Raw genomic sequence first — 140,407 nt, 5'->3', positions numbered from 1 at the left:
TTACTTTTTTTAGTAACTACTATCAACTAACTAGGATTAGTTGCTATAAATTCTACTTGTGCTTTTACCCAAGAAAGAGAACAGCAAGAAAACACAAAAAAATCTTATTTTAAAACTTGGTAATTATGTACCTAATCTCTGCTTTTACAAAGCAAATTATGTGTTTTTTTTGTTTAATAGCGGTTTGATTAGATGTAAGCAGCAAATGTTTTTTGATTCACATGTTATTCTGTTGACTTGGTTGGTTCTATAGGAGCACTAGCACAGTCCAAAATACTTAATCATCATTAAATGCTTTCTGCTATTATCTGTTCTTTTGTCTGAAACTGCTATGCTTTTCATCTCTCTACTTTTCTATATGCCTTTGAAAACTAAACATTTTAATTTTGGCTAAATCCACCTAAAAAATCCTTATACTTGGCTTTTATTCCACAATAAATAAAATTATTAAATTTTAACGAAAAAAATGTATATTTAAAATAAAACTTACAATGAATTCACAATAAATTTATATTAATTTAAGATTGATTTTTTAAAATAAAATAATTTAATAATATTTATAGTATATAAATCAAATAAGCTATCACATAAAATAAATATTTAAATTAAACAAGCTATCACATAAAATAATTTATAAACAAGTTTAGAATTCATTAAATCCACATCATTCATTACAAATGGATGGTGTCGATTAAAAATATACAATTTTAATTAAATTGATCACACCGTTCATTTTACAATAGACGGTGTAGATCATGAACTTGAAGGGATCCTAATTTATAAATCTATAATGCCAAATAACCTCAGTTTTTTTGTTTCAAGTTAGGAATTTGATAAATAGAAAAAAGGTTACAAAAAAATCAGATAACAAAAAACTAAATATATAACCTTTTAAATTGCAAATCAACTAAACAAAAATAATCAAAAACACATATAAATCTATTGAGTACAAGCAAAAAGATTAATCGAATGACAATAAGTTAAACCGAAATTCTGCTATGGGTGCCAGCATGGGCCTCTTTTTAAGAGAAACGGGGTACATCCGTTAGACTTGTTCGATTATGCTTTGAAACTGCTCGCTTCTTAAACTCCATCTATATCTTCAATATATGAATAATTACAGAAGTTGGACACTTTTTGGGCCCACATAACATGATTACCTTTTTCTCTAAAAAATTACATGTTTACTAAAAAACGCCAAAATTTTACAGACAGTACATACTTTTTGACTAAGTCAGTGCGCGTCATATCGCGCTGACCTAGGAGTGCGCATCAGAAGGCCTGACACACGCGTCAGGCCTTCTGACGCTTTGTCTAAAGCTGGTGCACTAGCATAGCTGACCCGCATAATGTGCGGGCCAGAGAGATGAATTGTTCAAGTTTGAACAATTCATAAGGCGCTAAATGTATTTTTTATTTTATTAAATATATTAAAAATATTATTTATATGTTTCTTTTCATAAATAATTATGTATATATTTATTTATTTAAATTATGCTAAAAATTAATTCATTCTAAATAAATTTTAAAAATATTAACTTTAATTTAAATAATTGAATTAATGTTTTTAAATTTTGAATTAAGAAGTGAATTAGATGTAGTAAATTAAAAATTTAATTAATTAAATTTTAATTTTTTTTTATCAATTTAATTGAATCAACCGATGTATATTTGATACATATAAAAGGTATTTGGAAAATATATTTAATGCATCTTCGATACGCATGCGATACATCTGCGATACATATCCAATACATAATTGATACATACAGATACGTATTCGTTGTTCGAAATCTTTTCCTTATTTTTTATGTCTTTTTTTTAAATTCTATTATTAATATTTTTATACGTCTCAAAAACTTATCGGAAATTTTAATACATGCTTTACATATATATTTACTATACATATTTGATATACCTACGATACATTTTTTTAGATGTAGTAAATTGAAGTTTAATTAATTGAATTAATTAAATTTATAAATTGTTCTTTTTTCTTTTATCAATTTAATTGAATCAACTGATGTATATTTGATACATACAAAAGGTATTTGAAAAATATATATGATGCAACTTTGATACATATTGGATACATCTCTGATACATATACTGTACATAATTGATACATCTCTGATACATATATAGTACATAATTGATACGTATTCGTTTTTCGAAATTTTTTCCTTACTTTTTATGTCTTTTTTTAAGTTTTATTACTAGTATTTTTATACATCTGAAAAACTTATCAAAAATTTTATATTTAATTAACAATAAATAAGTAATAAATATTAGTATTTAAAAATTTGTTAAAATATTAGTATTTTGAAATTTAAATATTAAATAAGTAAATAAATAAATAAAATGAAAAAAATTAGATAAACTATTTGTTTGAAATGTGAGATCAAATTAAAATATTAAATAAATAAATAAATAAAGAAAGTATTTGATTTTTGAAAAAAAAAATGGATAGGTTAGCTGACCCGCGCGTCACCCGCGGGTCAGTGGAGCATGTGCACCAGCACAGCTGGTGCACATGCTCATGCGTCAGCAGGCCTGACCCGCGCGTCAGGTCTGCTGACGTCATTATAGGTATTTGGTGTAATAATTTGCTGAAAATTTGTACCGTATGTTATTTATTTTTGTATTGATTGTACCGTATAAAAAGACAACCCCTCTTTTGTATACTTTTGTAACTTACTCTTCAATATAATTCCACATAAATAGATCTAAAAAGTACTATTAAAGTACTAAAAAAAAGTACTATTAAAGCAACACAAATTCTAACTCTAAAATTTTGAAAAATGCTTTGATAAAATTAGAAAGTGGTTTTCTAACCCCCAAAAAATCACCTTTTTTTAAAAAAAGATTTTTTTAAAACCTTTAAAATAAAAGAGATCTTCAATAATGAAGTTTTATTATAAAAGCTAACTACTTATTAGGTAGAGAAAGAAGAAAAGAAGAAAAAGGAGAGGATGAGATGGTTTTTTGACGGCCGGAAAATCACCTCCTCAAACCAATAGTATTAGTGTGCGGTTTTAGAAAAAAAAAGTATTTTAGAGAGAGAGCTATTTATAAATTACTTCAGTTCACAAACAAAAATAAAATTATAAATACAAGTGTTATAACATTTAAAGGAGCATTTTTTAGAATTGAAAAAGAAATTGGGATAAAGGCAGGGAAAAGGGCATGAGACATGCACAATTTGTGATGGCAATACACATGTTCATGGGCTTGAATATTTGATCTGTCCGCCTAGACCTGTCTCTCTAAGACCGGGTTTGGACACTAATATTTTGTCCAAAACCCGGTCCGAACCCAGAAGAATCCACTTTTTAATATAGCCTTGTTCAAACCCGGCTCGAGCCATAAAATTAATACCTTAGAGCCGGATTGGATAGTATATTTGAAGTTCGAACCGTGCTCGTATCTAATTTAGGCTTGCGTTCAAAATAGTCAAGCTCGTCCAGTTCGGCCCATGAACAGGTCTAGATGGCAGGGACAAAGAAGGGAGAATGGTAACCAAATGTAGCACGTGCAGGTAGGAACGGGCATAAACCAATTAACTGGTCCATGAAGGTAATTTATAAATAGGTACATAGTAGTACGATTTTTAAAATTAAAAACATAAATCTAAAAAATTTTAAATGGTTAACCATTAAATCGGTTAACCGTTTAAAACGGTTTGATTTTTTGGTTTTGTGGATATTAACTATATAACCATTAGAAAAATTAGATACAAAAAAGATAAAGTTTTAAATATAGTATAATATTAAATTTTAATTTTCAGTCTAATTTTATATATATATATATATATTCTCTTAAAATATTTATTACATATATTTTTAAATAAAATATTTGTTAAATATATTTTTAAATAAAATATTTATTAAATATATTTTGTTGTTTATAATTTTTATGTGTATAAATTATAAACTATATTTTATTTGAATCATTAAAAACTTGTATACATATACTTAAAAAAATAATTTATAAAAATATATATTATTTATAAACCGGTTAACCGTAGTTTTAAAACTCCAAAATCTAAACCTAAACCATTAACCATAAAAATTAAAAATCAAAACCTAAAACTAAATTTTTGTACCGGTTAATCATATTTTCCGGTTTAATTTTACGATTTTAGTTTAGTTAATCGATTTGACCGATTATTCTGTCCATCCCTATGTGCAGGTTGTCTCTTCAATTCCATTAGAGAAATATTTCTTTGAAGGGTATAAAATCAACTTATTTCGGATTATAATGAAAAAATTTGTAAAAGTTTTTTTATTTAATTGAAAGATTTCTATAAAATAAATTGAGATAAAAACAATAAATATGAGCTCTTTTAAGGAATTCGTATAGATTTCTCTTAAATCTAACTAATCAAGTTAGTTAGTTAATTTACTTAAATTAAAAAAGAGAGAAAATTCACTTTAATTAATAAAAATTAAAAATTAAAACAGAATATATTTAAAGTATTTAGCTAATTTGGTTAATCATTTTTTTTAAATCTTTTAACTATAATCAAATTAAAATAAATATTATTCGAACCAAATTAATCGAATTAATTAAATCTTATAAATAAAATAAACTAATTACATGTTAATTCGATTTAGCTGACTGCATGCCAGCTCCTACTAGGAACCATTGATATTAATCATCAAAATACTTCATTTTTTTTATGCCCTAAATTTATAAAATTATTAATTTTAGTCAATATTTTAATTTTATTTTCTAATACAGCCATTTATTTAAATTAGGGTGAAAAAAGTTCAAATATGTTCTTCATTTTATATTATATTATTATGATAAAGAATTCCAAACATGAATAATTTTTTTAATTTTTTTCATTTTAATTTAAACAATTAGATATAAGTCTATAACTGAAACTGAAGTTAAAAAAGAGTTAAAATTGATAAATTTAAATGCTTGAACTATATAAAAAAATTAAAAAGATGAAGTATTTTGTAATGATTAAATTTTCGATATTATTATTATGAGTTTTGAATAACAATTTACCCGTAATGATTTTAATAGAGCAAATTATATTGAGGTTTCTGAATTATACCACAATTAACAGTTTGGTATTCCTCGTTTCAAACATCTACTTAATAGTCCCTCAGTTTTAATTCTATTAACTGAGAGATCATTCCATTAATTTGAGGGATCAAATTATTTACGGAATTGAAACCGAGATACCAAATTATTTAAAAGTGAGGTACCAAATCGTTTAATAAAATTAAAAATGAGGGACTAAATCGTTCATAAACTTAAAGGTGGGTTGACAGATCGTTTAAAAGTAAGTATCAAAATTAATAAAAAGGTCTAATAATTAACGGAATTGAAACTAAGAGACTATTAAATAAACTTTTGAAACAAAGGGTAAAAAACCGTTAATTATAGTATATCTTAGGAATATCAGCGTAATTTGCTCATTCTAATATATACGAGTAACAAGTCTTTCTCCAAATGTACTAAACATACCAAAGAGCTCCAGAAACCTTGGACCAATTTATATTATAGTATTAGTTTATGTTAATGCCATGTAGGAGTAATTAATTTATGTTAAGGGTCCCCATAATAGCTACCAAGTGGTCCAAATTGTGAAAGAGCATTAATATGATGAATCTATGTAAGTTGAATGAGCAGAAAGTATTTATTGTTGGTAGGTTTTTTGCTTCATTTATTTCTTCTCTTGACATTTCTGGCCTCATCAGTATTGACACTTCCCAATCTCATAGTTTTAGAATTTAGAATCCAATGCCGTAGGACCATTTTTGGATGTTTTTAAATCAAACTTTGCGGCCATTGATGAGGATTTTCTTACTATTGGTAGTCAATCATTACGAACAAATTCATAAGAGTCGTTGATAAATCAACTTAAAACTTGTTAGATCATTTAAAAGGAAAAGTTACTATTATGAAAACTTGCTAGTTTATAGTTGTTACTATTAAAAACTTAAAACAAATCCATAAGAGCAATTATTAATGTTTGTTATCTTCCCACATAACTAGGATGAGCATCAGTAGGCTCGATTTGATTAGAAATTTTTCGGTTTTTTCGATTTTTAGTTTGAAAGATTTTCAAACCAAACCAAACTTTTAATTTGGAAGCAAAAAATCGAACCGAATCGTACCAAACCAAAAATTTTGGTTCGGTGCGATTCGGTTCGGTTAAAATCAAATTTGATTACTTTTTTATTTTTTATATTAAAATAAATTCAAATTTAAATAATTAGAAAATAAATGTTAATATATGTTTAAATAACAATTATTAATTCATATATTAACAATAATTAAGATATAAAGATAAATATATATATATATATATATATATATATATATATAACATATACTTTTATATTAGTTCATATAACCATTGGATGGTAAAAAAATTAATTATTCATATTCCTTTATCTTTAAATTCACTTAGAAAAGGCATTCATTTAATTATATTAATTTTCCTACTTCTTTCTATATAAAAAATACTACTACAAATTAGATAGTTGAGAAAAGGCAATAATAAAAGAAAATTAAAAAGCTAAAGTTGCAAGAAATAAGTTGAACAAACATAGTGTCACGACTCAAATTAGGAGTCAAGACACGCGCTAGAAAATGAGAGTGCTAGCTCCGAAATCCGTAGTAAGCCTATCTAATTTTTTCACGAAAACACAACGTTTCAATGATACAAACATGTAATAAGAAATACACGTTTGCAAAACACAACACTATATCATGTATAACACATTGTCAATACAATAAACGATACTATAATAGTGGACGTTTTCTAACTCATACGTACTAGCCCATCTATCGATCTATACAAAAGCTGTTAACATAAACATCATCAAAACGATCATACTATAAAGCGTAGCCTAACCACCGACATACATAGAATAACAGGTATAAACATATACTAGACATGTAAAATCCCGCTATACTTGATCAAAACTGGTTACCGTATACTACTGCAGCGCTAAAGGAACTCGTACTTTGTGCAAGCCCAAGGACTTTCGACATAAAAGAGAATGTCTGTCTGATCCGACTCTAATCGTCTGAAAGGGGTAAACATCAACGGGGTCAAACTATGCTGGGTGAGTTTACACATTACTAAAGGTATTATATAAGATAACATCGCATTTAAAATAAAACGTATATATATACGAACATATATTATAATTCAAGCATTTGATCCGATCAAAACCCTAATCCCAAAACCAGCCTAGATTAGGGTAGAATTCCTAATCATAATGAGCAAATACGATTTCTTAAACTCTTTTGGTAAGGTGCCGAGATAGTTCAACCGATTTTAATCTTTACCAAGTAGTACAGTCCAGGGATAGTTCCACCAAATTGACCTTGTATCTAAACAAACGAGAAGAGTACTCTACAAAGCGATCTCAATAGTTCTATGGCTTACCCGGACACTAGTGACCACGCAGCCTATTGATATAGGTAGCTCGTTCCCCCGAATTATATACTCCCTCCATTTTTTTTTAGTTGTCACTTTAGGCAAATGCATTTTTCCATCAATAGTTGTCTTTTTAAAAATTCAAGATAACATTAGCTATTATCTTCCAAATTTATCCTCCCCTAATAAAAGACTCTATGACTCAATTTACATAAGCATTTATTATACAATAGGGTTATATGAGTATTTACTCCTATAATTTAAGACAAAAACCCCACTTTCTTAATATGTGCAACTTTTGCTAAATGGACAATTAAAAAAAATGGAGGGAGTACTAGTTTTCACAATTCTAATATTTGATAATACGATACACATATTCATTTATAACGATAAAATACTATAGCATGCGATGCAGCTTAATGCTCATAGTTATAATATCTCAAAATAGATATAACGTAATAATACACAAGAGTAAAGTGTAACTCACAGAATATGCTATCCAATCAAACGATACACCAATACGTCGACCTATGTTTTCCCCGGATGTACTAAGCGATCGATCTCGTAGCTCGTTGATACGTCTGTTAAGAATTCAAATCATACGTACGTTTAATTTATAAACACCAACTTAATACCAAAACCCTAAGTTACAAACTTAAGTCAATATGATCTTATTCTTAATATGATTCTTGAATTTGCTAACTCTTAATCGTACTCCTATACTTATCCAAAGTATTCGTCGAATTTTTCTTACCGATTTTAAACTACATATTATATTCATTACAAAAACCTAATCACGAATGCCGTGTTCTATGTCCAAATTTCATAATTTTGGAGTCCAAGGATCAATATCGGATCGGGGTACGTCGTGTCGAGCCTCGGCACGTCGTGCCCTAGTTCAAATTTGCTTGACATATTGTGCCAGGCCTTCCTTACATGCTAAGGAGCTTCCTCGCGACATAAATGACTTCCGCAGGTCGCGAGAAGCTCTCTAGTGTCGCGAAAAGCTCCCTCGCGTCACGAAAAGCTCCCTCGCGTCGCGAGACACCCAAAACACCCCCAACTTGATTTCGACGTGATTCTGACTTAATTCCGACCTTTCCGCACATACCCATCATCTTTAAAACACTCCTAATCATCACAAATGTATAAATAACATTTAAAACGAATCAAATACGCTTAAACGACTAGATTACGGCATATACGATTAAATCGCACAAAGTCAAAACCTAAGGAAGCAACTTAAACCAAAATTTCAGCAACCATTAAGTGATTCTTACCTTGAATTGATTCTTTGAGATGATAGACAATCCTTTCCTCTTTCAATCGCAACAAGAATCGCTCAATTCCAAGTTCGAACGAAGAAACCGTAGCCAAAACAAGATCATGTAGGGTTTAGAGATGAAGAATTCGTTTTTGATGTATCTAGAATGTATTTTTTGAATTCAATTCATATGCACTTGGTTTATATACTTGGGTTAAAGTGCATCTTGGTTCCTCCTCTTTTATTTTCTAACAATAAACCCTTATCTCTTTTCTTTTGTACGTTTTAGTTTATATATCACTTAACCGTATTTACTCTATTACTTACGTAATATTTATATCCAAATAAATAATACTACTCTGATATCTAATTAATTTATATTCCGACCAATTCTGTTAATTTATTTTCGGAGAAAATACTGAAATTTCAATCGAGACATAAATTTCACTTTTTCCTATTTTTTCGTTCATTTGTTTTAATATCATAATTTTCCACTTTAACCAATACCGATATCCAAATTTTCTTATTCAAATCTTTAAACATGGACATCATACTATATATTATCTTTTTTTTAATATACAAAATCTTATATTTTTGTAATTCTGGTCCTTCTCTACAGAACACGTTGCACTATCGGCACTTGAGCTTACGGGTATTACACATAGATATGAATTTGAACTTTGTGATTACAAATATTTACAATTCTTGAACAAATCGAGAAAAAATTGGGATTGATGGTGGAAAAGGGAGCAAGAAAAGTTGGATACCACCAGCAATGAAGTTTGGGTGAAAGAGAAAATACATTACTACTGATATGCTTACAATAAATATAAAGCAAATTGACAACTCTCCACTATCTAAATTATCTTTCAATTTATTTGAGTTATGAAAATGATGCCATATGACTCCTATTCATGCATTTGTCTCCCTCAAGAATGCAACTATTCCTTTGTGTGGATGAAAATGGATAAGTAGTGAGTGGTTAGGGGTACTTTTGCTATTTTAAGTAATTGTGTGTCCCTTTATATTATACCATTTTAAGTTATTAATGTGTCACTTTAGATGACAATTTCACACAGTCACCATCTTTCTTCAACATTTTTTTAATTAACATCATATTATGACAATTTCACATAATCACCATCTTTCTTCAACATTTTTTTAATTAAGATCATATTAATGAGATTGAGATTGAAAAATTATTGTGATTGAAAAAAATAACATGAAACATGATTTTTGAGAAAATTATTTTAAAACACCACATATATGTTATACTTTATATTTTAATATTTTTTATTTAAAAATTAAATAATATGTTTTTTCATTTTTTATTTCCGTTGACAATTTAGCCCTACATCCATTTTTGTGTTAGTCAACTGAGTAAAAATATTAAGAGGTAAATTAATTTTCAAACATAAAAGACGAAATTGTTGACTTAAGAAAATGAGGAACCATAATTTTTTTTATTCGTTGATTCAGTTAACTAACACAAAAAATTGACGAAAAGATAAAATCGTTGACGAAAACAAAAGTGAAAGAACATATCGTTCTATTTTCAAATAGAAAAAAATGAAAGTATGAATTATGATATATGCAGTAAGTCTCATAATAATTTGTTTTAATTGTTTAAAGTTTTTTGAGCTTAAACTATAATTATATGAAATCCAATAGAAATTGAATCAAAATATAACAGGTTTAATTATTTAATTTAATTCAATTTATTTTTTATTGAAATTCTAAAAAAGGTAATAATTTTTTAAATCGAAACAGACTAATATATTGGGTCAATTTTTTTTGGTTCGTTTCAGTTCAAATTAAAATCTAACTAAAAAACGTTTATGGTTAAAATCAAACTGAATCTATTAATCTAACATCCGAATTTCTCTTACAATATTAACCCAACCAAATTTGACTGTTTATTTCTTGCGCGCCTTTATTTGGTTCTCAATTTTTACGTGTTATAGAGACAAGATAACCAAACCAAATATCCATGGACTTGAACATATATCCTGCAAGCCCAGCTAAGGATAATCAAGCAATTAAAAGCCCAAATCAATGTGCTCTTCTGCAGATGTTGTATAAAATTTGCAAGAGGAAAAATTGCACTGATTTATTTCTTTAGGATTTGCAAAAATAAATATTCAGTAAAATACCTTTTTTATCTTTCTTAATATGCTGATGCTACCCACTTTTTTTTTATTTGATAGAATGCCGTATATAATAAAAAGATAAGGACACAGGTTAACAATGTATTAATAATTTGGAAAATCGATCTTGATTAATTTTTCAAATATTATTTTTATTTTTCTAAACTACGTTTCTAAAGATGCTTTATTTTTAAACTGTCTTTCATGAAATTACTTTGATGTATTCAAAAAAATTAAAATTGAGAGGTGAACAAATATTAAACCGTTCAAATTTAAATGGTCAACACATTTAAATATAATTTAATTTTATTAAAACAGATAAACATTATAAAAATATTTGAAAAACAATCAAATCTCAATCACGGGACAACTTAATTTTGCATGTTTTTTGAATTGACTAATCTGTATTAATGTAATTCATACACATGATTGATGAGTTCCAAATTTTATAAGATGCATTCACCTTCCAAATTTGTCAATTTTATGTTGCAACTTATAACACATGTACGCCAGTCCTGCCAATGCTTGACACCATCCTAACTCTGTCCAAATTTATTATTTCAAAAAAATATAATAGAGTGTGACATGATGATAATCACTTATATAGGTACCTTATACAATTAATAAGAAATATTATGCTTCAAAAGATAAATGTACTTTCACAAATTATACCAAGTATATTATTAATCTGCAGAAAAAAATATTCCGGTTCAGACACTTAATATAATGTTCTAATTTGATTGAATATATATTTTTGTTATTTGGATAAATTTATGAAAAATATTTAGAATTTCAATATTACATATAACTGATGTAGCCTGTAAGATGTTTACCGTATTTCTTTCAAAAGTAGGGTAAGATTTTGCAAATAGCATATGAAATGTGGTCACCTACATTATATACGTCGCGAACAATGATCTTTTGTCACTGAATTTTAAGAGTGATTGATTTCTAGAGCTAATAAATTATGAGAAAATTACATGGTTTATCTCAATATCTAAAATAATTACACCTAATATTATTCTTTTATTTTTATCTTTTCATATTCCAAACTTTTTGTAATATACCTAGTTTGGCAAAAAAAAAATTATTCTACTATTTTAACCTAATTTTGCTCCATTATGTCTCGCTATTGGAAGTTTTACTAACACTTAAAACCGTTTTATTAGCTTTGATTATAAAACGCTTTTAACTCTCAAAATTCAAATACTTACAGTTTTCAGTCTGAATAGTTTCACTTTTCACTCCGTCAAAACAAATTGAAAGAAAATAATTATTCAATTGATAACTGATTAAGTATTTATTGTTATATATTTTTTGTTACAATTTTTTTTTATTTTCTTTAATCTTGATTTTTCTACGTTTGCATTGTGGCCGTGATTTGCAATTTTGCAATCATTTAGTATGTGATAGATATTTATGAGAATGTTGTGTTATGGAAAAACTTTATTTTGGAGAAGTTTTGATAATATAAATTGGTTTGTTGTAAGTAATTAAATTTTTTTGTCAAACTTTTAAAATTGTGATTCTTAAAATAAAGTACATATTGAATTAAAATAGTTCGTGGAGTACAGATAGAATCTTCTATAATATGGGTTAATGAGTGTTGTTATTTTAGTTTTTGAAGTATTTATGAAATTTTCTCATAAAATTATCGTTTTATTTTATTCAAATAATTAAATGTTAAATTTATTTTAATTATTATATTTTAACTTTATTTTAACCAGAAATTTCCATAGAAAGAAATATATATGGAAATTGTTTTTTATTATTATTTTTAGTACTAACTACTTTTTAAATCTAAACTTTTTACAGTTTAATCAATTACTGTCAAATCTTTTAATTATTATAATTATATCCAATTTGAAACGTTTTTCTGCAATTATGTCCAAAATATTGAGTTTTATTGTTTAAATTCAAGCGTTTGCATTCTTTATAAATTACGACCAAATTTAAAATATTGTCTAACTTCTAAAAAGAGTTATTATTCTTTTGCATATTTTATGATCCAGTGGCAGGACATGGTTCCTAGAGGTCGCAATCGGAACCTATGGGAGCTCTTGTGATATTTGGTTGTGTGGGAAATATGGAAATGTAGGAACGTCATAATTTTTCGGAGTGATCTCTCAAACAAGGAGGCGGTTGTCTTTAATTGCTTCTTTAAAGCAGTCTTTATTTTTAAAAATTGTAATAGAAGCTTTAGCTATTCAGGTTTGGATTTTTTTATAAATCCATTCACTATTTTGATTTTGAACAATTAATTTGTTTTATCCACTTCTTTTTATCTAAGTCTTTACCGTGCCATTTAGAGTGTGCCGCTTTTTGTGCGAAAACTTAAAATAGTGGTTTTCGCCACTTCGCGTGGCTTTTATAAAATTGTATTCATCAAAAAAAATAATTTGGTCGCAATTGCTAAAAGACACTGATGGAATCACGTTTATCGAGACTATAATGATGGGTCAAGTCCTACGAGAGTTCGGCCAACGAATCCTACCTTATGATTCGCCTTAAAGTAAACAGTCGACACACACCAGATAATTTAAAAAAGTTACTTATTTTTAAAGTTTTATTATTAAGAAATAATTATTTATTTATTTAGAATTGAAAAATAATTATTGATTGATTTTTTAAATGATTTTAGGTGTGATTAGATTATTTTTGATTTGGTTAGGTTATGTTTGATTTGATTGGGTGGGTGACTTTAAGATTGGTTAAATTGAGTTGGTATTGGTTTGTTTGTTATTGTTATAGATTTGAAGGGTATTTTGGTCAAATTACGCCAAAAATACCATAGGTGATTATTAAATGAAGTTTAGGGGGTTTAGCGGGCCAAAATATAGTTCAGGGATTTTGGTTAGTCGAATGTCCACTACAAGAAAAGTGAGTTTTAGCAACGGTTTATTACAACGACCATTAAAATCGTTACAATACATATACCTTTTATAACAATTATTTTAATGTCGTTTTTAAATATAATTATTTACAACGCCCAATAAAATCGTTATTAAAAGTTATACTTTTAGCAACGACTTAATTTATATCGTTTTTAAAGATAATTATTTTACAACGACTAATCATGTCATTGTAAATTATTTGCTTTACCAACGATTTAATATGTGTCGTTTTTAAATATTATCATTTCACAACGACAAATAATTTCGTTGCTAAAAGAAAGAAGGAATAGTTAAAATCCCACATTGAAAATAAGTGAAATGAGAATGATGAATTCTCACTATAAAAGAAACCTACCCTTCATTATAAAAATAATTTTTACTTTTGTTGTAATATATCAATTAAAAAATAAAAAATATTAAACTTTAATAATAATTATATTTTAAATTATAAAAATTATAAAATTATAAAATCATATAACATATTAAAATAATAATTAATATTATAATGTTTTGACAACGACTTTTTATAGTTACTACTAACTTTTAACAACCATTCTTATAGGTTTTGTAAAACCTATAGCAACGACCATTATTTAAAAAAGTCGTTATAAAAAACATTACATTACGCCAACACGCACAACCACGTTTGTCGTTGTTAAAAACTTTTAACAACCATATTTTAGGTTTTCATAACGACAACTCACGTTTCCAAAAATCAAGTTTCTTGTAGTGGTCTAAATTGGAGTGCCATAGGTGATTATAAGCCTATTATATCATCCATCTTGATATTCTTATGAATATGTTTTAAATAGTCGAATAATTGAAAACACATATTAATTGATTCTCATAATACTAAAACTATCACCTTATGTCAATTTAAAGACAAAATTTTAGTGCATTTCATTTTAACTATGAAACTCTAATTTTATTTTAAGTATTTTTAATTTTTTAGTGAAGAGGCAGCTGATTTGAAAATCTGTTTAATTATTAATTTTAATGACAGCTCATCATTTTTAATTTTATTAATCCTGTTTTGAACAAAAGAGGTTTACATGATCTAAAATTATTATTTAGGAATTTAATGTAAGTTTTTTTTAATTTAAAGAGTTTAATGTAAAAAAATCTTAAAATGAGATGTCATGAGTGATTATTAGTCTACAAAGAATGACTTCATTAACCCCAAGGCGTAGATGAACTGTTAAGGCATTTTTTAGTTTAAGTGAGGTCGCGGGTTCGAACTGTACTCATGTATGCAGCCGTTCAAAATTTAGGGTCAGAATTTTGCCTTCCGCAAGGGACCTATCCGGCTCGAGTGGAGATTAGTCTAAATGTGAAAGATTTAAATGTGTCGTCTCATAGTTGGGACTCGTTCAGAACACCCGATATACCCTATACCAAAAAGAAAAATGACTTCATTCATTAGAGTAGTGGGCTCACATGGACTAGCTACATATGATAATTCAAGTGGTATGTTCTTTCCTTGGCCGACCATACAAAATACTTTGACATCGAGCCTTTATCTTCATCTGCCTCTTTTACTTTTCTTCTTTTTCTTGGTTTCATTTCAATTCAGCAATCAACTTTTACAATCCAAACTTTCAACCCAAAAAACTATCTTATTAATTCTACAAGAGAGTATTCACCAAGAAAAACTATTACTTTTTTTTATATAGTTAAATCCATCAAAAATTCATCACAAACTAACGTTTGTACAATAAATAGTAACCGTCATGTAACGGAATATAAACTTGTCTCAAATTTTAAAACGAATGTGTAAAAAATAAATATCTCACAAAAGCGAATAATTAATATTTCTCTAATTTGTTAAAAAGTTTATTTTGTAAATGCTTTTATCAGCCGCTGAATTTATAATGAACAGTCACAAATCTATCTTAAAAATTTAATTATAACACCGTATTCAAATATCTCTAGGGCTAGTTGTAATAATTTTTCATATTAAATTATCGAAGTTTGTCATTGTCATCATCCCAACCCATCATTTCTAGAATCAATTCTGAATATATAATTTTACATAATACTATATTTATTAGTGTTAGAGCATCCCCAATGGTATTCTTTAAAATAAAGAGCATCTTTTATAAAATAAAGAGCATTTTAAAGATAAAGAGTGATATTTATAATTTTACTCCAATGTACTCTTTAATATCAGTTTTTTATTTTATATAATTTTAATAATTAATAATAAAATAAAAACTATTAAATAATAATAATATAAAATTAATTACCTCTCTAATATTAAATTTTATTTTATTTTGTTTTCATAAAAAATAGTAATAAAATATTAAATATTAATAAAATAATAAAATAATTTTTTTATTTAATTTTTTATTCAGTTTTTTTACGAAAAGTAAAAATATAATATTTAAAAGTAAAAATAACCACCTTATTTTTTAAAATTTAAAATTTTACTATTTGAAAAATGAAATAGAGAGTGAAAATGGCTCTCTACATGTGGAGAGCCATTTTCACTCTCTATTTTAAATATAAAGAATAGAGAGTCCATTGGACTCCTAATTTATTGTCAAACTCTTTAATTTAAAGAGTTTGACAATTTTAAAGAGTCCATTGGGGATGCTCTTAGATTCCATTTTAAAACTAATTGGTATCAAATGGATGTGTCCAACTAATATTTAAACACATGTCCATTCACACACATAACCACTGTGATATTTCCACTTCAACACTCCCCCTCACGCGTAGCGTGTCCGAGCCGAGCAACCAATCCCTCTCACGCATCTTACGTGGGCCGGGCCAAATTCAAATTGTGTGAATGGACAAGACTCTAATACCATGTTAGATTCCATCTTAAAACCAATTGGTATCAAATGGAGGTGCCCAACTAATATTTAAACACATGTCCATTTACACACACAACCAATGTGGGATTCCGACTTCAACAATTGATTTATAAACAATGGCATTTATAAAATTTTATACAATATTTATAATTTATAATTACTACTATTCTAATCTCATTACTATTCTTATTACATGATCACATATCAATATTTTATAAGAATTCAAAATTTCAAGTAAATAAATATTAAATATTTAAATATTTTATTTATAATATTGATATTTTTAAAAACGGCTAATTTTTAACATATCTTTTTAAAATAGTAAAAAATATTTGTTTACTATCTTAATTATTTTATTATTATTTTAATTATAATTTTTATAACTCTAGTAATATTTTTTTAGAGTTTCAATTAATATTTGTATTATTTTTAATATTTTTTTTGTATATTTAATATTGTTTAAAACATTAGCGATGATTTCTTGAGTTTTAATTTTATATCGTTGTGACAAAAGAAATCCATCATAAATTTAAGACAAAAATGCCCGTCATAATGTATGGCAGAAATATTTACAAGGCTTAATCACTCAAAACCCCCTCACCTTTAGTCCCTTTTGCAAATATATCCTGGCCTAAAAATTTCTCCACTTCTACCCTAATTTGGCCTTTTATGTTTCGATTGTACCCTAAAGTATTAAATTGACCTATTTTCACTTATAAAAAAGTTTAAAATAATTTTTTATTTTTATATTATTAATAATATTAAGGTCTAATTGAAATATAGGCTAAAAATGGAGAATTATTTTAAACTTTTTTCAAGTGAAAAGAGATCAATTTAATGCTTTAGGGTACAATTGAAACATAAAAGGCAAACTAGGGTAAAATTGGAGAAATTCCTACGTCGGAGTATATTTGCGATAGGAAATAAAGGTGATGAGGTTTTGAGTGATCAGGCCTATTTACAATATATAGAATTTTGTAGCAATTATCTCCGTCATTAATCCATCATTAATTTGTCAGGGATTTAGTTCCTTCAAAAATATAAGCTAAATGTTGTAAAAAGGCCAAACCTTTCACCAAAGTTTCTCAAAAGTCCTGACCTTTCAATTTTGTCGAGTTTGGCCAAAAACTGATTATTTGGTTTCACAAAAGTCTTGACCTTTCAATTTTGTCGATTTTGACCAAAAATGGATTATTTGGTTTCACAAAAGTCCTGACCTTTCAATATTTAGCATGCCACATAGGCGTCACATAGGCGCCATATAGGCAAATTGAAATCAATATGAGAGTTGGCCACAATTGAAACTAAATAATTTATTTTTGTCCAAAATCGATAAAATTGAAAGGTCAGGACTTTTATGAAACTTTTATGGAAGGTTTGGCCTTTTTAAGACATTTGGCCAAAAATATATGACTACATCGTCAACCAAACTATATTAAAACAACAATGTTTATCACCAGTTCACCATAAATTTGTGATGAATTTAGTTCTGTCACAAATTTACATTGACTTCTCTTCCATCGCAAAAATGACAGATTTGTGATAGAATTATTCATCATAAAATTTATCGGGATTTTTTTCCGGTCATAATAAAGTTGTGATGGATTTATTTCTATCAAAAACATTACAATGAATTTATGATGATATATATTTTCCATCATAAAATATTACGATAGATTCGTATTGAAAATTGTTGTCATTTTTTTATAATGACACCTTCGTCATAATTAATACTAGTTAAAAAAAATCATAACAAATTCTTTAGAATTTTGTCATAATGTAATTGTTTAGCGCATCTACAGATAAGTAAATGACAAGAATTGTTAGAAACATTTAAGCGAGTAACGTGGCTTCGGAGAGAATGACCTTTTAGAGGGATATATGCGGGTTTTTATGCTTTTCGGGTACTACTTTCATAAGTGGGGACTTTAATGAAGTCCTTTCTCCATTGGTCAGAAATGGTTTGGGAACCTTCGATGGTTTCTTTATGTGATTTCGTGTATAGCGCTGAGTTGCTTGATTTGCCATTGCAGGGGAGGACTTATACTTGGCAAAACTCTAGATCCCAAATAGATTTGTTTTGTCTTCACTTCAGCTAGTGTGTTATGTCCGAGTATGTCTGTATATACTTTCCCTAGAGGTCAGTCTGACCATGTTCCAATCTGTTTCCGTTCTGCAAACAAAATAGATTGGGGGTCTAAGCCGTTCAGGTCTATTGATGCGTGGTGGGATTATGAGGAGTTTGAGGAATTTGCTGAAGAGAGTTGGATTGTTATTTGTTCGAGTTTTTTTAATCTTATTCAGAGATTAAAAGATTTTAGACTTCGCATCAAAGGTTGGAATTCTGATGTGTTTGGTGAGAAAAAAAATAAAATCAAAGTACTTACTGAAAATATTCTAATCAAGGAGATAGAAGGTGACTCGGGTCTTAGTCCAGAAGCAGAGAAACAAGAGTTATCCAAGATCGAAGAGGAGCTGTGGACAGTTGAAAAGAGACTTGAATTTCTTTAGGTTCAGAAATTAAGGGTTAAATGGAGTGTAGCAGGTGATAAAAATACAAAAAATTTACACAGTATAGTTTCCGTTCACTTCAAAAATAACCATATTTTTTCGATTCAAATGGATGATACCACTTATTCTAAACCAAACGATGTCAAAGCTCATATCGGAGAGTTCTATAAAAATTTGTATAGTAGAAGAGAGAGTTGTCGTTTTGATATTTCAAGGTTGAGGTTCGGGAACCTATCGGTAGAAGGTGTTAATTCGCTGGTTTTGCCGTTTCCTGAGGGTGAAATATTTGACGCTATTCCCGATAATTAATAAGGTTTTAGTTTAAAATTAATATTATATTAGTATGTATAGTGATATAATTTTTATTCATATTTTTGAATATTAATTTTAATTTCATTGTTTAAAATAACTTTTAAAAATTAATTTTTTTAATGCACCATGTCACATCAATTATCAATAGATATTTTAAGATAATGGTTTACACATTACAACAACTGTTAACATTTAAAATTAAATTTGTAAAATTATATTCAAATTAAAAAATTTAGTTAAAATTTTAAAAAAATTCAAAAAGACTAGATTTCATTTGAATTATTGCGGACTTGCAGTGGCTGTTCTATATCTTTTCTGAACAGTCTCCATCTATCTTATCTTCATCGTACTTTACATTTATTAATTTATATATAATACTCTCATCAAACTTTACATTTAATAAAAAAATATATCCTCTGACTACACTACAAGAAACTTGATTTTTGGAAACGTGAGTTGTCGTTGTGAAAACCTGAAATATGGTTGTTAAAAGTTTTTAACAACGACAAACGTGGTTGTGCGTGTTGGCGTAATGTAATGTTTTTTATAACGACTTTCTTAAATAATGGTCGTTGCTATAGGTTTTACAAAATCTATAAGGTTGATTGTTAAAAGTTATTAGTAACTATAAAAAGTCGTTGTCAAAACATTATAATATTAATTATTATTTTAATATGTTATATAATTTTATAATTTTATAATTTTTATAATTTAAAATATAATTATTATTAAAATTTAATATTTTTTATTTTTTGATTGATATATTACAACAAAAGTAAAAATTATTTTTATAGTGAAGGGTGGGTTTCTTTTATAGTGAGAATGCATCATTCTCATTTCACTTATTTTCAATGTGGGATTTTAACTATTCCTTTTTTTTAGCAACGAAATTATTTGTCGTTGTGAAATAATAATATTTAAAAACGACACATATTAAATCGTTGGTAAAGCAAATAATTTACAATGACATGATTAGTCGTTGTAAAATAATTATCTTTAAAAACGATATAAATTAAGTCGTTGCTAAAAGTATAACTTTTAATAACGATTTTATTAGGCGTTGTAAAATAATTATATTTAGAAACGACATTAAAATAATCGTTATAAAAAGTATATGTATTGTAACGATTTTAATGGTCGTTGTAATAGACCGTTGCTAAAACTCACTTTTCTTATAGTGCTAGCTAGTTCTTGTAATCATCTTCTAATTAATAAAAAACCTCGATCTGATTTTTGATTTTGAATAATATGCTCTAATAAAATTAAGTATATATTAGTAGAAGTAGAAGTACAAAATAAAGAATTATACCTTATGAAATGATAATAAGCAAAAAGAATGACGGAAAATCGGACATTCTTTGAGGAAGGAGGAGAATACACTATTCTAGCACGGTTTAAATTTACGAATTTTAGAGGAACAAAGTCCATAAATTTTACACATTCATGAACTTTATCGAAATTCATTGTTTGATATAAAAAATGACATTTAATTTCCCACTTAGAAGGTCAAAAAGTTAAAATCTATTTTTTACGGATAATGAATTATGCTAATATATGATCATTTCAAATAAATCCCTATAGTTCATGGATTTTTATACATTTCAAAAGGTAGGATTTATAAATTCATAGATTTCACATTTCCATTTATTTTAAATCCGTGTATTTTGTAAATCCATTGATTTTAAAAACTTCCAATTCAAACGATGTTGTATAATCGAGTTAACAGACCAAATTAAATTTAAATTTTAATTAAATTTGATTTTTGATTAATTTGATTCAGTTATGATTAATAATTCAAATATGGAATCGATCAAATTAACCGAAAACTAAAATACAGATGATGTTATTTTCAAAAATATTTATAGGATTTAGATACCAATAAACCTTCTAAATGATGTATATATACCGAAGTTAATAATTTTTTTAATAATTAAGTATTATTTTTATGAATGATAGATTTTATAATATATCACAAAAGGTGATTGAAGAAAATAATCTTATTACAACCAAAAGAACAACTAGACTACTAATGAAAGAACAAAGAGTCTAAATTGCGGATAACATCATTTAACCAAAAACTATCGACCTATTCAAATAATTATTTTGATTCAATTACGTATATTATTGTATAAAACTAAATGGATTCAATTACGACCAATTTATTTTGGTTTGATGATCGAACCGATGCACTCACTTTCAAGAACTGATAAAACTACGAAACACAAAAGTAAATTTTATTGAAGAAATTATAAAAAATTGAATTTAAAATATAAAAAATTAAAGGAATCGAATTATAACATCACATGCTGCAGATGTACAGTTGATTTCTTTTTCTCTTTATCTTACAAGATTTTATTCATAGCAAACTTAACGAACTTTTAGTCCAATTAGGGTTTCTTCACTTGTTTCCTCAATAGACAATATCTTGCCTCTTGGACACGTGTCAAGATATCAGCAGGGAAACATCGATTTTCCAACGGTTTATTTTGTGTAAACTTAGCCCATATCGCCACGTGTCTTCTGATGACGTTAATGGTGGTGCAGCAAAGTTCTGGATCCTGATCAAAGTGTATAGAACAAGTGGACGTACATTATCCATCTACCCCATTCATAGGCTGACACGTTAACTGATTTCTTCTCCTGCTGCAGATTAAAGAACTTATCAAAACCATGTTTTATGCGAAGATTACGCTAATTTATATGGATGATTAAAAGGTTCATGCAAATGTTCTACAAGATATTCATCAAAGAAAAAAGAAAAAAATGTTCTACAAGATTTTAGTCATTATTATAGAAACACAAATTATCCTTTACAGCAAGTCATCTCATGATTTTGAGTTTTTAAATTTGAATGTAAAGGTACTATTTTGATTGAAATCATACTAAAGATTACCTTCTATTTTTGGTTTCTTGTAAGGAAATCTTCACCAATATTAGTAAAAATGATTATAATTGTCAATTGCCTAGCAGAATTTGTAATCAACAAATTTTTAGACACCAATATAATTAACATTTTTTTCGAAGATATCTTACTTAGCAAGGAGCTAGCTAAGAAGTAAAGAGATTAGATATATTATAATTGTGGAATTTCGCATTTTCCAGTTAGACGAGCCGATGAACGTCTTTATTATTACTCCGCTTGATCCATTTGACTTGGTGATTTTCAAAGGAGGTTAAGTTTAGCCATATATCGTGGCAAAGACCCCAACAAGAGGCCAACGAACAAGTTCCTGAGTTGACCGAGTTGGAGACCCATGGACGGAGGTAGGGTATGGCCAGCACGGGCCTGGGCCCTACCTCACTTTCATTAATTTTTTTTTTAAAATAGGTTTTTTGCTATTCATTTGTCCAGAGTTAGAGTTTTTGTTATTATAGATTAGAGTTTAATCAATTATCAGAAGAAAACTAAAATTAAAGTGGAAAATAGTTAGAGAGGGAATTAGTTAAAAAAAATAACACGTACACAAAAAACTAAAAAAGCGACACTGCACTGTGCCAGGTTTACTTTAATCTTAGTTTTACATTTCAATTTCTTATTTAATTATCTTTCGCCTTTGATGAAAAATGTTTATCTATTTATTTAGTAAAATCTGTGATTATATTTAATTATTGCAGTTTTACTTTTTAGTACAATTTTTTTTGTGATTTCTATTTGCTCATATTAATATATAATTCAGTTTTTACGGGTTTGAATGTTTAGTAAGACGAAAAAAATCATTTGTTTCTTTTAATTTATCTACTTATTCTTATGTTTTATAGAAAAAAAATCTTTAAAATATTGATGATGAAGATATTTTAAAACGGTTTCAAAAAATGAAGACTCACGTGACATAATTGTTTCCAATTGAAAAGAGATAATTTTTTAATTTTGTACTGTTTATTTTTTCACTTCTGGCTGTACTTTTTATTTAATAATTTTATAATTTATATTTTTCGGTGTAAATTTTTTGTGGTTTGATATTTTAAATTTTAACTAAATTGTGCCCTACCTGAATTTGTCGTCTGGCTTCGTCACTGTGGAGACCTGAATGGCATCTCCTTCGAAGAGCACCTTACGCTAGTTCTTTTTCTTTGCCCATAAGATAGCCTCACCGCAACGCTAAAAACTTCAAAATGCCCGGGTCCCAGATACATCTGAAAGAGTTTGCAAATTTGCCCAGAATGGTTCCCGAAGTGGATTTGGCTATACCCGCTACCGAACAAATTTTAATTTTTGCGTATTTTGTAATTACAATATGAACTCTAAAACTTGACAAATCAGCCAACTTTTATTAATTTTAAAAATCGAAGCACCAATATATTTTTCGTTAAAAAATATTGATGTAACTGTCAAAACAGTGTCTGCATCAACATTTTTTTCAACGAAATATAGCTTGGTTTTTTAATTTACCAAAACATAAAATTTCTATAAACATCCAAACCCGAATAGCTAAAACCCTTATTGTTATTCTTATTGTTTTGGTGAAAGAGAATCTAATCGAATGTTTTAAGCGGAAACCGTGGTGTCTGTCAAAAGAATTCTCTTACTCTTTATTTGTTTGTTTTAACTATAATAGGTCTTAAGTGTATTCTGCATAACGCTCGAAGTTATGGTTTAATATGAAATTTATGTTTGTCAGAAAACCATAACAATTTTCTTACTTTAATTTGCGGGTGATGCACTATTTTATCTTCCTTTCAATTTATAGCAACTTAAAATTTTATCTAGAATCAGAGATGGACCGTAGTTATAACCAGGGATGGCCACTGCCACCTCAAGAACCCAAATGTTTATCAGAGATGGACCAAAATTATATTTAAAAATTAAATATAATAATTTAATCATAAATTGGCACCCTCAATTTTTTTTGTCTAAGACCGCCACTGACTAGAATTCTCTGTTGTTTTGAGCTAATTTATGACCTTAAAATTAACTTTCACAGAAAAAAATGGGAATTAATGTGATCAAAATAAGCCCTTTTAGAGCATCTCCAGTACAATGCTAAAGTGAAGTGCTAATGCTATAATCACTACCACATAAATCACTTTCAGCAACAGTGGATAACTGTTGCTTAATGTACAAAAACCGTTGCCGTAAGTCTATTGCAACAGTTTAAGAACAGCTACATTTGCGGCCGCTGCAATTGATTTTGATAGCTATTGCAGCAGGTTTTTTAATCTATAGTAATAGAAACAAAACCGTTGCAATTAACAGCAAAGGCAACAATTTTAAACATCTTTTGTAACAGTTGGATAATACAGTTTAGGCAACAGTTTTTTTATAAGGCAACAATTTATATAGTACTTTATACAACACTTATATATACTATTTACAATGGTTTGACTGACACTTTAAGCAACAGTTTTAGATATCTTTTGTAACAGTTTTATAATGTAATTTTGGCAACAATTTCAAATATCTTGAGCAACAGTTTTGTAATGCATTTCAAGCAACAATTTGTATTATCCTTTATGCAGCACTATAAATAATTAATTTTAAATAATTGCTCAAAATAATGAGAAACAGAAAATATTCATCTGTTATATCAAAAAATGTGGAAAATATCCATCCATACAAAATATTTTACACAAATAATAAGGTGATTCCAAAGGATACATAACAAAAATATCCAAAATATAATCCATCTATTACATCATGACATAAATGTGCAAAATATAATCCATCTAATAGATGTAATACATCACCCAAATCTACAAAATCACATTAACAATTTGAGCGTCTTCATAAAACCTACAAAATCACAAACAAATATATTCATAATATGCAAACAAATCATAATAACATAAATATGTAAAGAACAAAAACTTGCCTAAAGGAGCTGTCACTCAAAACTGAACAAATAATTATTTTTACTTCTTCGTTCTTCATTCATTCATTTTCTTTCTATAGTTGCCGAGTATTTGAAACATACCATTTTCTGCTCAAATTTCTTCAGTCCAAGCATAAGGGTTGTTTTCAAAGTCTATTTCGGTGGCGTTCAGCAATTCTCGAGCTACACCTTTGTAGCCTATAATGAAAAGATGTTTGCAAAAATCCAACTGTCTAATTAAAACTAGATGAAGTATATTGATACTATTGAATACAACTAGTATAAATAAACTTGATTTGCTGAGCTCACTGCCTTTGAAATAATAGCATAAGTCTGCACATCATAAAAAAAAAAGATATCGGCAACATAAGTAATAAGTTCCTGCAATCAACACTGCTTTACTTTGCAGGACGATGCTAATTAGGTCTCTTATTTACTTTGCAACTTATCATCAGCTGATAAGAAGCATTATAATATACGCTTGAATTCTAGAGAGTTCATTTATATATATAGAATCGAGTCGATGAACACAGACAAATTTATTGAGTCAAGTTAATAAAAATAGTTAGCATAAATAAAACAGTGTTATAAGTTGATAAACTATTCTACCTTTCCCTTCTAAACATTCCTTCCACTTCCATCCTCGGATACGACCATTATCTCCACAACTTCAAAAACAAAAACACCAGAATTAGATATCATTTGAAAGTGATCACACTCTCAAGCAAAAGAGCAACAATATATAGATCGATGCATAAAAAAAAAAATTAAATCTCAATAACAAAAAAAATTGGATGCTCATATTCCTTCTGCTCGCTTTTATATTAAATTTATTACCGCCATAAATGACTGTGGTCTAGCTTATTTAGACACTTAAGGTCATTATTGTAATAACATCCTAGGTGATCAAATAATAGTTTCTCTAAATGTTCTAAAACACTGTAACATCTAGTAAAAAAAAAAGCGCAGCCAGAGGTATGATAATAGGAAAATAAAAAATCTCCAAGTAAACAAAGAAAATGAATTAGCCAGACATAAAAAAAATGACAAGCTTTTGCATAAGGGCAGGAAGCAAGAACGGGAAGTCGGAACCATGAAGGGTCAGAATATGAGCATTCTGATTCATACACTCGATCCGCCACAGAGCAAAAAGAAAAAAGCACGAGACAGAAATACACCTTAAAATAGGCAAGAAGCCAAGTTTCATGTGTTTAATATATTTACAAATTATACTTCCAATTGAATGTAAATGGTCCAATGTTTTTTAAGCTGATAATTGTATTAATTTTCTGACAAGATTCCCATACTTTAAGCTTTACAAATAAAATTAACCTGACTGATTGCATCAAGGCTTCCGAGAGTGATGTTTGGATTGAAAATGGAAAATCCATAGCTTTAGTTTCCTTGAAAAAACAGCCAGATAGTTCTCCCTACAATCAACACTACTTCGTGACAAATGAAGAAAAATACATTGTGCACATTAAATACAAGAATATCAAACAACTGAGGTTAAATTGTAAACTCGAACAAGACTAATATATAGATGGTTAAGATAAATTTAAAGAAGCACAATAGTATGAACTGTCATGAGGAGGAAATGCACTAATGGCTGCAAATTTATATATACACTAGTGTTACATGTTACTGTTCCAAAGAGCATAAAGTCATAAACAATTATTTTGATATGAGAAATAGAGATAAAATTACTTTGATCAGTTGTCTATAAAATTATCTCACACTTAATAATATTCTCATTGAACAATCTAAATAAAATTAACTATACTACACCAAAATGGAAAAAATTCATATTATCTCCATGGAAGAAGCTAAAGCTAACTTAATATCTGCATAACTTATAAGAACAGTGAGCACGTACTCAATAAGCTGCAACTAGCTAGACTTACTTTTGTTCATACCTGTTCTATGGGGAGAACAATTTATGTGTCATAAAATGAAACATATAGTTCCACATGTCCACTTGATATCCTATATGACTATAAAAGATGATAGTTGAAATTAAAATGACGAGATATAAATTGGCGAAGAAACAAATTACCGGAAGCTTCACTAGTCATCGGTTACAAGTTATAGCTACATGAGTAGCTCCTCCCTGTATAATTCATCATGATAAGTGATATTGGATGAGAAAGGGCACTTAAAAGTGACAATTAATGATAATAAATTAATGATACAATGAAATAAACCTCGTCTACTACATTAACAGCTGAAGCAATATTGTCAAAATCAAAATCAGAAGCATCTTACAAAAGCAAAAGCAAAATCAAGATTATATCAAAATCAAAATTGAAATCAATCGAAATTGAAATCAAAAGCAAACTCAAACTCAAAATCAAAAACAAAATCAAAATCAAATGATTGAAAACCTAAAAATTATATATAATCAATGATAGAATAAAGCATAACAGGAATTTCATGCGCACCTCATTACAGCAAGATGTGATATAATTGTTCTTAAGAAATCAAGCTCGCCTCCTAAGAGTATCGAAACCGGTGCTGATATTACAATGGACCTTCTTCCTCAGGAAAGCATCAAGACTCTGCGGGAAAAAGAAAAGTAGTTGAGTTTAGATGATTGGTAACCGCAAGAGTTGAATCACCTGCTCAATTAAAGCAACAGATGGCGATGTGATTTCACAGCGGTAGAGGCGGAGGAGGTTGATGAAGGTTGTTGCTGCCGTTGAAACCCTAGAAGAGAGAAAAGGAGAGCACAAAAAGAAAAATTGGAAATCTGTTCCTGATAATTTTAGAAATTTTTTAGCTCTTTTGGTCGATTTACTCATTTTGAAGATTTTAGTATTTAACAGCTTTGTTTGACTAAATTGAATTCACAAGTTGATCGTTTTTAATATTTTATGTCAAAACTAATTCTAAATGGCATAAAAATGGTCATGAGTCTAAAACTTGATTTTCGGATTTTGATTTAAAAATTTGAGAGAGTGATTTTGAGCTGTTTTAATGGAAAAAAAATTTAAATTTTGCCCATTTTAATAAAAATTTATAGTTAAAAACTTTAAAATAATTTATTATTTAAGATAAGACAACAGTTTAAAAGTGTTATTAGATTTGGTCAAACTGTTGCATTTTCTTAAACTAATGCAACCGTTTTTCATATTTGTTGTCTTATGTTGTAAATTTCTGAATTTTATTAATTCCTTTGCAACGGTTTTTCACCGTAACCTTTCTGTTGCTGTATATATACTATTGCAACAGTATTGAAAGTGTTGCTATGTTAGTGTTGCTGAAAGTAACTTATGTGGTAGTGAATTTAGCATTTAATCTTAAAATACATATCCAATGCAGTGCTATAGTTTGTGCTAAATTTAGCATATGCTATATCACGTGCTAAATTTAGCACAGACTATAGTATATGCCAAAATACAACAACCAATAGTAATTCACTATTAATTACAATTTTACCACGGTTATTGTTTGCATTTATTATTTTAACCTATTTTTTTTTCATTTTGAATTTTGTACTTCTATTTAATTTTACAACATCGATTTGATTTTTTAATAGTAGACCATACATCAATATAATAAAAAAAATTAAATAATTTATTTTTATATAATTTATCGATTTTTTTAATTATATCTTTTGAAAAGCTCATTATTATATTAAAAAAATATTACATAAATTTTAGTTTAAAATATTTAATTAATAAAATTATTAAATAATTAGCAATTAATAAAATTAAGAGATAATTATCCTAATAAACAATTATAACATTTTTTTTTAACTTTGTGCATTGGAGTAAAAATTGAAATGCTATGCTATCTGTAGCATTTTACCACTTTTCATATTAAATTTTAGCATAAAAAGTAGCATTACATTGGAAATTCTCTTAACTTCTCTAATTTGGGCTACAAATTGGAGTAATTTCTTTAGGTTAATTTTTGACTACGTCCTTGGTTATTTACTACTTGATTAGTTTCCTTTACATGGTTATTTGCCACTACCAACCTAGGCAAAACGCCCTCCAAAGAATAATCTCACTGCATTAACGCAGCAAATGAAATAGTGATCTAATGAATTTCTTAATTAAATATGTTAATTGAGGTCAGTCATTAGGAATATCGTACCTAGGTTGAGACCAATTAGTGGTGATGCAAATTATGGGAAACCAACCAAAAGAAAGGGAGAAAAGAGTACGATATATAACACTGATTCATCCAATGGAAATTTAGCTCATTTTAATGTCATAGAACATAATATTTCGACATCCACTAGACAATTTGAGGTAACACAGACATTACCTAAGAACAACCAAAAGCATTTTTCTTGAAATGAAATAAAGTAATCATTATTTCCTCAATAAAAAATACATTTTATTAAAAAGAGAAGGAGTTGTTAACTATAATGTCAGTGTAGTTGCAGAGATTGTGGGGATCAAGCAGTGAAAAACTCAGCATGTAACTCTGTGACTGATCTATAACTTTATGACGAGTGACGGAAGTTAGATTTAGAAACCGTATATACTTTTATGTAATTTATTTATTTATTGAATATTGTATAAAATTAAACTATAAGTTCTGTTTTCATTTTGCAAGATAATTTTTTATATTCATAAGTTTAATCAATTTATCAAATTCATCTCTATAAAGTAATTTAAACATTACGATCAGTCAATTTTATAAATTAAAACGATTATAATCAAGTCTCAAATTATAATTATTTTTAAAATTTATTTGTGTTAATTTATGTAATTTTTAGTCTAGTTATTGTAGTTTGATTTGAGATTTTTGTAGTTAATTTTTCATTAATGAATGAAACTCTTATGTCAAAAAAGATCAGCCGATAACTTAACTTTTTGAGTAAATTAATTATTTAATACACCATAAAATTGAAAAAGTTAGAGTTAATTTTTAACAACTCTTATTCAATTAATTAAGCATATTTTTGAGTAATGCTATACAATTCAAACACTTTTAATCTATTTTTTTGTTGACATAACAATCAAACAGTGGATTGATTAAATTCTGTTTTTTGAGATACACATTTTTGGATGGAAATTGATCTAATAAAACTTTGTCACATAAAATGGATTAAAAGAGTTAGATTAAAAAAGATAAGTTATAAAACATTTTTTTATAAAATAAAGTAAAATTATGCGCATTCAGATTTTAAGAGAGATTTGGAAGCCGGGATGTCTTAAAGACAATATTCATGTCTAAACTTTTAACCCTAATAAGTCATAAACCTAATTTTAATAATACAAAAAAAGCAAATCATTTATTAGGGTTTCCATTTCTCTCTCATATATCTTCATTCTCTTTTTTTTCCTATTGTGTACTATAAACCACCCTTCTTTTATCTCTTTGGAGTACCCTAAAAACACAGAGGCCATTGAAAAGTTTGTCATCTCTTAAACCAAGAATTGAAAACATGGGGAGAGGAAGAGTAGAGTTGAAGAGAATAGAGAATAAAATTAACAGACAAGTTACTTTTGCTAAGAGAAGAAATGGATTGCTTAAAAAAGCTTATGAACTTTCAATTCTTTGTGATGCTGAAGTTTCTCTTATTATCTTCTCTAATCGTGGCAAGCTTTATGAGTTCTGTAGCAGCTCTAGGTATTTATTTCTTTAATTATATGTACATATGATTGTGTTGTTTTTGTAGTAAAGATCGATCTGTGTGTTTTTCTTTTCAAGAAAATAAGCTCATGTTATGAGCTATATCTAGGGTTTCACTATTTTCTCATCATTTTCGTAAATTTCATTTTCTTGGATTTGTTTGGCTATTTCTAGCTTTTGACTGTTTAGAATTTCTTGTTTAAGTAATGATCTCTGCTTAATTCTAGTGTTTCTGATCTACATCATACTCTATCATATCTTTTTTATTTTTATTTTTGGATTGAATAAAATACTAATTTTATTTATTTTAACGGGAAAAAACTAATAATCAATTCAAAACTACTTAAGTCATCAAATTAGCTCCGAAGATCCAAGATTCTATAATATACTTGATTCTTGGTTTTCAAATTTAATTAAGTTTATATATTATAGGATATTTAATTACAATAAAACTAATATTATTAAAAAAAATATCAGCTTACTAAGAAAGGAGATAATGTTTCTAGTGATAAGTCATATCTGTACGTATTGTTTTCTGATTTTTTTTTTGGTTAAACATGAGACTATAATTTTTTTTGTTTTCTGTTCTTCCTATAAGAAACGTTTCTGGCTAGTTAATTAGGTCAGATTGGTGGTGTATCAATTGTTAAGTAAATCTTTGGATATCTTTAAACTCGATGATAAGGAAGCATTGTGACCGCTAATTTACTGTTGAGATGCGATGTGATGTTTTGCAGTGCAAGTCTGCTAAAAACAACGTTTTCTGAGAAATTAAGCTGCTTTATTTTTCTTCTAAAGCTGAACGTTCTTGATGTAAAAAGACATGCAGTTAGATTTAAAAACCCCAATAATTCTTATCCTCTTTTTTTTTTCATTTTATCTATAAGGATGTTATAGCTAGTTTAAGCAATTTCTGACAGAAACCCTAATTTAAATTAAATAAATTAAATCTTGAGTAGCATAGAAACAAGAATTTTATTTCACAATTAGGGTTAGTTGCTTCTTTCATTAGCTTATAGTCTTTACCAATCTATATATGCAAGAAAGATAAGTTGATTATAAAGAGATGGCAAATTGTACATATCTATCCACCGTTTTAATTAGTCTGTTTGCCAAATATACCATATTTACTATAATTTTTTCGACTTTTGTCAAATATATCCACAATCTAATGTGGCGCGATGCTATACGTTTTTGTATATAAAGTTAGACTGACATGGCATATATAATCTTGTGTCACATCAACTTCAAATAATTATGACTATATTTGACTAGAGTTGTGGGTAGATAAATAAATTGCTATAAGAATTAAAACTATTAGTTATAGTTTCAAATGTTAAGCTTTTAAATTGGAAGTTTGTTTGAGAAAATAATTCTTACTGACTTTTAAAAAAAAGGATTTATATAATCTTTTGGTTGAAAATGTCTAGCACTTTTTCAAAATTAAGGTATATCTTGAGTAATGATTAAGCTTAATTGTAATTTCATTTAATGGCAGCATGTTGAAATCACTTGAAAGGTACCAGAAATGCAGTTATGGTGCACTTGAAGCTAGCAACCCAGGGAACGAAACACAGGCATGAATTTTTTTGGCATATTTTAATATTTATGTTCTAATTTATTTTAATTTAAACAAATTATACAATTAGTATTCCTATATATTATGTAAATATAAAAATTTCAGCAGGGCAATTATCAGGAATATCTGAAGCTAAAAGCTAGAGTTGAGGTCCTACAGCGATCCCAAAGGTACAACTTATTTGTTATTTCATTCACTAGTTAATATTAAAGTATAGTAACATTTTTTCTAATTAATTAGTTAATCGTGAATTTTGTAGGAACCTACTTGGGGAAGATTTGGCTCCCTTGAACACCAAGGAGCTTGAGCAGCTTGAACTTCAACTGGAGACATCCCTTAGGCAAATTAGGTCAACTAAGGTATATTTTGGCCACGATTCAACTATCGGTTCAATTAGTCACATCTAAATCTATAAATTATGTCTATATATTTAAAATTTATAAATATACATAAAATTTTAGTTTATAAATAGACTGAAAAGGCAATAAATGAATCACACTCTGATTAGTAAATAAAAAGAATATTGGTTTAATGGTACAATTTGCTCTATTGAAATATTGGTTTAATCATTAAAAAAACGGGGTTGAAAAGAGTTAAACTGTATTTTTAAAGCATTTATTCATAAAAAAAAAACTATCATTTTTACATATTTTTCACTTCAAAGGGGTTGAAAAGAGTTGAACTATATTTTTAACTGGGTTAAGGTACAAAAATGATCTAATATTTACCCTGTGATTTATATATATTTCCCCCTAATACTTTTTGAATCTCAAAAATGACCCTAACGTTAACAAAGTGGAACAAATATACCCTCCGTCTAACGGTAGCGTGTTAGAAAATTAACTCGGCTGATTTGGCATACAATTAGCCATTGCCCTAATATTTTTCGAGTCTCAAAAATGACCCTAACGTTATTAAAGTGGAACAAATATATCTCTCCGTCTAACGGTAGAGGGTATATTTGTTCTACTTTATTAAGATTAGGGTCATTTTTAGACTCAAAAAATATTAGGGGGGAATGTGAGTCACAAGGTAAATATTAGGGCCATTTTTGTACCTTATCCCTTTTTAATTTGTATGAAAACTGGACTGTCCCTGATCTACTATACATCCAGCCGGTTTGGTTTGATTATTAAAACGTTGCTGGTAATGATAGTAATAGTTTTTTTTTTCTTTGCCAATTAATTAAAATAAAAATATACAAAGAAATAATAGAGTAAACTAATAAAATTTTAAAATCATAATATATATTAAAACTGAGCTATAATTGTTGGTATATAAATTTATTTTTCTCAATTTTATTATTTGGAATGATTATCGCATTGTTATTTCATTGTACGTCCTTCAATTTAATTTCATCAAACTATTTATTTTAATATGAATATAACTCAGTTATTACTTGCACAAAAATTAATTTCAACAGAGGTTCAGTTTATTCCGTCAACTTGACACAAAGATTAAATTTGTGGCTTTATAAAGAAACACCAAAAACTTGGCATTTTGGCTCAATTTATTCTGTGAAATGAGCCGTCAAAAAATAATTAGTGCATTATATACAATTTAGAGTTGATGTGACACAATTTTATTAAACAATTTGAATATGAAAAGATAAAACGAGTTAAACTGCCAAGTTCATGGAGTTTTTTTTCCAAAGTCATAAACTTGGCCTTACTTTTTTTTTATAAATAACTTGGCCTTACTTGATTTTTTGTGCCAAGAAGGAGCAAAATGAACCTTAGTTGGAAATTATATTTCCGAACCTATATCTTTTTTAGTTATTTATGATTGTATATTTCATTTGTTTTCAGACTCAATTTATGCTCGACCAGCTAACTGATCTTCAGAACAGGGTAAGCTTTTAAATCAGAGAGTGATTTCATAAAAAAAGTGACTATTTCATTGAAGTGATAAAAATACTTTTATAATATAGTTATGATAATGTGATCCGTCAATTAAATAAATTTTAACAATTAAATTCATACGATAAATTAAAACGACAAAAAAAATTAATTGATGAAAAAATAATTGTTTTTACTCCCTTAACTTATTTTTATGATAGATTAGTCAATATTGAAAAAAAAAGTATATAAAAAAAATAGATATCTTATTTCATTAAACATTTTATTTTTTTATTTATTATTATGAATTTTTAATCCAAATATGGACTATTTAAGCATAAAAATAACATGATATAGTAGATTGTATCTTATTTTTGTTAATTAGACTAATTTTTTTTTTTTTGGATATAGTTTGCATAATTTGTAAAAAAAAAAAATTATGAATCTTAACTTGTAAAATTGACGGATCAATTACTTCTTAAGAATATTTATGTTAATTTACTTATAGCTATGAATATATAAATTCATTTTTCCAGAAAAGCATAAGTCATGTGTTCAAGAAAGAATTCTATAATTATACATATCAAAACTTAATTCTCAATAACATGTATACTATGAAAATCTTGTTTTTTTTGTAGGAGCAATTGCTTCTTGACGCCAACAAAGCCTTGAGAAGGAAGGTACATTTAATTTTCTTAATTTGTATAGCTTATTCCAAACACTGCATGTTCATGCACTCCATAATTTGCAGTTGCACATAGTTCATTACTATTTAAGTTATGCGTTGTGCTCTCTTCTTGTCTGATGATCAGTTGGATGAATGCAATGCACAAGTTCCGCTCCGACTAGCATGGGAAGCTGGCGGTCACAACGTGCAATATAACCGCCTTTCCGTTCAATCAGAAGGCTTCTTCCAGCCTCTGGGAAACAATTCCAATCTTCAAATTGGGTATACATCTCTCAAAATCCTTAAATTATTAGTCAATGAAGAATTTAGAGGTGTCTGCAAAACCAAAAAATACATTTATTATTTGGTTTAATTGGTTCCGATTGATATGAATAAACATTTTGATTTTCATTTAGTATTAAAATAATTTCAATTCCCTTTTGGTACAAACCAAACTAAAAATATAACCGAACTGAAAAGCCGACGTTTAAATCGACTGATTCGGTTTAGTTCGGTTTAAAATAGTTTATCTTTATGATTTGCAATTTACAAATTGATTACAGGTACAGTCCAATGGGTGGGGAGGAGGTTAATGTTGCAGGTGGCCATACACAACATGTCAATGGATTCATTCATGGCTGGATGCTTTGACCTTTATATATATATATATATATATATATATATATATATATATATATATATATTACCAATATAAAGTGATTAATTATGTCACATTTAATAAGATCACCATATATATATATATATTATTATTACATAAGATTTTAATTTAAGCTTATTTTGAACTAATGCCTACCTTTTTATGGTACAGTGATCTGTACGTATTAAATATAGATAGTTAACTTGTAATAATCACTGACGATAATTAAATGTTTGTAAGGTGTCATAGACTCATAGCATTATCAAAAGGCATGCATATGTTGTCTTTATTAATTTATATGTTGCGTGGTGCACGAATTGTATTTTTTTTCATACTATAATTAAGGCCGTAATGCAAGAATAATTATGTGTTATTTAGCCTTTAGTTTAATATAAATCTCTGATTGAGACATACACTAAACAGGTTGATGGATTTTCCATCGGTAATGACCTCAAATCTGTCGGGAAATGATTCATTGACCGGAAAATTATGCTGATAGTCTTCCAGTCAGTAATTAATGGCCAATAAATTGCAGAGGCCCATTTTATACAGGGCGGTAGTAAGAAATCGAAATTAATCAGAAAAATAAAATAGAATATATTCATGAAATATATAAAATTTAAAATTTATTGAAATTAAAGAGGTCAATATATAAGAAATATCTAAATAAAATGACAAATTTTTTAAAAGAAATTAAAAAATTTATATTTAAATAAAAAAATAAAAGGGGAAAATGCAACTCTCAGCCATCATGTGGCTAGAGCTCCGATGTTTTGTCTATTAACGGCGATTTAATTTGTAAACAAGCCATTTATAATTGCCGACGCCTAAACTGTTTGGCATAGAATCAGGGCAAACAAACAGTCCGATGATTTGTAAAAGCATTTCCAGTTGTGCTTTTTATTTTAAAGGACATTTTTTTATAAAATAAAAAGCATTTTAGAATATCTACAGTTGCCAGACTGTTTTTGAGTCTGACGACAATGTTATATCAGCTTTTTATTAAACTCGTCTTCATTATACAATCTCACACAATGATTAGACTTTAAAAAGTAAATTGATAACTGACCCACACCAACTACATACTACATTCTTTATAAAAAATAATAATTACATTCATATATAATTTTTTTAAATTATGTATAAATTATAAATTATTTTAAAAAAAGATATTATAAATTATTGCCCAAATGATCAAAAAAAGTCAAACCTTTCATGAAAATTTCACAAAAGTCCAAACATTTCAATTCTTTCCAACTTGTCCTGAAACGTATGATTTTGTTTCAATTTTGTCCAATTATATAATTTTACTCATGTGGCGCCTACGTGACGCTGATATGGCATTGCCACACATCAACGCCACATAAATAAAATTGTGTAGTTGGACAAAATTGAAATGAAATCATACGTTTCAGGACAAACGGGATAAAATTGAAAAATTTAGACTTTTGTGAAACTTTCATAAAAAGTTTGGCTTTTTTAATCATTTGGCCTAAATTATTAAATAACATGCTTTTAATTTGTTTTTAGTAATCAAGTAAGGGCAAAGCAATCTCCATAAATACATATATCACCAACTCTAGTAAAATGGGATAAAACAACCCACAAGACCATATGGATTTAACTCCGGACTAAAGAAGTGTTCTTCTGGGATGAAATCATTTCTCGTTCCGGATCAACATACACAAGGAAACTACCATGATAGAGGCAATAAACCATTGTATCGAAAGAAAGAAAGACTACGTTAGTCAAGGGAACCACTGAGGATTCTTTAACTGGAGGACAAACACAAACCGCGACATCCGCGCTACAAACACCAAAATTATAGAAAAGGCCAGCTTAGCCTATCGCATAGAGGGACACCTCACTACAGAAAATACGAGTGAAGAAAAAGAGTACACTATATAAAACACTTTATTCTTAAATTTTGAAATACTCTTTTTTAATCTCTACTCTTTTTATTCTTACTTAACTCTTCTTTTTCGTCAAATATTTACCTGAGTGTCGGAATGACCCGAAAAATCTCTTACAGCGTTCTTTCTGACTGTGTTCTTTATTTTTAGATTCCGAGATTCTAGTAGATAGCCCCCTGTTTTTCGTGAAGTACCAATTTGTAAAATAATATTACAATAATTAATAAAAAAAATTACATATTAATAAAAAGAAATATCCTCATTAGTCTCAATTTAAAAGTCTCATTTATTTTTACACAAAGATTAAAGAAACATTTATTATCTTTGTTTTTTCAAATTTTTCATGTTTTGCCCCTTAATGATAGTAGAATTTTCCATAAAATCTCTTTAAGATAACTAATTAAAGGGTAAAATATAATATTCATTAGAAAAATATTTCAAAAATTGAAATAGAACTTCCTAAATGGGACATCCAAAATGAAATATGAGTCTTTGTAAATGGGACGGAAGGAGTACATAAATCATGAATTTCATAATAAAACTACTACATATATAAATTTAATGTCAAATAAAAATACGGAATTTAAAAAAATTACAACGTCTATTTTTACAACGCCTACTGTTATAACTGATACTTTTACAACGACTACTTTTACAATGGCTAAGATAGAAAAAATTAATTCAGAAAATAAAGTAACTTAAACTTTCATAAGATTGAAAAAATAACTTAAATAAATTAATTAGAAATAAATATACAATAATTTAAAGTTACATAAAATTAAAATTACAAAAAATTAAAATTACCAAAAATTAAAATTACCAAAATTTAAAATTACACAAAATTAAAACTACAAAAATGAAAATTACGTAAAATTAAGGTTATATAAATATTAAAATTACATAAAATTAAAATATAAATAATTACGATAATTTATATTTAGCTTTAAAAATAGTGCAATCATATTATAATTTTCAAGTAAAATTTGAATTCATGTTACTCGAATTCATAGTTAGTATCGGATGATCATATAATGAAATGCTGTTAAATTATATTTTTCCCACCTATCATGCATATCTTCATCGTCTCTTTCGCTCATCACCTTATCTTTTCTTTTACCTTTTGCAGTTTCCGCTTTTGCCGCCTTTGGACCGGTCAGACGAATTTTAACTTCACTGCCATGGATATTAATATTATATCCGGATTTGATGAAGATGTGTATGCGTTTCATCAAGTCTTGTCTTCTTGAAAACATGATGAAGAGGATAATTTGCTTTTCATTTTGAATCATCTTTTAATATAACCAGCACATGTTCATGAAAAAAAAATGTTCTTCACGAATTTGAAAATAAAGCTCGCGGACGCGCTGCTTTAGTTAGTCATCGTATCATCCCCTATTATGTTCCTACACTAATTTATTGTAATGTTGGTTGTATGCATTCATCATCAAATTCATCCAATACCGATGTTACTTGTTTGAATTACTTGATCTTGCTGGCATGAATTTTTATTGGCGTTTAAGTACTCGTTGATCCTTTTCAAAGCTGCTTGTTATTTTTTGCTTAAAATGCCATTATTTAAAATTACAAGCCAAGCACTTACAAGCAGTCTTTCATCTTTGATGTTTCATGGAACATGCTTTTATTGTCCAATGGAATTATTTGTGAGATTAATGTTTTCAAGCTCTTGTTGAGCGAAATATGATGGAAATTGTGAATCGGGAAAAGAAGTTTTAGGTGTTGATTCTTCGTCATTAACTAATATTGTTGATCCTACTATTGTTTTGTTACCCCTTAGTAATTATACTAAGGGTACAAATTTAGTTGATTGTATTATAAACAATGTTGACAAAGTTACCTTTCAGAAGGATCTTCCTTTTTCCATTTCTCATACATATATATGCCTATGAATGATAATTCAGATAACATGAATCTCAAATCATTCTTTTTCTATTAAACCAGATATTCAAAAGATGACATCTTTCGTCACAAGCATCCAATTAGACAAGCGGCTGGAAGAAATAAATTTTGTTTTATTAATTAAGTGATTAATTTTTTTATATATTTTCTTTCGGTTTCTTATTGTTGTTGTTTTGGATTCATCCTATTTTAAGGTTTTTTTTTTTTTTTTATGCCTTGAGAGAATATTTTGGGCTCTATTGGTAATCTCTTTTGACTTCTTTAACTACGGCTTACCTCCTCCATAAATAAGGATTATCAATAGATTCCGTTGCGATTCCACGTATAAAAAATAAAATTAAACTGAAGAGTATATGCATTTAAACATATCAAACAATTATTAATAATATACAAACTATACTAAAATTATATTAATGGTAAATCTGGGCCGTATTTTATAAGTATTTTAATTTTTCTCTTGTATTTTGTAAAACGATGCCAAGCCAACATCATTTTTGTTTAAACAAACAATTCATACTTTACAATTATGATCGAAAATTACAATATATTTGTGGAAACTCCTATACAACATCATGTAAGGATAAAGCCTATGGGCCTAAATATTATGGCAGACATTGCCAGCCTGCTGAACCAATGGGCTATTTATTATATTTGTTTGAACTTTGAAAAGGATTCTTCTCTTCATGATAATATTTTGAAGAAATTACACCATTTATTGAAAATATTATAAAAACAGATGTTGATTTTTTTATCTATAAGAAAATAGAATTGACTTAAAAGAAATAGAAATAAAAAATATAACATATACATACTGTTGGTATAATATCAATATACTAAATTTCTGCGTATAATATATATATTACTAAAAATATATTAAAATTATATAAATATTATACCAAGAATATAGACATAAAAACATATTAGAATTTTATTAATATTATACCAACATTACACCACTTCGTATATTAAAAATTAAACTAATAATATACTATAATTATACCAACAGTATACAAATTCTCTAGTTCACTACTAAATATAATGATAATATATACAAAAATATTTGTATATGTTATCAATCAGAAAAAATATATAAAAATTTATTATCAATAATCGGATAATGAAAATACATAAAAAAATCTATTTTCGATATAACGTATCGAGAGCGGTTACCGCTAAGGAGACTATTTAATTGATGACAAAAGCGGCATGGTTGATGTGGTCACTTTTGTTAGCACGAAATGCCATGATTCACAGAGAAGAAATGATCGACCTAGGAGCTGTTTTAGCAAAGGCAGAAGAGCTCCAAGCTGAGTTCAACAGGAGCATTGCTTCTCTTCAGTATAACCTCTGTGTTAACGAGCAGGGAAAACGTAAATATAGAAGTGATTAAGTGGAACCCCCCGCCTTTGAATTCCTTCAAGATTAACTTCGACGGTGCCTACCACGCAGCGAGCCCAACAGGGGTTGGGGCGTGTGTAATAAGAAACAATGCTGGAAAAGTCATAAGCTCGAATGCTAAGCAATATTTATAAGTTCAGTCTCCGACACTGATTGAAGTTATAGCATTGAAAGATGCCATTCAACTAGTAATTCAGCTCCAATTACCCATTCGAAGGAGATGTGAAAGGTATCATCGATGCTTTAAGGAACAATTCCAATATTAATATGGGTTGTGATCTAATTGTTCAAGATTGCAAAGCTCTACTGGGCAATATTATGTCTTATTCATTCCATTTTGTTAGAAGAGATTGTAATTGAGTTGTGCATATGTTGGCCAAAAAAAATCTTCGAGATTTAGTTTTTGTTGTAACAATCTAGCACAACTGGTGTGCTTAAAATGGAAACTCTTGCAGTCGTTTTTCCAATCAATGAATTATTTATTATAATAAAAAACTTGTTATCAATTGGGAATAGTTTAACTTTTTTTTAACAATGACTTACTAACTCATAACTACTTTTAAACAATATAATTAAAAAGGGCCAAAAGTATAAAAATATCCTTTAAGTTATTTAGAAAAGTCATTTAAGTTCTTTTTTAAATTTTTTTTGCCACTTGAACAAAAAACCCTTTAATTCTTTTAGAAAGAGTTTTTTAATTCTTTTAGTTTATTTATTAGACATCGTTTGATAACCTAATTTAATATTTAAATTCAGAAAGAACACTAAAAAAAATTTAATTAATTTTTTAAACACTGTTTAATAATCTAATTTAATGTTTAACTTAGTATATTAAGCATTTAATTATTTTATTGATTTAATAATTAGAATAACTTAATTTAAATTATTCAGTTAAATTAAAAATTACTAAATATTATAAATTAAAAAAAAATTACTACTTTTTTTTTATTGAACACATGACAAAGATTCCAGAGAAAAAGAGACTAAAAATCAAATGTTAATAGAGTAGTAAGCACATCAGTATTAGGTCATCATCAGGCTATGCCAACTCTAGGTTATCCGGATAAGGCATTACATATGTTTCCTCCTTTATTTTTCTTTTGTCATTCATGTCTACATACCAACATTCGTTTCCATGTGTTATAAAAAATCTTGGCACCCATTATCATAGTATTACAACACAATAAACATATACTGAAATTAAAAATTAATAAGGAAAAGAAAAATTCTTATCTCGTCCAATGTTTGATTAGATGGGACTTAAAACATCAATTCAAAATAATAATTTCGAAAATTCTCAAAATAATAATAATAATAATTTCGAACATGTTTAATCCAATTGTTTTTTTCTTTTGAAATGTTTAATTCAATTGTTGATTTTGCTATTATGAACTATTGAATTTTTTTAGGTGAAATTCAACAATCGGATTATTCCAGCAATTTTATTTTAATTTTTTTATTTCAATAAAGAAAAGAAAATACATATTTGTATATTAAAAAGAGAATATGACTATTTATGCCCCTAAGAGTTGGTTTCAGGATTAAGTAAGTCATCACGTCCAAATATGCCTCCAACGTCTTGAAAAATGAACAACCATGCTCTCAATTTCAACAATCAGACACCAAATCTCATTTGTAAATCAAAAAGAGGGCTTAGTTGTTCTATTTTTAAGACGTTGAAAGCGTATTTGAACCTTTTCAAATATTGAGGGTTTATTTGATCCTGGAAGCCAATATTAAAAGCATAAAATGATCTTTTTTCCTTTCAGAAATGACATGTGAATGTTCTTCTCACTCTTTGTAGTTGTGCTTAGTTATAAATAAACATAAACAAGCATTTATCTAATTTTTTTCAATCATTTGATTAGTTTTTTTTAACTTTTATCTATCTATAAGTCAAACATATTTTATACATTTACTTATAAAAAGCAAGTAAGATTTATGTATTTAAATTTTTTAAATTTAAAATTAGAGTCTTATTATAATTAAATAATATCTGGAGAGAAATAATTTTTAACAATGTCCAACAATAATGGTATTTTTATGATATTTATAATGGATACAAATTAATAAAAACCTTGATTGAAGTCATTCAAAAGAAACAACACAACTACTTTAAATGATAAAAATTAAGCTTACTTTCACATAGATTAATCTCACTTAATTATAAATTAGTTGGTGCTAAAAACTAAAGGATTCTATAAAAAGAAAAGGAATCATTAAAGAGTAAACTTCACTAGATTTGAAAAAGAAATAAAAAGAAAAGATAAAGTGTGGTAAGGTTATGTTTCGATATGTTAGAGGATGGAAACAAAAAACAATGGCAGAAATGAACCCTAGATGCCTTACAATTTTCTATCACCAATTAGAGAGAACCTTGAATTGAATCATTTAAAGGCAAAGAAAATTTGCTGCCATATTTAAGACAATCTTTCATTTTCAATCATTCTTCATTTAGCCAATCAAATTACCCAAGCCTTTAACAGATATGACATTACATCTAACCTCTTTATATGCTATTTGGGTTGGGCCAGCAACAGCCTAGCCCATGTGAAAATCTTACATTACATTACATTTAAGTAGGAGGGTCTTTCTCTAAAAACAAAAAGTAGGAGGGTCTTGATTCTAAAAACAAATAATTTAAATAGTAATTTTCCCCCTCTACTTGCAAGTAATAGACAACTAGCATATAAATTAATTTTATGAACAAATCAGTATTATAGTTGGTGATCATAGCCAATTAACTGTATTTTTACATTTAAGTAGAAGGATCCAATTGCTTTTTGAGGGACCAATTAGTTTACAAGTTGATAGACAAATTGCGAAAATGGGGTTAAGTGACTAAACCATCAATTTAAACACTAATTTGTCTATAAAAATAATTCAGATGCTAATTGTTCATTACTTACAACTTTAGAGGAAAATTTGCTATTTAAGTTAAGTGTAGTAGGCGTCTAAAAACCTAACTAAAGAAAAACATAACGAACCAAATCGATAAAGTTGATTTGGTCCGATTTAACAATATATTAAGTTAAGTTTTTGGTTTGATTTGAATTTAAACACTATTTTTTTAATTAATTTTTTGTGCAAATCGAGATGAGAAAATCAAACTAAACCAACCGGTTCGACAAAGTCTATTTCTGTAAAATTATATATTCTTATAATTTTAATTCAGTGTGATTTGAAAGAGTCAAATTTTGATTTAGTTGGTTTTCGTTCCAACCGAATGCAAACTCACACTATATTTAAGTGATATCTTCACCAATGCAAATATTATATTCTAAATCATGTTTTCTAAAAAAAATCTATTTTTAGTGCAAACTGAACTGAAACAATCAAATTAATTGGTTTGATTTAATTTGATAAAATAGTATTTCCTTGTAATTTTAGTTCAATTTAATTTGAAAACATTACAATTCTGATTCAATTTGGTTCGATTTGATTGGGTCTTAATCAAATGAACACCGACACTATATTTAAGTGATACCTTTCACCAATGCAAATGTTATACACAAAACCATGCTTTATCTCAACTATTGTTTTATTTTTTTCATTATCTCATTTCTTTATATTGTCTGGTCCTTTTCTATGAAATATTTCATTACCCATTTTAGGAACAACAATATTACATCTATCAACCTAACCAGTACTTATCTTTTTACCTTATTTTTGTTTCTTCTTCATTTTCTCTTTAAAATCATTGTATATTTTTGGTTATTTATTTGGTGATACAACGCTTTTACCAAGAAATTTATGCATTTATATTCTTATTAATATAAGAGGTCAGACATATGCATAAATAGTAAAAAATATATCATTGTTTAACCATCCATCATGTTGGCTATTGTCTAAGCTCAATTAAGCTTCAACATTTTAGGGCATCGAAATGGATTTAATATATAGGTTATATTTTGATACAAACCTAACCTCAAGCCTATATGGATTAAATTTAACAAAACTACAATTCACATGTTAAATTTTTGGGGTGTTCCTATTAAATAGCACCACCTTTAACGTTTTTTACGATTTAAGCCACTACTACAAATTGTTTCAATTGTTAGCCTAAACTTTCCAATCTTTTTAATTATTAGCCCAGGTCTCAATTCCGGCATCTGAAATCCCACGTGGCTCGCCGGATTGCCTCTTCAGTGCCAGCGTGGCCTCTTTATGCGACGTCGTTTTGGATTGTTCCTACCAAATAACACGAACTACCATTTTGTTTCAAATATTAGCACAACCTTTCAAATATTTTTAAATTTTAGCCTAAAATCTGTTTTCGGCTATTGGAATCACAACTAACCCTACGTCACAGTTATAAAATTACAACCCTAAAATCACAACCATAAATTCACAAACTCTAAATGCTATGTATGCTATGTTACTATCAACTGTTACAGAATGCAACTGTTACTCACAACTACTGAATGCTATATATGTTATCAACTGTCAAGGCATATAAGTATAATAAGTTAGTAGTTGTGCTAATAGCGTCTACTTCATCTTAATAATGGGTCATATTAGTGCAACAAATTAATTTAATTGATATAAATATATTTAACGGGTTATATAAATATCGCTCTCATGCAAACAATTACTATTTAGAAATAAATATTATATTTTGATATTTTAATTAAATTTAATTGTAAATGAAAATAATTTATTTAAAGACAAAGTATTATATTTGATATTTTGATTAATTTTAAAGTAAAATAACGGTCATGTAAATATTTTAAAACAGATTTTAGGCTAAAATTTAAAAATATTTAAAAGGTTGTGCTAATATTTGAGACAAAATGATAGTTCGTGTTATTTGGTAGGAATAATCCAAAACGACGTCGCATGAAGAGGCCACGCTGGCTTTGACGAGCGGCGAGCCACGTGGGATTTCAGATGTCGGAATTGGGACCTGGGCTAATAATTGAAAAGATTGGAAAGTTTGGGCTAACAATTGAGACAATTTGTAGTAGTGGCTTAAATCGTAAAAAACGCTAAAGGTGGTGCTATTTAATAGGAATACCCCTAAATTTTTTGATGGTTACTGAACTATAAATATTTTACATTTTGTTTGATGAGTCAATTATTTTACAATTAGTTTACTATGGTTTTATTTTTTATATTTTAGTAATTCAACTTTAATTTTTTCAAAACAATTGCAATTCGGGCTAATAATTATTTATGTGGCAACATAATAATTAGGTGCTATATAATTTTCCATCGGCCACCTAAGCGGTAATCCATATGAATCCAGTGAATAACCTCGTATTATTGAAAAAAAATTGAATTATCAAAATATAAAAATAAAATTATAATAACCTGAGTTTAAATTACATATAGTTCACTAACTACAAAATATTTCAACAAAATCCATAGAGTAAAAAACACAAAATCTTATAAAAATGACTGAGATGGATATTCAAAGTTTGCTTTTTTGAAAGAAAAAAAACCTAAACCTTATAAAATGATTGAAAATCAAATATGCGACATAATTCAATTAATAAGTAATCACCACTCCAGAAATTTATTTCTTAGCTAGTAAAATTGTAGAAATATTAGATCAAGAGAGGGACAACTTAATTATATGTAGGACTAAATTGCAAAATGTTGACAAATAAAGGGAAATTAAAAAAAATCTAAACAAACAAATTAACTAGATAAGAAAAATTGAAAATGACTGTGATAGTAACTAGTTAACCATATTACCTTAAGGGATATTTATAAATCACACGTATATAATCTATACAATATGCTTGATAATGAAAGCAAATTAGAAGTTTGAATTTCGCAATTCCTGTTCAAATAAAATGATTTTTAGCCTACTAAATAATACTTGTATACATTAGAATAGTTATTGTTTGGATCGGAACGAAATTTCAAGAGAGTAAAATGAATGGAAAAGTTTTCTTTTTATGGAAAGTGAAGAAAATAGGAGAGGCATCATGAATTCACAATTTTCTGCCTTCTTTTATTGCTGTATATATAGAGAGCTGATGGTCCAAAAAATTATTTTTTAAATTATTTTTATAAATTTATTAAAAAAGTATATGTAAATTTATTCTAGTTTAATAAATTTATTGATATTTTATTTTGTTTTTTAATTGTCTTTTCTATTTTTTTTGTTGCCCATCCGATTTAAAGAACATTGCCTTGACCCATGTCGCGTACCTGGTATGATGGGTGAGTCTGCCAGCAGAGATTTTATCCATTTACAAGACTCGAACCCGAACCCGAAACCTTACTTAAACGATATCAAGCCGTTTACCACTTAGACCAACCTCCGTTTCAACTACAATATTCGTTTACCTGCTTTTTTTATTCATTTTCAGCTTCAAATTTAAACCAAACCTTCTAATTGAATTTTATTATTATTTTTTACTTTTCTTTTGGAATTGGGAGTTTAATTTTGTAATTCTAAAAAATAAAATTTACTAATTATGAAATTAATATAAAAATTTAACTAAAAATTGAGATAATAAAGTAAATTAAAAAATCTGAATTAAATTTCAACAAATATATCAAATGGGAAATAAATTTATAAATTTTAAAAGTTTTAAATACATTTATAAAAAAAATGTTTTTTTTTAAATTGTTTTTGGCACCATTCAATTTTATATATAGTTTTATGTTTTATACTTTAGTAATTAAGTTAATTTTTTTATTTTAAATCCATTAACGTGCATCTTCTTTATCAATGAGCTATACCGATACCTTCTGATCTGATCAAGTGGGATACTTATCCGGCGGTGAACGCATCTAATTTCATTTGTTAAGTATAGTGACAGTGACACAGATCCCTTTAATAAAATAGTGCAAATAGCAATCCCTTACTTTCGAGCGAACACTACTAAAATGCAGCTTTTTAGCGACGGATTTTTTCGTCGCTAAAAAGCCCATATCCGTCGGGAATTGCTTTCCCGACGGATTTCCCGACAGACGTAATCCGTCGGGAAATGTGGCGTCGCTAAATACATTAGCGACGCCAAAAAACAATCCGTCGCCATTAGGCGACGGATTTTTCCGTCACCAAATGGCGAAGGACCGTCGCCAAACGTGTCGCCAGACGACGCGTTTGGCGACGTTCCAAGACGGATTTGGCGACGGATCTAAATCTGTCGCCAATGTCCGTCGCCAAATGGCGACAGCTTTGGCGACGAATTTATATCCGTCCCCAATTGGCGACGGATAAATCCGTCGCCAAATCCGTCATTTAAATTTTATGGTTGGGTTTAGCGACGGATTCGATCCGTCGCTAATCCGGACAAATCCGTCGGGAATTTGACAAAAATCGAGCATAATTTTTTTTTTTGGCTTTTTAAATGAATGCATACCCTGTTTAAATACGCATAAATTGACGCAAATTACAAAAACAAAGAAAATATCATATATATATATAACGTACGATACATGAAAATTGTATACCAAAAACGTACTTACACTACAGTACTACAAATCTGTGACGTCGTCATCTGGGACAACGTCATCAGTAGCCGGTGGAGGCGGTGGTGGAGGAGTGGGTAGCACATCTCCCGGGGCCCGCTGCTGCATCTGCTGCATCGCCGCTGCAACCGCAATCTGGACCTGATCACGGATCGTATCCGCGAACTGAGCGAGGGAAAGCGATGCTGCCCACTCTGGCGCAAAAAGAAAAGACTAAAATGGTTTAAGTGTTGGCAGTAATTTATTAGATCGTGGAATCGGTTTCTCCCACGAGCTTTCCTCCTCCTAATTATAAAAGAAACGTGCATCTCCTTTATTTCTCCAACTACTATTTTTTTTAATTTCCAATCATCTTCTCTTGAAAACATTGACAAACAAACGACAAATAGGTATAACAATTTATTTTGAGTTAGAAGCAAGAATTCTACTGAAATTAGTTTAATTAATTATTAGTCCTAACTTTTAAAAACTCTACTATTTGATGTTAGATCAAATTCATTGCTATCGCATTTTTTTTCTGATTATCAAACTATGAACTTTTTAAAACAATAGTTATAATTATTTTATTTATTATATCTTGGATATAGAATCTTCATTTGTTGATAAAAGAATTACTATAGCAACTCAGATCAAAAAACATTTAAGTGGAAGAATAAATTTGAGTGGTTATCCACATAAGTAATCTGTGTATGAATTGTTATAGTAACTTTTTTATGTACAAATTAGAAATTTTAAAACTGAAATATAACAAATAAATTAAATAATAATAATTGTTCTGTCAAATTATTTAATTCGGTAACTGTATAAAACTTTAACCCTCTAAAACATATTTAAGGTAAAATAGCGCCGTCAATCACTGCTCAGTGACCTGTGTGACTGTGCGTGTCTACACCCATTCCAACCATAGTCATTACCCAATTATATATTTTCCAAAAATAAATTATTCCCACCTTCCTATAAGTATTTTTTACTTTTTATACTTAATAATAGTATAAAAGAGTCATAAACTTATATTTTATTTACTATTTTTTTTATAATTCTTGGATTTATAATAGACCTGCTACTGTACTTTAATAATTTATATTTTAAATAAAGTGAAATTTAATCAGATAAAATTAATTCTAAAGCTATGCTATGAATAAAATATAAATATAAAATGAGATAAATAATTAAAACTGCTATTCTCTGTGGATGTCCAAATTTATCGCTCAAAATTAATAAAATAATACAGTAAAGATTCCAAAGAATAAATATTCTGTATTATATGAAGACTGTAAAAATGTAGGCTAAAAATTTAACAGAAAAGAAAAGTAGCGGTCTTCCACCAATCACAAATCGACAACAAATTTGACGAAACCACCCTGGTTTTATAAAACCACTAATTTCCTACATCAACCACTGAGTTGTTTTGAAAGCTTCCATTTGTGTGCTTCTCTCTTAAAAAAAAAACACAAAAAGAAAAACAATTACACTCTCTGAGTATTACATTCTCTACGCCTATATATATACAGTAATACTGTTACTATGAAACTTAACCTAAATATACTTGATTTCGTTTCTTGATTTTGTGCTGTTTTTTGTTGGTTTTGGTTCTTGAAAATGGGGAGAGGTAGGGTTCAGTTGAAGAGAATTGAGAACAAGATTAATCGGCAAGTAACGTTTTCGAAGCGAAGGTCTGGTTTGTTGAAGAAAGCTCATGAGATCTCTGTTCTTTGCGATGCTGAAGTTGCTTTGATCGTCTTCTCTACGAAAGGCAAATTGTATGAATACTCCACTGATTCCTGGTACTTTTTTGTTTCTCTTCTGCTTTCTTTTAATCTATATATAATTCTTTGAGATTTGATGATTTTGGTTTATTAAACTGTAGAAAATTTTAAAGAATTTTTGTTTTTGAATATCTGTCGTGAATTGGGTGAGGATGAATTTTCTTGGATGAATCTTGTTTTTTAATTTTGGTAACAAATGTGATCCACAAGGTTTTAAATTTTAAGGGTTTTTTTTTCTAACTGTTGACTTCATGCAAAAAAAAAAAATATAGTCAAATTAATTAATTTAAACAAGAACACAGCAGTTCATTAAGCTTCACAAATCATAGTGATTGTGAGCTGAAGAAATTAGGGTGCAATAAAATTTTATATTCCTCATCCACGTGTGGTGTTTTTTTTTCTTTTCTGATCTGTTCAATAGGAAGTGATACAGAAGACTAATTATATTCAAGAAAATCAAAGCTTTTAACAAAATTCTTTTAATTGTCTGATTAAAGTGATGCTATTTGCTAAACTGTTTAATTTGCTTCTAATTGACCAACCAGTGAAGAGTTTTTTTTGTTTTCTTTTTTTATTTGTTTCCTCGGGATTATACACCTTTTTATTGGCTAAAATCTTAATGATTTAGTACTATTATCTTTGTCTGTGATATAAATAATATTTTGTTATTACAATTTTTGTTTATACTATAATGTTCGTATGCTTTGTGTCATAGCCACTTGGATATATAAACTGAGTTATCATGTTGTTTGCCGTTATGGGGATTTTTCATTTCTTCATATGACAACAAAATATGCGCACGTTAATATACACAGGGTACAAGAAACTGCAGAAAATTTGATGATATAATATATACATTAATTTCTTACAGAAAACTTAGTTTTATTAGAATGATTTAAGATTTCTTTTCCAAATTATTAAAAACTTGAAGCTAATAATAACTAGGAACGTAAAGGAGTTGAGCTACTCATATCGACCCGAATTTTTTCGAGTCAGGCTTTATCTACTCGTGTTTAAAGGGTTTATTTTAGATTTACTTCTATTCATTCTCTTAATTTAACTGTTTTATTATTTATTTTCGTATTTATTGGCATTTCTGAGGTTGTCAGCCTTAGGGTTTCATTTGACTATAAATAGATATGAGTAGTAGGGGATTGATCTGATCTGCATATTTCCAAATAGAAGTTGATGGAGCAGTACTTATCTGTACATGTTATCAGTTATAAAAATGGTAGAGTGGCATTCAAATTTATGATAGGAAAATGTGGGGAAATATAACATGTTTTAAAATCCTCTCACATATATATATACCATTATCTTCTTTAACCTTTGTTAAATATACTCATAATTAGTTTAGAGCTGATTTGGCGTGATGCTATACGTCTGTGTATAAATTTAATTGTATATGATGTATAAAACGTCGTGACGTCACTCTATAATATTATGAATATATTCGGCAAAGGTCAAAAATGATGGTATATGTGATTTTTTTTTAAAAATATTATATATATGATAAAGATATTAACATTGTGAATAGATAGTACATTTTATCTATATAATATGATGCATTTTTAGTTACATATATACATGTACATGCATTTTTTGATCTTACTATATTTCATTTCTACTCAATATAAGAGCTTGGTGTTATTGTTTTGTTTTATGAGTGCTAGTTCTTTGTGGATATTAAATTTTTTGGGTTACTAAACTTACCTATTATTATAAAAAGGATACTAAATTTTATTTTGTTTTAAAAAGGTCACTGAGTTATACATTTTGTTATAAAGGGGTTCACCCATGTAAAACGACGTCGTTTTTGCTGACGTGGCAAGCCATACATAATTCGGTGACCTTTTTGTAATAGAAAGTATAGTTCGGTGATCTTTTTGTAATTTATGCGAAGTTTAGTATCCTTTTTGTAACAACATAAATCTTTTTGTAATAGAAGGTATAACTTGATGATTTTTTTGTAACAAAATAAAATTTAGTATCTTTTTTGTAATAATAGATAAGTTCAGTGACCTAAGGAAATTAATATCCAGTTCTTTGTATGTGTTAGAGTTTTATGCGAACTATAAGTGTTTTACGAAATGATTCTTGTTATTTTATTTGTTACTAAGAGTGAAATTCCTTATACGTTGGATGACCATACAAATGTTTACTGCCATATAAGTAATTCTTAGTCTAAATTACTATAGCAATATCTGGCTGATATAATCGCTGATATAAAAATGAAATTTTAGTTATTAAAACGTGATGAATAAAATGATAGTAATGTTTTTGTAAAATTCTATTTTATTTCAATAATTTTTCTGAAATGGGAGAATGAAGCCTTAGACACCAAATTCCCTTCATTGATTTGGAGGGTAGATTTATTACAATAAGAAGATAATTACAGGATTCGTTGTCGATGTTTTTTGTGATGCCTATACATATATATATAATTAAGTGTCTGAAATATTGTTCAAAATGACATATTTCAAGTACTTCTTTGCTATTATTGATGGTCCAAAACCTAACTAGGCATGGCTAAGCCTACTTTGATGCCAACATATTTTCTGCATCAATAAAATAGATTAATTGTAAGTAAATTTTAAGTCTTACATTTTATTTTATTTTATATTATTATCATTTTTTTATTTATAATTTTGTGTAATTAAAAAAAATACATCATTAAATTATCTCCACTATCAACCGATGCACCCACTTAATACCACAATTATTTTCACTATCATGTCATAAAAAAAAATACACTAAACATATAAATTGAAAAAAATTACTACTATATTCATGTCTTTTTTTAATGAATAAATCCATGTCTTACTTCTTAATTAGCTTACTAACATCACTAATTTATTTAAAAATAATTATAATATCTTAACATCACTAATTAATCTAAAATAATAATAAATCTCTGCAATTTAGAAAATATATAGTTTGTGATTTTATAGTAAAGAAAGGCATCAAGTTACATTTTTTTTATATATTGTATTCTTATTGATATTAGGCAAAATATTTTTTGATACCCACAGTTATACTCCGTTTGCCAAATGTTCTACGATTTTAAAATCATGCCACTTTACTCCATTATTTATTTAATATGTGTTAATTATACTCACATCTTCTTTAGAGTATGATTCAAATATTAAAATAGTAAACTAAGTCATTACAAATTGTGATATTTGATAGTACAAAAGAGTACTTGTGGGTATATTCGGCACATATCAATAAATGGTAGACCGAAGCGGCACGATTTTGAAATCGTATTATAATTGATAAATTGACCGTAATATAATTTTTTTTGCCTAAATTTAATATTAAATTTAATAATTAATAATAATTGTTCATTTGTAAAATTATTAAATTTTTAGAGATTAAATTATTTTTCATTGAGTAAGAATATTGAAGAGTACAAAATTATAGTCATTTGTTATTATTATTATATTTCTTTAAAATATTACTTACTAATTATTCATAAACTGTAACAAAACAAAAAGTTCATATAAAAAATTATTTATTAAATTTAATAATACCCTCTCCGTGTCAATTCAAAATAACTAATTTTAAAAATTATCTTTTATATTTCATATTATATTTAATACTTTAAAAGTTTTCTTGATAAAGATATCAATAAAAATTTAGAAAAATTAATCATATATATATATATATATATATATATATATATATATATATATATATATATATATATATATATATATTTTTGATAATTTGGGGAGGGGGGAGCGCTTGTGGGAGAAATCGAACCCACGACCTAGCAATTTGCTGCTTAGCGCTTATATCATTTGAGTTATAGCTTATTGGTCTTGAAGTTGGTTGATTGAATTGTGAGCGTTTAGGCTCACTATATATAAAAGAAATTCCTTAAACACTCAAATACAACATAATTAAAAAGTTGAGACACAAACTTCTAAATTATTCCTAACACGTCAGGATGTAATTAGTCCTGTCAGCAGGCTATTTGCCAACTTGGCTCGTATTTGAGATAAAGCTTTGCTAGATGAAGCTTTGCTAGATCCCATTAAGTTTTACACTTTATTTCTACGGTGTTCTCTCACAAAGATAATATTAAAAATAAATAAATAAATAAAAAGTAAAGCATTTGAAGTGAAAATACCATTATTAATTCAAAAAGTTTGTCTCGTAAAATATCAAAGAACACTGTCTCCCCGAAAGAAACAAAAGCTCATCCATGGACAGTAATTCTTTTAAAATTAATTACTATGACACAGTGACCGATCTAGTAAAAATTTATAGTGAACAATAATATATAATTTAATATTATCTATTTTAGAATTTATATTTTATACCAACGAGCTGTAATTCATATAGTATAAACGATAGACACAAAGTATTAAGCTCGTGGATTCATCTCCTCCCATAAGCGTTCTCCCTTTATAAAAAATAAAATAAAATTTATAATTTATCAATTTTATCTATCTTACAAGCTGTGAGTACAATGTTGCTCATTTTATAAAACATTTTTGGATCCGTCGCTAATGACATTTACCAATTTAGATTCAAATTCTATAAATTTAAAAATTTGTCATTTTCCTTCATATTTTTTATTTTTTTTAACTAAAATGAGATTTGAATTGTATAAGATATAAAAATCAAAGAGAAAATAATGATTTCTCAATTTTTTTTTAAAAACTATAATTGGAATTTAAATTTATGGTACAATAATAATTGACAATTATTTTAACACAAGAAATAAATTAAAAAACTGTGATAAAAATTGACTGGTTTGTTAATTTAGCCAATTTTATATGTTTAAAGTGGTTTTTTAATTTCAGAATTTAATAAATTGAACGAAATAGACAATTAATTCTCAGTTAATCCGATTCGATTTTACAAAAATTGCTACTGATCGAGTTAGAAAGATTCAAAGTGATGGCTATCCTTTTAATTCTTAAAAAAAGAAAATCATTTTTTCCGTTTATTTCTTTTAAATATTTACATTTTACACTTCAAATATTTAAAACTTGTATATAGCATGTAACCTACTTTTCATTATTATTATTTTAAATTGATAATGAATTGTGTTTAACATCCATCCATAAAAAAATATTAATGGTGTTATACAATGATATTGTGAAATAAACGTTTAAAATGGTTAATAAGTCAATAGAGCAGTAGCATAGTGGAATTACTATATGATGAACAGTAAATTGCAATAATTCATCCAAAGTTATTGGAGAATGCTATTTTTATTTTTAAACTTTATATGGCTAGTATTACATGTCTTTTTTCACTTGATTTTTTTTTCTATTTATAGATTAGACTGGGGCTGCCTTATCTTCTAGGTCATAATTCACATATAACTTTGTAAGAGACAAAAAAGTATTTATTTGTCATGATGAGGTTTTGATAATCTCTAACATTTTAAAGTTAAGGATAATATAAAGTGGGCAAATTTTAGAATCTGCCCTACTCGTCGGAAATCTTTGTGCCATCAATATCTTTTTGAATATTAATTTCGAGAAAGTTAAGGATTAGGATATTAAGTTAATGAGAGTAAATGAAATGACATATTATGGCCTTTTGTTTTCGGTTACTTATCTGATCATATTCTAGATAGATTTTGTCTTCGGCTTGGTCGATATATCATATATCATATACCATATCTGGACCTGTATATGGAGCGGTTTTAGGTGAGCTCGAACTGAATTTAGGCGGGTTTAACTTTTTTAAATATAAGTTTAAATTCAGCCAAAACTCGGTTTGAACTTTAAATCTATTAGCTAAGTCTGGCATGAGCATACTGTTCATACGGGCTTGAGCCGGACTTGAATGAGCTTACTTTAAAATTGGGAAATTTAGATATTTACCTAAAAAACAAAAATATTTGCACTTTTTACCTCAATAAGGAAAAGTTACAAAAAATACCTCACATTTTTTTCATATTTATGTTTTTACTCTCGAAATTAAAATAATTATAATTTTACTCCATTATCATAAAAACAGCAGTTACATTATCATCTCAGTATCATAATATTTTTTTAAAAATTATTTTTCGTACGTTATCATACTATTATCATTAACTCTATCATACTATTATCATAACTTATCTTTATAAAAAGCAACAGTTACATTATCATATCGTTATCACCGCATTGTTATGATAACGATATGATAATATAGTGATACTGATACGATAATCAGACATTGTTTATCATAATAGTATCATAAATATTATCATAACATTATCATATAGGTACCATAAATATTATCATCTCGGTATCATATGATAATGCTATGATAACGACATGATAATGTTATGATAACAATATGATAATCAAATATTATTTTCTATAAACAATCTTTTTTTCCTGCTATGATAACTACATGATAATACAGTGATACTCATATGATAATCAGAAACTGTTTTTTTTTTAGAAAAATATTTTTCTCTGCAGTGTTATGATAATGATATAATAACGTCATAGTGATAAAGATATGATAACCAGGAGCTGTTTTCTGCAGAAAATCGTTTTTTCTGCAGAAAATTGTTTTCTTTCATCATAAAATCGTTTTTAATGCAGATTTTCAGATCTTAAACTGAAAAAATTCAAGAACAATTTTTTTAGATCTGAGAGTTAAAATAAATCGTAATAATCACCACGAGTTAAGAAAAAAAATCGCTAAAATGTGGAAGAACGGCAAATCAACGGCGACGTGAAAACAAAGCGAAGGCGGGACGAAGGCGGAGCAACGGCGGATCATTGAAGGAACGACGGCAGCGTGATAAAGAATAAAAAAATAAACGAAAAAAAAAGAAAAAATGGAGAAGAAGACAAATGGAGAAGAAGAAGAAGAAGGAGAAGAAAAAAAAGAAGAAGAAAAAGAAGAAGAAGAAAGAGAAAAAGAGAGAGAGAGAGAGAAAGAAAGAGTATAAAATCTGAGAAAAAAAGGGAGATACTCATATTAGAGTAAAAATAAAATGGTTAGAGTAAAAAATAATAAAAAATAAGTATTATTATAATAAAAATAGACTTTAGAGTAAAAAAATAAAAGTGCTAAAAAGATGAGGTATTTTCTCTATATTTTTCTTGTTGAGGTATAATTTACTACTCCCTCCGTCCCAATAGAGTTGTCCACTTTGCCTTTATCACACAGTTTAAGAAAAGCAATTATTGTTTATAGATTTTGTAATTTTTTTCTTACTTTTCTTGTCATACCCCTATTTAATATAGGGTCCACTTACTATTTACTTCTAATTTACTCATTAGTGGATCTTTTGTAGGGGTAATATAGAAAAATTAAGTTTAAAAGTTAATTACTTTTTGAAAGTGGACAAGAGTTTTGAGACAAAATTTTTTCTCAAAGTGGACAACTCTATTGGGACGGAGGGAGTATTATTTTAGAAAATAGAGTATTTTCCCTAATTTTCTCTTTAAAATTTAATAATCTTAAAAGTTCAACCCTTGTCCATAGAATAGTAGGTTTTTTTGGATTTTGAGTTTGGACCGTGGTTAAAATAAAAAAATTATCGTTCAAATCTGGTCCAAAACGGACTGACTGAGTGTCTGATATATTTAAGTCTATCACATTAAACACATAATTAAAATCACTATAATATTTAACTTTTACATATTTAATGATGTTTTATTGACGATAAATTTCGACCAGAGAAGATATAGTGAACAAAATATATTTGATCGAAATTTATCTGAGTGTAAATTATTTACTCATACAATTTGAGATTTTTATTTTGGTCAGCCCGTTTTAGAAGCTTTTATTCAAGAGGTGTACGTACCTAACTCGGTCAATATCATACTTTGTTTATAATTCTAAAAATATTTTTGAAATTTAAAATTTTATATTAATAATATAAAATTGTAAAAATTATATTTAATTTATGGTTTCTTGTACATTTTATATGTGGATTTTCATTTTCATTAATATAATTTATGATCGATAGACCGTGGATCAAAATGAGACCCATGAGACATTTATATATACATATATACTATTAATTCACTAAACATATTTCAGTAATACTTTATATTAACAATTTTTATTTTGTAACAGCATGGAAAGGATTCTTGAACGTTATGAGAGATATTCATATGCAGAGAGGCAGCTTCTTGCTACTGATACTGAAACAAGTGTACGTTCATTACTATTATTTTGGTGTGTTTTTAATTGCTTGTATTTGAAGTTATTGTCCAAAATTAACAAATGGCTTCAAAATTTTCAGGGAAGCTGGACTTTAGAACATGCGAAGCTGAAGGCTAGGATGGAGGTTCTACAAAGAAACCAGAGGCAAGTACATAAAAAATAAAATGATTGGTGCAAAATTTTAATTAAGATCACAATTTCATTTTCAATTTATGGTTAAGTTTTTAAATGATTGCAGGCATTTCAAGGGTGAAGAACTTGATACCTTAAGCCTTAAAGAGCTTCAAAACTTGGAGCAGCAAATTGATTCAGCACTTAAACAAATAAGGTCAAGAAAGGTAATTAAATTAATTTATGCACTTATGCTAAATTATTTTTGGTAAACTAGTGAATTATAATGCAAGTAGACTATCCAACTCATCAAAAAAAATTCTTTGTTATCAGAATCAACTGATGTATGAGTCAATTTCCGAACTCCAAAAGAAGGTAAATTACCCTTTCATGTAACCTTATTTTTCTCCTAAATTTCTTTAGTACAAGGATGGTTATCAGTGACGGAGCCATGATTTCTATATCAGAAGGGCCAAATTGCAATATACACCTATATAGGGAGATAATTTTGTAAAGTTGAGGGGCCCAAATTGCAAAAATAAAAACTTCCTATGCTAATTTAGCTAATTTTCAAAACTCAGAGAGCGCTAAGGCCATCCCCAGCCAACCCCTCCCTCCTTCATTGATGGTTATCATGGAAGAACTAAGAGGCTCAGAGTGTTGGTGGGTCCCTCCACATGTGGGCCCACATTTAGTTTAAAAAAAAAGAAAAATAGTAATTACTTGGAGTAGCCTCCAAGTAAATTGACTTGGAGTAGGCTCCAAGCAAAATTACTTGGAGGCTACTCCCCTCCTTTCCTATAAATAGCAAGGAGGAGCATAAGGTTTCACATCACCAAATTTCACAAAGGTTTTGTGAGAGTTATTAGCATCAAGGCTAATAGGCGAGCTAGAGAAACGTTTTCTCTAAAGGGTGAGGGGTGAGAGAATTGAGAGATAAAAATAGTGAGTTTACGAGTGTGTGGGAAACACTTGAGTGTCATTATTTTGGTGAGATCTCTCTGTAAAATTACTCTCTTTGTATGCCTGCTATTTTAATAGTGGAAGAATTATTCGGACTTTGTCCCGTGGACGTAATCCAGCAATTTGGGTGAACCACGTTAAAAATTCTCGGTGTCATTTATTTTGTTTCTGCCGTCCATAATTTTATTTTCGACGCTAACGATTAGGCTAGTTGGAATTCCCTATTGTGAAGTTAGTTATATCGTGTTGAATTCTGTCTAGGAGGTTGGTACTTAAGTGGTCCGCTCGTGACCCTCCAATCTTTCCTGGGAATTTTTCCGGTATAGTTATTTAGCACAATACGTTATTCACTAGCATAATTAATTGAATTTCCGCTGTGCCGCCCAACAACTGGTATCAGAGCCGGTTTGAGTTTTTATATATCTATTTATCGTATGCTCTGTGGTTGCCACTAGATAGTGGATCCTCCACATCAGAAAATAAATTAGATATATTTATAGTACTGGGCACTTGTCGAAAATATGGAGGCAAAGACTGGCAAGATGGTCAGTTTAAATGGCACAAATTACCACATATGGAGAAACAAGATGAAGGATCTCCTATTTGTGACGAAACTGCATTTACCGGTGTTTTCAACGAATAAACCCGAAGGAAAAACTGATGAAGAATGGGCATTCGAGCATGAGCAGGTGTGTGGTTACATTCGACAGTTCGTCGAGGATAATGTGTACAACCACATTTGTAATGAAATTCATGCTCAGACATTATGGAAGAAGCTTGAGGAGCTGTACGCGTCGAAAACCGGCAACAACAAACTATTTTATCTGACAAAATTAATTCAGATAAAATATCGGGAAGGGACTTCTATAGCTGATCACCTGAATGCAATTCAAGGGATTGTGGATCAGTTATCAAGTATGAGCATAAAGTTTGACGATGAGGTGCTCGCTCTCCTCGTGCTTGCCTCTCTACCAGAGTCTTGGGAGACTTTGAAGATTTCACTAACAAATTCTGCACCAAATGGAGTAGTAAATTTGGAAGCCGTGAAAAGTGGCATCCTGAATGAAGAGAGTAGACGAAGATCACAAGGTTCTTCTTCATCACAGTCAGATGTTTTTGTTGCAGAATCTAGAGGGAGGAGTGAAGCTAGGGGTTCAAAAACCAGACATAAAAGCAGAGGAAAGTCAAACAAATATGCCAATACTGAGTGCCATTACTGCAAGAAGAAGGGCCACATCAAAATGTTCTGTCGAAAGTTGAAGCAAGACCAAGAAAAGAACAAAGGCAAAGATGTGAGGAAAAATGACAGCAGTGATGATGAACAAGCAAATGTTGTCGGGGAGTTCAACGTAGTCCATGATGAAGATATTGTCAATCTTGCAATCCACGAGACGAGTTGGGTGATTGACACTGGAGCTACCATTCATGCTTCATCTCGAAGGGAATTCTTCTCATCTTACACATCAGGCGATTTTGGCACTGTAAGAATGGGAAATGAGAACTTTGCAAAAGTCGTAGGCAAAGGTGACGTCTCTCTAGAAACAGAGAATGGTACGCAATTAGTCCTGAAGGATGTCAGGCATGTCCCAAATATGCGCCTGAATTTAATTTCGGCAGGAAATCTGGATGATGAAGGTTTTTGCAGCACCTTCTTCAATGGCCAATGGAAGCTTACCAAAGGTTCATTGGTGGTGGCCAGGGGAAAACGACATTCAAAACTATACATGATGCAGGCGAAGCTCTCCCATGACAATGTCAATACAGTGGAGAATGATGATATAGTTGAGTTGTGGCATAGACGACTCGGTCACATGAGTGAGAAAGGAATGTCGATATTGGCCAAAAGAAATATGTTGCATGGATTGGATCGAGTCCATCTAGAGAAATGTACTGATTGTTTGGCAGGGAAGCAAAACAGAGTTTCTTTCAAAAGTTCCCCTCCTTCTCGAATGAAGAATGTTTTAGATCTGATTCACTCAGATTTATGTGGACCAATGCCAAAGTCACTTGGTGGTGCTCAATACTTTGTGACTTTCATTGATGATCATTCAAGGAAGACATGGGTGTACCTTTTGAAAACGAAGGACCAGGTGTTAGAAGTTTTCAAGCAATTTTTAACTCTGGTGGAGAGACAGACCGGCAAGAAGCTGAAGTGCATTCGAACAGACAATGGTGGAGAGTACATTGGACCATTTGATGCTTATTGCAAAAATAATGGTATTCGGCATCAAACAACACCTCCTAAGACGCCGCAGTTGAATGGTTTGGCTGAGAGGATGAACAGGACTTTGATGGAGAGAGTTAGATGTTTACTCTCACATGCAAAGTTGCCTAAGATGTTCTGGGGTGAAGCCCTACTGACAGCAGTTTATGTGCTCAACCTTTCAACGTGCATCCCTCTACAGTCTGATACTCCAGAGAGAGTGTGGACGGGAAAAGAAGTTTCCTATGGTCATCTGCGGGTGTTTGGGTGCAAAGCATTTGTGCATATTCCCAAAGACGAGAGGTCCAAGCTTGATGCTAAGACACGAGAGTGCGTGTTTGTGGGCTATGGTCAAGATCAATTTGGCTATAGATTTTATGATCCAGTCCATAAGAGGCTTATCAGAAGCCGTGATGCCGTGTTTGTTGAAAGTCAGACCATTGAGGATATTAAAAAGGCTCAGAATGTTTCTGAGGGATCCGATGGAGATTCAACAGACTTGGAATTGATTCCTCCAATAACGGTTCATAGACGTGTTGGAGATGAAGAAGGCGACCAACCGGGGATAGGTGGTCAAGATGCTCCCATTGATTATGAACCAGGTAATGCTGATGACTATGGTGCTCATCATCAACCACCAGCAGATGTGGATTCTCCAGTTCTGCGGAGATCTGATAGAGTTCGACAACAATCTACCAGATACCCAGAAGATCAGTATGTGTTATTAACTGACGGGGGAGAACCTGAGAGCTTTGAAGAAGCTATGGATGATGAACACAAGCAGAAATGGATTGAAGCCATGCAAGATGAGATGAAATCCTTGCATGATAATAATACTTTTAAGCTGGTGAAGTTGCCTAAAGGCAAGAGAGCTTTGAAGAACAAGTGGGTGTTCAGGATAAAGAATGAGGAACACGGTCTCCAACCACGTTTCAAAGCTAGACTAGTTGTCAAGGGATTCGGCCAAAGAAAGGGAATTGACTTTGATGAGATTTTTTCACCAGTGGTGAAAATGACATCCATTCGTACAGTGCTAGGGTTAGCAGCAAGCCTCGACCTGGAGATCGAGCAGATGGATGTAAAGACTGCCTTCCTTCATGGTGATTTGGAGGAAGAGATATACATGGAGCAGCCAGAGGGTTTCGAAGAAAAGGGGAAAGAGCAGTACGTCTGCAAGTTGAAGAAAAGTCTATATGGCTTAAAACAAGCACCGAGACAATGGTACAAGAAGTTTGAGTCTGTTATGGGGGAGCAAGGGTACAAGAAGACTACTTCAGACCATTGTGTCTTCGTGCAGAAATTCTCTGATGAGGATTTTATTATACTTCTGCTCTATGTGGATGACATGTTGATCGTTGGCCAGAATACTTCAAGAATCAACAACTTGAAAAAGCAGTTGAGCAAGTCTTTTGCGATGAAAGACTTGGGCTCGGCAAGGCAAATCCTAGGCATGAAGATAACCAGAGATAGAGGCTCCAAGAAGCTATGGTTATCACAGGAGAAGTACATTCAGAAAGTACTTCAAAGGTTCAACATGGATAACGCTAAAGCGGTTAGCTGCCCCCTTGCTAATCATTTTAGACTGAGTTCTGAACAGTGCCCTTCTACTGAGAAAGAGAAGGAGGAGATGGAAAGAGTTCCATATGCTTCAGCAGTTGGGAGCTTGATGTATGCCATGGTATGTACACGGCCAGATATTGCTCACTCGGTTGGAGTAGTGAGTCGGTTCCTTTCAAATCCTGGAAAAGAACATTGGGCTGCAGTGAAATGGATTCTTAGATACCTTCAAGGTACATCAAGAATGTGTCTATCTTTTGGAGATGGAGAACCTGTGTTAGTTGGCTACACAGATGCAGATATGGCTGGCGATGTTGACTCGAGAAAGTCTACATCAGGATATCTGATTTCATTTGCAGGGGGAGCTGTGTCATGGCAATCGAGACTACAGAAATGTGTTGCGCTCTCAACAACAGAAGCAGAGTTTATTGCAGCAACTGAAGCTTGTAAAGAGTTGCTATGGATGAAGAAGTTCTTAAGTGAACTTGGTTTCCACCAGACGAAGTACGAGCTGTTTTGTGATAGTCAAAGCGCTATTCACCTCGGGAAGAATTCCTCCTTTCATTCAAGATCTAAACATATTGATGTGAGATATCACTGGATTCGAGATGTACTGGAGATGAAACTGCTACAGCTGGAAAAGATCCATACCGATGAAAATGGATCTGACATGTTAACCAAAGCTCTTCCGCGGGGAAAGTTTGAATATTGTCGACAGGCAGCCGGAATGGTGGTGCCTCCCATGTAGTCGGGAGGGGGAGATTTGTTGGTGGGTCCCTCCACATGTGGGCCCACATTTAGTTTAAAAAAAAAGAAAAATAGTAATTACTTGGAGTAGCCTCCAAGTAAATTGACTTGGAGTAGGCTCCAAGCAAAATTACTTGGAGGCTACTCCCCTCCTTTCCTATAAATAGCAAGGAGGAGCATAAGGTTTCACATCACCAAATTTCACAAAGGTTTTGTGAGAGTTATTAGCATCAAGGCTAATAGGCGAGCTAGAGAAACGTTTTCTCTAAAGGGTGAGGGGTGAGAGAATTGAGAGATAAAAATAGTGAGTTTACGAGTGTGTGGGAAACACTTGAGTGTCATTATTTTGGTGAGATCTCTCTGTAAAATTACTCTCTTTGTATGCCTGCTATTTTAATAGTGGAAGAATTATTCGGACTTTGTCCCGTGGACGTAATCCAGCAATTTGGGTGAACCACGTTAAAAATTCTCGGTGTCATTTATTTTGTTTCTGCCGTCCATAATTTTATTTTCGACGCTAACGATTAGGCTAGTTGGAATTCCCTATTGTGAAGTTAGTTATATCGTGTTGAATTCTGTCTAGGAGGTTGGTACTTAAGTGGTCCGCTCGTGACCCTCCAATCTTTCCTGGGAATTTTTCCGGTATAGTTATTTAGCACAATACGTTATTCACTAGCATAATTAATTGAATTTCCGCTGTGCCGCCCAACACAGAGTGGGCGGCCGGCCCTTAAGTGTCCGTCATTAGTTGTTTTCGGTGGTCTCCTACCTCTAAATAAAACTGTTAAAATTGTTAAAGACTTGTGATGAACTTTTGAGATTTATAATGGAGTTGTGATAGAAAATGTTTTTATAAAATTTTATAACTTCCATCACAAATCCTTCACAAAATTTTGTGAAGAAAATTCTGTCACAAATTGACTATTTTTTGATACTTGATAGTATAATAATATTATGTTTCTTCTTTAATCGTCTCATCTCGTCTCTTTTGTAGCAGCAGTTATCCTTTTACCGACCCTTTTGTTTTAATCTGTGTTATAGATTCTTTGATGAATTATTATCTTAGAAGAAAGTTTGTGATTAGAATAAATTGTTGAGTTGATTTTAAATCATTCATCTGTTTTTCCTTAACAGGATAAAGCGTTGCAAGTGCAAAACCACCAGCTTGCATTACAGGTAGTTACTCAATTTTCACTAACATGTTTTTTTTTTTTTGGATGAATCTTTTTTATTATTATTCATTAGTCAACATTAGAGGCTTGAACCGAGCTCATTGTCCTGAAAACAAATTTTAGTACCAATTAAACAAGGCTAAAGAAATAAATAAAAAATCCATCAAGTTATTTTAAAAGAAGCATACAAGTCTTTGTAGTTTTTTCTTAGTTATTTGGACCTTCAATATTTTTAAACGCCGCAAAAAACACTTTAATTTTTTTGGAAAAATCACTTAAGCTCTTTAAGTTTATTTTTCCATTTAGCCTCCCATATTTCTAGTTATTTCTGTGGTTTTTCAGGCATATGTATTTATTTACACCATTTAAAAATATTAATGGCCCAAGTGGCCAAGAAAACACTAAACATATTTATGTAGTCTTTGAATAATTTAAAGGATTTTAAAACCTTCTCTGCCATTAAACTATCGCTATATGTAATCTAGTTCTGCCATAAAAATGTGTTGATGCATGGAAAGCTAAAACCAGGTGAAAGAAAAAGAGAAAGCAATAGCTGAGGAGACACAATGGGAGCAACAACAACATCAAAGTGTAGACTCATCATCACTACTTGTACCACAGCCGATGGACACGAGGTTTTTCTTTTTCCATGTCTTTTTAGGAGTGTAAAAGAGTTGGGCTATTAGCGTATTATTCGATATCAACTCAATAAAAATTCAAAATCGGCTCAAAAAATTTGAGCCGATCTCGAGCTCGAGCTATCCGAACTTCATCTCGAGTTGTGAGGCTCTCGAGGTTAAACGGCCCTAAACGATCCTCATACGCAAAAAACAATAATTTAATTTTTTATCATATTGACTTTTGCATTTTTAAATTTAATTATAAATCAATTTAGCTGTTATTTTATAATCAAATCAATTTACATGGTTAAAGACTAATTTATTGCCAAAAAAATAAAATACATAGAATATATTAATTTTTTAATAGTTATTTTTATTGAATTGAGTTGAAATTGAGCTCAACTAGCTCAAAAATTGTTCTGGCTTGAGCTCGAGCTTCAGAATTTAAGTGCATTCTAACTCGAGCTCGTATAACATACTCGAGTTTGAGCTCGAGCTTAAGCCTAACACGGGCTCGACTTGACTCGTTTACACCCCTAGATTTTTACAACTAAAAAAATTAATATCTCAATAATTATCATGCATGAAATTGATAAATATTCATGGATAAAAAATTATGAGTTAATGATATCCAAATAATAATGATAATATATTAGGAGTCTCGTTATATTATTTTTATATCTTAATTAATTATTATAAACAAGATACAATTGAATATTTTATTTTTTTATGATAACTTAATCAATATTTAAATAAAAAGTCACGATGTTTTAACAGTACTAATATGAAAACTCATATCATTTTTGATAACATAATATCTTTGATAAAACTGAATAGATAAATTCTTGAATTTGTGAGATTTTTTTTTAATTGGAGACTAATTTATCATAAAAATAAGTTACACGGATTAAATTTTTCTTTGATTAACAAAGGTGTGACTCATTACAAATATCGTATAATCTGAGTTTTAATTATGATAGAAATGATGTATTTAGATCGCTAAATTTTCTCTTTACAAGCTAGTACTTTTATTTTTTTCCTTTCAATTCTTATGGTCGAGCTAATATTTTATATTTATCAACATTTTTATCCTTTTAAAAGTATATTTTATATTTATCAACATTTTTATCCTTTTTATTTTCTCTTTGGATATAATAACACAATTTACCTAACTGTTGCAGCAAATGGACACATTTTTTTTATTCATAACATATTTATCAATTTCTTCATCATTTATGAATTACTAATTCATCTCAAATTTGAGCATTTAAACTATTAGTAATTACTAATTAAGATTACAACATAATGTGCAATATGCAGTGGTACCCCTCCAGCAAGAAGCCAAACAAGAGAGGATGAAACAAACCCAGTCCACATTCGAGCCAATGCTCTCCTGCCTCCATGGATGCTTCGCCACCTTAACGATTAAAAAGCTCGGACAGAACTTTGTCGGAACAGCAACTCCAGACATCGGACGGTATCTGTATCAAGAAAAAGAACTTGGACAGATATCCCAGTTATTGCAAGAAAAGTGTAGTGTATTAATTTTCATAATCATTACTTATGTATAGCTATGAACTTAAAATTAGTACTCTCGCTTGTATATGTGATGCTCTTAAATTACTAGTAATGCTGTAATGATAATTTCTATATATGTACTATATTATATTTGTATAAGCTGTAAAAGTAATCTCTCCATGCAATGCATGGCGCTGTTAGAATTTTCTTCTTAAACAATAATACAAGTAATATGGATCTTGTCCTCTCTCCAAAAATGTAAACTAGTAATTAAATTATTGGTTCTCAAACATCTTTTGGCGATTGAAAAGCACAAAAATTATCTTTGATTATGTATCTCAGATTCGTCAATTACAAATCTATATCGAACCTTAGGAATTAAAAAAGCATTATATGGCCGGATCACAATATATATGGTAAAAAAGAAAGACAATCGCAAATGATTCAGTAATTTGATTCAGTTATTGCAGACCAATCCATCAACACTGTAGAAGTAATGCTATATAATCCATTTATTTTAACTCACCTTTCAACATACGTAACAATTAAAGAATGGATACATTAAATTTTGTTTTTTTATTATATATTTTTGAAAAGAAATTGGACAAATAAAACATTATCATGTAATAAAGTTATTAAAAGTGGATTAAAATAGTGAGTTAGAAAAATTGTAAATTATCTTGAATTACGCCTTTTTTAAAAATAAAATAAAATAATAATTAAGCTCTGATTTTCGAAAAAGGATTTTAGCAACTTTTTCCTCTTATTTTTATGGATGTGAAAACAAAGAAAAAAACATAGGAAATTGGATCCAATTTTGGTTTACCCAAATTAAAAGAAATTGGATTTTAGTGTTCAAAAAGCGGTCATCACCGTCTTGCACAGTTGAGGTAATTCCATTGCATATCCTGACTAGCAAAAAAACTATCAAAGAGTCATGTCCACTGTATTTAAAATTGGACTCTTTGAGGTCCTTATAATTCCAATTTAGGTTCCTCCTTTGACTCCTTTTTTCACACAAATTCAAGATCTATTTTCACGGTTGAATTGATATTTATTTATTAAGTACCTTTCATATTTTCACATAAGTATAATAAAAAGAAGAACAAATTATTTTTTGTTCCCATCTATATTATAATTCATTGTTATCCTTTTTTATTTGAAAATCAAAAAATATAGTTTTTGTTTTTGTTTTTGTTAACATTGTAGCCATTTTATTTATTTTTAGTGTCAGATATAACTAAAAAAATTAATTAATAATTTACTCTTTAAATTTTCTATATTTTTACAAAATTAATGATAATACATTTAATGTTTTTTTATTATATTCAATGGTATCTACTAATTAAATGAAAGCAGAAGATGACAACTGAGCGAGGTAGTAGTGGGTTGCATGCAAATTTAATGTAAATGATACTACCTCCGTTCTTTTTTAGTTGTCCATTTAGCCAAAATTGCACATATTAAGATAGTGGGATTTTTGTCTTAAATAATAGAAGTAAATACTAATATAACCCTACTATATAATAAATGCTTTGTAAATTGAGTTATAGAGTCATTTATTAGGGAGGGTTAAATTTGGAAGATAATAGCTAATATTATCTTGAAATTCTAAATGGACAACTAAATATAGACAAATTCATTTGGCTAAATGGACAACTAAAAAAGAACGGAGGAAGTAGATGACATGGAATTATCTACTTAAACAAATGGAGACAGATAGAATACACTAAATTTCAAATTGAAATAAAACCATGCAATGCCATTATTATATTTACAGATATAATACACTTGACCACGTCTACCTAATCAAATCCACAATATAGTTATATCAATTTATAGAAATATGTATAAGATTTTAACCGAATTGAATTAAAAAAATAAACTTTTTAATTGAATAATTCGATAATTTTTTTAAAAGGTCTTAAATAAAACTATATATTAGTCGTTTAGCTGGCATTCTAATTTGATTCAGTTTGTAATAATTTGAATTGAGATTTTCTATGAAAATTCAATTAAAAGTTGAAAATGTTTGAAATTTTAAAACCGAACCAAATGTATTAATTTATTAACTTTTGATTTTTCACACCCTTGATATATGCTATTAATAATATATGTGTCCATTTTAAACAAACAATTTCCACACGAATGTAACTTCCATGGGATACAAGAACAAATGAGCAATGAATCATATTATATACACAAAATTGAATCATGTGTTTTTCTTTGTCATTCCATTCATGTAAAAGTCCATTAGTTCAATTGTACATCCCCCCTAATCTAAGCACAAGAAAACCAACAAATTCACTATCTTTCTCAAGTCAATATATATTTGCACAATTAAATTAATTACATATATATATATATATATATATATATTCCTCTAATAATTTTTCATTTATTAGACATTGTTTTTTTTTTAATTTATTTTTAAAAAAAAGAACGTGTGGAACCATTTTAAGAAATTGCGTCAATGATGTCCAATTTTCAACAAGGCATAGCATGGACGTAGCATTGTGATGGTCCACAGCTTCATGGTAAGCACGTTGAAGAAGAGGCCATCCACATAGAAAACATAAGAAACAAACAAACAAGCTATACATATTGATTAACAAAGATAAGATTAATTAAATATTATTCTAAAGTCAAACAAAATGTACCTATATATATTTATATATAGTTCCACATAAATTTCTGCATTCATCAATCAATAGTATCAAAATGCCTAAACTGAGCATCAGCAAGTCGATGAACCGATTCCGTGTTCGTTCGCCGTCTCTTCTCACAAAATCGGGGTCGAATTCGGGCGGCAATGATAAAAATATGGAGTTTCTAGGGAATGGAATGGAGAGTTTTGGAAGTGAGAATGGGAATAAGGTTATGGTTGTGGTGGACTCGAGCCTTGAAGCTAAAGGAGCACTTGAATGGGCCATGTCTCATACTGTTCAGACCCAAGATTCACTTGTTCTGCTTTATGTTAACAAGCCATCCAAAAAAGGTCAGTTTTGAATTTTGATCTTCTTATTGTGCTAATTAAAGATATAATTAAGGCTCTTAATTAGTTAATTAGGACTTTTTTTTTTGGGTTTTGAATACAGGAAATGAGAGCAATTTGAAGGTTAATTTAAGGGCTTATGAGCTTCTTCACTCCATGAAAAATGTTTGTGAAAAGAAAAAGCCTGGGGTAAGTAATTTGCTTAGTCATGATAAGTCAAGCATGCATCTCATTCGATACTCATATTTAAGCCTTATTAAAAAGATACAAGAAGTTTATGAGATTTTCAAATTGAATTACAATGTTTCCGTCGGTAAGATCGTCGATAAAATTAGTGACACAATATTTACTGATAGCTTTAAAACCGTCGCTAATCCGTCAATAAACAGAACAACTGACGACTTTCTGCAAATTACCATCAAATTTGTCCCTCGCTAGTTTCATGTTTTTCGGCAGTATTCATACCACTTAAAATAAATTCATGAAACTGGTGGTTAATTGTTATTGAGTTTAAGGACGGCCTAATAATAATTAGGTGTGCATTCGGTTCAAACCAAAACGAATCGAACCAACTAAAATTTTGAATTTCATAAACCAAGTTACACCGAAATTATAAAATTCAAAATATTTCAAGCCAAACTTAAATAACTCGTGTTTTTTTTTACGATTTGAACAAAAAATAAACTGAAATTTTTGTATTTTTCCAGTGAGGCCTAGCCCAAGTGGTTAAGGCGCTCCAGCGCATTCCTGAGATTTCGGTTTCGAGTCTCAGTAGGGCCAGTGTTTAAGGCCGAATTAAAAATGGAAGTTTAACTACTAACCACTAACTATTAATGTAATTAGATTCTACCACAGTCAAAAAAATAAAAAAAAATTTGTATTTTGAAAATCAACCGAATTGAATCCGGAAAATTGATTTTCTTTTTTAAATATAAATAAAAGATAATGTATCAATTTCATCCGGTTATTTAGTTTGATTTGATATAGGGACGATGACAAAAGTACCTAAAATTTTAAAAATATTTACAAATGTATCTGTCAACTTTTTTTATTTACAAAAATACGACTGATTTAAAATTAATTACAAAAGTACCAAAAAATGAAAATTAATTATAAAAGTACGATTTGTATAATGTCAGTATAATTATGGTATAATTTTGGAATATTAAAACTATAAATCAGATAATTTAAAAATAATATTTGGTTTATTATTGGTATAATTTCAGTATATTTTCGGTATATCGATTATAAACTTTTATATATATTTTTTAGTTGATAACATGTATAATTGTTTTATATGTATTTTTCACTATAGTTGGTAATGAACTAGAAAATTTGTATATTGTTGATATAATTTTAGTATATTGTTAGGTTAATATTTAGTATGCGATGTGGTGCAATGTTGATGTAATAATAAAATTTCAGTATATTTTGATGTGTACACTCTTGATATATTGTTAGTATAATTTTGGTATATTATTAATTTAATTTATAGTAAACGATTTGATGAAATTTTAGTAAATTTTTATCTAATATTAATAAAATCTCAGTATGTATAATGTTGGTATAATATTGATATAATGTTGATATATTAGTTTATTAGGATACTGACATTATACCCACAGTATACACCGTATGTTTGATATTATTTTTTATTTTTTTATACTTTTGTAAATATTATTAAGATTTTTGTAAATGAAAAAAGTCAACATGTAGTTTTGTAATTATTTTCATTTTTTTTGGTAAATAGTGTAATTTCATCTTTGATATATGCAACCCCCAAGATACATGGATTTTGAGAGATTAGAGAATTTATTTGCAAAAAAATAAAAAGCACCATTGTCATATAAAATGCTGTTGTCTATCAATAATTAATCAATTAAAACAAATTTAAATAATATATTTAAAATTGTAATAGGTGCAAGTAGAAGTAGCCATGCGCGAAGGGAAAGAAAAGGGTGCAGTAATAGTGGAAGAAGCAAAGAAACAAAAGGTGTCACTGCTAGTGTTAGGCCATAGAAAAAGGTCGATCATGTGGCGCCTAATGAAGCGGTGGACGGGGCGGAGGAACGGCGGCGGATCAGCCGTGGATTATTGCATCCAATATTCTCCTTGCATGACTATTGCTGTGAGAAGGAAAGGCAAAAAACTTGGAGGCTATTTGATCACTACCAAACGACATAAGAAGTTTTGGCTTTTGGCTTAACATATATATTAATTTTCTTTATATATTTCTAATGGAAACCTGAAAAATGTATGCAAATGTGTGTTCTATTTTTTTGTTTTTTTAAGAAATGCTTAAAAAGAATAGGATAAAAAAAGAGAATTGATGGTTGATTAAAATCTTATTAGCAATTATTTTTTTCTTATATTTAAATCATAATTATAACTGCATCTGTCCTTTAAAAATAAAAAAAATTCTCAATTTTCTTTTATAATTTTATGGAAAATTTATAGCAATTATTATCCCTTATATTAAATCGTACATTATAAGTAATACTCAATTAATTCATTATGGTAAAAAAACAATTAATTCATTATAAAAAATTAAAAAAGAAGTTTAATATTAAAATAATAAGACTATAAGGATATTATTCCGATCATAAAATATCCCCTCATTTCACGTTATTTTTTTCTATTTAAGCACATACAACCAAATATAGCACTAAACATTTCAAACTTTTGCCTAATGTCATTTTAGGCTTTTTTTTTCTTTCAGAAAACGATATTCGTTTTGGCCGATTTAAATGACTACAATGACACCAAATAAGACATTTAGGACACAAATGCTCCAAAAATTAAAAAAATCGGGGTGTTTATTGCTAAAAAATGAAAAGCTAGGAACACAAAACCTTCAAAAACGGATTTGGTTTACATTAGCACCTCACAAAAAAATGGAGTGCAATGGTAAATAAATCCTAAACTAATAATAAAAATCATTTAACTAAAGAATTATAATAAGAACTCGATTAGATGATCAACCATTGTCTCTGAGCTTTCCAAGGTTATTCTCTGTCTGTTAATAAGAACTCGGTTCTTTTTGATTTATATGGTTCTGAGAACAACTCTTATGTTCTTGGTTGGACTCGTCGACTTCGAATTGGAGATAAGGAGTTGGAAAATTCTCTTCAAACAAAGCTTAGTTGTTGCGTGCCTTTTGCCCGAGATCAAGATGTGTTTTTCTGGAATGGTAAAAATTATGCAGCAGCTGCCATGAGCTCTTTAATCGGGATTAATCTTCAGCAGCAACGACCTCTTCCCAGACGCGCTGCACAACGTCGAACCACAGGTCCAGGAGATTTTGAAATGAACATAGCAGCAGCAGGAGATATTCGACAGCAGCAAGTTCAAGTTTCAGTTCGCCCGCCAGTCCAACCAGCGTTGTTAACGTTTTGGAAGCTGAAACTTCCTCCTCGCATCTTATTCTTTCTTTGGTTGTTAGCAAGAGATCAGATTTCATCAAATGTGGTTCTTGTCAATAGAGGTGTTCTGACTTCAGAAAATGCAGGCTGCACGTATTGTTCTAAGGAGGAAGACTGCTTGCATATTGTTCTTCATTGTCGGTTCGCTTGGTTGGTTTGGAATAGATTATTCCAGCTGTTTAATCTTCATACGGTAATGCCTTATTCCCTTCTTGAGTTCTTATTCTATTGGGATTCTTTAGCCTTCAAACGCTATAGAATTTTGTGAAGGACAATTGGCTTTTTTTGTGTTTGGGAATTGTGGAAAGCAAAAAATAAAAGGGTATTCAACGACGAGCACATGGAGGTGGATTTACTAATATTCAAATCGATTTGCAAAGCAGTGGAGTACTACAAGGATAATAATCATGGATTTGAATATTCCGGCAATGATGTCTATCTGAATTTAGTTTTCTTTTGTAATTGCGACTATTTGCCATTTTATTATAAAGGCTTTTTGCCAATCACGGCTTTGTGATTGAGCTAATATACCCATCATTTATCTAAAAAAAGAATTATAATCATAAATTCTAAACCCTAAACTAATAATACTTAAAATTTAATTAGCCCAAAAAATTAAATTAAATAAACCCTAATTAAAAAAACTAAATAATAAAATTTAATTAACTAAAAGATTATATCCTAAAATATAAACTAATTTCACTAAAATTTAATTTAACCGAGCTAAATTAAAAATAATAAAATTTAATTAATTAAAGGATTATATCTTTAAATCTATTAGGTCATTATTCTAAAATAATTGTTTTATTTAATAAATAACTTTTTTAAAAAAATAATTTGCGCATTCCCCTGTGGGATGTTAATCATGATCTACATGATTAACGTTCCAGAGGGACGTTAATCATTTGGGCCAGCATCTTGGGATAATGTCGTTTTGGGCCAGCGCCGTTCCAAGGCGCTGACCCAATGAAAAAAATTCAAAAACGTTAAAAAATTTAAAAATAAGAAAATCGATTATTTATCGGAGATTTCCATCCTCTATCTTGATTAGATTCCGACATTTGTATTACAAATTCGTTTGGGTTTAGATTGAGTTGAGAGGATTTGATTTTTTATTTTTGAATATGAAATTGAATTAAGAGTATTTAAATAAGAATAGAGGCGGTGGGTAATAATTTAGGAGTGGCACATAATAATCCACTTCTTTTTCCTAAATCAATTACGAAAAGTTAGCTTACTGGGTGTAGTTTTTTTGTTAAAAGGAGAAACATTAATATGTTATTATTGCACCCATGTCAAAATGTCACCGACTTCTCTTGGTGTGTCCTTTAAAAAAAATTTCAAAAATTTTATTTTGGTATAAAAATTGAAGGTGTCTAAATATCGTTTTTGAGGAAATTACTATGAGGTTTCATATTTTTATTCTTTTATTTAAAAATTAAACAATATAGTCCCTCACTCTTGTTTATAATTTTTTTCCATCTACTTTACTGTTAGTTAACCGAGTCGAAAGACTAAATTAAAAAAACGATGTGGTCTTTCATTGTCAACAATTTTGTCGTTTATATTTGAAAATTAATTTAACATTAAATTTTTTAACTCGGTTGACTAGTGTTAGCATAATTCTATTAATGTTATCAACTAGCTACAAAAAAAAAATGGAAAAGCGCTAGCTAAACTATTGACGAGAACAAAATTAAAAGGTTATTGTTGTAAATTGTGACATACGCGGAAAACTTCAAATTTATCCATATTATTTTTAAGGAGACCAAGTCCCTCTTGGCCCTTAAATACATCTATCACTATTTGCGACATGTAAAATGCTTCTATTAATGTTACATTAATGTTGCGTTACAATTATGTTATATTATGCTTTTACTAATCTTACATTGATGTTGAGTTGTACAATTACGTTTATTACTCCCTCCATTTTCCAATAGATGACGTTTTAGAGGAAATAATTTACTTGAAAATAGTTGACGTTTTGTAATATCCATGCACTTTCAAATTTTATGTTCTATATATATCTTCATGTTCCACCTTCCCGTTTAAAGCAATAAATTCTCCACAAAATGAATGTTTAGGGTTCAACTAGTCATTAAAACCTATATTTAAAGCAAATTCATTAACTCTTTAATATGTGAGCCATTACTGAAAACGTCATCTAATTCAAAATGTAGAGAGTATTAGAAGAATGTATTAAGCGCGTGTAGAACAGGAACGCTCTATTTCATCAGAGAATATGTATATGGTCCCCTTTAAGCTCCTCACTTAGTTGTGGTTTGAGCTAGATATAGCTCGGTTATGTTACCTTTATTTCGGTAATTATGAGCTAAATTGTATGCTTGATTATTTTTAGATTGGTGATGAGCTTCATTATATTCTGAGTTTCCTTATGACTTCTACTTTGTTCTGAGTTATATTTAGCTCAGAAGTCTGCTTTTTTTTATTGGACTTGACTTGTTGAACTTGCAGTGATCATAATTGATTTGTTGAATTTAATGAACTTTTGAGAATTTTATTGTTGTTTTTCTGTGTTACTTTATCAATTTATAATACCGAGGACGAAAATTCATTTGAAAATAAAATGAATCCATATTACAAAATTGAACCAAATACAATCTTAAAATGAAATGGATTTCATTCTGGTGAACCATACAGAACCTTAAAATAAAGTTATTCGAATTGAATTAAAAGTATTTATAGATTTTAAACTTATATGAGAGGATTATTAGGGTTACAAAATGGGTACTGAACTATGCGAAACATCACATAATAGGTACTCTCGGTCAATTTTTGCTGATGTTGCTTCTTCCTTCGTGAAATCAGTGGAGAATATGTGGCTGCGAGTACCAATTTTGTAACATTTTTCATAGTTCAGTACCCATTTTGTAACAAAACAAAGTTCAGTATTCATTTTGAAACTTTCATATATATAGTTCAGTAACTTTACAAGTTTGATACCCGGATTATTGATGCGTGAAAAAATTGAAACCAGCGGCGCTTAATTTTTCCCGAGTTATCTGATCCAAACGATTTGCCATCTCTGGTGTAAGATGATTCTTCCAATCTCCAACTTCACCTTTTCTAAAGAAATTACTTTTAGGAACAGCAAACTCATAATTTGACCATTGCACTCCATTTTTAGTGATATCCAAATTACTCAAACCTTCAAAACTACAAGAATCTACAATTTTTTGCACCAAATCTTGCCCCTCTTCCTCCATGCTAAAAGGGCAGCCCATAAACTCAGCCAGCTTTTTAACAACAGCAACAATATCCTTTTTCATTTCTTCATACACCAAAAACATCACTCTTTCCGGAGATTCTAAACTCGCTTTCCAGTACTCGAAAACATGATCCCAATACGGTCCAGCAGTAATAACTCCTTCGCAGAATAACTCGAACCCTTGTTCTAGACTAGGGTAAGTTTCAGGATTAACATATGCAAATTTTTTAAAAAAATGCCAGAAAGATACAAGCACATCCTTTGGATCCCTACATATGTAAACAATTTTACAACCTGAATCCGCGACGGATGATGGTAAAGAAGAGTAGTTACTGTGGGTAGCAACGAGCGGAATTCTTGGACTGGAAATTCCGTCGATTTCAATGAAGGGAACCGAGTCGTGTGGAAAAGCTGATTCGAAGCGATCATCGGAGCGAGTGAGGATGGCGAAAGCTAGAGCTTTAAGCCAAGTTGTGCCTGATTTAGGAAAAGAACATAGGACGATGTCATTAGGTTGAGGCTTGAAACTCTCTTCAGCTAACAGCATGCGAAGAACATTACCGTATGGGTACCAGAAACCGTTGTACTGATAAAAAGTCATTTCCCAACCATTTCTTTTGGGAAGTGTGGAAATGAAATTTATGTAGTTTTTGAGATTAGTAGGTGGAGGAGGCTCTTCTTCTGCTTTTCTACTGTCCATTGGTTTCGCCTAAGGAAATGCTTCAATTCTTATGACATCCAAATGGTGATTTTATAGAACACATAATTAAAAGGTTATTTAAGAACATTAATTATGAATAAGCGGCCATAACGCATATGGTAGTAACTTATACAATTACTTAACACATCTCTTTCCGTTTAATCCACTTTTTTAGACTTTCAAATTTTACGTTTAATCAAAAATTGAATTCTTTTTCATGTGAATGTGAAAAGTTTAAGAATATCATTTAAAATAGGCTTAATCACCAAAAAATGCCAAACCTTTACGTTTTGTGTCAATTATAGCCAAACCTTTAAAAATCACCAGATTTAGCCAAACCTTATATGTTATGTTTCTTTTTTAGCCATTTTTGAATCGAACCGGTTTTTGTGACACCGTGTCGTCCACGTCACCGCCAACTAAGCAATTGGCTGGCATGACATCTGAAATATTTAAATAAGGTTTGGCTATAACTGACACACAAAAAATAGGTTTGGTATTTTTTGGTGAATAAAACTAATTTTAAAATTAAATAATTAAATGATTAATTATATTATAATAAAATTCATATATATTTAAAAAATAATATTTTTATTTAATGCTAATTAAAATTAATTTATTTTTTTACTAAATTTAAATAATGCTAATAAATTTTTTGTACGTATTTGATGGATAAAAACAAAAAATGTCATATTTGATGGATAATTTTTTTTTCGTTTATTGTAAAAAAGTCATTTGTACCCAATTTTGGGTTTTTAGGTTTCATCTCTACCCAAAAGTACTAAAGTTGCCACTTTTCACTTGAAAAATAATTTAAAATAATTCTTTAATTTATATTTACATACTAATTAGACGTAATGATATAATCTTTTATTTAATTATTTTTAAATTTTTCATCCTTTAATTCATTAAATTGTAAATTATATTATTGTATTGGGTAGATATGAAACCTAAAAATCCAAAATTCGGTACAAATAACTTTTTTATAAGATCAGGGTATAAACGAACAAAAAGTTCAAGGTGGATTTTTATAAGTAATTAGGCCTTAAAAATAATAAATCAAGTTCAAAATCATCATGAACATTAAACCCTTTCATCAAATTTAATTCAACATTAATTTATAAGTAATACATTAATTCATTTTTTAATTATATATTCATTAAAATATATTATAATATAAATTTGTTAGATTTAATTAGATTTAATAAAAAAATAAAATTAATTTTAATTAGTATTAAATAGAAAATATTAATTATTTTTAAATATATAAATTTCATAAATGATATAATTAATTTACTAATTATTAAATTTAAAAATTGGCTTAAATTTAAAATTAGGTTTATTCACCCAAAAAATACCAAACCTATTTTTTGTGTGTCAGTTATAGCCAAACCTTATTTAAATATTTCAGATGTCATGCCAGCCAATTGCTTAGTTGGCGGTGACGTGGACGACACGGTGTCACAAAAACCGGTTCGATTCAAAAATGGCTAAAAAAGAAACAGAACATATAAGGTTTGGCTAAATCTGGTGATTTTTAAAGATTTGGATATAATTGACATAAAACGTAAAGGTTTGGCATTTTTTGGTGATTAAGCCTTTAAAATATCTAAATTACGATTTACTTAAAAAATTAAAATCCTCAAAATCTCACTCATTATCTCTCAAGGATTACGCCTCCAGGATATTATTCATTGTTTATTTTCTTTGTTCTAATTTTTTTTGATCTTTTTTACTAAAAAGACCATATAAATAAAATTGTAAAAGTATAGGAACTTAAATATTGATTTGATACACAAAAAGAAAAAAGAAAAAAGGTGCATATATGATTCGAAGTGCAAATGACTCTGACATTTTCTTTTCTCATAATTTTAACACCCGACTTAACGGGTGTTTAAACACCCGTTAGTTTTGATGGCATGTAATTAAAAAAAAAACATACAGAGGTGACATAACAATAAACAAATGGCTAAAGTAGCTTATATAACCCTTATGTTTTGCTATGAGTCCACTTTGACCCTTAACTTTTTAAAAAATGCAAATATGACTAACGTTTTCTTTTTTTAAAAAAAAATTAACATCGGAATTAACGGGTGTTTAGTTTAACTAGCTATAGAGTAATGAAGGTTCATAAAAGAAGTGTGTGATTTAGTGCTTTTTTTCGCTTTTAATTTATAAATCATTTCAGTTTATATTCTCTCTCACTTGGAAAGGTATATAGTTTCTATAGATAGGTAGTATAATTAATTCTAATGTTATAATAATAATAACAAGCTAAAATATAAATATAAATATTACTCTTTCTAGTTCATAATATTTTTTGATAAAATGTTTTTGATTCATGAAATTTATCACTTTATAATATTATGAGAATAATTAATATATTTTAATTGGTTTAGATTAGAAATATTAAATATAGACACCTATTTTTCGTACAAGTAAAAAGTGATAAGGGACTGAAGTGTCCAACGATGATTTCCAGAGAAATTTGTCCATATAACGAGCTATCGATTTTTTTGTTGGAATCTAAGCAGGCGTAATCGATGCATAGCTGCGAGATTCAAGGATTAAAACATAATTAATTGTAAATAACCTATAAAAATTCAAAGAAATTGTAGTTTAAATCTAGAAATTAGACTAATTGTAATATCTTAGAAATTATGTTCCAATTTTCAAGTTTGACGGGCAGAAATTGGCCGTATCCAAACCCATAGGGCTTTATAAATGAGACCTTTTCAGCACTTTTAGACACTAAAACTAACTTTTAAGCATACTTTACTTATCCAGCAAGCGTTAATACATGAATTAATTAATTAAATAGAAGTTTTTCCTAATCCAAACACTAAAAGGACATATAAATTCACACACTTTTAGAAAGCTAATGCAAAACAAATTCTAACTAACCCTAAATGTCCTTCACCCTAATAAATAGTACTATTAGACAGCTTAGCAAAAGGTTGGATATCTCCAGATAGAAAATCATACCCGAAAAAATCAAACCCTAACTCTAGAAATCAAGTGTTGGCCGAACACCTCAAACACACACACAAACTGTACTCAATTTCAGTCCTAAAACAAAGCTATATATATGCTTTAACCTGTCAAATTCAAAGCTATCAGCACGATTCAAAACTGGATTCCACATCTACTTCGCCACTAAACGAGCCAAGGACTCGAAATGGTACTTTTGAGGACCCTATTATTTATTCATCACTTTTATATCATAACTATCAAATTACTGTGTTTAGAACGCATGCTAACTTGAATTTTGTTGCTTTGTCATTGATTATTGTTTTGCTACAACTGCTGCTTTTTAATGATTTGTCATAAATTGTCATAAAATTTGCTAAGGAAGCATGTTTTTATGTCCGCCATAATATTTTTAATCTATTCAATACGAACTGTTAAATTCCAGTACTTATGGATCATGTTAGAATCAAACTGCGTCTTTTTACGTTCTTGGCATGCCTGCAGTCTTTCTTTCAAAATTGCTTAGAAAATAATAATTTAGGGTTTTTAATAACCGTTTAATCATCATATATTAATTCCATTATATTCTGATGTATTTTCCTCTGCGTTTGATGTATTTTTTAGCATGTTTCGCATGAAAAATGAGTAAAAACGACGAATTGTTGTCCTTGCTACGAACTAGCGCACCCGTTAGCCACACCGGCGCCTCCGCCGCCCTAAATCGGCGCGGTGCCCTTACTCTCCCTGACTCCCATAACCATTCCCAGATTATTCCATACCCGATTCAGTTTTTTATGTTACCGGGCTCGTTTGAGCTCGGAATTGGGATATGTTTGGGCCCACTTTTATGATTTTCTATGTATTTTTATATTCTCTACTGTAATGTGTCAATGCCTAGCTTATTTGGGTCTCGAAGTCCAAAATTGTAATCCGCTAAGCGAATCGGGCCTTGAAGCCCGCAACCAATGAGTCTAGACGCTTCAAGGAAGGATTCCGGGCTCACCCGAACTCAGAATCAACTCTGGTTCAAACCAGTAAAGCCGTAACAATGAGACAAACATCTTTTGTGTTCGGCTTGAGAACCAATACTAACCACATCAACAGTCAAAATGCAGCGAGCGTCAGTCGCTCAAGTTGACGAGGTTTAAAAGTATTTCTAACCTTAAGTACATGTATATCCAACTACGTAGTGTGTATGATAATACTGTTTATCAATTTACAAAAGCATGCAGAATCCAATATTAACAGGCAAAGGACTAACCATGTTAAATTAGTGATGAAATAAACAAATATACAAAGGAAAATGAAGGAACCACAAATCCAACATCGACCATGAAAGAAGGAAAAATCAAGGCACGCCATAAACACTATAAAAAGGCCACAAACCCATAAGTCCAGGACAAGAATCCGAATGAACAAACAACTCATACGATAAACCATTAATTTGTCTTATTATAAAACACTAAAACTGATATTCGGGTTCCGATACTCAAGACCCCAGATCCCTTTCTTAAAGTCAGATCCCGAGTCACAATCCACATCCGACGTCCGGATCCATCATTTGGCGCCGTCTGTGGGAAACTACTAGAACAAATTTTCACTGATCAGATTCGACGATGGCGGATGTTAGCAAATACACGGCGGGACAAACGGCCAAGGAGAAAGGTACCTTACCCGGCGGATCAGGAGTATCGGAAGAAGACAGTCCTCTGACCCCATAGCTCCAGGGGCAATTGGAAGATCTGGAATCTTTTTTCAGAGTTTCGGAAGTCCGACACCCACTCCTGAAGACGGGTCTAATCAGGACTTCCAGAAAGCCATGGACCACACGATGGATGACGATGAGGCGTTACAGAGAAGAATTGGCCACTATGGTCGAAGAAGCGACCGAATCAATTAGATCACAGACATCCAATAAGTCGATGAACCGATTTCGCACTCGTTCGCCGTCTCTTCTTTTGGAATCGGGGTTGAATTCCGGGTATAATGGTAAAATAAATGGAGTTTCTAGGGAATAGAATGAAGAATTTTGGCAGTGAGAATGGGAATAAGGTTATGGTTGTGGCGGACCCAAGCCTTGAAGCTAAGGGAGCACTTGAATGGGCCATGTCTCATACTGCTCAGAGCCAAGATTCACTCCTTCTGCTTTATGTTAATAAGCGATCCAAAAAAGGTCAGTTTTGGTCTTATTGTGCTAATTAAAGATATAGTTAAGGCTCTTAATTAGCTAATTAGGACTTATTTTCGGTTTTGAATACAGGAAATGAGAGCAATTTGAAGGTTAATTTAAGGGCTTATGAGCTTCTTCACTCCATGAAAAATGTTTGTGAAAACAAAAAGCCTGGCGTAAGTAATTTTCTTAGTCATAATAAGTCAAGCAGGCATCATCTCATTCTATACTCAAATAATTAGTTATTAGAAAGATACAAGAAGATTATGAGATTATCAAATAGAATTATAATGTTTCTGTGGGTAAAATTAGCAACATGATATTTACGGACGGCTTTAAAAATGTCACTAATTTGTCAATAAATATAATCAACGACGATCTTTTGAAATTTAGCAACATATTTGTCAGTCGGTGATTCTATGTTTTCTAGTAGTGGTTCATACCACTTAAACTATATTTGTAAGAACTGGCTGGTTAATTGTAATATAATTTAAGGACGATCTAATAAAAGTTGGTTTGCATTCAGTTTAAATCCAACAAATTCGAAGCAATTAAACTTGGAGGTTATTTGATCACTACCAAACGACATAAGAAGTTTTGGCTTTTGGCTTAAAATATTAATTTTTCTTCATATATTTCAAATGGAAACCTGAAAAGTGTATGCAAATGTTATGTTCTGTTTCAAATTGGAGATTGTTAAAAAAAAAAAATCTGACTAAAGAAGGAAAATTAATGGTTGAACAAAACTGTTTTTACCATATTATGAGTAGTTTTTTTTAATAGATATTATTATATATAAAATTATTATTTTTATATTAAAATTCAATTCTATGACAATCTTTAATAGCTGTCTAATTTTATTTTCCATTTTTTAATTTTTTCACAATTATATCACCGTCAAAACTACCATTTTTATTTTGTTAATCAGTTGTAACTTTTTACGGTTATATCAATTATTTGCAACATTCTTGTCATATCACATCGTTGTTTGGTTCACTTTAGTTCCATATTGCCAGATTTTCGAAAGGTGATATAATTGTAAAAAAAAATGTTGAAAAATAGTAAATAAAATTGACAATTTTAAAGGTTATAATAAAACTACCATTTAGTGTAAAAATTGTATAATTTTATGTATAATTAACCCTTTTTTATTGAGAATATATTGTATTAAAAATATAGTTAAGAGACAATAAGGAAAAACACTTCATTTTTAAAATAAAAGCGATTTTTACCTCAATAAGGAATAGAAAAAATACCTTATCTTTTTAGCACTTTTATTTTTTACTCTAAGGTCTTCTATTATTAGGACTAAGGTACAAAAATAACCCTAATGTATAAGCCGCATCTCATGTAGGCACCTCATGTATTTTGAATCTCAAAAGTGACTCCAACGTCTTGAAAAAATATAAAAAATGACCCTTCCGTCAATATTTATGTTAAATGCCGTATAAATTTGTGTTCAATGCCGTCCATTTTTTGTGTATTTTTGATATTTTTTCACAACGTTAGGATTATATTTGAGATTCGAAATACATGAGGTACCAACAAGAGACACAGGGTATACATCAGGGTCATTTTTGCATCTTTTTCCTTTTTAATATAATAATATTATTTTTTATTATTTTTTACTATGTATTTTATTTTTACTCTAACATGTGTATCTTTTTTTTTTCTCAGATTTTTTTTTTCTTCTCTCTTTCTCTCTCTCTCTCTCTCTCCATTTTCTTCTTTCTTTTTATTTATTTTTCTTCTTCTTTGTCACTTTACCGCCGTTCCTTCAACGCTCCACCATCAATCCGCCGTCACCCCGCCTTCGGTTCATCTTTTTCCCGCCGTCAATTCGCCGTTCTTCCATATTTAATTTTAGCAATATTGTTCTTAACTCGTGGTGATTATTACGATTAATAGTATCTCTCAGATTTGAAAACATTGTTCTTAAATTATTTCAGTTTAAAATATAAAAATTTGCATTAAAAACGATTTTATGTTGAAAAAAATAATTTTATGCAGAAAACAGCGCCTGACTATCATATCAGTATCACTATGACGTTATCATATCAGTATCATAATACTACAGAGAAAAATGATTCTCTGTCAAGAAAAGTGTTTGATTATCATTTCGGTATCATTAACGTTAGTATGCCTGTATGATAATTATCGTATTAATATCATAATATTATATGATTATGATAATAGTGTGATACAATTATGATAATAGTATGGTACAGTTATGATATGATAAATTTTATGATAATAATATGATACCGTTTGATAATAATATGATAAAGTTATGATATAATGTTATTATATTGTAATGATAAAGTACGTTATGATGATGTTATGATAATATACTGTTATGATAAAGTACGTCATGATAATATTATGATAATATTTTATGATACTGTTATGATAAAGTATATTATGATAATGTTTATAAAAATATATTATAATAATAGTACGATAATGTTGAAGATAACAATATGATAAAATACAAAAAATAATTTTTACGAAAAAATTATGATACCGAGATGATAATGCCACTGACAATTATATTATAACAGAGTAATCATAATTATTTTAATATTCAGAGTAAAAATATAAATCTGAAAAAAAATATGATGTATTTTTCCTAACTTTTTTTTATTAAGGTAAAAAGTGTAAATATTTTTATTTTTTTAAGTAAATATGTAAATTTTCCTATAATTAAGTATTAAGGAAATCAAATGACTACGAATAACAAATTACAAATTACAAATTAAATCCTATAACTAATATACCTTGAACTGCAATGAATAACTAAACAAAAATCTAAGGATATAATTCAGACGGTGCAACTAAACTGAAAAAATCATCTATTTCGAATTTTCCTTATACATTTACAATTTTTTATTTTCCTTATTCATATACATGCACGCCGAACAATTCAAAACTTCTAACAAAAAATTTACATTTGCAAACTAATTAAAAAAGCCAAGAAACAAGAAGAGAACTCCTAAAATACACACCAATAATTAAAAAATATAAAATAAAAATATAGATAAAAAATGATACATATATACAGGTAAACTACGATTCAATATCTCAAATCTGTTGCTACACGTTGATTTAATTCGTTTAGATTTTGTTAATTAACGGATCACTAGCTCGTCAACTTAAAGGATCTCTCTAAAATTATCATTGAACGCACCAATCTCTTATCACATAAATGAGTCTACAATTTGCTCTCTTTAACGAAAATTGATAAAATGAGTCAATTTATATTAATCTAAAAATATATATATTTTTTTGAAATATCACATTATAAGATTATTTGATCTAAAATTAATTATTTGATTTAAAATAATAATAAAAAGAATTTCTATCCACACTATTATGAGTACAGCTGTTAATGAACCAAGCTGCTCACGAATATCTAGGTGTTCGGTTTGGTAATAGTTCAGTTCGTGTTCGTTCGTATCCTAAACAAACTGAGCTCGCCCTTGAATTTATGTTCATTTATTTAAACGAACCGAACATAATGATAGTGTTGCATGCAGTTCATTTATGCTCACGGAATACTCATATATGAGCTCGTTTAATTGTTCAACAATGAGCTTATTTATAAACTCGATTAGAATTCATGAATCGGCTCGTATATGAGCTCGACAAATAGCTCGCGAATGGCGTCGATAAATTTTTTGAGAATCGAATATGAACACTATAAATTTTAGGGTTAAATGCAAATTCATACACTAACTTTGACCTAATTTGCAATTACAACATAAACTTTTGAACTTGGCAACGTCGGTAACCAACTTTCATTTTTGGCAAATTGGTACACCAATCAATCATAAAACGACAAATGGCGGTTTATTACAATGTCCACGTTAGTGTTTTGTGAGTTTGGTGTATCAATTTGCCAAAAGTGTAAAGTTGGTTACTGACATTGTCAAGTTTCAAAGTTTATGTTGTAATTGCAAATTAGGTCAAAGTTGGTGTATGAATTTGCATTTAACCCTAAATTTTAAACTACTCGAACATGACATCTCGTTTAAATCTCGAAACCAACATGAACCGTATATGAATGAGGTGTTCCTGTAACGAACCGAACATAAATACCTCAAAGTTCGTCTCTATTAAATTTATTTACAGCCTTGTTCATAAGATAAGAGTTTTCCAAATGTAGACCACATATGCAATATCGTTAATTATTTCTATTAATTCTTCATGTCTTATATCAAATAACCATCGGTTTTTATAGTGCTAGAGAAGAACAATATTTCTCATAATACTTAAAACATTTCCTTTTGGCACTTCCATAGGTAAACAAATGGACAGTGTCTATGAAAAAAGAAAAATAGAAGAATACGAAGAAGAAAAGAAGAGCCTCCACAGTGATGATGTCAAAAAATACACAGACATCATCTCAACACTTCCCAAAAGAAACTGTTGGGAAACAACTATTTATCAGTACAAAGGTTTCTGGTACCCTCATGGTTATGTTCTTGGCATGTTGTTATCTCAACACAATTTCAAGCCTCAACCTAATGACATCATCTTATGTTCTTTTCCTAAATCAGGCACAACTTGGCTTAAAGCTCTAGCTTCCGCCATTGTCACTCGCTCCGATCTAAGCACGTTTCCACACGACTGTGTTCCGTTCATCGAAGTTGACGAAATCTCGAGTCCAAGAATTCCGCTTGTTGCTAGCCACAGTAGTTATTCTTCTTTACCACCATCAATTGCCGGTTCAGGCTGTAAAATTGTTTACATTTGTAGGGATCCAAAGGATGTGTTTGTATCCTTTTGGTATTTCCTTAAAAAATTTACTTATGTTAATCCTGAGAATTATCCTTCTCTAGAACAAGGGTTTGAGTTATTCTGTCAAGGAGTTATTTCTGCCGGGCCGTTTTGGGAACATGTTTTAGAGTATTGGAAAGCGAGTTTAGAATTTCCGGACCGAGTGTTGTTTTTGGTGTACGAAGATATGAAGAAAGATACGGTTTCTGTTGTTAAAAAGCTGGCTGAGTTCATGAGATACCCTTTTAGCATGGAGGAAGAGAGACAAGGTTTAGTGCAAAAAATTGTAAAATCTTGTAGTTTTGAAGCTTTGAGTAATTTGGATGTGACTAAAAATGGTGAGCAATGGTCAAATTCTGAGTTTGCTATCCCTAAAAGTTCTTTCTTTAGGAAAGCTGAAGTTGGGGATTGGAAGAATCATCTTACACCAGAGATGGCAGACCGTTTGGATCAGATTACTCAGGAAAAACTAAGTGCCTCAGGTTTCAATTTTTTCGCACATAAATAATCTCTTGGTTGGTGAAATCATTTCACTTTTAAGGTTGTGTGTAGTTCGATTTCCACGTTGAATTTGTTTATTTTCTAATGTTGTATTTGGTTAGAGTCTAGGATGAAATTCAATATACTTTAAGCTTGTATTTGTTTCGAACTTAGAATTTATTTTAAACGTTAATTGCAAATTTATACACGAATTTTACCCTAATTTGCAATTATAATATAAACTTTGAAACTTGACAATGTTAGTAACTAACTTTATACTTTTGGCAAATCGATACACCAAACACGAAAAAAACTAACGTGGACATTGTAATGTACCGCCATGTGTCGTTGCATGATTGGTCGGTGTATCAATTTGCCAAAAAAATGAAAGTTGTTTACTGACATTGCCAAATTTCAAAATTTATGTTGTAATTACAAATTAGGATAAAATTCGTGTATGCATTTGCAATTAACTCTTATTTTAAGGTTGTAAGTGCATCTTCAACTCTTGTCACCTAATTTAAATTAGGTGACAAGGGTTTTTTAAGTAGTCAACTAATGTAAATTGAGTGATGGAGCCGGTGTTATTGTAGCACAATGATAATAGCCACACATTCTAATTATAAATGGTCTAGTGTTTGAATCTCACTCTTTCTTTTCTAACTATAAAAAAAAGATAGGTGATGGAAATTTTCCCTCTTTCCTCAATATAGGTGATTCACTATTTGGAGTCACCTATTTACTATTCGTTATTTTATTATTTGACTAAAATATAAATAAATACTTGTAGTTTATTCTTCATTTAATTCAACACATTTATAATTAAAAATCTAAATATATATAAATATATATAAATATTATTTATTTATAATAGGCCAAATACCTTTAAAAACTCGACCTTATAACCCATTTTTATCCTACCCTAACGTTGAGAACTTGTCAATTTTATCCTATTCACATTTTATCGTTTTAAGTGTATACTGAAATATAAAAATTGACATTTTCTTATTTGAAAAAAAACTCAAAAACGTTCTCCATGTATAGCATATATTAATTGCACATGTTTAAAATTTATTTAGATTTAGTTAAATTAATTAAGAAATTAAATTAGTTTTAATTTGATTATGGTTTTAAACATGGTTAATTGAATAATTTCATCATTTAAGTAAAAAATTGACAAAAATTAAAAAATTGGGGTACAATTGATACAATAAAATGTGAAATAGGGCATTGAAAAGTTTTCAACGTTAGGATAGAATCGAAAAGGGGTTAAAAGATCGGGATTTTTTTAACGCATTAGGCCTTTATAATATTATAATAAATTTACACATAAAAATATTACAAATATTATAATTATTTACTTTTCATAAATTATTAAAATTAACATAATCTGTATTAATTTAAAGAAATTAATGTAATTTTGTTAAGTAATTTTAATAAAAATAAAGTTTTAAATAATATAAATATTTATAATATAGATTATCTAATAATTTTAATTTAATAAAATATAATTAGTGTTATATATATATATATATATATATATATATATATATATATATATATATTAATTGAATTAATATGTAAAATTCAATTATCCAACCAAATCAAACATAAATCAAATATAAGCCACCAATCCATCCAATTAAATTGAACAACTCAACTGGAAACCACCACCCATCGCCGCCACCTTTTTCCGGCCACCGCCACCCATCTATCGCCGCCTCCATTGTCAAAAAACATATCCAACCAAAAATTAAAACAACCTAATAATTTCTTATGAATTATTGTAATTTCATTTTTTTATATATTATTGTAATTTTGTTTGTTATTTGTTTACACTTTTTTATAGCGGTATTATAGGATATTAAACTCTCTGGGTCACTCAAGTCTCAGGAAATTTCAAAAAGGTCACTAAAGTCAATTTTCTTACAAAATGGTCACTGAACTATACTTTTTATTACAAAAGGGTTCACTCATATAAAATTACGTAAAAACCTAACATTTTTGCTTACGTGCCAAGCCAAAATTACAAAAAGGAACATAATTCAGTGACCTTTTTGTAATAAAATGAATAATCCAATGATTTTTTTATATCTCGCAAAAGTTTTAGTGTTCTTTTCGTAACAATAGAAATATTTTTGTAATTAAAGGTATAATTCAGTAACCATTTTTTAAGAAAATTGACTTTAGTGACCTTATTGAAATTTCCTGACACTTGAGTGAACCAGGGAGTTTAATATCCCAATATTATAATCATGTCATTATTTTAATAACGTATTATAATGTGATTGACTTAATCCATGAATAACGTGATATCTTAAGTCTCTCTAATAATTTTTCCACATACAAACTATTGAACATCTTTTTTTCTATGAACCGAAAGAGATGCGTTAAACATATGTATTATTGTGTATAATTTCCTCTACGACTTTTTAGTTGAACCAGCAGGACCGGAGCCCATACTAAGGATAAGATAAGATTTTTACAAATGTAGACAACATATGCATTATGGCTTCTTGTTCATAATTCATGTTCTGTTTTTCTTATGACATCATCTTAAATCACCTTTGATGTCTTTTATCAGACCAGCATTTGGATCTCATAGCAACTGAAGCATTTCCTTTTGCCACTTCCTAAGCGAAACCAATGGACTGTGTTTCTGATAATAGAAAAACACAAGAACAACAAGAAGATAAAGAACCTATTAATCTCAAAAACTACTTAAATTTCATTTCGACACTTCGGAAAAGAAATGGTTGGGAAATGACTTTTTATCAGTACAAGGGTTTCTGGTACCCACACGATTGTGTTCTTCGCATGTTGTTAGCTGAAGAGAGTTTCAAGCCTCGACCTAATGACATCGTCTTGTGTTCTTTCCCTAAATCAGGTACAACTTGGCTTAAAGCTCTAGCTTTCGCCATCCTCACTCGCTCCGATCACTTCACAGGCATCAATACATTTCCACACGACACGGTTCCCTTCATTGAAATTGACGGAATTCCCAGTCCAAGAACTCCACTTGTTGCGACCCACAGTAATTACTCTTCTTTACCATCATCCATCGCGGATTCAGGTTGTAAAATTGTTTACATATGTAGGGATCCAAAGGATGTGCTTGTATCTTTCTGGCATTTTTTTAAAAAATTTGCATATGTTAATCCTGAAACTTACCCTAGTCTAGAACAAGGGTTTGAGTTATTCTGCGAAGGAGTTATTACTGCTGGACCGTATTGGGAACATGTTTTAGAGTATTGGAAAGCGAGTTTAGAATTTCCGGACAGAGTGTTGTTTTTGGTGTACGAAGAAATGAAGAAGGATATTGTTTCTGTTGTTAAAAAGCTGGCTGAGTTTATGGGCTACCCTTTTAGCATGGAGGAAGAGGGACAGGATTTGGTGCAAAAGATTGTAGATTCTTGTAGTTTTGAAGGTTTGAGTAATTTGGATATCACTAAAAATGGAGTGCAATGGTCAAATTATGAGTTTGCTGTTCCTAAAAGTTTCTTCTTCAGAAAAGGTGAAGTTGGGGATTGGAAGAATCATCTTACACAAGAGATGGCGGACCGTTTGGATCAAAGAACTCGCGATAAACTAAGTGCCGCTGGTTTCAATTTTTTCGCGCATCAGTAATCCCTCTGCTTCAATCCTAGCGTGGAATAATTTCACTTATTATAAGATTGTGTTCGGAGACATATCTGGTGCATTCTTCCTCTCAAGTGTTCAATAATAAAATGAAAACTGATGGATGGAAGGGTTTGTTCAGATGAAATTTGGTTAATGTGATTCGGGTTCGCCTAGCAGGGCCATAGAGATAATACAGTTCCTGAGTATTAGTTTTAAAATAACTGTGATTCAGATGAAAAGTATTTAGCTTTAAGAAGTATTGTTGGTAAATTACATATTTAGTGGGAAGATTTTGCATGTTCTGTTTCATTAATGTCATCCTTTGTTTGTTTCAGTTTAGCTGTTTGTTTTCTTCATAATTTTACCGAAGACAAAGAAGTAAGTCAACAATAGATATGACTCATGAAACTGCTTAGGTGGTTTTTTTTTTTTTTTTTATAATTGGGGGAGGTTGAGTGTTGGGTTAAATATTTTTTAGGTCACCGAATTATAAAATGTTACAAAATATAACTTTTTTATAAATCGGCTACCGAACTATAAAAAGTTACAAAATGGTTATTGGAGTATTACTTTTTTATAAATGGGTTACCATCTTGATGACATGGACAAGAAAATATGTATAGTAAGATAATCTTTTTGTAAACAAAACAACAATTCAGTAATCATTTTGTAAAAATAACTATAGTTCGATAACCATTTTGTAATTTTTTATAGTCCGATAACCTTTTTGTAATAATGCAATAGTCCGGTAATTATTTTGTAATTTTTTATAATTCAGTAACCGTTTTGTAAAAACATTATAGTTCAGTGACCTAAAAAATATTTAATCTGGGAGTGCTTGTGGGAGAAATAGAACTCACAGCCTTACTAGTTTACTGGCCAGCGCTTATACTATTTGAGTTACAGTTCGTTGGTTAGGTTGTTTGTTCCTAATGGTTGGTGCTGAAAGTTAGAAGCTAATGACCAATTTTCGGTTAAATCTTGTTTTTTTAAGAAATTACATATATGTACTATATATGTAGTATATACAAATTAAAAAATTATATACGGATTATAAATATATTATATGCGTATTATATACCAAACAAAAAAAATTAAAAAATTTAGAATTTTATATAAAAATCATATTTTTATAAATATTTTAAAAAAAATCTATTTTTGTAATTATTTTTTATATTTCTGTTGACAAAATGCATACATTATCTTTATAAATATTTTTATTTTTTCCAGTATTTGTATAAAAACCTCTTTTTCTGATAATTGAAAAAGGAGAAGCGTTTGTGAGAGAATTTAAACCTATGACCTAACAGTTTGATGCCCATCACTTATACTATTTAAAATATAACTCATCTGTATATTAAGTTATTTTAGAAATTAAATAAATCTTTTTAAATTCGATAGTAATTAATAAAAGATGCAAATATTTGGATTTAAAAAATAAACTCAAAAGCTCGGTTATAATTGCAAAAACAACTTTCACATTTGATAAAATTATAAAATGTAAAAAGATTAATCACAATTGATAAAAAAAATATAATAATTTAAATTTCAAAAATAATTTGGGACTGTCGAGACTGCAATTTTTGTTCCAAGGACAATTGCATACATCGCTGTAAGCAATAGATTATACAGCTAGGTATTGCATACATTGACAGGATGGGGGTGATTAATAAATCCAAATCTTGTTTCTTTCTTTGGATAAATATTACAAGGGTTTCTGGTACCCACACTAGTAGTTTATGGTAAAGAAACAAGATAAAGAGATTTAGTGGAGATCTTTTATCCAAAAAAAAATATTTGCCAAAAACTAAAAATCAATTTATGTTATTTTAATAATTATTTAATCCAATCATGTACACCACATCTGCATTATCACAAATTATTTATCTATTAATAATTAAAGTCTTTTATTACATCACTTTTGGTTTTCATAAGCCTATATATGGAGAAATTAGAAAATTATATTTTGTAAAGCATTTCCTTTTGCCTATTCCTTAGCTAAAATCAATGGACAGTCATGTCCTCAAAAACTACTCAAACATCATCTCAACCCTTCCTCAAACAAACTGTTGGGAGACAACTTTGTATCAGTACAAGGGTTTCTGGTACGCGTACGGTTATGTTCTTGGAAAAATGATAGCCGAAGAGACTTTCAAGCCTCAGCCTAATGAGGTCATCTTATGTTCGTTTCCTAAATCCGGCACGACTTGGCTTAAAGCGCTAGCTTTCGCCATTGTCACCCGCTCTGATCACTTCACAAACTGCCTTACTTTTCCACACGACTGTGTTCCGTTCATCGAAGTTGACAAAATTCCCAGTCCAAGAATTCCACTTGTTGCTAGCCACAGTAACTATTCTTCTTTACTGCCATCCATTGCAGATTCAGATTGTAAAATTGTTTACATATGTAGGGATCCGAAGGATGTGTTCGTATGGATTTGGTACTTCCTTAAGAAATTCAAATATGTTAATCCTGAAACTTATCCTTCTCTAGAGCAAGGGCTTGAGTTATTCTGCGAAGGAGTTATTACTGCTGGACCGTATTGGGATCATGTTTTAGAGTACTGGAAAGCGAGTTTAGAATCTCCGGAAAGAGTGATGTTTTTGGTGTATGAAGAAATGAAAAAGGATATTGTTGCTGTTGTTAAAAAGCTGGCTGAGTTTATGGGCTATCCTTTTAGTATGGAGGAAGAGGGACAGGATTTGGTGCAAAAAATTATAAATTCTTGTATGAGTAATTTGAATGATACTAAAAAAAGGTGAGCAATGGTCAAATTCTCAGTTTGCTATTCCGAAAAGTTCTTTCTTTAGAAAAGGCGAAGTTGGGGATTGGAAAAATCATCTTACGGAGGAGATGGCGAACCGTTTGGATCAAATAACTCGAGAGAAATTAGGTGCCTCCGGTTTCACTTTTTTCCCTCGTCAATAATCCCCTCATTTAAGTCTAGAATTGATAGGTACTTTAATTTTGGTTCAATTCTAGTGTGAAATCGTTTCATTTAAAGGTTGTGTCTGGTTCAATTTCAAAGTTGAATTCGTTTAATTTGTAAGGTTGTATTTTTTTCAAAGTCTATGATGAAATCCATTTTACTTTAAGGTTGTATTTGGTTCAATTCTAATGTAAACTTGATTTCATTTCCAGGTGAATTATTGTCTTTGATAGCATAAATTGATAATGTAACAGGGAAAATAATTGCAAAACTTTAGAAAACTCAACGGATCAATCCCAACCAATGCAAGTTCAAAAAGTCGAGTCTAATAAAAAGACACGTTTACTTCCCAGCTAAAGATAACGCGGAACATAGTAGAAGTCACTCAAAAAACCCGCAGAATATAACGAAACTCATAACCGGTTTAAGAATAATTAAACAAATAAAAAGTCGCATAATATATGATAGGAGTAGAAATACTCCTATTTTCTAGGTACTTTCAGGTCTTTTTATTGCGTATTTGACGTTGAAATCATGTTAGTTTTGGTTCTTATTGTTAAGTCCAAGACGTAAATGGATGGTTTTGGAGCTTATTGGAGTGATTGTGGACTTACAAGGGAGCCGGGAAGCGTTTGGAGCAAAAATCGGAGAATTTCTGGCATAAATCGTGCGGTGCACGTCGTGCTCCTATAGTGCACGTTGAGAGCACTTCAACTCCAATGTCCAGAACTTTTGAAGAGAGAATGCACGTCGTTGAGCACGACGTGCTTGGAAGAATTGGAACCGCACGACGTGCAGTTTGGCTGTGCACGTCATGCGGTTGGATTTTATAGAGGGCACGACGTGCCCTTGATCCTTGCACGTCGTGCACCTCTCGTTGAAGTGAGGCTGGAAAGACGTTTTTAGCCTCTAAAAGTGGATTTCGACAAATAAAAGACCTGGATATTGTGGGAATTTCATAGAGTTAGAAGATTACAAGAAGACTTAGTATAAATACCCTTCTAAAACATTATATTAGGGTTCGCGACTTTGAATTTTGAGATTAGACTATAAATTATTACAGTTTTTAGTATTGGTTCTTCATTATTATCGCTGGATTTTCCTTAGTCATTATTAGTTTTACTTCGAACAAGGTATGATTGATATTAATTTCATATTCAGTATTTTATTTAATCGCAGAATGAATTCTTTACTTATTGCTTTTAGTTATTTCATTATTATGTCTAGCTAAACCCTTCGTTGGAGATTATTAATCTTAATTATGTCTATTTAATTGAATTGGATTTATGAGTTTTTGTTCTTAATGGGTTTTAATTATTGTGCTTAACGCTTGGCCTAAATTGATCACTTAGTCTATGCTATTTGTTTTAGTTTTAACTTGAGAGAGTAAAATTGGAATAAAACAATATAATTAAGAACGCAGGAGTTAATTGTGCGAGAGTGAATTAACGAGTGCGGGTTCTTTGAATTTGCTTAACAACCATTAAATTGATTTATACATAGGTTAATCATTGTGCGAAAGTGAATAATTAACCTAGTATTAGTGAGTTTAATGCTTTTGCCTGTAATTGCTCGAGAGAGAATTTTAGGTGCTTTAGATTAGTTCGAACCTCATCAGAACAATACAATCCATAACCCGAATCAAGTAAACAGCATAACGAAGATTAATAATCCCTACTTTTTCCATTATTGTTAAAACACCATTTGAATTACAGCTTTAGTTTACTTTAAATTACAATTGTTAATTTCTGTCTTTTAATTACAAAACAAACAAAAATTATATGTCCGACTATTCGATTCGAGTCTTTTAACTTGTTGTCTTTAGAGCTTTCTCTGTGGGTACGATATCCGGACTTCACAGTCTGTATTACAAGTTGGCTACGTACGCTTGCGTATTTTTACCAACAATATACCATGAGTAGCTCAAATAATATCAACGATAGATAGCAAATTATTAAATCGTAGGTTCAAATTTTTCCAAAAATGCTCTTTTTCCGAATTATCAAAAAAAAAATGGATAACATAACAGAGCTATACCTAGCTCGAACCATAACTAAGTAAGGAGCTTGAGAAAACCATATTAACGTCCTTCGTTTCACGTACGACTAACACATTCTTCAAAAATTTAAAAAACTTGTACAACTTAACATCATTATAGGGATTAATGGGAAGCATCCTATATAGGTCACGAACTTCGTTTATATATTCTTCTAAAGATAAAATCCTATATTGCTAATTCTGTTTTTTTTTTATTTATTTGGTTTAAAATTGTTCAAACTGGACATATATAATATCAAAAGCCATATGATTTTTTTATCTAATTGAACCACTCTTATTTATGCATAAGCCGAATCACATTATAATTTTCGGTTTGGTTTTAATTTGTAACTTAGTTTGGTTCGATTTTTACAAAGGCCTCATTGACATAGATAGACTCAAGTTAACTCATTAATCTAATCGACATAAACATCAAAATCTAACTAACTTGTGATTAAACTATATATTTAACTTATTAAAAATGATAATATTCAAAATCAGCATTCACATGTATATATCATAGGATTTAAGTAAAACAAATCTTAATTTTAACAATTTTTTTATCAAAAATAACTTACAACTTTCATAGTCTTAATTTGTTAGTGCATAGTTGTTAGTTACGAGATAGGATTTGAACCCATGATTTTTTCATGCACGTAGAGACGCCATTATTATTTTAATAATTTTATTTAAAATTGTCATATTTTTAATAATAATTATTAAAATAATAATAATCCTTAAAGGAAAAAAAAGTAAAAATTAAAATTCTTGAGTCAGTAACATAAATGACTGAGGTAATGGAGTCTAAGACATGGCAAAAAAGTGGATGACATGCGCTACAAAGCTGTCGTTTTGAATAATTTAAATTAGGAAAAAACTTTCCACTCAAATAAAATAAAATAAAATAAAAAAATCATTTAGTAATCAACTTATAAAATATTACTAGTAATTGAGTCACCCATACCTAATAAACTAATGTAATAATACCAATAAATTTTGTTTTTTACGCACAAAACAAGTAGGTTAAATTATTAATGTTAACGCATAGCGGCATTAAAGCAAGTAGATTCCACATTTCTCATATACTATTAGTCCAACAAGTAAAATAACATAAGAAAAAAACTCACTTCGAATCAGCTCCATTAATGGACTCTGTCAATCAAAATAGAGAAACTGAAACAGAAGAAGAAGATACAAAGAAGAGCCTCCCCAGTGACGATCTCAGCAAGTACATAAACACCATCTCAACACTTCCCAAAACAAACTGTTTCGAGACAACTCTTTACAACTACCAGGGTTTCTGGTACCAACATGATTACGTTCTCGGAAAAATGTTAGCCGAACAGAACTTCAAGCCTCAACCTTCCGACATCATCCTATGTTCTTTTCCTAAAACAGGCACAACTTGGCTTAAAGCTCTCGCGTTTGCCATAGTCACGCGCTCTCACTCCACAGCTGAATTCCCTCACCAGTGCGTTCCAGTCATCAAAGTCGGCGATCATCCCGATCCAAGAACTCCACTCCTTGCTAGCCACAGCAGCTATTCTTCTTTACCACCGTCCATTGCAGATTCAGGTTGTAAGATTGTTTACATATGTAGGGATCCAAAGGACGTGTTCGTGTCTCTTTGGTATTTCCTTAAGAAATTTCCATATGTTAATCCTGAAAAATATCCTAGTTTAGAGCAAGGGTTCGAGTTATTCTGTCAAGGACTTGTTCCTGCCGGGCCGTTTTGGGATCATGTTTTAGAGTATTGGAAAGCCAGTTTGGAATTTCCTGAAAGAGTTTTGTTTTTGGTGTATGAAGATATGAAAAAAGATTCTGTTTCTGTTGTTAAGAAGTTGGCTGAGTTCATGGGATACCCTTTTAGTATGGAGGAAGAAGAACAAGATTTGGTGCAAAAGATTGTAGATTCTTGTAGTTTTGAAGCTTTAAGTAATTTGGATGTCACTAAAAATGGTGAGCAATGGCCGAATTCGCAGTTTACTGTTTCTAATAGTTCTTTCTTTAGAAAAGGTGAAGTTGGGGACTGGAGGAATCATCTTACGGAGGAGATGGCAAACCGTTTGGATCAAATAACAGATGAAAAACTAGGTGCCTCTGGTTTTACTTATTTTTCTCAGCAATGATCAATTGTGTAATGTAGAACAGTGTGCGAGTTGCAATAAAAGACTTTATTTTTTTTCTTTTTTATAATTTTCATATCAAATTCCAGAGTGTACTCTTACAATCACAAAGCTACATCAATTAAACTAGAGTAAATTTCGTATCCTGATTTTTAGCTTTGACTTCTATTATTGTACCGAAAATGTTGTACCTGTTTAGGGTGGAGAGCGGCTGAAGCCCTAAATCTCCTTTTCCGGCCCTTCATTCCCCTTCTTTTTCATTCTCTCCACAATTGTTAATGACCATTGTGCACAAGAATCAATTATGAGAAAATGTAAAATGAATGTTCATGTACAGGGTTTTACTTCAATGCATTTTTGCGTGGTTCAATGCCATAACCATGACCGTGACTGACTGCAAATCTGTGCAGCTGATCGTACCCGGCTAGTACTCCAGCTCCTGCAATGCTGGCAAGCATATTTGCAGTGACTCCTCGATATAGCACTTTGAAACCCTCATGGCGAACTATCTCGGTAAGTGCATGTCTGGCATTCCGATACTTCAAGGGTTGTCCTGAAGTCAGCATCATTCTCCGTCTCAGAGTGTCAAAAGGATATGCACAGACCCCGGAGAATGTGGTTATACTCCATCCCAACAGGAAACTAGCAAGGAAATTCCCCTGCAAAATACAAAAACAGGCAAGTATGTGAACGATTAACATTATCAACCAGGGGGAATAATTGGATACAAATATACACTTCAGGTGTTTGAAGTATGAACTTAGGTTTTTATTAAGAAATGAGCTCTTGATGAAATAATTCAGCACAATGAGACGATCCTAAACTTATTTTATAAAATTTTGCACATACTCCCATCAGATCCTAGAAAATTCCACAAGTTATAGGTCAAACATGAAGAAAACATCCACTTTTGCTGCAAAGAACAAGAACAAAGTAACTGTAGAGGCACTTACCTCAAAAGGTCCCACCAAAATGATGGGCTTCATGGTGTCATAGATGCCAAAATACATGCCGCGGTACATAGTAATTCCCATTATAGAAACACTGAACCCCCGATACAAGCCTTGAATTCCGTCGCTTTTAAGGGTTTTTGCGTACACATCTACTAACCCTTTAAACTGCCGTTGACCATTAATTCGACACTCCTTTGCATCGGTTCCTAGCCGGGTACGTGCATAATCCAAATGATATAAAAGCAATGAAGTTGTTGCTCCAGCAGCACTACCTGATGCAACGTTTCCCACAAACCACTTTAGGTAGCCATCTTTCTCTTTTGAATATCCAAGAAGGCTTTTGAAGTAGCCTTTGAATGCAAAATTGAAAGCCTATGGATAATCGAGCATCTGTTTCAGTAATTACATTAGGGAAGTTCATAAGAGGACAATAAGACTATATAGTATTGAAAGATCAAATAAACAAGCATGGTATCAGAGAGAAATTTGACCATTTGTTGCCTCTTATTACATAATGTTGAGAGTAATTGTTGGTACACTACTGAACTAGGGTAATGCAGACAATTGATCCCAAGGAGACTAATTTCCGTATTCAGTAAAGCTGACAACCGGGAACAGCAAATTCTTGCATAACAAGTCTGAAGTACTTCTACCAACAAATTCCACATTCACAAAGGGTACGTAATAGCTAATACATAATCCAAATGACCTTGAGAATAAAAATATGAAGGAAGAATATTGAATAAGGATTCAGAGTTCGTGATCAGCCAAAAAAGGGATGATTACTAAATCATCCAATAACAGCTTAGTATAGAACAGAGCCTTATGTCACTATAGAGCCATTAAAAACAGAAGCGGGTCTCAAATCCTGAGCATCTATATGTATCAATCTCTAGCTTAAATAAACTAGAAGCCTAATTGGAACTAAGGTTTTGGAATGATTCAAAATGAACTGTTCACCAATTAGCATTCTTACAAATAGTAAATCTTCATGAATATAAAACTAAACTCAAATTTTTTGCCACCGACAGACAATGCTCTCACTCATTGCCCATTTTAATGACAACGGATTTTTGTGCATCAAAACCAATTTCTTTTTTATTAGCACAACTGCAGATAAAATTGTTGATTTAACAGATAAATGTACTTATAATGATTTGTTGGATCAAGTGCTTACCACTAGACGAAAAGCTACGGTAGTTAGTCAGGGTGAAACTCTTTATTCTTATTTCTTAAGAGTATTCAGTCCAAGGTCATTAGTTCGATTTCTAGCGGGAATAATTGTTGGGGGGGCTTGGGGAGATTGTTGGCCAGGTAAGTGACATCAATTGTTCTGTAGGCAGAGGCCAAGTTGGGTCAAGTCATAATCAAATCATGGTGCTTGGACAGAGTACTCTTAAAAAGAAAGAGTTGCACCTCTAACTAGCAGCTATAGCTTTCGGTCTAGTGGTAAGCGCTTGATCCAACAAGATCAAAGTATGTTTCAAGAAAGTTGGAGTAAAAAGAGTTGAGCCTTTCCCTTCTTGAGTTCTACCAGTAGCTCATTATCTAGCATATAGTTACAGCATTCTCACAATTCCACCCCTTCATAGCAATACACTCAGCGTAATTTCCAGCACATTAGCTATCCAGCTGAACCATAATATTGTCTCCACAATTTGGCATAAGCATGTCGAGACTAACCATTACCCACTAATAATGGTAATATACTAATGAAAAGTTTCACATTCTTTATAATAATAAGTACAGTGTAAAGCCCGAGGGATGTTTATTTACGAAGGCAGTCAAGCAAACTGACAGACTTGGAAACTGATTGAGTCTGGATAACAGATTGAACATGCCCGTCAAATATTGACTTCGAAAGCCTGGTCTGATGCGGATATAGCACTGTCATTGCTAGGAGCCAACATCTGAAGATATTTTATTTAATTTTCAAGGAATGGCTAAACATTTATCTACACGCTTAACAATGGCAAAACAGTCTCCAAACCACAATTTTATTCAAAGAAGAGAAAATTTATGATACGAGTATAATAGCGTAAACTATTGGCATATATGTAAATGTAAGCAACTTATCAATAAACAACTAGATATAAGGTCAAAAATTCAAGAGAAGAACCTGAGTAGGGAGATACCGAATGACGTTGGCCTGGTTACCTCTCCAAAACGAGAGCATTCCTTCTTCTTTAAACACCCTTTTAAAACAATGTTGAACACCCAAATAAGGCGTCTTGAGGTGTCCCCTCTTAATCATCTCCCCTTGATTCTGCAACAAAAGCTTCACTCTCTCAATTGGAGCTGCAGCACTCTTTGACACCACTGCTGCTGCCCCTCCCATCATCAAATCCGCTGAAAACTTTTCGGATTTTCTAGCCATCTCCTTAGCTCTACAAAATATGACAACTTTAACATATTTTCTTTTTCTATTCAGTAAAACTCATATCACAAAACAAAAATGTGTAATTTTTGAGTAATCATATCAAATAACATCATTACAAATTAATCAAATAACCGGTCTTTATATCAAATTTCTTATTTCTACAGAACTGGGTGTTCAATTAATTAAATTGCCAGTACTTATGAATTACATAAGTATAAATTGGCCCAAGAATTTTATCCTTTTTCGTGGTTAAATTTTCATATTAAAACAAGAAAATTCAATTGAGAAACTCTAACAAGTTCAACTTCATAGAATTGAGAAATTATACAAGAAAACAAAATGAGAGAGAAGCTGTGGATTAAAAAGAATTACCAGCGACGAATATCCCTCGCCGGGAAATTGAGAGAGAGAGTTGTCGTCGTTGTTGTTGTTGCAGATTCTTTCGGCGTAAAGCTTGAAGGTGGCAAATTTTAGTGGCTGCCGGCAATGTATATTTTACAATCACATGCTACGGATTTTTTAGAAATTAAGATTCCTCCTACTTACTTTTGGATTTTGCTTTCCTGGCCCTGTTGCAATTGTTTAATTCTATTGGAAACATTGTATCTAAGGTGTCTATTTTTTTCAATTTTTTTATTTGGGTGTTTGAACTTTTATTTTTTCAGTATCGATAATTTGATAGTATATATCAATTTGCCAAAAGTGTTTTTAGTTATTTTTCACCCACTTTTATAGTTCGTCATTTAAAACCGCATATATTATTATTGCATACACAATCATCATTTTCTAGCAGACACAATATTTAAATAAACACTTACTAAGAAATAAAAAACATGAAAATCTCACAAATTCTACAGCCTATATAATGTTGACTTCTTTTTTTTACCTCTTCTTTATACAAAAGTTACCCGATAAAAACATTAATTTGGACAAAAATAATTAGATTGATTTAGATTTTCTTTTTTCTATTCTTCATATATTTTTTATAATTATTTTTATATTTTATGGTTAATTTTGAGCTATATTTTTCTATGTTAATAATCTGAACCCTAACTTTCTACTTATACTACCAGCAATAGGGAGGTGATTTTGGCTGCCATAGGACAAAATCACCTTCCACCCCATAAATTTCTCATCTTTTACAAATAAAAGATTCTTATTATATTTCAGTTTTTTCTACCATCTTCTTTGATTTTCTATCTTATGTGGGTCTCTTCTCCAAAAATAAAATTTATGGTAGAGATTGTTTAGGTTCGGTTTGAAGATCAGTTTACGGTTTTAGAAGATCAGTTTACAGATTTAAACATTTGCAATGTATTAAGGTTTTAGATTATTATAAATCTATAATTTTTATGTTGCAAGTTTTTAGATTTGTAATTTTTATAATATTTGTAATTGTATTTGGGTGACCTTTGATGGTTAGTATAGCCCTATTCGATGACGGTTTTTTTACCGCTCTCATCATATCCTCTAGAATAGTTTATTCAATGTGTTGAAAAACTGTTCATATTTGTAATTTTCGTTATGCATTAAGTTCGAATTAGTGAGGAGTGTTGTTTCTCACAAAATTGAACATGTTTATAATTTAGATTACGCATAGAAATGAAAGGATTGGTATAAATATTAAAAGTGTAGAACCAAAGGTAGACAGACATACAAGTAGATGTAGGAACACAATTTGCATACTGGTTTGTGTAAAACTGAGCTATTGCATGTGATTGTGTAGTCAGGGCTTAGGGAAATTAGTTAATGATGCATGTCCTACTTCTTTATATTCAAATAAACACTTAGGAGGAATCATCTTAAAAGTTTGATTGGTTTTACTTCTTTTTATTCAAATTGTCCGATAAAATTGTGTCAGATCAAATCCAATTTATATATAATGCACCAATTATTTGTTGACAACTCATTTGAGGGGATTAAATAAGCCAAAATATTAAATTTATGGTGTGTTTTTTTTCAAAATCATGACCTTAGCTTCAATTGATCTTTTGTGTCAAATTTAGACGGCAAACTAAACTTCTATTACTATTAATTAATTAATAGTTCTAACATTTTTCTTTTATAGTTAACCAACAAATATATTTATAGGAAACATCTTTTTTGATCATCTAGTTGTCACCATTGAAGTGAATAGTGAACTCTAGACAAAGACTGCCCAAAAGCCTCAATCCGGACTCCGGAGTGAGTAAATAAGATGCTCCCATTCCTTTCCATTTTATATATGTAAACCACGAATAATTATACAACCCAACGATTGTGTCACGTCATTCGTGCAACAACCCAATGAGGCGTTAGCCATGTGCAAATAATTAATAATAAAAAATAAGCAATAAATAAAGATTCCCTATCGCAAATAATTATTGGTTTATTGTAAAAATGACGTGGCACATCCGTTGTGTGGGATAAACACTCGTAAACTACACACTCTTCTCACTTTGACAAAACAACAATATATATTAGTCCTCCTAGAAGCTAACTTCATTTTTATGGTTTATATATATATATACTAAAATAATTTTTGTTTTTAAAAAAAGAGTAAAATGTTCAAAAATATTATAATCTATGAGTAATCGGTGAACCGAATTATTAAGCTTGCGACTCAGATCATATAATCTACTTTCAGTCATTTTAATTAATTACAAAAAAATACTCTATTTTAAGCTCAATTAAGAACAAAATTATATAATATGCGAGATCGGAATGATCTAATTTAATTTTAAATTGACCTAACAAATAGAGAATATTATTTTTAATTAATTTAAAAATTAATATTTTTATTTTTATTCTTATTTGATCAACATAATTGAGAATGAGTAATTTAATCTCGAATCACAAATCTTTAAACCGGATGATTCATTAGATTTAATGTACAAAAGAAATATAAAATGGTTATTTGGTTAAGCAATGAGAGAGCACATGGCTTCATGTGCTAATGCTACCCCAAATTCCCTTTTCACTTCTATACACAACACATTCAATTCACAATCAAACCAAAACGAACCCATTTCAATTTGGTTAAAAATCTAATTTTTTTTAATCAAAGCCTCTCCCTTTACACTATTAAAAAACACCCATCTAAAAACTAACCTCACTTGTATAAAAAAAACCTAAATCATCAGCACCACCCATCACTTTCTTTTCTTGACTTCTTTGATCATTGGGTTCACTGTGACTGACATTTTGAATTCTTTGCAATCTTATGTGTATGCTGAGATTTGAAATCTTGAATCTTGGGCGGTGAATTGTGGAGAGTGGATCCAATAAAAGATGCGGAGGCGGGCTGCCGACAGGCGCCCGGTTAGACGGAGACTGTCACAGTGGATCTGGGCTCTTCTTGGAGTTTTCTTGATTGCTGCTCTTCTTTTATTTGTTTTTCACCACCATCATGACGATGATCAACTTAACCACCCTTTACTGGTAATTGAAAACTCTATCATCTTTCTTAGTTTCTTTCAGTTTAATTTCTTGGTTATTCAATTGTGTTAATTAGTTGTTGATTATTGTATATTGTTTGGATGACTGGTTTAGCATTCAGTGTGAGAAATGTCTTTTTGTGGTTGGGGCATGTTTGTTCTTATCAAGTTTTATTATGGATTAATAGCAAAAGGATCACTTGGGGCTAATTTAATTGGATTGATGTGCTTGTTAGCCAGGAATCCCGGGATAGCGCACTCTATCAGGTTACGTGATTAACCGCGTAACTCGTGAATTGATGTGCTTGTTAGCAAACAATTGAGGTTAACATTAAGAGTGTGTGTGTGTGTGTGTGAAATCGTACCAAATTCGTGAATTAAATGAATAATTAAGTAACCGAATTGAGTTCACAGATAGAACAGGCATAATCCAGAACAAATTTCTATGAGGATTTTGATTGGTTTTTGCTTTTAGGACACAAATGATTTCCTAGCTCCTTGTGATAGTTATAATCTTAATGGACATATTTTTAAGTGTGGGGGGAGAATTAGCATGGCCAATATAAGACAATTGCAAACCTTATAGAATGTTAATTTGCTCTATATGCATGCATTCACCACACCGCATACTGTCTAATATGCGGAAAGAGTCCCCTTTTTAATCCGTCATTCTTCTAAACCATCACATCTTGCAACTTATGAAACATATCTGTTTTCCTTTTTAAGAAAGCTATTCATATTAATCAGATCTGAATGAAACATTCTCCTTTGTCAACAATTTTAAATGAGCTTCTGCAACACGAAAGAAAGGGTTAAGATCTTTTGTCTGTTGGCATTTTCATGTTTAACACTCTCTAATCAATTATTGGAGGAAGGATTGGTTTTTATTTTCTCACCTACTTTCTACTACAGCTTCTCCTTATATACTGATATGGTTATCGACAGGGCTCAACTTAATCTATTCCCACTCAGTGATCTGTTTGCTAAATTTGAACAAGCACCTTTTTGACAAGAAAAATTACAAAAATAATGCTTTGAATCCAAACAAGCGTCTTTTTCTTCCATTATTAGGAATGACCATCTTGATTGGAAGATGGAAAAGTTATCGTTCATCCTTAGGCTCATGATGATTAGAGGCTTAGAGCATGAAGTTAAAGTGCAACACTGTTGTGCATCACTTTTCTCAAGTATGGGCATTTCTGTTATATTGGTCTGATGAAGCTATAGGATTTAGTTACTTCAATTCGCTCATGGTCATGAATAACAAGGCCCTGCATCATTTTAACTCTCGTCCATCACTTCATTGAAGAAGACTTCGGATGTTTGTAACATTATTTAATATACATGTTTGAAATGTATCAGGTTCAAATGCTGCATCTTTGCAGTTTTTACTCTCTCTCTCTTTTGATTTTCTTTTTTTATGCCAACTTTTTTACTTCTCTAATGTGTAGAAAATGGACCATAAAGAGATTTTTCATGCCTCCTATCTTAGTTTCATTTACAAGATTTATGGGCAGCATATTCTTTGGTTATATGCATACTAGAGGCAGTCTTATTTTAATTATCGACTTAATTTTGGCCTACTGTTCTTGTAGGAGAACCATGCAAAACCCGAGCTAGTTAACCGTGAAGGTTTGAATTTCACCAAGGAACTATTAAGTGCTACATCATTTTCAAGACAGTTGGCCGAGCAAACGATACTTGCAAAGGCTTATGTCATCATTGCAAAGGAGCATAATAACCTTCATCTGGCTTGGGAGCTGAGCAAACAGATTAGAAACTGCCAACTTTTGCTTTCAAAAGCTGCCAAGAGAGGAGAGCCCATAACACTGGAAGAAGCAGAGCCAGTAATCAGTATCGTATCGTCTCTAATTTTCAAGGCACAAGATGCTCACTACGATGTGGCAACAACCATGATGACAATGAAATCTCATATACAAGCCCTTGAAGAACGTGCAACTGCAGCAACAGTTCAGAGTGCGATATTTGGGCAATTGGCGGCTGAAGCTTTACCCAGAAGCCTCCATTGCCTGAAAATAAAGCTCACAACAGATTGGCTTAAGAAGCTGTCGCTTCAAAACCTAGCAGAGCAGAAGAGAAACTCTCCAAGAGTTGTGGATAACAATCTCTATCACTTCTGTATATTTTCGGACAACGTTTTGGCTACATCTGTAGTTGTCAACTCCACAGTTTCCAATGCGGACCATCCAACACAGCTAGTTTTTCACATAGTCACAAATGGAGTCAGCTATGGAGCTATGCAGGCTTGGTTCCTCGGTACTGAATTCAGAGGGGCCACCGTAGAAGTGCAGAATGTAGAAGAGTTCTCTTGGTTGAATGCTTCTTATGCTCCTGTTGTCAAACAGCTTCTTGCCGAAGATTTAAGGAGCTATTACTTCTCAGGCTATCAAGATACGAGAATTGAGCCAAAACTGCGGAATCCTAAGTACCTGTCTTTGCTGAATCATCTTCGGTTTTACATCCCCGAGATCTATCCACAACTTGAAAAGATAGTTTTTCTCGATGATGATGTTGTAGTTCAAAAGGATCTTACACAACTGTTTTCATTGGATTTGCATGGAAATGTCAATGGAGCCGTTGAAACTTGTCTTGAAGCTTTTCATCGTTACCACAAGTTTCTCAACTTCTCGAACCCAATTGTCAGCTCAAAGTTCGACCCACAGGCATGCGGATGGGCATTAGGTATGAACGTTTTCAATCTGATTGCATGGAGGAAGGCAAATGTGACTGCACAGTATCATTTCTGGCAGGAGCAGAATGCGGATAAAACATTGTGGAAATTGGGAACACTTCCTCCAGCCCTTCTAGCATTTTATGGTCTAACGGAGCCACTTGATCGAAGATGGCATGTCTTAGGCCTAGGATTTGATCCGAACATTGATAACCGTCTGATTGAGAGTGCTGCTGTTGTTCACTTCAACGGGAACATGAAGCCATGGCTGAAATTGGCTATCGCCAGGTACAAACCTCTATGGGAAAGGTACATAAATCAAAGTCACCCTTATTACCAAGATTGCATCACAAGTTGAAACATGCTGCTATTTCTTGTTCATCAAGCAATCTTCTACATTTTTACGCCGGTAACCAATTATCACATGATTGTAGAGTCAGAAGTAGAAAATTTTGACTTCAATAGGAGTTTTCTTTTCTTTAGTTTTCAAACTTTTACTTAATAGTTTCTTAAAAGGAAACAAAAACAAGGGTCTATACAGTAGAGAATTCAAATTAAATAGGTGAAGAGGTGTGGAGAATTCATTTTTGGCTGTAGAATTATTTGTTTTTTAGCAATTCTTGTAATAATTTTTCAGCTATTTTGGATTGTAATGTAAAATTGGATGCAGACTTTTTTTCTTCCTATGGGGTTCTCTTAGGAACATAAATTATATATTTATTCTTGAAATTTACATAAAGAGGAATACAATCTCAATGGTTTCTTTCTAGAAATAATTTTCTTTTCATTCCTTCTAAAATTTAATTAACCGAACATCTTCTCGAGTTTTAGCCATGGGGTAAAAATGAGACTGAATTCCATTTAAGTTTCATTATAATTTTGTATTAGAAAATAAGTTTTAGATATTCTGCATGGTAAAATGTAAATCATTATGAAAGATTGACATTCCTAGCCAAGTAATAAAATTATAAATCACATCTGTAGTAGATTTCGTCAATGAGCTGGTCAGTTATGTAGACTTTACGTTCCGCGAAACAAAAGTATAAATAAAAATTCGAAAACAAAAAAATACAAAACTGAACTATTAAAACGAAAATACTGAAACCAAAAACAGCAAAACGACCTTTTTTATGAGAGTATTTTATAAAAATAGAAAGCTTTAGAGTTTCAAGAGCCTTTTCAGAAGCAAAAACAAAACACCAAAACATAGGACTCGACGCGTTTTCATGCAACATAATGAACGTATTTTTCTCGTAAAGTACAACTCTTTAAAACATTTAAGGTGTTCTTAGGCATTTTTCCAAGAAGTATTCATGCTCTTTACATCCAGCATTTTCCTTAATTACCACATCAACTACCATCTTCCACAGATCTATATCAATTGCATTTATTTTAACCAAACTATTTAAAACTGACCATAATAAATCCATATTCCTCTCCTGGCATAACTTATTAACAAATTTACATATACTAGAAGAACGCGGCGTAAAACCTTTAAAAATCATTTCATCCAAACTAAATGCAGCTTCCTTAAACTCCAAGGCATCGCAAAGTCCGTCAAAACGAATTCGATATGAAAGAACATCAGGAGCACATCCACGTCTTGGCATATCTTCGAACAAATCATTAGCTTCACTTGATTTCCCATCCTTGCATAACTCACCAAGTATCACATTATAGCTGATAACATCCGGCTTAAATCCGTTCTCCGACATTTCATCCAACAATTTATAAGCAGTTTCGAAATCCTTACCTTTACAAAAACCATTAATCAATACATTGTAAGTGACTGTATCAGGCTTACACCCCTTCAATTTCATCTCCTCTAAAACTCCTAAAGCCTCATCTTTTCTTCCAAATTTAAATAACCCATTGATCAAAGTCGAATAAATGGCGGAATCTATCGTAACTTTATTCCTCTCCATTTCATCTTTAAGTCTAAAAGCTAAACTAATTTCACCAATTCCACAAACCCCTTTAATCAATGAAGCATAAACATACTCATTAGGACACACCCCATGTACCTTCACCATATAATCCTTCAATTTAAAAGCTTCCTTCAACTTAAAATCCAAACAAAGCCCATAAATCAAACTCCCAAAAGTCACCATATTAGGAACAAGGTCTCTCTTTTTCATTTCATCGAACACCTTCAGTGCATCACCGGCTCGCCCATCCGAACACAACCCGCGAATCATTATATTAAAACTACAACTATCCGGCCTCTCAATGCTCCCAAAATGGTCTCTCATGGCATCAAATTCTTTGCAATTCATCAACACGTTTAACATAGTATTAAAAGATTTGATAGTCCGTTCGCAGCGGTATTGAGGCATTTCGTCGAACAGTTTGCGTGCATTACCGGAGAGGCCGGCGCGGCCATAGAAAGTGAAAATGTGGCAAAAGAGAGGCTCTTTAGGGGAGAATTTTGTCTGGGTTTTGAGCTGGAGGAGGATGGATTCCATTTCGTGGAACATTTTGGCGCGGCCGAGTTTGGTGATGATGAGGTCGTAGCAGCGGAGTGAGTGGCGGAAGGGTTTGGTGGGTGATGGTGGGTTTGGATTTGGGTTTTGGAAAAGGTGGAGTGCGAGGTTTGGGTCTTGTTGGAGACGAAGAAGAGAGGCGAGTCTGAAGGGGGATACTGATTTTGGCTTTGGATTGGGTGGTTTCATCTTGGGGTGGTGCTGATTTTTGGCACAAAGAATGTGCAATTGGAGTGGAGAGGAGGTCTAAAGCGTCGACATTTGCATTTTAGTGCGTCATACGAAATCGTTTTGTCATTCTCATGACAAAAAACGACATCATTTTTACGGAAAATAACGCATAAAATGCAAACCGGGATGTAGGATGAAAATTTAAAAAAGTTGAGATGCGAGATGAGACGTTTTCTAAACTGTGCTTAAATCGAACAATAAAACGCTAGAGGTGAGGATATATAGTAACAAATAATATACTCCCTCCGTCCCACAAAGATAGCCATTTGGACAAACACAAGATTTATGAGGGAAAAGGGTCATTTATGCCCCTAAGGTTTTTGGATCAAGTAAGCCCTCAACGTCCGAAAAGGTTCAAATATGCCTCTAACGTCTTAAAATGTTGACAACTAAGCCCCTAATTTTGACGGATAAATGATACGTTAGGGGCCTGATTGTCCAAATCGAGGGCCTGGTTGTCAACATTTTAAGACGTTGGGGGCATATTTGAACCTTTTTGAACGTTGAGGGCTTATTTGATCCTAAAGCTAAACCTTAAGGGCTTAAATGACCCTTTTCCCGATTTATGATATAAATTTATTTAAAATACAAATAGAATTATTACTACGTATTAAGATATAAAAATTATAATTATATATAATAAAAAATGTAAATATAATAAATAATTTAATAGTATCTAAACTTATAAAATAAATAATTTTTAATATGTATGTATAACCCGTTTAATCGTATCATAAACAGATTGACCCATTTATAACTTAAACCCGTTTTATATCATATTGTGTCTTGTTTAACATTGTTAGGTCTATTATTTTGCTTTGTAGTGTAAAATTGGAAGCGAACTTTTTTTATCTACTGGTTTCTCTTCGGAACATAAATGATATATTTATTCTTGAAATTTACATGAAGAAAAAATTCCAATGCCATCTGTTGTTCCTTGTTTGCATATTTTCTCACATTGATTCAGCTTGGCAGCTTACTTTATTTTGTTAATTTAACAAAATCTGTTTGCATTTATCATCCCTTGAGGAAAAGGATGTGAAATCTTGCACAAGAAATCTATTTACTCCTTATAACTTTGCTTTCAGAATGGAGTTAAATTTAGGGGTTTGTTTGATTTAACATTAGAAGTAAGAAAGATGCTCATAATTGTTTGATTCAAGATTAGACGCAAGAAAGGTAATCGGAATAAAAATGAGACAAAAAAAACGATGAATTGAGTTAGAAGATTGTTTGATTCAAGATTAGAACAAGAAAGATAATCAGAATGAAAATAAAAAAAACTGACGAATTGAGTAGGAATTTTTATAGGAGAAAAGGGACATTTTATTTCTATTTTAGTTTTTTTTTTAGGATTGGGATTCACTAAAGTTTATTTTAAATTCGAGGGATTCATGTTTACAATCTACACCGTTCATTTTGTAACGAACGGTGTAAATTAAAAAAATACAATTTTAATTAAATTAAAATGAACGGCGTTGATTGTAAACATGATCCCATCAAGTTTATTTGAACTTGAAGAAATCTTTTTTTTTTTTTAAATACACATATAATTTTCATTTTCATTTTCTTACAAATTAATAAACCAATCAATGTTAGTAGCAAGTTGAAAAACTGCAACCCAGAAATGCAAAACTGGTGTATAAACTTTTTGATTTTTTGGGCAACAACTAACCCTTAATTCTAATGTCTCCTTCGTAACTAGGTTTTTCTCTGTAACCTAGGGTTTCAATAGGAGTTTTCGTCTTGCCCTTGCAAGTTGTCCCGTCCCCTTGTGGGCCTCACGTCTGACTGACGGCAGAGGAAAGGAGTAGTATTCAAATAAATTCAAGGGTGAATAATAAAATAATCTCCTTAACAGAAGAAGAGGAGGAAGAGATTGTTTTGGAGAATGAGCTTGAACCTGAAATCAATGTTCAATCTCTACTTGGCTTAACTGGGAAACTATTAACTAAGAAAACGATTAATGTGGAGGCGATGCGACGCACATTTAATTCCATCTGGAAACTGAATAAGGGTTTCGGAATTAAACCATGGCCAAATAACATCTTTGTGTTTCAATTTTATAGCATGAGAGACAAGGAAAGAGTAACTAAAGGCAGTCCCTGGTCTTTTGATAATTCTTTATTGGTGTTGAAGGATGTTGATTTGGAGGAATCCCCAGAAAATATGGTTTTCAATAAGGTCCCATTCTGGATCAGATTTTTCAACGTTCCTATTGGTAGAATGACAAAAACCTTGGCCAGTATAATAGGAGGAAGACTGGGTACTTTGATAGAAGTCGACGAGGACAGATTGGGAGGTTGGAGCAGGTACATAAGGGTAAGAGTTGAATTAGATATTGAAAAACCATTGAAACGTGGTGTAATGGTTCGAATGAATGATAATCAGAAGAAATGGCTTGATGTGCAGTACGAGAGGTTAGGCAGCTTCTGTTATGTATGTGGAAGACAAGGGCATCAAGATATAGTTTGTGAAGAGGGGGGTGAAGTCCTAGATAAATCTTCATATTAGTATGGAGAAGAGTTGAGGGCGTCTCCACTGAAAATTATTAGCCGAAGTCAAAGAATTGATAAAGAGAAGGAAGATTCCCTGATAAAAGAAATTAGTAAGAAGCTGCATTTTGGCGAAAGCATTCCTGACAAGGGTGAGGTGGCGAAAGTAGCACAAGAAAATCAATCTGATACGGGAAGAGTGGAGGGGATAGATGATATAGATAAAGTTATTGAACCTGGCTTAAATGTTGCAACTATACAAGAAGAGGAGCAATTTGAAAATTTTAGCACTGGACTGGAAAGGCACGTTGACGATGCTGATAGGGGGGAATTGAATGGCATGCATGGTACTGTTCATGAGAGTACATGCACACGTGCTGAGCAGATTGGTGATATAGGTGGAGGGTCTAACACCCATATAACTAGCGAGATGGAGAATAATAAGACAGGAAAGAATGAAAGGAAGACATGGAAGAGAGCTGCGAGGCAGCTGGGAGGGGTAGGAGTCGATTCTCAGGTGGAAGGTAGCAAGAGAATAGGCTCCAAAAATCCAAGAGATGAAGTGGTAGGCATGGAGATTGATTCGGGTATCTTGACAAAGAAACCAAAAGACTCCCTCAATCTAGCAAATCTTTCAATATCGGCCGACTCGGATGAATACCGAGTCCGCCGGGTACAATGAAACACATATTTTGGAACTGCCGCGGTTTGGGAAACCGGCAGACAGTCAATGTTTTACGTTGTTTAGTACAACGACACTCCCCTGAATTAGTTTTCCTATCTGAAACTAAAACAGATAAAGCAAGGATAGATAACATTTTTCGTGACTGGGGTTATGTTTGCTTTGTGGTTGATAGTAGAGGCAGCAAGGGCGGTCTGGCAGTGGCTTGGAAAGAGAATATTCAGGTCAGTTTGAGATCTTCATCTCCAAACCATATCGACCTGGACATTAAGCAGAATATGTTTGATAATGAATGGAGGTTTACAGGCTTTTATGGCCATTCAATTGAAACTGATAAGGAAAAGTCCTGGGATCTATTGCATAATCTTAGTAGGGAAAGCCATGGCGCGTGGGTGGTAGGTGGAGATTTTAACGAGATAATGTGGCAGCGAGAAAGAGTTGGAGGTCGAAGTAGAGAAGAAAAGAAAATGCTAGTGTTTCGAAATACGGTGAAGGACTGTAAGCTGACAGACTTGGGTTTCAAGGGGAGTAAATTCACGTGGAGCCGAGGTAATGGTGATAGAGACCCGATTTTTGAAAGATTGGATCGGATTCTTGGAAATTTAGAGTGGTCTCAGGCGTTCCCAAATGTCAATGTGCTTACTCTCCTCAGAGAAGCATCAGACCACGCTCCTCTATTGCTAGATTCGAATGGTGCTCGTCGGGAGAAGGGAGCAAAAAAGAGAAGAGTAGCAAGGTTTGAATCTATGTAGGTTCGTAGAGATGACTGCGAGGAGGTAGTCCGTAATGCCTGGATCAGTATAGATGAAGTTGGAGAGGAGGTAGTTACCGAGAAAATAAGTAATTGCATGCAAGGTTTACAAAATTGGAACATAAACGTGGTTGGCAACCTGACGAGAAAAATAAAAATGAAGAGATCCCAACTTTTTGATCTTCAACAACAAGCTGTTGACTATCTTCAGTTCCGGAACATCAAAATAGTGGAGAATGAGCTTGAAGAGCTATATCGGAGTGAAGAAATGCTTTGGATGCAGAGGTCTAAGGCGCTTTGGCTGAAGGAGGGGGGCCGAAATACAACCTATTTCCATCAGAAAACCTCTCAAAGACGAGCCAGAAATCACATCGCAGGTTTGTTCAACTCTGAAGGGGTTTGGTGTGAGAGCGAAGATGAACTAAGAGAAGCTGCTAACAATTATTTCCAGCAGCTATTCACCTCCACTAATCCTACAAATTTTCATGAAGATACTGCTGGGATCCAGACAAAGCTGAAACCAGATATGGTGACCATGTTGTGCCGTCAGTATACAAGGGAGGAAGTAGACCGAGCTTTGAATCAGATGCATCCGCATAAAGCCCCAGGGCCGGATGGCATGTCCCCTCTTTTTTATCAACATTTCTGGAACATAGTGGGTGCGGATGTTAGTAATTTGGTTCTGGATATTCTGAAGGGTAAGCCTTTCCCGAGTAATGTGAATCACACGCACATTGTCCTAATACCGAAGAATAAAAATCCAGAGACAATGCAGGACTACAAACCCATCAGTCTGTGCAATGTTCTTTATAAGCTGGTATCAAAGGTCATTGCAAATAGACTGAGAATGGTCCTTCCAGAGATTATCTCAGAAACTCAAAGTGCTTTCGTGAAGGACAGACTTATTACAGACAACATTTTGGTGGCGTTTGAATGTTTTCACTTCATGCACAGGAAAAGAAAAGGGAAGAAGGGTTATATGGCGATGAAACTTGATATGAGTAAAGCCTATGACAGAGTCGAATGGGGTTTTGTGACGGCAATTATGCAGAAGATGGGTTTCCCTACTCAGCTAGCAGATTTAATTTTCAAATGTATGTCCACAGTTTCTTATTCGGTTATGTTAAATGGTGTCCCTCAAAGTAGTTTCCGGCCGAATAGGGGTCTTCGACAAGGTGATCCCTTATCACCTTTCTTATTTATTTTATGTGCGGAAGCTTTCTCGGGTCTTATTTCTCACGCATCCCAACAAAGGAAAATCCACGGCATTAAGGTGGCCAGAAATGCTCCGGAGATATCTCACCTGTTCTTTGCGGACGATTCTATTATTTTCACTAGAGCTTCGGAGGCGGAGGCGAAGGAAGTTCAGGGCATAATCAAGTGTTACGAAAGGGCGTCGGGACAAGTTATTAATTTTGCAAAAACTGCCGTCTCTTTTAGCCGAAACATTGCAGCAGATACAGGTAGGAGAATTGCTAACCAAGTTAAAGCTAAGACGGTAGTGCATCATGACAGATATTTAGGCTTGCCAACTTTTGTGGGGAGATCCAAAAATGAAATCTTTAATATTCTTTTGGAGCGGGTCTGGAAAAAGCTTAATGGATGGAAGGAAAAATTGCTATCAAAAGCGGCTAAGGAGATACTTTTAAAGTCAGTCATACAGGCTATACCAACTTATACCATGGGAGTTTTCCGTATACCTGCAAATGTGTGCCAGGAAATTCAGAGTCTTATGTCAAATTTTTGGTGGAAGAATGGATCTGAGGGAAAGGGAATGCATTGGGTGGGTTGGGATAAAATGTGTCGATCGAAGAAGAATGGAGGTTTGGGTTTCAGAAACATCTCGGCCTTCAATTCAGCCATGTTGGCCAAACAAGGATGGCGTATTCTCCATGATGAGAATTCTTTGGCTACTCGAATACTAAAAGCGAGATACTTCCCTAGAACATCGTTCCTTGATGCGAAACTAAGTCCAGGCGCTAGTTTCACTTGGAAAAGTATCCACAGTGCTATTCCCTTATTGAAACGTGGTGTCCTCTGGAGAATAGGGGATGGTAAAAAGATCCGTGTTTTCTCTGATCCTTGGTTACCTCGTGATGGCAGATTTAACGCATACCCCAAGCAGATTCAAGATGGAGAGGAATGGAAAATCTGTGATTTAATGGATTCTGATTCAGGAACATGGAACTTACAGGTGATAGATGAAGTTTGTTCCACCAACGATGTTGAATTCATCAAGTCTCTGCCTATCCGGACAACAAGGTCAGCAGATAGAATAATTTGGCACTATTCGACGAACGGATTCTTTTCAGTGCGAGGGGCCTATCATTTGGAAATGAATGGTAGGTGGACGGCAGGGAGCTCTAGTGGAGATTCGGAGGTGCTGTCCCAGAGTTGGCGAAATGTATGGAAACTAGATATACCTCCAAAGATAAAACATTTTGCTTGGAGAATACTTAATAATAGTCTCCCTACGAAGAGTGCGTTGCTTCACAGGACGAAGATAGGTGATGGGTTGTGCTCTAGATGCGGGGAGAAAGAGAATATGGATCATGTTTTTAAAGATTGTCCATGGGTTAGAGGAGTTTGGTTTGGTTGCTCGCTTGGAATGGATACTCAAAGACATCCGCAAAATGGTCTGCACTCTTGGTAAACCAGTATTGCAGGTTTTGGAATTCAAATGATATTGAATTTTTCTGGGTTATGTGTTGGGCTATATGGCATGCTAGAAACCAGCTCTCCTTTAATAAAAATGACATCCCAGTTGATTATGTGATAGCTCTAAGCCAACGGACGCTGAAAGAGTTCATGGAAGCTAATAAACGTCCACAGGAAAAATCCAGTTTTCAACGTACTCAATGGTCAAGACCGGCGACGAACCGGATAAAACTCAACACCGACGCGGGCTCAACAAAAGATGGTAATTGGGGTTTTGGCATGGTGTGCAGAGACCAAGATGGGGAAATTATTGTGGCTGGAAATAAAATCTGTCAAGCAGGTATTCATATTGTGGAAGGGGAAGCTCAAGCGTTACTATGGGGACTGCAGGTGGCGAAGAATTGCTCAATTAGAAGGTTGGAGGTGGAATCAGATTGCTCTCAGTTAATCTCAGCTTTAAACCATAATCTTGAATACCTTAATGAACTGGGACCTATTTTGGATGAAATAAAGGATACTGCAATGGGCTTTGATGAAATTAGATGGAGTCATTTACCCAGGCAAGCAAATAGCTTAGCGCATAAGATAGCAGCAGATGCAAATGTGGCAGAAGGCATGGTGTGGATTGAAGAGCTTCCTCAACAATGGATTCACATTTGGAATGAAGATTTAATCAATAGTGTTAGTAGCAGTAGTTAGTTGTTTGCTTCTTCCTTGTTGTGCAAGGTCTTTGTTTCTTATCAAAAAAAAAAAAAAACCCTTAATTCTAAGGGTTCAAAACAAATTTACTTATAAAAAAGGGATAAAACTTAAAATGAATTCCAAAATCTTATATTCAAATTTTTGCAATAGAAATTATATTTAAACATACTAAGGGGCCGTTTGGTTCGTCAAAAAAAGGGGGGGAATGAAAATAGGAATGATTCCCATTGTTTGTGTTTGTTTTGTCAAATTACACCAGGAAATGAGAATGTGATTACCCCTTACATGTGAATCACCCATTCCCCCCTTACCCCATGAGAATGAACTTTTAGGAATGAAAATTAAAATTTAACAAAAAAATTTAATGATAAATAATAAATATATAATTATTAAAAAAATTATTTTAAAATTTAAAAAATATACTTAAAATAAAAATAAAATATTTTTTAATATTTTTTTAAAAAAATATTTTTTTATTTTTTATTTTTCTAAATAATTTTTTTTAAAAAAATTATTTTAATTTTTTTTAAAAAAAATATTTTAATTTTTTTTAAAAAAATATTGATTTGAAAAATATAATTTTTTTTATATTAAAAAAAATTTAAAAAAATAAAAAAAATATTTTTAATAAATAATAAATAATTTTTTTATTAAACTTTATCCATTCCCATTCCTACACTTTGAACAAAAAAAATGAAATCAATCATTCCCATTCCCAACATTGAACCAAACGGCCTCTAAATGTCAAAACATAGATCACATGTGAGATGCAGCCCAGAGGGCAGGGGTTCAAACCTCCCTCTAGAAGCCAGTGGGCTGTTCTTAAAAAATGAAGTGCACTAACATAATTAACCCCGCTAACCATATCTCAGAAAAGAAAAACATAAATCATTATGAAAAATTTGAAATTGAATACTGTATAATTTAACTATTCAGCTACATGAAGCATAGAATGCTTTTCTACTTATCAACCAAAAATATATAACCTACTGACTTTGGCATGGTTAGATTCAGAGAACAAATGGTTAGTTCTGTACAATATGGAGATTAAAAAGACCTGTCAAAATTTGAACTTGAACTTCAAATGATAAAGGTTGTTGCCTAGTGTCACAACATGAATTTCTCTTTTGCACGTGAAATGAGCTTAAATTTCTCCTCAGCTTCTATTTGTTGGCGGATATTACATCTTGATGCTCGATCTGGATGAAACCTAAGCAGTGCCTGTTTATAAGCAGCCCGTACCTGAGAATCAAGCAGCGATAAGATTGACACGAATAGTTCAAATAAACAGATTTATCAGACAAACATCATCAGAATTAACACATTAGTTCTAGTCTTATAGTGATGTGAGAATTTCAAGGTTTGACAATGTAATCGTTTGGTTTAATATCAAACTATTGGGTTCAGTTTGTGATAACAACCAAATTTCAGGGGACCAAATGAAATTACTCCTAGAATTTGATTCACAATATCATTAAAACCAAAAGGATAGCAGTTAGTAAATCACTAAATCCAATTGAGACAAGAAAGAAACCCCCGACCCAGACTAATAGTAAGTCAAAAAATAAATTCCCCAAAATTGAACCTTTCATGTTCAACCAGCGAAATATGAAAAACCACCTAAAGACAGATCTGAACCAGAATTAATGTTGTTGATATTCTTATTATATTGGTAAAGATAAAGGATCCATTAAAGCTGGCTACACTAATGCCATATTTCCCATTTTGCCTTTACAATCACATTTGTAAAATCTAAGGTAGGAAATATTGATTTCAAAAAGTTTCATATCCGTAATTTGAGTTACATTTTACTTCTATCTAGATTCAGATGGGTCAACTCAAAAATCTAATAAAATTTCTGAACTCCGAGTATCTACAATACATAGAGGGCTCCTGTTTTAGCATCTGTACTGTATCTTACAATGCAAGAGCAAACCCAACAATCCTTAGAAAATAAGAGAATACATAATTTAGAATTATAAGTTGTATTTTTCTGAACAATAATTCAAATGAGCATGGTAAAAAGATAACTGAAAAAACGTGATAAAAGCTTGGGGAGGAAAGGGAAACAACAAAAGAAAATAGGGTTTCAGATATGGAAGGTTTCCAAATTAAACAGTTTAATACGACTGATTGGTTGAGCAAATTAAGAATTTATTAGCAGCTGAACGACACATGTGACTATAAATTTCTAAGGGGAGCTAGGCAGCACTTGAAAGATATGATCATATATAAATGTTCCTTAAACCAAATCTTGTAAAATGTATGAGATGTTCCACAAGTTCAATATTAGGAGAAAGAGGGCAATGCATGCAACTCACCTCAGGAGATGAAGAATGAAGGCGACCTCCAATATCAATTCCAAGGCCTCGAAGAAGCGACACCATGTCTCTACAGTTAGCTTCAAGTAGATCCAGATCCCTCCTTATCTCACTTCGAAGTTGATCTTTCAAGTTCAAGGTTTCCTCATCCTGAGGTTGATACCATCGGTTATTAAGATAGAGATCATGATTAATTTAAGAATGCAATACAATATATAAATGTTAAAACTGTAAGAATTGATTTGATAATGGAGCAAAAGAGAGAAAATGAAAAGATGCATAATAAAACAAAGTTAGGGAGTTGGAACCCAAACCTTTCTCTGTGCCTCCCGAACCTCTTCCACCCGCTGTTTCTGCCTTCTCTCTGTTTCTAATAGACGTTGAGTTTCGGCCTTTCTTCTCTTGCGCATACGCTGTGCCTCTTCCCTCTGTAAAATTAAAAAGCATTCTTCATGTTAAGAGCATTTCCGATAGATGCATAAGTTTCTTGTTGATAAACCTCAACCTCAGCTAAAATATAAGGAAATTTGACTATTAACACATATTTTTCTGATTAAATAATATACGACAGGCTGGAAACATGCAGAGTCAAAATTGTAATATGTTTTGAGGCACACGGTAAGTATTTCCAGCCGTTTCTGAATGATAATCAAGACAGAATTTTTATCTGGGAACAATGTGAGTCCATAATCATGTGTCAGAGTGTTCTATGTGGACAGATTTGATATAATTACAAGAAAAAATACCTGAATTTGTAGCACTTTCTCTCTGGATGCCAATTCTTCTTCTTGAGCACGTTTATATGCATCAGTTTTCTTGAGCATTTCTCTGTCAGCAATCATGTCACTTGGCTCACCATGTGGAAGGGGACTCAATTTGACCTGTGACTGAGGGCTTGCAGAAGAGTGACGGATGGTCTCTTTAGGATCTACAAACCGACTCTCTCCATTAGACTTACTAGAAGTAGCCCCAATTGCATTTTCACCAGTGTGTGCAGATGGATTAGAGGCATCCTTTTCATGATTTCTATCTGTGTTATGTGTTTGTGGTTCGGTTGTTTTATCGACATTCACCTTATTTTGGGAGTCGACATTACATCTGGAAGGACCGACCTTATCCTGGAAACTAGCTTGACCTTTTGCAGGTTTCACAAACACCTTCTTCCTAAAATAAGCTTCTTCCCACTGCTGACGAACATTTCCCACAAAATCTTCCTCAATGTAACAATCCGAATCATCATTCTCAAATAAAGTACTACTAGAGGAAAACTCTGGGTATCTACAAGATGAGATTTTCCAAGAGCAAGAACCCAAGGACTTTAATGACTTCGAGAAAAGTTTTTCTCCTTGACTACAAGAAGGCTGAGATTTGTCACCTGTGGTGAAATGAGAGTCTTGATTTTCACTCCTAAAACCATCACGAGAACTGCCACAATCACCACTTTCATCATCCTCGTCCTCATCATCATTATCATCATCATCATCATCAATGCATATAATATTACTATACAACGGACTCTTATCCTTTCCAGACGTACTAGCATCAAGAGAGGCCGATTCAGAGGGCTCGGGAGCATCAAGAATGATAAAATTCAAGTGTATATCACTGTCAAGGTCAATAACATAACTAGCTTTTCCCTTTGATTTACACCTCTCTAACGGTCTCTTCCGAGAATCATTTCTTCGCTGAGACTGTCCCCTAGACATTGTCCCCATTAACTTACCTTTCCCACTTCACAACTTACATTAAATCATCAGTGCGAAACAGAACCGTTCCTTCCTAGAAATTCTCAACAAATTCAGCAACTAATAATAATCTTGGATAAATAAGAAACTTCTAAAATAGTTCACCCACAAATTTAAACCCAAATCAGACTCAAAATCTAATTTAATTGCAACGTAACCTTCCTTTTTAGCAAGTCCCGAATAAACAATTCATATTTTGCGTAAAAAAATTAAAAAAAAAAACGAGCCACGAGTATAATCAATTGCACAACCTAATTAAACAAAAGTCAAACCACGTCAGGCTCAAAAACCCTAAGAAAGCAAGCGGAATGGGGTAGAGAAAATCGACGAACTTACCAGAGAGAAGTGAAATTGAGATGATTGTTCACTAATTTGATTAGGGTTTGATGGGTATCAAAGAAATTAATTACTTCTTTGTTTGAATGAAGCAGATGGTATTGTTGGTGTTGCTGGTCGAGCTTCTTCTTCTCTTAAATTTTCTCTGCACTCGCTAATTTATTTCTAATATATATACTAATTGTTATACGTTATCGTTTCGGATTTGTCAAAGATTAAAAAAAAAGCGTGAGTAAGGGGAAGATGGAACGGACTAGTAGTACCAATTAGTCTGGTGAGCAAGAACCGAACCAAACCAAAAAAACCGAACCGAACCGAACTGAAATTTGTTGTTTGGTTTGGTTTTTCGGTGAAAACGGATTAGTTTGGTTTTTACTATAGGTAAAGTTTGGTGTTCAGTGTTCGGTTTGCTTTGAGTGTTTTAAAAACCGAACCGACCGAAAAACCGAATTAACCGAACTTTAATATAAAATATATATATTTTTTAAAAATAATATACATATATATTTATATTTATATATTTTTTGTCTTTATATCATAATTATTGTTAATATATGAATTAATAATTCTTATTTAAACATATATGGAAGTTTATTAGAATCAAATTATTTAATATTTCAATTAATTTTAATATAAAAAATTTTTAAAAAATAAAAAATGGTGAATTCGGTTTTAACCGAACCGAACAGTACCGAACCGAAATTTTTAATTTGGTTTGGTTCAATTTTTTCACCTCCAAACTAAAAATTCGGTTCGGTTCGTTTTGAGAATTTTCCAAACCGAAAACCGAAAAATCGAAAAAATTCCAACCGAACCGACCGATGCTCACCCCTAGCACCAATCTCCTTAGTGGACTACTATTTACTGCCCTAAATTACTACCCACCGCCCAACTTTTTACCAAAATAACCCTAAGCCATTTTCAATTTTTAAAAAAAAAAATTCAATTCTCTCAATTCAATTAAAATTCCAACGAATTTACAATAAAAATGTCAAAATCAACTAGAAATAAAAGACGGAACCTCCGGTAAATAATCGATTTTTATTTATTTAATTTTTAAATTTTTTTAATTTTTTTAATTTTTTTTTAGTGGGCCATCGTCCTCAGATAGCGATGGCCCATAGGGAGCATCGCCTTGATTTGGCGATGGCCCATAAGAGCCATCGCGCCATCGCCAAATCAAGGAGATGGCCCCTATGGGCCATCGCCATCTCAAGGAGATGGTCCTTTGGGCCATCTTCTTGAGATGGCGATGGTCCATAAGGACCATTGCCACCATTTGGCGATGGACCTATGGGCCATCGCCAAATCAAGGCGATGGACTATAGGGTCCATCGCCAAATTAAGACAATGACCTATTAAAAAAATTATAAAAAAATTAAAAAAAATTAAAAAATTAAAAAATTAAAAATCGATTAATTATTGGAGGTTACCGTCCTCTATTTTTAGGTGATTTTGATATTTTTATTATAAATTTGCTCGGTTATTTGTCGGGTTTTTAGTTGAGTTGAGAGAATTGAGTTTTTTTTTTAACTGAAAATGGCTTAGGGATATTTTGGTAAAAATTGGGCGGTGGGTAGTAATTTTGGGCGGCGAATGGTAAAACTCATCTCCTTACACTATGGACTCCTTTAAATGAATTGTATTTCAAGGGACTTTGATAATTGAGCAAATTACTTTAAAACCCCTCCCTTTTGTTATAATTTACACTTTAATTTTTCTTATTTGAAAATTAAACGAACTGGTCTCCCACTTTTGATTCTGTTAATAATTTAATACATCCGTCTATTTTTGGTGTTAATCAACCAAATCAAAGAATTCAGGGGTAAATTAAAGGAGGAGATCGTAGATAAAAAAAAGGTAAGAGACCGCATCATTTTTTTATTTAATCCTTTAACTCAGTTGACTAACATCAAAAATGGACAAAAAGACTAGATTGTTGTATCAAACAAAAGTGAAGGATGATTTTCAAATAAGAAGAAATAAAGTGTGAATTATGACATATGTGGTGGCTTCAGAGTAATTTTTTCTCTATAAAAATAACCCACATATAAGGATATATATATTAAAAACTTGATTTTATAATCAATCTAAAAAATGAAAATAAATTTAAAAATATTAATTCTTATCTAAAAAATCATGCTATTAGATTGTCACCGCTTGCTACCGACAATATTAGCGTTTATCACAGACGATCTCTCTATTGCTACTCGATTTTCTCATTAGAAAACAAAACAAAACCTCACACTTTTTTTTCAAACAAAGTTTTTTTTTCCAAATTTTCCACTATAATAATTACAAGAACCGGTCAGTATTGAAGGTTCAACCAGTTCTTGCAGTTTTCCAGGTTATGAGCGGGTTTTATACGATTCAAAAAGGTTGAACTGAATATCCGTATTTTAAGACAGAAACGAACTAGCCTAGTCTCCGGTCCTGATCGAACCATTAAAACGGACAATCCGGTTCGAGTTTGAAAACACTGCATTTTTCATCAAAAGCTAAATCATCTCAACCCCTCAATCATGGGTGATTTGATTATATCAAATCTTTTCTAAAATAACATTAATTATCTTGTAATTATTTATTGAAAAAATTAATATTCTAATTGCTAACTTACATAAAATAGAGTAAGGAAAGATCTTTAGTCTTCTTACATAAATACATCATTATGTACAAATACAAATACTAATCAAAAATATTATTTTTGTATATATATTTTATGGTATGAGGATAGCATCGAACTATTTTGGGAGACTAATTTTGCATTACGTGCTATGCACGTGGCTCGTAACGTAACTCGTCAATAAACATATTATTAAATTTATTATAATTATATCAATTTTTATTTATAATTAATATTAAATTAGTTAAGAATTTTTGTAAAAGTAAATATAATATATTCGGTTATTAAATTTTTTTTCCATACTGAATTTATTCTTTTTTTGGTTTTATAATAATCATAATCAAAATAATTAACTTAATTTTATTAATAATATCTTTAAAAATAATAAGATTGAAATTTAAATAATAATATATTAACCAAATACAGTTTTTTAATTTTGTAGTTCGATCAAACTAAAAGGTAGGTATTCCTGCTAATTTGGAGACAATTTAGTTATTTTTTACATATTAAAAACTAAATTTGAGATAATTTAGCTACCTATTCTAATTAGGACTTTAAATAATAGTAATTAATTAAATAACTAATTAGTTAATGACTATAAAACCTTTATTTAGTAGTAACTGAAAATGATTATTTAGTAAATTTGCATGTCCCCATAATAACTATAATTAAATAATTAATTTAATTTTATTAATAATATCTTTAAAAATAGTAAGATAGAAATTTAAATAACAATATATTGACCAAATACAGTATTTTAATTTTGTAGTTCAACCAAACTAAAAAATAGGTATTGCTACTAATTTGGAGACAATTTAGTTATGTTTTACATACTAAAAATTAAATTGGAGATAATTTAGCTATCTATTCTAATTAGTACTTTAATTATAATAGTGATTAATTAAATAACTAAGTAGTTAATGACTATAAAACCTGTATTTAGTAGTAAACTGAAAAGGATTATTCAGTAAATTTGCATGTCCCCCCCCATCCGTGCTTTTCGTAATATAACTCGTCAATTTATGTTTTAATAATTTAATATTTAGTCATACAAAAAAAATTAATATTTAGTAGTGATATAAAATACTTTAAAGTAAATTATTTTGAATTTTTTTATTATTACAATAATTTTTTTATTAATACACCAGTTTATAGCTAAAAAATAATATTTTTAAATGTTCGAATATAAAAATTTAGTTAATGGTATATATTTATGAAAAGATATTTGAAAATTCTTGTACTTTTTTGGTTGAGTTGTTTTTTGTAAATTTATTTCTAGTTGACTTATAAAATTTATATTATGATTAATTAATATTTTTATTTTTCTCTCTGAAAAACAATAGCATGTTCCATTATTTTCTTATATTAGTGAATATGCTTTTGATAGTTAATATTTTATATATAATAAATTATTACTAATAAAATAATACATTAAAATTGTGAATATTTAAGTAAAAAATAATTAAATAGTTTAATTATATAATAAAAAAACTAATTGTGCCTAATATTCAAAAAATGAGCGTTGAAGTTATTTTTCTCTATTGTTCTTAATATTATTTTAACTATTAATTTATATAATCATACTATTTGATTTCCATTTAATATTAGATTTAGCAAACTTAGAATACTAATGCAATTTTTTTGTCGGAAATACTAATGCAATTAGAGCACTAAAATTCTATATTTTTAATTTTTCGAAATAGAGTCCCGATTTTAATTAAAGAAAATCTAGTGGGTATTTTGGGGTTTCCACTTTTCAAACTTTATAATACTGTTGTTTAATTTTTTTAATGTTAATGGTTTGATGAAATATTCATTTATAATGATCAATATGTTTAAATAGTAAAAGAATAGTGTTAATTTAAATGAGTATTTTAATTGTAGTACTTTATAATGTTTTTCCAATCATATGTTACCATAAAATCTCAAGCAAGTCAACGTGGGATTGTTTTGCTATAAAATAGGTTGTTTATTTGATAATTTTTGGCTATAAAATAGGTTTTTTATTTGATAATTATGTTTAGAGTCCTTATTTAAATTTAATTATGGCTATAAAATAGGTTGTTTATTCAATAGCTATAAAATAGGTTGTTTATTCAATAGCTTTAGTAAATGATTTTAAAACGTAATTGTTAATAAACTATAAAGGGTTATTCGGTAAATGTGCCTGTCCCCCCCCCCCCCCCCCCCCCCCCTCCGTGCTTTTATATATAGTATAGATAGATAGATGAATCCTTAGTATTACCAAACGTTTTGATGATAAGCTTCTATGTCTAAAGAATGGAATCATCAACTATCACCATCAAAGCCACCACCTCCTTACATACAAAAATGGCGACATTATAATCATCATAAATGCTCACCAACAAATCCCTTTAGGTCTCACGACCTTAAATTATCCATCATGGCATAATTGTGTTGTCTCCCTCTTTAATGGTTATGATCTTCTTATATTTCTGAATGGATCGATCATTTTCCCACCAAAAGGCAACGATGAAGACCTAACTAGCTGACATTTTCTGCACTTTTTGGTTCACTTTTTGTCAAAGTAATGCCCATGGTGGCTTCGTCCAATAATTCACACAAGGTATGGTCGATTTTGTCACATTTTTTTGATGCTAGATCTCAAACGTGTGTCATGTAGCTAAGGAGGATCTTGCACTTGCAATCTTCAGCACCTAAGCTGCTGGTGCTTTCTTGCAACTCATCAAGGCCAAGACACATTGAAGTGGGAGAACTCCCACACTGATTATGTGTGTGAGTGAACATGTGTTTAAATATTGGTCGGACACCTCCACTTAATACCAATTAGTTTTAAGATGGAATTTAACATGTTATCAAAGTTTTGTCCATTCACACAATTTGAATTTGGCCTAACCCACATGAGATGCGTGAGGGGGGATTGGTTTGCTCAGCCCGGACATGCTATGCGTGAGGGGGAGTCTTGAAGTGGGAGTAAATGCTTTGTGTGATGATTTGTATGACTATTATAATTCAGATAATTATAAGTCAGCTACTGAAATATGGGAGGCGCTGCAAAGGAAGTATGATACGGAGGAGGCTGGAACAAAGAAGTATGCTGTCAGTCGCTATCTGAAATATCAGATGACGGATGAAAAATCAGTCGAGGCTCAGTCACATGAATTGCAGAAAATTGCACATGAAATAATATCTGAAGGTATGGTCCTTGATGAACAGTTTCAAGTTGTTGCATTGATTGATAAATTGCCCCCTTCGTGGAAGGATTTTAAGAATTCTCTCAAGCATAAAACCAAAGAATTTTCGCTGGAAAGTTTGATTACTCGCCTTCGTATTGAGGAAGAGGCGAGAAAATAGGACCAGAAAGATGAGGTGCTTGTTGTTTCTAACAACACCAGAAAGTTCAGTTTTGCGGTTCTGAAGCCAACTGGCAAAAATTTTAAGAATCAGAATCGCAATGGGAACTCGAACCAAAATGTGAACCGTAACAGAAATAATCAGAATGGTAATCCTGCTCGGAACCATAACGTGAGACAGCAACCACCTGTCAGAAATGATCCGCCACAGTTTCTGTGTTTCAACTGTGGAAAACCGGGTCATATGGCACGCAAGTGTCGGAACAGACTAGGGGCAGCCCCTCAGGCTAACCTGACTGAAGAGCCGTTTGTGGCTATGATCACTGAGGTGATGTCTGAGATCAACCTTGTTGGTGGATCAGAAGGGTGGTGGGTAGACACGGGCGCATCTCCCCATGTCTGTCATGATCGTGCTATGTTTAAGACATACACTGCTGTTGAAGACAAGAAAGTGATGTTGGGTGACACTCACACCACTACTGTTGCTGGAATTGGAAGTGTCGAACTGAAGTTCACTTCAGGGAAGACATTGATCTTGAAGGATGTAATGCATACTCCTATGATGAGGAAGAATCTGGTGTCTGGCTATATTCTCAACAAGGCTGGGTTTTTTCAAACTATTGGGGGTGATTTGTACACCATCACTAAGAATGGTATTTTTGTGGGAAAGGGTTATGCTTGTGAGAATATGTTCAAGATGAATGTTGAAATTAATAAAGTATCTGCTTCAGTTTACTTGTTGTCTGATTTTAATGTTTGGCATGCTAGACTTTGTCACGTTAATAAACGGATAATTAATAATATGAGTAATCTAGGATTAATTCCTAAAATGACTTTAAATGATTTTGAAAAATGTGAATTTTGCAGTCAGGCTAAAATAACAAAAACGTCACATAGATCAGTAATTAGAGAATCTGAACCATTAGATTTAATTCATTCTGATATATGTGAACTTGATGGAACTTTGACTAGAAATGGCAAACGTTATTTTATCACTTTTATTGATGATTGTTCTGATTTTACTTTTGTGTACTTGATGAAAAATAAGAGTGATGCACTTGATATGTTCAAGTTATTTGTTACAGAAATTGAAAATCAATTTAATAAGAAAATCAAAAGATTTCGCAGTGATAGAGGTACTGAATATGAATCAAGCTTGTTTATAGATTTTTATAACTCGCATGATATAGTACATGAAAAAACTGCACCTTATTCTCCTGAAATGAACGGTAAAGCTGAAAGAAAAAATAGAACATTTACAGAAGCTGTAGTGTCTATTTTATTAAACTCAGGTGCTGCTTCTTATTGGTGGGGTGAAATATTATTGACTGTTTGCTACGTGCTAAACAGAGTACCAAAATCGAACAATAAAATTTCACCTTATGAGATTTTAAAGAAAAGACAACCAAATTTGTCTTATTTGAGAACATGGGGCTGTTTAGCCTATGTTAGGATTCCTGATCCAAAACGAATAAAATTAGCAAGTAGAGCCTATGAATGTGTGTTCATTGGGTATGCAGTCAATAGCAAGGCATACAGATTTTATGACTTGACTGCACGAGTGATTATTGAATCCGTGGATGCTGATTTTTATGAACAGAAATTTCCTTTTAAATTAGGAAATAGTGGGGGCGAATCATCTAGTAGCATTCCTGTTGTCAGGAATAATGAGATTACAGATGATATAGAACCAGAGATCAGAAGGAGTAAAAGAGCTAGAATCTCGAAAGACTTTGGTCCAGATTTCCAAGTCTATTCTTTAGAGGAGGATCCTGCAAACCTCCAGAAAACTCTAACTTCTTTAGATGCTGATCTTTGGCAAGACGCCATAAATGATGAGATGGAATCTTTGGAGTCCAATAAGACTTGGCATTTGACTGATTTACCCCCCGGTTGCAAGACCATAGGTTGTAAGTGGATTTTGAAAAAGAAAATGAAACCTGATGGCACAGTTGATAAATATAAAGCTCGGCTAGTGGCTAAGGGTTATAGACAACGTGAAAACGTTGATTTCTTTGATACCTATTCACCAGTTACTAGAATAACATCCATTAGAGTGCTGATTTCGATCGCTGCACTTTATGATTTGGTAGTACACCAAATGGATGTTAAGACCGCTTTTCTGAATGGTGAATTGGAGGAAGAAATTTACATGGACCAACCTGAAGGTTTTGTGATACATGGACAGGAACAGAAAGTGTGCAAGTTAGACAAATCCTTGTATGGTCTAAAACAGGCACCTAAGCAATGACATGAGAAATTTGATAATCTTGTCATCTCAAATGGTTTTAAAGTGAATGAAAGTGACAAATGTATATATTATAAATCTGAGAATGAGCTTTGTACTTTCATATGTTTATATGTTGATGACTTGTTGATTTTTGGATCAAATATTCATGTTGTGAATGCTGTGAAATCAATGTTGGGTGCCAACTTTGATATGAAAGATCTAGGTGAAGCGAATGTCATTCTTGGCATAAAAATAACTAGATCTGAAAAAGGAATTTCTTTAGATCAATCTCACTATGTTGAGAAGATTCTAAAGAAATATAACTACTTCGACTGTAAACCTGCATGTACACCTTATGATCCAAGTGTAAAACTTTTTAAGAACACTGGTGATAGTGTACGACAGTCTGAATATGCGAGCATCATTGGCAGCCTTCGATATGCCACTGATTGTACTAGACCCGACATTGCATATGTCGTTGGATTACTGTGCAGGTTTACTAGTAGACCTAGTATTGAGCACTGGAATGCTATTGAAAGGGTAATGAGATACCTTAAAAGAACCATGAATCTTGGACTACATTATTTGAAGCATCCTGCTGTACTTGAAGGGTACAGTGATGCAGATTGGAATACATTGTCAGATGATTCCAAAGCAACGAGCGGCTATATTTTTAGTATAGCTGGTGGAGCTGTTTCTTGGAAGTCAAAGAAACAGACGATTCTGGCTCAATCTACGATGGAGTCAGAAATGATAGCACTAGCTGCTGCTAGTGAAGAAGCAGGGTGGCTAAGAAGCCTGCTAGCTGAGATTCCTTTATGGGAAAGACCGATACCAGCTGTGTTGATCCATTGCGATAGTACCGCGGCTATTGCAAAAATTGAGAACCGTTATTATAATGGTAAGAAACGACAGATACGTCGTAAGCACAACACTGTTAGAGAATTTATCTCAACATGGGCTGTTAGAGTGGATCATGTACGCACTGATGATAACTTAGCAGATCCTTTGACGAAAGGAATAGCTAGAGAGAAAGTTCATAAAAATTTCAAGGGAATGAGACTATTGCCTATGTAATGAATCATTCATAATGGTAACCCGACCTAACTGACTGGAGATCCCAAGAAATAGGTTCAATGGGTAATAACAAGTTATGAATGATATGAGCCAGAACATGCAAAATTGAGGCATGATTCCTGAAGCGATTAGAGGATGAGTTAATAGAATCTCTTAATGAAGTCTATACTCCATTTGGAGTGGAGTACCTAGCTACGGGAGTACTCTTGATAGCTTCACCTTTGTGAATGTGAAAGTGGGGCCGCTTTCTATGAAATTAGAGGCAAAATTTCTAGAGCGTTCACTAAACTGGGATAGACGTGCATGGCCATAAACGCACGGGCTTTTGAATACACTCTTAGAAAAGGTTGTGTGTGGTTAGATGTCCGAGATAGAGTTCAAGACTACGAGTCACTCTTGTTGAATCAGAATCTAACACACTACGCAAAGGTTCAAATCGAAAGATACCTCTGCTTAAGCGCAATCTTACTGGATCAGAAATTGCTCGAGAAATTATTTTTAAAATTCAAAGTGGGGGATTGTTGGTACAAAAAAAATTGAATCTGAAAAGATAAGGAAAAGAAAAGTGCTAAGTGAGAGTAAAGAGAGTATTGTGAAAATCCCACATTGCTTAGGAGAGCTCATTTAATTGAGCTTATAAGGGTGATCTCTCACATTTGGGTTTGGGTGTAATATCCCGTAAAATTTTAAAGTTTAAATTACGAGTTCCGGTAACATTCTAATTGTTGTTCGTAATTAAATTGTTTTATGTGTTGATTCGGAAATGGTTTAATTAAAGTCCGGGTTTTAAAAAAATAATTATTTAAAAAAAAAAAAGTTTCAGGTCGGGTTCGGTCCAACCAGAATCGGTTGGACCAGGTCTCGGTTGGACCAGGTCTCGTTGAACCGAGACCTGGTCTCGTACGAGATGTGCAGGTCTCGTACGAGACCTGCTGCGGAATTTCAGGGGGGCAGTTTTGCCCCCTGATTTCTCTCGATCTATCCGCGTTTTGAAAACACTTTCTAAACCAAATATCTTCACCACACATCAGTCTAGCCCTAGCCGCTTTCCTCATTCAATTTCGCTGAGAATCCTTTCCGAAATCATCAACCAAAGTTTGTCAAAAATCTTCGGTAAGTTGATTAATATTTCAGTTTTGATCAATAAATGACGCCTCCGTTCATAACTGATATCTCACTCGTTTCAGATCCAAATCCAGTTCCGAAACGTTCCAGTCGAAGAAGACTCACGTATCTACAAATTCCAATTTTCGTTTCGTAAAACGGTACGCTATATTTCTCGTATCAATCGCCGCCGTTTTACCGTTTTTAAGAAATTCTGTTTTTGAGTTCTAAATCGATCTTCCTGAATTTTGATTCGTTTGGCAGCCGTTCGGAGGTCGAAATCAATTCCGTTTGTTTCCCGTGAAAGTAGACTCACACATCTACGTTTCTACACTTTTTGTTCGTTAAACGGTACGCTAACGAACCCGTAGTAATCACCGCCGTCTTGCTATAATATTTTGTTTAAAACTGTTTTAATTTTGGGTTAGCTACTGTCAATTTCATTAAGGCTTTTAACCATGATTTTGTTTTCCTTTTTGGGGTTATGATTATGCTAGACTAAGATCAATAGCTTTGGAGTTTAAATCATTAAACTCTTAACAAGTGTTTATCGTTCGTTTTAGGATTCATCGTTCTTGTTTTTTTCGGTTTCAAGCTTTTGGCTTTGGTTTCTCTTATTGTGTTGGCTTGAATCTTTTATTTTGATAAAGTGATTGATTAATGTAAGATTGTTAGATTGTGTTAGATTGTAAGTTTGATTATTAAAGTATTTTGAGATTGATTATCAAAGTTTCATTCAAAATCGGATTCTGTTACTGTAAAGAATAAGTTGGGTTTGATATGGTTGTTAATTGAAGATGATGAGGAGGTGTCCATGTGTGATTGGCCCATTCAAATTCTAATTGGCTAAATGATAACTTTGGTTATCAAGTTTTTGTATCTTAAATCTTTTAGTTCCTAAACTTATCTTTTAACTGTTTAAATTGATTTGATTTTTGATTTTTAATTTACGAAATTGGTTTCGACTTATTAATTAGCGATTTAAATAATATTATTATTTATAATTTGAAATTAATCCGGGCATTAATATTTTAAATTTAAATTAAATATCAATTTAATTATAGTTATACATAAAATTTTATATTGACTATATTAAATAAGTATTGGGGAATTTATTTTATAATATTTGAATATTTAAAAATTAAATTAATAATTATTATTTAATTATTAAATTAATATTTTGGGCTTAGAATGCCTTTGGAATTAAATTTATATTTTAGCTTTATTTGTTATTTAATTAATTGAGATAATTGCCGATAATATTTAATTACTTGAGTTTCAAGTTATTGAGTTCTATTTTGATATTAATTAATATCTTATTTAATATTAATTATAAACTTTGGTTTATAAAATCTGGAATATTGGTTGGGTCGGTTTGGACTTGGGTCACCGACATGTGAGTTTAGCTTGGTAGTTTTGAAAAAACTCGGCTAACTCACTATTTGAGGAATTGATTTTATTTATCAATTAAATATTATTTTAATAATATTTTCGGATTGGATTTAAGTGCGAACTCAGTAGTTTTGAATTAATTACGGCATTACAATTTATTGAGAATTGTGTTTTTCTGTGATTTATCTGGTTATTTAATTGTGCTAGTCCTACGTGGTGTCTAGTGATCTTAGAGTTAGGGGTCGTACGGATTTTAACCTATTTATTATTTTAGACCCGTCGACTGCTCGTGCTTCGGAGTCTACGCAGGGTTAGCTGTTTGCCAAGATCACGTGGATAAGCAAGCAGTGAGTTTGTAGTGCTATTTACCGCTTTATTAAGTACCGCATCGTATTTTAATATTATAAATGTTTGTGAACTGTTTTTACGGATTATGGATCTGGATTGAAACGAGCTACTCGATAGGCTTGTATCGAGACTGTGTGCACCGGTAAGTACTCTGAAAAACGGCAGACTAAAGTCTTGCTTACGCTGGTATATTTATATGACGAGGATTTGTTCCCGTCCACTCTGGGTTTATCGGTATGCTATGTCATACTTACGCTGGGATCATTTCAATACTGTTTTCCATAATCATATTATATTAGTATAAAAATGTTTTGATTTAAGGGCTTTAACTTTTAATTAATGTAAATAGTATTGCGAACTCATCTCAGTATATCTGACCCCGTTGTTTTTCCAAATTTTCCAGGTTTATGATTTGAAAGCTGGTCCACTCCGATTCTTTTGATTCCTCGGAGGTTTTTATGTTATTTAAACTAGTTACTATTTTCGAACACTTAGACCGCAGTAGAACTAGTTTATATGTTACATTCAATATTACACTTTGGGATTGTCGAATTTGATCGACTATTTATTATTAGCATATTTACACTGGAATATTTTATTATTATATTTAAGGCATGCTGTGGAATATTTTCAGCTACTTAAGTTATTTACATTAGAACTGTATTATAAATTGCTAGACTTAGGTTAGAGTCTCGGTTGCCCCCGAGCAGTTTTCTGCAGGTTTAAATGTTTATTTGATTCCCGCAAGACTTGCTACGGGTTTTGGTACAACCATACCCATACCCTAGCGCCGGTCACGATTCATGAAATTGGGTCGTGACATTGGGCCCCAAGGGGTACCCAGTTTTGTGAACGGGCTAGGAGTTAAATCCTACCCGATTTACCACACACGCGCGCGCGCGCCGTCCGTCCGGTCGGTCGGCCGACTGGTCTGGTCTGGTCAGGTCAGGTTCGGTTCGGTTTTAGCACTTAATAAATTTTATTTCTGAAATCTTTTTGTAACAGTTTTATTTTTGAATAAAACACAATCCCTGATTTTTCTCCCACGTTTTGACTCACTGCTTTAATAAATGAAAACGTTTTGATTTATTTTTACCGTTTCAGTTTTCTTATTGCTATAAACTGCTGTCTTCCCCATCAGAAAAAAGATAGTTTTACAGAACATCTATTTTCTTAAAAACAAAACTGAGTTCTTGAGCAATAGAAAGAAAGGTGTAATTGACCGCTGAATACAGTGCAGTATTCATCGGAGTTCGGCTGGTTTATCCTGGGGGCGACGTGGTACGTACGACTGCTTGCACCATCAGAGGCAGAGCCGCGAAACGTCTTAAAGAGAGCGACCTAGTCCGCGACTCAGCCAGAAACACTGTTTGGTAATTTCGTTCCATTTCATAAACTGTTCCAACAATTATGTGTGTGAATGGACATGTATTTGAATATTGGTTGGACACCTCCACTTATTACCAATTGATTTTAAGATAGAATCTAACAATCTAGTTATTAAGACTGTAATTGACAAGACTTTATCTGATGATGACATCACGTTTTATGTCTTGACCGAGCTTGGTTTAGTGTATATGAAGATCGATGCGCCTATTTGTGCCCGTTAGAATCCTCTCTCATTTGAAGAGATCAGTGATCTCCTAGTGTCTCATGAGCCCTACCTTAATCATGTGGAGGCACCACCTTCCGATCTCATTGCCATAAGTAATTATGCTCGTGAGATAGACAACTCACGAGATTCATCATCTTAAAGTTTCGAGAAGAGTGGAGTAAAAAATAAGAATTGGAGGCTTGCTAGGAGAGTGTTTTGAACAAGACACTCCCATTTTGTTTGAAGATTGAAGATTCGAGTTGTGTTTCAAATGATACAATGAAAGTCTCGATCAAAACATGCTCCAAAAAAGTTCCAAGACTAATTTTCATGACCCTGTTTCGTTCGAAACCTATTAGTTCCGTTCGAAATAGTGCTCTATAAATAAGTGTCTCGTTCGAGACGCTCATCGATCAAGAAGGAAAATTTTGGTTTTGATTCGTGGGTTTTGCTCCTTATTCATTTGGAAGGGTTTGGTTTATTTTACAACTCCATCTTAGACATGGATTAGAGTGACTTTTATTCATTATTTAAAAATGATTAAATATGGATGGAACCTTCTTTCAGGCTCTGGTACCAAATTGTTGCAGGTCCTTTCAAAGTTGTTGGGAACAGTTTGCAAACAGCTGTCTCGGATAAGTTTTGTACCATCATGACTACCTGGAAACAATTTAAGTGGGTGATCGGATCTCCCGTTCCATTGTAATAGTCCAGCTGTGGTGTTTTGTAATTCAAAGGGAAAGGTTCGTCTCGAATCTCGGCCGACAACGGGTTTCCAATGTTCAGGAAACTTGTGCTCCTTGGTTCCCTTCTTCTGAATTTTTCTATCTCGGTTCTCACCCTTTCCGTGATTTCTTGCTCTAGGTTTTTCTTCCTTGCTGAGCCCGCAACTGAGCTGTGCACAGTTTCTTCAATTTCTACTCCTTTTGGGGTCTTTCTTGGCCCCTCAGGAGTTTTGTGACCGGTTTGGTTCATGTGCTCATCTTTTGGGTTTTATAGTTCTTGCTGGTTTTTCTATGGAGTGGCTTCCTCGGGGGTTGTTTCTCCTTGGTAAAACTCTGGTGGGTGAGGCGGTGGAGCTGGCACATATGGAGAGGTAGTGATGTTGCCTGGAGAGAGGTGGTGGGAGGTGGCGGCCGAGCATGGCCTTGTTGAACTTGCTGGAGGAAAGCTAACTATCGGGCATGGAACTCGATATACTCTTGTATTTGTGCCGGGTAGGATTTTAGTTTTCTGTAATCGGTGTTTCCAGAGGTGTGGATGTGGTTACCTGATTGAATGTGAGGTTGATGGGGGCTACGCCCGGTCTTAGAGAAAAAATTTGGGACGTTTGGAGCGTGAGTGTGAAGTATGAGGTCGACGGGATGGTTCCTGAGAAAGGCATCCCCACGGGTATTGAGTGGTTACTTCAGATATGGTGCCTAAGTGTGTACCACCTCCTGAAGTTATGGCCTGGCAAAACGGGCTATCTCCGGTAGCACTTCGTGGTAGGCGTTGGGTCCATCCCCCGCTGCATTGTCATGAGTATCTGTTTCCTTAGTCAGATGATCATCTCCTTCTACTCTACTCATCTCTATCGTCCGCCGGTGAGATAGAAAGGCATAAACTTTCTTACTTTCGTTCCCACAGACGGCGCCAAATGATAACTTGTGATTTGGGGGTGCGTATCCGATCCGGTGGAGTCTTCAGAAGGATACCTGAAAACCACAACACAAATGTGAGAAGGATGCCAGAAGGGGTTTCCGGCAAATCACTCCGACGGTCAAGTCAATAGGTGTTTTTAATGAGAGAAAGAATAATAAGAGAAAGTAGTTAAGATCTAGAGAGAAAAGAGTATTAACCCTTCTTACCATCTTTTTCTTAGTCTTCTATACTATGCCTCTGTTCCTCTTTGTCTGGGCCGACAAACCTGCTGTAATTGTGTTTGTCTGTGCAGTGGTTGCTGGAAATATCAGTGTACCTTCGGTCAGGCTGTTGCCTAGTAATCATAGAGGTTATGTTCGGTAGAACCGAGGTATGTTGTCTCGGCCAGAGGTGTCGTGATCGGTTTAACCGACTCTGTCTATAAGCGAGTTTATGCTTTCATGTGTTGGGTCTTTGTGACCTTCGTTCATATACCGTCTTCGGTTTATATTGGGTTGATTGTGTCTGTCTTGGTCTAAACCGGTCTTATTATGTCTGTCTCGGTTTCTGTTGCCTCTTGTTGAGGTAGATCCATTTGCTGTGTTATCAATGGTCTTGATGAGGTTCATCCATATTGCAAAGACCACAACTAATGTTACCAATCAAAATGATTTTCCGATGAGTTAGGAAAGTAAACGTTGGTACTGTACTATGCAAATACATCCATAAAAAGAATTCTATTCTAGAGTTTCTAGATAATGTTGAACATGCATACTACAACCAATATTGAAGGATTTTATGCCACCATGCAGCTGATGTTGTTGAATTACTGTAAAGACTAGCTCTCTTGAGACGCAGGGGCACCCTCTGGCGGCGTGGTAGGCAGAGGCGAAGTCAAAAATTATTTTTATGGGGTCAAAATTTTGTAGTTTAATGTAAAATAAAACATCAAGATGGTCGATTTATATAAATGATGAGTGTAATTATATGAATAGAACTCATTTTATACAAAAGTTTCTAATTATTAAATTTTAATGTGGAGCTCAATCTCTAAAAAAAAATTACTCTCCCTTCTCTCCTAAAACACTTATTCTCATCTTCATCATTTAAAAAAGTGTGTGTGTGGGGGGGTGGGGGGAGGGGGGGGGGGGGGGTTATATTCCAGTTATAATCGGAAATTACCTCCTCTTCGCCCTTAAATAAAAAATAATTTTTAAATCTACTCTTTATTTTAATAAAAACTCTCCGCTAGATAGTTCTCCGACATGGATCTTATCGTTTTTTTTATTGAAATTTTATAGTTTTATGTTTATTTATGGTTTTTTTTTGTTAGAGTTAGGGGTCAGCAAAAACCGAACCAAATCGAAAAAGCAAACCGAATTACACCAAAAAAAGAGAACAAAAAAAATATGTAGTTAAAATGTTTAGTTTGGTTTAAAATTTCTAAAAATAGCAGTTTTTGGTTTTGATTTGCTTTTAAGGTTCGGTCGCCGAACCGAACAAAAAAAAACCGAAATGTTTCTATAGGGGCTATTTTATTCATTTACATGCATACTATATATAGATTCTTTTAATCGAAAAACCCTAAAATTTCACTCTACTCTTTTGCTGCCTCTTTCTTTTTCTCACCTCACCCAAACTCCTTCCCTTTTCTTTTTCCATTTATTTCTATTCTTCTTTTATGAACTAACCCCTAAAAGCTAACTAACACCACCGATGTAAGGAGCCCAACCGATAGTTTACAGTAAAATGAAGAAGAAAAAACGACTTAATTTGTTGCCGAGCCTAACCGGTGGTTTACAATAGAAAAAAGAAACTCGGCAATGTGGTTTTTTAAGCGAGTAATCAACTAGCTGTTTGTTGTCTGTTATTAATGTTATTAGTCTTTAAGTCAGTTAATTTTTTGGTTTTTTTTATTGGATGACGTGTTTAGATCCGTTGATGCATGGGTCGCCGGACGTGATGAGGGCGGCTCTATCGTCCGGCCGGAGCTAGATTTGAATTAGAATAGCTTAGTTTATGTTTTGTGTTTGGGTTTGTAAGTGTAATGATAAAAACCAATTATTGTATAATTTTACATATCAATTTTTATGAGTTGGTTTTGTTATTGAATTCTGTTTTTTTTATGGGTGAATCGACCGAACCAAACCAAAAAAACCGAAATTTTTGGTTCACCGAACCAAAACAACCATTTACCAAAGTAGTGAAATTTGGTTTATGGTTTTCAAGAGCGGTTTGATTTGTTATTTGGGGTGTGCATACCGAACCAAACCGATCTGAACCGTGCACACCCCTAGTTAGAGATATCAAGAATTTATAGCGATTGTTCGGACTTTAAAGTCAATTTTTTTGTAAATCTAAGATTTTGAAGGGTTATTGATCTAATTTCGTAGAATCCCATTGACAAGATAATCGGAAATACTAAATTTCAACGATCTAGCGGTTTGAAAGTTTAACCGGAAGCTTTTCATAATCATGACCCTCGCACACAACGAGACTTTGTTCATCGTTTGTAGCCGAAATTGGTAATTTTAGCGAGATTCATGGTTTGAGTGTTCTCATTTTCGATTAATTTTGCTTGATTGCTTTGTTGTTTATTAAATCTTTGATAAAATAGAATTGAAAGATCAAATTGTTAAAATTTGTCATATGATTTTGTTGATTATACTTTAATTTTGTTTTAATGGATTCTAACTATAGAGAAAAAAAAACTCATTTACACAAAATATTGGTATAATTTTTGTTGCAAAAGAAAAGTATTGGTATAACTTTCGTTGCAAAAGGTGATTAATTGACCACCTAAACTTTCACGTG

General features: G+C 31.3%; 12 protein-coding genes, 2 long non-coding RNA genes and 1 pseudogene across 21 annotated transcripts; 10 read left to right on the top strand and 5 right to left on the bottom strand.

The window, feature by feature from the left end:
* Positions 1-25,457: 25,457 nt before the first annotated feature.
* Positions 25,458-27,943, bottom strand: LOC126672025 (uncharacterized). Its single transcript, XR_007639217.2, has 4 exons — positions 27,610-27,943; positions 27,225-27,278; positions 25,778-25,836; positions 25,458-25,501 (listed from the first exon to the last, which is right to left on the bottom strand). It is a non-coding gene; the product is annotated as an uncharacterized LOC126672025 (long non-coding RNA).
* Positions 27,944-30,426: 2,483 nt separating this feature from the next.
* Positions 30,427-35,879, top strand: LOC126672021 (agamous-like MADS-box protein MADS2). Of its 4 annotated transcripts, none has more exons than XM_050365906.2 (8): positions 30,430-30,757; positions 32,259-32,337; positions 32,460-32,509; positions 32,599-32,698; positions 34,148-34,189; positions 34,816-34,857; positions 34,990-35,126; positions 35,408-35,879. In XM_050365906.2, the coding sequence occupies exons 1-8, from the start codon at positions 30,573-30,575 to the stop codon at positions 35,493-35,495; spliced, it is 723 nt and encodes a 240-aa protein (XP_050221863.1). In that variant the 5' UTR covers positions 30,430-30,572; the 3' UTR covers positions 35,496-35,879. The 4 variants fall into 4 exon arrangements, with proteins under 4 accessions (XP_050221864.1, XP_050221863.1, XP_050221861.1 ...); XM_050365904.2 differs by having other exon boundaries at positions 32,445-32,509; XM_050365905.2 differs by having other exon boundaries at positions 30,432-30,757; positions 32,448-32,509.
* Positions 35,880-49,563: 13,684 nt separating this feature from the next.
* On the top strand, positions 49,564-92,785 carry LOC126672022 (truncated transcription factor CAULIFLOWER A-like). Of its 3 annotated transcripts, XM_056105302.1 has the most exons (9): positions 49,565-49,948; positions 57,983-58,061; positions 58,152-58,216; positions 58,311-58,410; positions 58,517-58,558; positions 64,788-64,829; positions 65,354-65,460; positions 66,766-66,877; positions 92,776-92,785. In XM_056105302.1, the coding sequence occupies exons 1-8, from the start codon at positions 49,764-49,766 to the stop codon at positions 66,872-66,874; spliced, it is 729 nt and encodes a 242-aa protein (XP_055961277.1). In that variant the 5' UTR covers positions 49,565-49,763; the 3' UTR covers positions 66,875-66,877; positions 92,776-92,785. The 3 variants fall into 3 exon arrangements, with proteins under 3 accessions (XP_050221867.1, XP_055961277.1, XP_050221865.1); XM_050365910.2 differs by lacking the exon at positions 92,776-92,785 and having other exon boundaries at positions 49,564-49,924; positions 66,766-67,131; XM_050365908.2 differs by lacking the exon at positions 92,776-92,785 and having other exon boundaries at positions 66,766-67,131.
* Positions 69,703-72,239, top strand: LOC126672023 (uncharacterized). The gene is made up of 3 exons (XM_050365911.2): positions 69,703-69,961; positions 70,062-70,147; positions 71,877-72,239. The coding sequence occupies exons 1-3, from the start codon at positions 69,712-69,714 to the stop codon at positions 72,162-72,164; spliced, it is 624 nt and encodes a 207-aa protein (XP_050221868.2). The 5' UTR covers positions 69,703-69,711; the 3' UTR covers positions 72,165-72,239.
* Positions 76,325-77,266, bottom strand: LOC126672859 (cytosolic sulfotransferase 1-like). The gene has a single exon (XM_050366811.2). It carries the CDS (start codon positions 77,208-77,210, stop codon positions 76,350-76,352), a length of 861 nt encoding a protein of 286 aa, XP_050222768.2. The 5' UTR covers positions 77,211-77,266; the 3' UTR covers positions 76,325-76,349.
* On the top strand, positions 86,661-88,203 carry LOC126672019 (flavonol 3-sulfotransferase-like). 2 transcript variants are annotated; one of them, XM_050365901.2, is made up of 2 exons: positions 86,661-86,906; positions 87,009-88,203. In XM_050365901.2, exons 1-2 carry the CDS (start codon positions 86,759-86,761, stop codon positions 87,734-87,736), a joined length of 876 nt encoding a protein of 291 aa, XP_050221858.1. In that variant the 5' UTR covers positions 86,661-86,758; the 3' UTR covers positions 87,737-88,203. The 2 variants fall into 2 exon arrangements, with proteins under 2 accessions (XP_050221858.1, XP_050221856.1); XM_050365899.2 differs by having other exon boundaries at positions 86,670-88,203.
* Positions 90,090-91,728, top strand: LOC126672017 (flavonol 3-sulfotransferase-like). Its single transcript, XM_050365898.2, has one exon. It carries the CDS (start codon positions 90,355-90,357, stop codon positions 91,333-91,335), a length of 981 nt encoding a protein of 326 aa, XP_050221855.1. The 5' UTR covers positions 90,090-90,354; the 3' UTR covers positions 91,336-91,728.
* A 505-nt stretch (positions 92,786-93,290) lies between the features above and the next one.
* On the top strand, positions 93,291-94,476 carry LOC130015198 (flavonol 3-sulfotransferase-like; annotated as a pseudogene).
* A 2,901-nt stretch (positions 94,477-97,377) lies between these two features.
* LOC126672016 (flavonol 3-sulfotransferase-like) lies at positions 97,378-98,565 on the top strand. The gene has a single exon (XM_050365897.2). It carries the CDS (start codon positions 97,442-97,444, stop codon positions 98,423-98,425), a length of 984 nt encoding a protein of 327 aa, XP_050221854.1. The 5' UTR covers positions 97,378-97,441; the 3' UTR covers positions 98,426-98,565.
* LOC126672020 (ADP,ATP carrier protein ER-ANT1) lies at positions 98,456-102,333 on the bottom strand. Of its 2 annotated transcripts, none has more exons than XM_056105141.1 (4): positions 102,128-102,333; positions 101,495-101,778; positions 99,376-99,747; positions 98,456-99,081 (listed from the first exon to the last, which is right to left on the bottom strand). In XM_056105141.1, exons 2-4 carry the CDS (start codon positions 101,750-101,752, stop codon positions 98,764-98,766), a joined length of 948 nt encoding a protein of 315 aa, XP_055961116.1. In that variant the 5' UTR covers positions 101,753-101,778; positions 102,128-102,333; the 3' UTR covers positions 98,456-98,763. The 2 variants fall into 2 exon arrangements, with proteins under 2 accessions (XP_055961116.1, XP_050221860.1); XM_050365903.2 differs by having other exon boundaries at positions 101,495-101,762; positions 102,128-102,330.
* A 2,337-nt stretch (positions 102,334-104,670) lies between these two features.
* LOC126672012 (hexosyltransferase GAUT11) lies at positions 104,671-108,602 on the top strand. Its single transcript, XM_050365892.1, has 2 exons — positions 104,671-105,175; positions 106,767-108,602. The coding sequence occupies exons 1-2, from the start codon at positions 105,026-105,028 to the stop codon at positions 108,219-108,221; spliced, it is 1,605 nt and encodes a 534-aa protein (XP_050221849.1). The 5' UTR covers positions 104,671-105,025; the 3' UTR covers positions 108,222-108,602.
* A 506-nt stretch (positions 108,603-109,108) lies between these two features.
* On the bottom strand, positions 109,109-110,584 carry LOC126672014 (putative pentatricopeptide repeat-containing protein At1g53330). The gene has a single exon (XM_050365895.2). The coding sequence runs from the start codon at positions 110,533-110,535 to the stop codon at positions 109,141-109,143; it is 1,395 nt and encodes a 464-aa protein (XP_050221852.1). The 5' UTR covers positions 110,536-110,584; the 3' UTR covers positions 109,109-109,140.
* A 6,624-nt stretch (positions 110,585-117,208) lies between these two features.
* On the top strand, positions 117,209-117,862 carry LOC126672858 (uncharacterized). Its single transcript, XM_050366810.1, has one exon. It carries the CDS (start codon positions 117,209-117,211, stop codon positions 117,860-117,862), a length of 654 nt encoding a protein of 217 aa, XP_050222767.1.
* Positions 117,863-118,739: 877 nt separating this feature from the next.
* LOC126672015 (uncharacterized) lies at positions 118,740-122,461 on the bottom strand. The gene is made up of 5 exons (XM_050365896.2): positions 122,268-122,461; positions 120,933-121,965; positions 120,501-120,614; positions 120,187-120,336; positions 118,740-119,107 (listed from the first exon to the last, which is right to left on the bottom strand). The coding sequence occupies exons 2-5, from the start codon at positions 121,899-121,901 to the stop codon at positions 118,973-118,975; spliced, it is 1,368 nt and encodes a 455-aa protein (XP_050221853.1). The 5' UTR covers positions 121,902-121,965; positions 122,268-122,461; the 3' UTR covers positions 118,740-118,972.
* A 10,281-nt stretch (positions 122,462-132,742) lies between these two features.
* LOC130015211 (uncharacterized) lies at positions 132,743-135,013 on the top strand. The gene is made up of 3 exons (XR_008790272.1): positions 132,743-132,987; positions 134,303-134,375; positions 134,780-135,013. It is a non-coding gene; the product is annotated as an uncharacterized LOC130015211 (long non-coding RNA).
* The last annotated feature ends 5,394 nt before the right edge of the window (positions 135,014-140,407 follow it).

This window comes from Mercurialis annua, linkage group LG3 (genome assembly GCF_937616625.2).
Source record: "Mercurialis annua linkage group LG3, ddMerAnnu1.2, whole genome shotgun sequence".
NCBI classification, from domain to species: domain Eukaryota; kingdom Viridiplantae; phylum Streptophyta; class Magnoliopsida; order Malpighiales; family Euphorbiaceae; genus Mercurialis; species Mercurialis annua.
Note: the sequence above shows the minus strand (reverse complement) of the source record. Positions and strands in the feature narration are given on the sequence as shown.

Bases quoted from the DNA above. Each gene is read 5' to 3' on its own strand.
- LOC126672021 (XM_050365904.2), top strand. From the start codon at position 30,573: ATGGGGAGAGGAAGAGTAGAGTTGAAGAGAATAGAGAATAAAATTAAC. The intron at 30,758-32,258 runs GTATTTATTTCT...ATTTAATGGCAG, and splicing joins GAGTTCTGTAGCAGCTCTAG to CATGTTGAAATCACTTGAAA. The intron at 34,190-34,815 runs GTAAGCTTTTAA...TTTTTTTTGTAG, and splicing joins TAACTGATCTTCAGAACAGG to GAGCAATTGCTTCTTGACGC.
- LOC126672022 (XM_056105302.1), top strand. From the start codon at position 49,764: ATGGGGAGAGGTAGGGTTCAGTTGAAGAGAATTGAGAACAAGATTAAT. The intron at 58,411-58,516 runs GTAATTAAATTA...CTTTGTTATCAG, and splicing joins AACAAATAAGGTCAAGAAAG to AATCAACTGATGTATGAGTC. The intron at 65,461-66,765 runs GTTTTTCTTTTT...TGCAATATGCAG, and splicing joins CCACAGCCGATGGACACGAG to TGGTACCCCTCCAGCAAGAA.
- LOC126672023 (XM_050365911.2), top strand. From the start codon at position 69,712: ATGAACCGATTCCGTGTTCGTTCGCCGTCTCTTCTCACAAAATCGGGG. The intron at 69,962-70,061 runs GTCAGTTTTGAA...TTTTGAATACAG, and splicing joins TAACAAGCCATCCAAAAAAG to GAAATGAGAGCAATTTGAAG. The intron at 70,148-71,876 runs GTAAGTAATTTG...AAATTGTAATAG, and splicing joins GTGAAAAGAAAAAGCCTGGG to GTGCAAGTAGAAGTAGCCAT.
- LOC126672859 (XM_050366811.2), bottom strand. From the start codon at position 77,210: ATGACTTTTTATCAGTACAACGGTTTCTGGTACCCATACGGTAATGTT.
- LOC126672019 (XM_050365899.2), top strand. From the start codon at position 86,759: ATGGACAGTGTCTATGAAAAAAGAAAAATAGAAGAATACGAAGAAGAA.
- LOC126672017 (XM_050365898.2), top strand. From the start codon at position 90,355: ATGGACTGTGTTTCTGATAATAGAAAAACACAAGAACAACAAGAAGAT.
- LOC126672016 (XM_050365897.2), top strand. From the start codon at position 97,442: ATGGACTCTGTCAATCAAAATAGAGAAACTGAAACAGAAGAAGAAGAT.
- LOC126672020 (XM_056105141.1), bottom strand. From the start codon at position 101,752: ATGGCTAGAAAATCCGAAAAGTTTTCAGCGGATTTGATGATGGGAGGG. The intron at 99,748-101,494 runs GTTCTTCTCTTG...GATTATCCATAG, and splicing joins TTCGGTATCTCCCTACTCAG to GCTTTCAATTTTGCATTCAA. The intron at 99,082-99,375 runs GTAAGTGCCTCT...TGTATTTTGCAG, and splicing joins TTTTGGTGGGACCTTTTGAG to GGGAATTTCCTTGCTAGTTT.
- LOC126672012 (XM_050365892.1), top strand. From the start codon at position 105,026: ATGCGGAGGCGGGCTGCCGACAGGCGCCCGGTTAGACGGAGACTGTCA. The intron at 105,176-106,766 runs GTAATTGAAAAC...CTGTTCTTGTAG, and splicing joins AACTTAACCACCCTTTACTG to GAGAACCATGCAAAACCCGA.
- LOC126672014 (XM_050365895.2), bottom strand. From the start codon at position 110,535: ATGAAACCACCCAATCCAAAGCCAAAATCAGTATCCCCCTTCAGACTC.
- LOC126672858 (XM_050366810.1), top strand. From the start codon at position 117,209: ATGTGTTGGGCTATATGGCATGCTAGAAACCAGCTCTCCTTTAATAAA.
- LOC126672015 (XM_050365896.2), bottom strand. From the start codon at position 121,901: ATGGGGACAATGTCTAGGGGACAGTCTCAGCGAAGAAATGATTCTCGG. The intron at 120,337-120,500 runs GTTTGGGTTCCA...TATCAACCTCAG, and splicing joins TTCGGGAGGCACAGAGAAAG to GATGAGGAAACCTTGAACTT. The intron at 119,108-120,186 runs GTGAGTTGCATG...CTTGATTCTCAG, and splicing joins TTCATTCTTCATCTCCTGAG to GTACGGGCTGCTTATAAACA.